The sequence below is a fragment of the Brassica napus genome, chromosome C9 (genome assembly GCF_020379485.1).
Source record: "Brassica napus cultivar Da-Ae chromosome C9, Da-Ae, whole genome shotgun sequence".
In the NCBI taxonomy this organism is placed as follows: Eukaryota; Viridiplantae; Streptophyta; class Magnoliopsida; order Brassicales; family Brassicaceae; genus Brassica; species Brassica napus.
In genome coordinates this window covers 58,172,333-58,294,228 of record NC_063452.1, presented here as the reverse complement: position 1 = coordinate 58,294,228, position 121,896 = coordinate 58,172,333, and the positions used below count along the sequence as shown (strand labels likewise).

Genomic DNA, 121,896 nt, shown 5'->3' with positions numbered 1-121,896 from the left:
TCCCGAGAGCCTACGCCTGTGTGGTGTAATAGTGAAGGGATTGTCGGTGTCCCTTATGTGGAGGAAGAATGATTCTATTGGACCCTAGGAGTATATATATAAGGTTGATTGATATGACACCCATAAAGAGTGTTTGATTTATTATGTTTTAATAGTTTACTGCTTAAATCGGTCATGCTTTTTGATCTTGAATAATTATTGTTGAACTACCCGTCTTGCTTGTGTTTGGGGAGGGGTTTAGAGTGACGGGTAGTTGTATATGTTAGATAGGGAACCCTGGCTCACTGAGTGGAACTAGTTCACTCACTCCTCACATCCTTTTGCAGGTGACCAGTACAAAGGACCATAGCGCTCGCGGAACTGTAGGAGCTGGTGTAGATTGGACATCTTTTGCTAAAGACTCGTTTTCAAGATATATGAATGTATGTTTTACTTTCGGCTGCATCCATGGACCCTATGTATAATATTTTGGGCTTGTGAACTTCATGTTTTATATATATATATATAAAATAAAGTATGTTTTATATTCGTGACGTGTTGAATCTGATATTAGGTTAGTCCAACCTAATACAACTCTATGATTCGGTATGGGTTGCAAAGCCTCAGACCGAAGATTAGAGGAAACGAGTTTTGAATGGATATTCCGGGTTACAAAATTATGTTTTGTGACTTGGAAAGTCTATTCTCAACCCGTTGTAACACTTCCAGACTTGGCAGAGGAAGGTCGTTTGGGCATGTTCTTGTTTGATTGTTGCCTGAATGGTTGACTGATGTCTAAAAATGGTTCGGGGGTGTTACAGTCTTGGTAGGTTTGTGCTGTCCGAGAGTTGAGATTATCGGAACAAGAGATTGGAAGTCAGATGTACTTGCCAAAGACTTGTTAGGTGATCAAGAAACTACTCGGAGGTACAAGATGCAATAGATGATGAGTTGTGGTCAGAGTTTCAAAAGTAGTAAATGATTGGTTCCTATCATGAGCGTCTAGATTAGACAAGGTACTTAGGGGCTGTGACGCTTGCTAAGGCTTTCTGGATTTTGGATGACGGCTCGATGATTTGGCACGATCATTTGAGTTTAGATTATTAATTCCTTCCATGCGAGAGTCTATATCAGTCTAAGTGCTTATGGCTGAGATGGTCATTAAGACTTAACAGGATTTTAAAACGGCTACTCGATGACTTGGAATGATAATGCTAGACCAGACTAAGTGTCTGATTAAATGGACAAGTGGGAATGCTGAAACATTAGTGTTAGTGTTTATGATATGTCCTTAGGAACCGAGTGGGTTTGCTAAGGCATAACTATACTGATACTGTCTGTTCTGGCATCTATGGAAACCGAGAGTTTCCAACACGTGACTGTCTATCATCGCGTGTTCTTTCCTGACGTCTGTGGGAAAACAGAGTTGCCAAGACGTAACTGTTATCTCGTCGGTGGGAACTAGATTAGTTCGCCATCGCGTGTCTGTACTGTAGTCTGCGGAAACCCAATCTGATGTTTGTGGGAGATGTACCTTCCAAGACATAAATTTACTGTTACTAGAACTCAAGGAGTTCACTACTATGGGTTTCCGATTGCGATGAAAGCATGGATGAGAACTAGTGAGAGTTTGCCATCACATGTCTGTAGGACGTCTGTCTGTTAGGTACATACTGTATGAACTAATGTCGTTGGGAACATCTGAGTTTCCAAGACATAACCATGACTGAGTTAATGGGAACTAGATGGGTTTGCCACTTTGGAATTGTGAACCCGGAAAGACTGAGAGTCCGAAAGGAAAACTGTGCAAGGGATCAAGTGTAGGATCCGGTAAGAAATGGTTCTAAGGATCAAGAATGATCTGAAGGTGTCAATAACGATCAGTAAAGATCTGAGAAAAGCTGATGTCGATCGTAAGTGGTCGGGGAATGGTTAGGATCAGAGAGTGATCCGAGGGAATAACTGTAGATGAGATCCATGTGTTCTGAATAGATTAGGTTCCTAGTATTTGGAGTTAGGCCATGCTAGGGAACACTGGAGTGCGAGAATCAAACATTCAAGTCAGGATTGGACTGAGACTAGTTGGAACTGAGTTCGGAAGGACTAAAGTTAAGTCAATAAGTGACTGTGATCGGTTAAGATTTAAGCTGGAAAAACTTAACTAAGATGGTGAGTTAACACTTCGAGAATTGAGGTAAACTGGTCAGCACTGTTGGGAGTCTAGCGTTCTCACCAAAGTGTGTGTCCAAACACAAAGAGATTGCTCAGAAGTAAGAACTACTATGCTTAGTGAGTTGGTGCAATGAACCGAGTCTGTTAGAAAAATGGCAAAGAGATCGGATCGAATAATTAATATCTGAGATCAAATCCAAGTGTGATTGTGATCAGGAAGTCTGGAACACAATAATGGTCGAGTGACGGAAAACCTGAGAATTGAGTTAAGACATGAGTGTCGTGTGTTGGGATTCATTCCAAGTGGGGGAGACTGTTCTGATTGGGTAGAACAAATTTTATTAACTGCTGAATTCGAGGACGAATTCATTCTAAGTGGGGGAGACTTGTAGTATCCCCATCCCGCAGTCTGAACTGGATCAGTCCAAGGTCGGACTGATCAGACGGGACAGACATGACATGTCATCTGGATAGTACTAGTCAGATTAAGAAGATATTGTTTGTCCGAACATAGCAGTTGAGCTTGTCGGACTAAGCTGGACGGATTCAAACAAGGCAGCTGAACTTGTCATCCGAGATCAGTAGTCAATGTGTGGACTGACTAGTATACGTTCTGATGGGAATGAATATTGAGCTGAACATGAACTGATTAGCCAAGAAAAATGGCGGGAACAGTTATCTGACGGTTACTGAATTTATAAACTGCTTGGTGGTTACCAAGAGCAGTTACCGAGTGGTTACCGAACAGTTTGGCGAGGTGGTTATTAAGCCGATTACTGAACTGCTGAAGGAGTTGGGAGAGCAGTTACTGAACTGCTTAACTGAACCGAGAGCAGTTACTGGTTTCTGAGTAATAAGTAATTGTCCGGATAGACGATTGAAGGGAAAAAGGAGCGCATGGATGGTTAGAGCGGTTGGGAGGCGGTTATGTGTGTTTGAGTAACCGCGCAGCCTATTTTAATTAGATTTCCGCAGATCAGAAAGGGGATCTCTTACTTACACACACACGAGTTTCTGGGTACAAACAGGAAAAAAGGATGGAGAGAGGAAACTGGACCGGGAGATAGTCTGAGATCACCGAGTAGGACTGATCGTATCCTTCCCGACTTCCCTAAAGTCGAGCGGTGGCCTTGCGGATGTACTGAGGTGCGTCTGGTTCTGGTTCCATGAGGGTGCGATCATTTAAGAAGAATGATTGCGGCGTCTGTTGTTCTTTCTGGTACGGAATTAAGGACAAGCCATGGGAGGGGCTGTACCGGCTAAGTCTATGTGCGGTGGAGCCATGTACTGATGGTGAGCGTCTTGATGGGATGTGATTGAGACTGTGTATCGGCATGGTTAGTGCGATCCAGGAAAGGGAATCGATCGGGGCTATGATGGACTGATGTGATGTCTGGATACAGAGTTTGGATCGTGTAGAAGTACCGCTCAGTCGGCGGTTAGGATATGCGGAACTGGAGCGTGCTGTGTGTGATTGAGGGACTGGATGGCCGTGTGGTTACTGTCGGAACGAGAGCTATATGGACCGATTGATGTACTGTCTGATCATGGTATGATTAGCGACTGGTTGTGGATCAAGGGTAAGAGTTATCTGGGGCGCTTAACGGATGTATAGTGCTGGCACGTGATACTGGCGGTTATGACTCGGATCGAGTCTAAGCGTTCTGTACCGGCTATGGTATAGAGCCGAGTGTTGATGGATCGGTCATGACTGGACCGAGACTTGTACTGGATGGAGGCATGGTGTTACTGACTGGTTATGGGGCTGTGGAGCCGAGTATGTACTGACTGTTCCGGGTGTTATCAGGGACTAGTTCTGGGGCGCTAAGCATGGCTAGTGTACTGTCTGTTCTGGATGGCTGGTTGGAGACCAAGCCGTCTCTCTTTGTTTACTTGGGTCATGTGGGGATGGTTGGCTGAGTGACTAAGGAACAAGGGATTCGGTTAAGTATCTTATCGAGCTGGCTGGATAAGACGGATGGGAACCAGGAAGACAGCAAGGAATGAGTGTATGGATGGATTATCAGATAACAAAGTACCGAGGCAGTAAGGTACATGTTTATTATACTGTCTGTGGTAGTGATTTGCTAGGATGCTGGATAAACTTAGCGAACACTGGGATCTGAACTGAAGCTCTTAGAGGAAAGCTGGTTAAAAATCGTAAGTAAAAGGAATATTACGTGAATGACCAGTTTGGATCGGGGCAAACGAACTGAGGACGAACCGACGGTAAGGGAAACCGGGTCGGAATATGGCTGCCATATTAACTACATTAAGATCGACCTGGTCAAATTTGGGAACCTTCAGCATTCATTCCCGCTGTGCATGACCAACGTGTTCCCTTGTCGATCATCAAAAACTCTCGTCTTTTAGATTTTACTGTTTCATGCATCATGCATCATTTAAGTGAATGTATAATTAAAAATCATGCAAGGGTGGGGAACAAGCTTTCAAAGAACATAATAAAATCAAAAGACAAAGAACATAAATTAAACTATTAATAATGGGGACAGCCTCTGTCATCAAAATTTATAGAATTTTATAGAGAAGCGTGAACTTAAATCTGGACCAATATAATTTCTCTGACTAATATCGCCAGGGCAATCAAGGACTCTGTCTAATTCATCACTTACTAAGTACATTAAAAGCATTTTAATTGTTAACGAAGATCAGTATATTGGGAAACACAAATAATGTGACATAAGAGTACTTATTTTCATAAGTTTAAATTTGTAAGTAGTTGAAACGAGCTAGTAAGTTGGTTACTACCGACATACCTAATGAATATGTACATGGTTTTCTTCTTTTGATTTTATAAATACGATAGAAGTCTAGAACTTATAACTTGCCATTATCCTTACTCGTTCATATCTTAAAATCACATTTTTAAAAAATTATATGAACATTTAACACAATAAAATACAATAGACATTGTTTAGGAAGAAACCGACATAACATATATTGATGCATCGAGTTTCAAGCATATATATTAAACCCAAGAAAGTTAACCTAATTAAAAGACTTAGCCAATCATACACTACCACATCAACAACTTTTAGCTTAAGATCGTTGATGTATTAGTGTTTGATCAGCTACGAAGATAACAAGACGAAAAGAAAACCAATTCAAAAAAAAACATCAAAAGCAGTGTCCGTCTAGAAAGTCCATCATGTTGGTGAGTGTACTTAGTTCAAACGCATCATCATGAACCCAAAGTGAACTCAGATAGTTACTTCCGTGACGATCTTCTTGAATTTCATCGTTGTCGTTAATATTCCAGATTTTTGTTTCTTCCAATGTTTCAGTAGGATTTGTGAGATTGATCTGATAAACAATATCACCATTGCTCGGCTTGTTTTTGGGATCTTTGGTTCCGAGTTTCTTACTAAGATGCGTGTTCCAGTAATTCTTCACTTGATTGTCTGTCCGACCCGGCACTCTTTTAGCAATCAAAGACCACCTAATCAAACAAACAAGCATATATATCAACTATATACAGGGCCTGACTATATACTAGTTGTCTAGTTCCCTATTTTTAATTATATTACACGAATGGCTTTATGAAAATGTAGATAATGAATACATTTGTTGCCTAGCAAGTTTGGGAAGATCATGAATATTTATGATTATTTATAGTGGTGGAAATGATATAAATAGATGTTTTCTATCAGATATTATTTTAATGAGCACAATCTCATTGATATTGACATATAGTGTTTTTATATCTGATATTTTTTTTCTACCGAAACAGTTAGTTTAACTGAGTAGACCACCATAAATTGAAGTAAAAATAATTGGTGAAGTTATATATTACCTATTGCCAAGCAACTTGTGGAGCCTAATGATAAGATCTTCTTCTTGGTCGGTGAAATTGCCTCTTTTCACATTTGGGCTGAGATAGTTCATCCACCTCAGTCTACAACTCTTTCCACATCTCTTTAAACCTAATTTGTACAGGCAATTTATCAACTCATGCGGACTTAATTCATAATAAAAACACAAACAAGTAACCTATAAGTTAGCATCAACTATCAGTTTATCAACCATGAACAGTAAATAAAAGATACAGAGACAGTAACATTCCAGTTTAACGAGGTACTCAAGTGGAGTTGACTTCTTGATCTAATAGTTTCTACCGATCAACACTGGCTATTACTCAAGCTTATACTTTTGGGACTTGCTATCTAAATATATATAAAGGCAATATATTAAGAGGTAAACTTATAAGTTATAGAAGCTTAACTTTAAACCAATCATAAAAGAAATCTTATGATGTCAACTTTCGCCCCCACCAAACACACAAAAATGTTAAGAGAGAGAGCGATAGAAAGAGTAAAAGAGAGACCAGTTTTTTTGGCAATACGATTCCAGTGGCCTTTGCCATGAGCTTTGACATAATCCATAAGGATCTTGTCTTCTTCTACGGTCCACAAACCTTTCTTGTACTCGTTGTTTCCTTCTTCACCACTACTACTTACGTTCTTTCTCATTTTTTTGCTTCTTTGAAGTTAGACGAGAGAGATCATACAAAGAGAGAAATAAAAAGACTTGCGAGTAGTTATTCGATGGAGTTCATTAAATAGTACTACGAGATCAGAACCTATAGTGGAGTATTTATGTAGTATAAATAATGGAGTAGCTCATTACTAACATCATATACGTATATATAAATATACGAATGACTAGGCTTATTAAATAGTGTATTGATTGTGTCTGGCATGTGATGATAATTGTAAATGATAACGAACTTCTGCGATGCAAGCTGTAATTACTGTTACAAATTAGTGTAATGACTTAATCAAGTTTTTCTACTATAGTATGAAAACATGGACCGCCTAAGATGGTCTTGGGAGACACAAAAATCACGTGTATGTTTAAAAAGATTCGTCTTTGATCTTAGAGCTCTTTCGGCATCGAAGTTTCATGTGTCAGGCTACTGTTAATTAAATCTATCTTTAAAACTTGGTTAACTGACCAAAAAAACATACCATTATTGTTTTACACTCTACCATAAAAAAAGAACCATGGTTATGAAAATCGTACACTCATAGAACCAAAAAGAGTTTTAGGCTACAACAAAAACACGAAATAAACTCAAGGACTGATGGTTCTTGCTGCAACCGATTGTCAAAAAACTTGACACTGAGAACACTTTCTAGCGCTAAATAAAGTAAAAGAGGTTTTTATATATTTATGTTAGTATTTACAGCTCATAAATTGAAAATAAAATAAACTAATCATAAATTGACATGTCTTCAAACTATTTCATAGAGTTTTTGAAGTTTCTCAAATGAGATATGTTTCTATCTCTTTCTTACTCTTTTCGTTTCACAATACATGATGTTATTCTTTAGTGTACAAAGATTAAAAATTTTATTTTTTTCTAAAAAGTGGTTTAAAAATATAATTTAAAAATCATCCAACCAATTATAGAAATGACTACAACATCTAATTGGTTACACAGTTTTCAATAAAGTTAAAATAACATAAAAATATCAAAACATCATCTATTTTGAAACAACAAAAATCTTCTAAAACATCATCTATTATGAAACGGAGAGAATATTTTTGTAACAAAAGTTTTATTACTGAGTATTTTGCTAATATTAGTGCTGGAAATGCTGTGATAAAAAATGAAATGCTAATAGATTAATTTTTACTTTGTACCTTAAGACCAGCGTCCGGGAATCTTGGGTTAGACTATTAAGTGTAAATTAATTATAAATATTTCTGTATTATACTAGTACACATGAGAGTTAGGGACTAGGCTAAGATGGTTTGACTCTCTCGGGATTAGTACTATTAACGGAAAAAAAAGAAAACAGTTTTGTTGCAAGAAAGAAAGAGAGAATAGAAGCTCCCTCTCTTATCATTTAAATATCTTGATCGCTGTGCCTCAGCAAATTTCATCTTGTGAAAATAATGTTTTTCTTATAAAAGAAAAGTAGACGCAACGATATAGCTGGCACATTTAAAATTCTAGGCATATTATTAACGCTGTGAGTTGAGTCAATAAGAGAAGTAAAAGTTTACCTGCAACATTACGTGGTAACAACTACCTGTGTTTTTTTTTTTTTTTTTTTTTTTGTAAAACAGCTTTCTTAATATTAAATAAAGACCAAAAACAATACAAAAGTCATAGACTCTAGTCAAATTTTAGCCCATATCAAACAAGTACAGCCCAACACCCTTGCAATAGCCCAAGTAAATAAGCCCAAAGGTGAGAAAGAAGAGGAATCGAATGAAGTTACGGAGGAGACGGTGAACATCAACCAAAACGGATCCAACTCTGCAACATTGAAGATGATCGGTTCGGATTAGAATCGCGAAAGCCATGGATCTTATTTCTGATTTGTCTGTCAACTAGTTTGAAGATTTGATCAGTTGATCGGAATGTTTGAGCATGGAGTCTTGTATTTCTCACTCCCCGTAGCTTGCCAAGCGAGGAGCGTGAGGAGTCTCTGCGTCGCGGGAGGAGGAAGAGAGTTCATCTGGTCCAGTGTATCCTGCCAAACTCTCTGAGGTACAAGTTGCAATCTTCTTGCCACCTTTTCCCATAAGTTATAACTATAATTACACGAAAAAAAGAGATGATCACGAGACTCACGATACGCATTACAGAGCAAACAGCGGTCATCTACTTGGATCCCCCAATGGATTAGCCTGTCTCTTGTCGGATTTTTCTCTTGTCGGGTTTCGCGGTGTTAGAAATTGAAGAACATAGTGAAGAACAATAGAGAGATGTTTAATCTAGAAAGTAGAGAGAGATAGAGTAAATAAGGAGAATCTTATTTGCTTGATTAATTTGCTTATGGGAACATCCCATATATATATGGGTTACAAGTATGGCAAATGGTAGATGAGATATGATAAACTAATAATCCATTGTCTTGAGACTTTAACCCACCATACATGCTTGTCCCTTGTAGTGGCATCTCCATTGTCTTGAGACCTTAATCCACCATGCATGCTTGTCCCTTGTAGTGGCATCTCCATTGTCTTGAGACCTTAACCAACCATGCATGCATGTCTCTTGTAGTGGTATCTCCATTGTCTTGAGACCTTAACCAACCATCTTGTTTCTTATTGCTTCATCTTCACACTCCCCCTCAAGCTTGACCATAGGGACTGGTCAAACTTGGAAACCATGAAGCATTCCCTCATTAAAACCTTTAGCTTGGAAAAACCTCATGGGATAAAAACCAAGCCAAGGAAAAAGAGTAGAACACTTCATGGCTAAGAGGATTAGTGTGATGAAAAATCTACGAGTCCTAACTTGGAATGTATGAACTCGCAAACCTTGGTGCTTGCAGCCTTGGTAAAGATGTCAGCTAGTTGATCCTCACTTCTTGTGTAGCAGGGTAAGATGATCCTTTGTTCCACTGCTTGCCTAACTTTATGACAATCCACCTCAATGTGTTTAGTCCTCTCATGGAACACACTGTTGGAAGCTATGTGTATTGCTGCTTGATTATCACAATGCATGGTGATTGGAGTTGATGTCTCTATACCCAAGTCTCGAAGTAGGTTTCTGATCCAAATCAACTCACTAGTGAGCTTCCTCATTGCCCTATATTCAGCTTCAGCACTTGAGCATGACACTATCTTCTGTTTCTTGCTCTTCCAAGTGACAAGATTGCCTCCAATAAATGTACAATAGCCGGTAGTGGATCTCCTATCCACTCTGTCTCCTGCCCAATCAGCATCACAATACCCAACTATCTCTGTATTTTTGTTGCATCCCATCCACACTCCTTGCCCTGGCGCCTCTCTTAGGTATCTTAGGATCCTTTCAACCATGTTCCAATGGTGTATCTTGGGAGCTTGCATATTCTGGCTTACTTGGTTAACTGCAAAGCATACATCAGGCCTGGTGATGGTGAGGTATATCAGCTTTCCTACAATTCTTCTATAGTGTTTAACGTCAGTATAGGGCTTGTCTTCAATCTCCCCCTCACGCAGCACCTTATACCCATCTTCTAGTGGAGTCTTGGCTACTTTCGCTCCAAGATTTCCTGCCTCATTCAAAAGATCAAGTGTGTACTTCCTTTGAGATAAGAAAAGCCCCTCTTTAGAGCGGCATATTTCTATCCCTAGAAAGTACTTTAGCTCACCCAAATCTTTAATATCAAAAGTAGACTTAAGAAAGACTTTGGTTGAGATAATACCTTCCTTGTCACTTCCTGTGATGATAATATCATCTACATAAATAAGAATCACCACAATTCCTTGCTTGCTTGTGAGTGTGAAGAGTGTATGATCAGCTTCTGACTTTACAAACCCTCTTCCATTGAGAGTTGTACTCAGTTTGTGGTACCAAGCCCTTGGTGACTGTTTTAACCCATATATTGCTTTCTTCAACCTTAGGACATTCCCTGGCTTGACCATGTCTTCCATACCCGGAGGTGGCCTCATGTAAACCTCATCCTCCAGCTCTCCTTGAAGAAAAGCATTTTTGACATCCATCTGCCATAAATCCCATTCCAAGTTCACTGCCAATGAGAGTAGAATTCTTATGGTGTGGAGTTTAGCTACTGGTGCAAATGTATCCAGATAGTCTTCTCCATAGACTTGGGTGTATCCTCTTGCAACTAGCCTTGTTTTCTTTCTTTCTGGTTTCCCATTGGCAAGGTACTTGATGGTGAAGAGTAGACGGCTTGTAACAGCTTTCTTTCCTTTGGGGAGCTCAGTTTCATACCAAGTATCATTCTTGATCATGGCACCAACTTCATCCCCAACTGACGCTCTCCACTCTTCATGCTTCATGGCTTCTTCATAAGTCTTTGGTACATACTCTTGATCTAGGTTGCTGATGAAGACTACATGCTCTTCAGATAGTCTCGCAAAAGAACATGTTGCTTGGATAGGATGAGCTACTGCATTGTTGTTGAAGTATACTTTGGTGTCCATCCACTGAGATGGTTTCTTCACCCTTGTACTCCTCCTTAATGGTTGAACTTCTTGTTGCATTCCATCTTGATCATTAACAACTTCTTCTTGGATAGCTTCTTCTTGGATAGCTTCCTCGTGGATAGCTTCGTCATGGATATCTTCTTCAGGGATAGCTTCCTCATGGATAACTTGCAAATTAGGTTGGTTTCCCCCCTCATGATCAGGATGGACTGCTTCTTCAATTGATGTAGCTTCATCCACAACTGGAGGTATATGTGAAGTGCTCGGTACGCCACTTGTTTGAGGCTGGCTGATGCCTAGGTTTTCCAGAATGATTCTCAAGTTGTTTGCCCTATCTGAAGATCCTTGTGAGAGATCCTGAAGGCTTTCCCAACTCTTCTCATCATAGTATCCCTTTGATTCCACAAACTTAACATCCCTTGAGACCATAACTCTTCTTGATTCAGGTATGTAGCACTTGTACCCCTTCTGCGCATGAGTATATCCTATGAACATGCCTTTGACACTCTTGGCTTCAAGCTTGTTTCTCTGTTCCCCTGGTATCAAGACATAGCACACACACCCAAAAACACGCAAGTGATCAATTGGAGGTTTTATTTTGTTTAATACCTGAAAGGGAGAGTTATCTTGGAGGACTTTGGTGGGGATCCTGTTGATCAAATAACATGCTGAGACCACAGCATCTCCCCAGAACCTCTTTGGAACATTGGTATGGAACATCATGCTCCTTGCAACCTCCATAAGATGGCGATTCTTCCTTTCAGCAACTCCATTTTGTTGTGGTGTGTATGGGCAACTTGTTTGATGGATTATGCCATGTTTTGCTAAGTGATGTTTGAAAGCAGTGCTTGTATATTCTCCGCCATTATCAGACCTAAAAATTTTGATCTTGGAATTGAAATGGTTAGATACATAGTTTTGGAAGTTAATAAAAGCTTCTAAAACTCTATCTTTAGTTTGAATCAAGGTGAGCCATGTATATTTTGATTTTTCATCTATGAATGTAACAAAATATTTATGGTTCTCCCTAGACATACAAGGTGCTGTCCAAACATCAGAGTGCACAAGATCAAAGCAATTTTCATAAATAGTCTTAGAATTAGGGAAAACAGATCTCTGATGTTTACCAAGAATACAAGCCTCACAACTTCCACTCTTTAAAGATAGATTAGGTAACATCAGTCCTAAGGCACGATAATGAGGATGACCTAATCTAGCATGCCATAAAACATCACTAGCTAACACAGAAGCAGAATTGAAAGCACAAGATAAATTTGAAAGCTTGGTGTTTTCAAGCAAGTAAAGCTCTCCCTTGCTCACACCCTTTCCCAGCATCTTCCTGGTCTTAATATCCTGAAAGCACACATCATTAGGACTGAAAATAACATTGCAATTTAGATCATTGGTTGCTCTCTTAACAGATAATAAGTTGGATGTGAAAGTAGGCATATAAAAAGCTTGAGACTCCTTATCAAACAGTTTCAAGTTTCCTACTCCTTCAATTGGAATTCTATCACCATTAGCAATCACTACACTCCCTAGAGCAGGTTTAACATCACTAATCAGTCTAGCATCCCTAATCATATGATGAGAAGCTCCTGAATCGATGATCAAAGGTCTAGTAGTATGTGAAGCACTGTGAATAGAATTTAAAGCATTGACACTGATGTTACCAGAGTTTGCATTGATAGCTTTGATAAGGGCTTCAATGTCTGACTTGCGGATGAAGGCATCATCAGGGGATGGCTGGGACATGGCATGGGATGTGGATCCACCAGTGTGGGTGGTTGAGATCATAGCTCTTCCATCTTCTCCTATGCGCATGGAGCCTGGTACTGTGGTTTCATGAGCTCTTGCTTCATGTGCTTTGGCCTGGTTGTATCTGTTGGTTGAAGCAGGTCTGAGGTGAGGATGGAGGATCCAACAATTGGTTTTGGAGTGGCCTAGATTCTTGCAGTGCTCACAAGTCACAGACTTGTCTCCTCCTCTTCTTGGTTTGAAGTGTGCTTTGTTGACTGAAGCACTCTCCATCTTCTCAGCTTTGTTTGCCATAGACAGTTCCCCTTTTCCACCAAAGAGACCATCTGAGCCTAGCTCCTTCCGAAGTTGAGCACACACATCATCATAGCTTGGAAGCTCTTTAGCTCTCAATATGTGTTTAAGTACATCATTGAAGCTTGGGTTGAGTGTGAGAAGCAATCCAAAGACCTTGTCTTGCTCACGCCTCTCTTCTAGTGTACTAGGATCAGTGGTACTTGGTCTCAGCATCTCAAGTTCAGACCACAGCTGGCTGTACTTCCCAAGGTGCTTGGTGAAGTCCATCTCCTCTTGCTGTAAGTTGTTGATTGCCCTCTTAACCTCAAAAATTCTGGTGAGGTTTGAAGTGTTGCCATATACCTTGTGTAAGGTATCCCATAGCTTCTTTGCAGTCTCACAATGTGAGTAAGACTCCATGATAGGAGTATCAAGTGAGCCTTGCAAGATAGACAGCACCATGAGATCCTCCTGACCCCATTTGCCTTCATCTACCACTACAACCTCCTTGCCATCTTCTCCTTGGGTGATTTGTCTTGGGGCCTCACTTGTGGTGATGTGCTCCCATAGACCTCTTCCTCCAAGAGCTGTCCTGGTCAATCTCGACCAGGTAATGTAGTTAGGACCTTTCAGGATGACTGGAATCCTAACTAGCTTGTGCTGCTCCATCTTTGCTTGCTATTGTCCAGCGGGTAAAAAATAAAAAATTTGCCAAGGAGAAATTTGAATTTCTGAGGCTAGGCAAGAGAGAAAACAAGGGAAGCCAAGATATGTTCTCTAGAAATGAAGAAAGTAAACCAAACAAGTGAAAGAGTAAGGTGAATAGAGTAAATTTGCGGAAGCAGTTTGGTGTTCAAGAGCTTGGATGCTCTGATACCATGTTAGAAATTGAAGAACATAGTGAAGAACAAGAGAGAGAGATGTTTAATCTAGAAAGTAGAGAGAGATAGAGTAAATAAGGAGAATCTTATTTGCTTGATTAATTTGCTTATGGGAACATCCCATATATATAGGGGTTACAAGTATGGCAAATGGTAGATGAGATATGATAAACTAATAATCCATTGTCTTGAGACTTTAACCCACCATACATGCTTGTCCCTTGTAGTGGCATCTCCATTGTCTTGAGACCTTAACCCACCATGCATGTTTGTCCCTTGTAGTGGCATCTCCATTGTCTTGAGACCTTAACCAACCATGCATGCTTGTCTCTTGTAGTGGTATCTCCATTGTCTTGAGACCTTAACCAACCATCTTGTTTCTTATTGCTTCATCTTCACACGCGGGAGGAGGAAGCGAGTTCAGCGTTCAACTACCTGTGTTCTCTACACACAAAAAGAAAACTATCTGTGCCCTTTTAATTTTTCAAATAGATCTAATAAATACGTCGTAGAGAGTATCTCATGCTCCATCTGTTCCATGTTTAAAATAATTTTTATAATTTTATAATTTTATAATTTTTATGTTTTTAATTTATAATTTTAATAATACATTTTAGATAAAAATAATTTTTTTTAATAACTGTGTTCTTCTATTTAGGAACAAATGTAGTAAGTATAAGAGGATTCCTAGGAGTTTTGACACTTCAAGATGCAATGAGAGTTTGTTTGGATAACCTAATAATCGAAATGTCTTTATGTGTTGTAAGAAAAAAAACAAAAGACAAGAGGTAATAAAAGTATTTATAATAGCCAAGCAAATGCCAACTTTTCATTTCTCTACAATTTGCAATGGGTCCTTTTATATTATTATTATTATACTATTATTCAGCTGTCAAATTAGAAAATTCCTAAACCATCAATTTAAAACAATAGTCAAAAGATTTAAAAGAAGAAAGATTCTATGTAGTCTCTCACTTTTTCTTCTAAAAACAATAATAAAAATAAAAACAATGAATAAAAATGGCCGTTGGAGATCTCGTTGGGCATGACTCATGGAAAAGTGATTATCTCTTTTGCACGATTCTAGTTACAACTTACAAGGTCATGCTTTGTGAATGCATTACCAACACATATGTAAAAGTTCCACACAAGTTGTTAGAATATATTTAGATTTAGTATTTCTTTTTAAATGTATAAAGTAAGATCATGTATCTTTGGTCATAGTCTTTTATAATTAGACCTCAAAGACCTTTGTTTCTTATAATCACGACTATGGCTACTAGACTTACATATTTGTGGGGGGGGGGGGGGGGGGGGGGGGGGGGGGTGGCAATGGCTTAATTAATTTGCATTTCTGTACAAGAAAGTTGAGAAATTTTATAAAACAAATATTTTAGCAAATGATTACCTTAAATAGTAGAACCAATACAGTACTTGCATAAAAGTATTCGGCCTAAATTATCTTTTTTGGTGCTTCATATGAATAATTTTATAATTATGAAAAAGTATAATTTAGGAAAAATATATGGACATAAATAGTTAGATTTCATATTATTATTTAAATGTTTGGTCAGAATTTTATCAGAAAAAGGGCAATAAAAATTAGATACCAAAGCGGAAAACGAAGGGCGATAAAGGAAGGCGCGAATTTCAAGGACCAGAAACCTCTCTACGAACATTGTGTGTTTCATTGGTTCCTTCAATTCAAAAAACTCCTCCTCTTTCACAGGTCGTGTTTTCCATCGACTCACGTTCTTCTCTTGATCTACTTGAATTCCCAGATTCCGATTCCACCCATACATACACTTGCTTCTTCTTCTCCTTCGTCTCCAGCTTCCCGTGACTCCGTAAGATTCCCGTTTGTTCTTGTCGAATTTTGATTTTTTTTTTTTGTGTGTGATCTATCTCTCTCTCTCTCTCTCTTTTCCTTAATTATGCATAAAGTGAGGATCTTTGTTGTTTTTGTTCTTATGACAACAATTTTCATGATGTTGTAGGAGCTATAAGGGTCGGGAATGGCGGCTTATGTCTCTGTCGGAAACATTCATGATCTCTTTCTTTCCGGACAGGGTTACAGAGGGCATGGTTCATGGAGTTCTGGTTTTACTTTCAGGGCTAATTCATTCAAAGACCTCTCTTGGTATAACTAAAAACTTCAAATCTGTGTGCTCATGACCCAATTTTTTTTTTTTTTAAATTTACATATATATAAATAAACCTCCAAATTTATCTATATAAATCCTTAATAAATTGTCTATAGCTCCAAAACCTCTAACTTCTCTAATCTTATGTGTGCATAGGTCGAGTGGGGTATCTAAGGCACTAAAGGCTGAGAGATGTGGTTGTTACTCTCGTGGTGTTTCCACCTTCAATGAGAGCTCAAAGATTAATACAAGTATCAGGGCAGTATCCTCATCAACAAAGTATTATGATTTCACTGTGATCGGCAGTGGAGTGGCGGGTCTGCGCTATGCTTTGGAAGTTGCAAAGCAAGGCACAGTGGCGGTGATCACCAAAGACGAGCCTCACGAGAGTAACACAAACTATGCTCAAGGCGGTGTTAGTGCTGTGTTATGCCCTTTGGACTCTGTTGAGAGTCATATGCAGGACACTATGGTCGCTGGTGCTCATCTTTGTGATGAAGAAACCGTCAGAGTAAGTTTCTTATTGCTACTGATTATGTATGTATCTATGCATTGTCCTGAATGTCCATTTTTTTCAGGTTGTGTGTACAGAAGGACCTGAGAGGATTCGCGAGCTGATTGCGATGGGAGCATCGTTTGATCATGGCGAGGACGGTAACTTGCATTTGGCGAGAGAAGGTGGTCACTCGCATCGTAGGATCGTCCACGCAGCTGATATGACGGGAAGAGAGATTGAGAGAGCTTTACTTGAAGCTGTGCTTAATGATCCAAACATATCTGTCTTCAAACACCATTTTGCAATTGATCTGCTTACTTCTCAGGATGGTTTGGACACAGTTTGTCATGGTGTTGACACTTTGAATATCAAAACAAATGAGGTAATAAAAGATCTTTGTTTCTTTCGGTTTTGATTAGAGTCGTCTTGTAGCTTAGATTGTAATGTCTAAAAGCTATGTTTATTCAGGTGGTACGTTTTATATCGAAGGTGACATTGCTTGCTTCAGGAGGAGCTGGTCATATCTATCCATCAACCACAAATCCTCTTGTAAGCTTGTCTTACTCTTTTAGTTACAAAACAACTTTGTGTTTTATGGGATTCGGGTTTTCAGTTCGGGTCAGTTCATCTTATTCGGGTTATTTGGTTGGGGTATTTAGGACCTGTTTAGAAACCATTTTTTTGGATCGGGTTCGGGTCGGGTTTCTATTTTTATAAAACCCAAAGTGGAGCTGAATTAGGAATAGTTCGGGTTTTGTTTAAAGCCAAAAAATCGAAAAACCGAGAAAAATATTCGGGTAATTCAGTTTCTTTTGATATTTTTATTTATAAATTATATTTTACATATATAAACAATTATTTTCATTATATTTTGAATTTTCGGATATCCATTCGATTCTCGGTTCGGTTTCAGTTTTTCGGATTTAGAAAACCGTTCGGTTTTTTGTAAATTTAGGTCCGGTTTTGGTCTTTTCGGTTTGGTTCCAGTTCGGTTTTCTGGTTTCGATAATATGCCCATGACTAGGTTCACAAATAGAGTTGTAGAAACTACCATGGTCCACATATGGATTTCAATCATGATGTTTTGTTGTATAGGTGGCTACTGGAGATGGCATGTCCATGGCTCATAGAGCTCAAGCTGTGATCTCCAACATGGAGTAAGTAGACACCTAAAAGAGTTTGAACTAAACTTGTTGACAATGGAACTTATAAGTTTAATGTTTTGTCTTTTGGTAGGTTTGTGCAGTTTCATCCCACTGCTTTAGCCGACGAAGGTCTTCCCATCAAACCACAAACCGCCAGAGAAAACGCCTTCCTCATCACCGAGGCCGTGAGGGGCGACGGCGGCATCCTCTACAATCTAGCAATGGAGCGGTTCATGCCCGTCTACGACGAGCGAGCCGAGCTAGCTCCAAGAGACGTGGTCGCTAGAAGCATCGACGACCAGCTCAAGAAACGTAAAGAGAAGTACGTGTTGCTCGACATAAGCCATAAGCCGAGAGAAAAGATCCTCGCTCATTTCCCCAACATAGCTTCCGAGTGTCTCAAACACGGCCTCGACATCACGCGTCAGCCTATCCCCGTCGTGCCCGCGGCTCATTACATGTGCGGAGGCGTCCGCGCTGGTTTACAAGGCGAAACCAATGTGATAGGATTGTTTGTGGCGGGTGAAGTGGCGTGTACCGGTCTCCACGGGGCGAACCGGCTCGCTAGCAACTCGCTTCTAGAAGCTCTGGTTTTCGCGAGACGCGCTGTTCAGCCTTCCACCGAGCTCATGAAGTCCACGAGACTTTATTTAACCGCATCGGAGAAGTGGTCGAGGCCTGTTGTTGCCACAGCTAGATCGCTAGGAGAGGATGTTATATCAAAGATACTAGCATTGACCAGAGAAGTGAGGAGAGAGCTTCAGGGAGTGATGTGGAAGTACGTTGGTATTGTCAGGTCAACCACTAGGCTTAACACTGCTGAGAGGAAGATAGCGGAGCTGGAAGCGAAATGGGAAACGTTCTTGTTTGAACATGGATGGGAGCAGACGGTGGTGGCTCTTGAGGCTTGTGAGATGAGAAACTTGTTCTGCTGCGCTAAGCTTGTTGTGAGCAGTGCGTTGGCGAGACATGAGAGCCGCGGTCTTCATTACACGACGGACTTTCCTTTTGTGGAAGAGAGCAAGCGTATTCCGACGATTATTCTCCCGTCTTCTCCTACAACAGCTAGCTGGAGCTCAAGGCAGCTACAGAACATAAGCAGCACCTCTCTTATATGAAGTTATATTTGAAGCCAATACTTTCTGATTCTTGTATTATTATTTTGAAAAATTTTGGGATTCAAAAGAAAAAAATCTCTGATTCCGACAACACTGTTAAACAAATGAAAATAATTATTCATCTGAGATATCAATTATTGTGATAATTCATATCACTTTGGTTTATTGATGATTTTCTGAGCAAAAAGAAACATTAGTGCAATGTAGATTTTCCAAGCAACGAGTAGGATTGAGAACAGTCTTGTGTTCACTGACTCCATAACCTCAGTTTCTTTCTTCAAAGTAAAACCATTTCAGAAGCTTCCATCCTTCTCCTGTGGAAAATACCAAGGTCCAAGCTTTGGTATGGCTTCCATTAAAAGACCAAACATGAACTTAGTCCGTCCTGTTTGGCCTGAGTAAGCTGCATTGAGGCAGATCTATTAATGTCGCTTCACAACTCACTAGTTCCATCCAGAAACCAGCTTAGATCAATAGTCCTGCCTATTCAGCAGCCGCCATGCCGTTTTGCTACAATGAAATTCAAAGGATGTTCTCAGGAAACAGTTCTGGCTCGTGCAGTTTGGTGATGCGCCATAATCTCACCAGCACCAACCCCAGTTGTGAAATCACAATAGATGTCCTGTTTGGAGCCAAATCTGCATATCTGAGAGAAAATGAAACATTTGAGTATAGTTGCAACTGAATCTTGGAGCGAGACTAGGACGAGAAATACAAAACAAAATTTACCTATTTCACGAATCTGAGGAACGAGCATTCTTTCTCTTGTAACACTCCTTTAAGAACCTCTCAGCGTCAACCTTCATTCCAGGCTTAGAGAAAGCAGCGCTTATCCAGTAAACAGTCTGATTACACGGAATATATCCCTTGTCCTCAATCATCTCCTTTAACAACCCTTTTGCCTCTGCCAAGTACATTGCTTTTCTATTCCACTCAACTTCCGGATGAGTGCAGAGTTTGCACAAACCAGATACCATAGTACAATAAGTCGAAGTGTTGGGGCTCACTCTTCTCTTCCCCATCTCCTTCATCAGCTCTCTCGCCTGAGGCATCTTCCCAACTCTAACAAACTCGCTGATAAGCACGTTATAAGTGCTGGTTCTCGGTACCAACCCGTTGGCGATCATCTCACAGTACAGCGTCATGCTTTCTTTCTTATTCCCCATCTTAGCTTGACCAGAGATTAAAGCGTTGTATGTAAAATCATCAGGACGCATGCCTCTGCTCTTCATCTCACTCAGCCATTTCTCCACCTCTTTGATTAGCCCAGCGTCAGAGAGACCTCTTATTATAGTGTTATAGGTTGCAACATTTGGGGATATTCCTGCTTCCAACATAACTGTATATGTCGAAAGAGCTTTTCCTATATGACTGCCAACAAAGTACCCTTGCATAAGGGCATTGAACGTCACGGTATCGGGAACAAATCCTCTCTCCTTCATATCCTCCATCACCATAGCTGCCTTTTTCGTCATACCTCGTTTGCACAGAGTTGCAATAAGAGTATTGTAGACTTGAATACTGAGGTTAACTCCACAGCTCAGGAGTTTCTCGTGCGTTTTGAATATCACGTCAGCTCTTTTATGCTTTGAAGATGCCTGGAGAAAAATTCGGTATGTCGTGAAGTTAGGATGAATCTCCATAACCATCATTTGATGTAATATGTCAATTGCTCCCTCCATCTCACCCTGTTCACATAGCGTTTCAACAGCAATGTTGCAACTCATCAGACTCGGTTTGATTCCATGAATCTTCATCTTATCCCAGAGCTTGAGGATACCTTCGAGATTCCCTTGCTTTCGTAGTGAACTCATCATTATGTTAAATGTAGCGACATCTGGTTCTATACCCTTCTCTCTCATTCCTTTGTAGGCCCAGTCTGCTCCGACTCTGCCAACCTTTAACAGCCCGTCGATCAAGACATTGTAAGAAACAACATCCCATGGCATCCCTCTCTCTTGCATTTCTTCAGCCCAAGCTAGAGCAGCTTCTTCGTCTCCTCCTTTGAAGAACACATCAATTAAAGAGGTGTAGTTAATACGATCCAGTGTCACTCCTTTAGATACCATGTCTTTGACTAATCGCTTAACTTCCTTAACCCCACCACTTCTCTTCAAATGATTCACCAGAGCATCAAGTACGTAGCTGTTTTCCTCCAACCCAATGAGCCTCATCTCCTTACTCATTTGAATAGCCACTTCTTGTTCCCCTGCCTTAAACAAGCCATCAATAACTGTACCATAAGTAAAACAGTTCGGCACAATGTTATGATCTTCCATTTTCCTCATAACAGTAACAGCTTCTTCCAACATCCCTCTCTTCACATAGCCATTTATCATACTAGAGTAAGTCACAACATTCGGAAATACACTTTTGTCCAGCATCTGCGTTATTACAGACTCAGCACCGCTTAAATCCCCCGCTTTGCACAAACCATCAACCAAAGCCGTATAAGTAACCACACTCGGAACTTGATTATCTCCCAAAAGCATCTCAAACGTTTTCTCACCCTCCCTACGTTCCCCAGCCTTAAACAAACGATCCATCAAAACAGTATACACAACTAAATCTACAGGAACCCCACGCACAACCATCTGACTGTAGAGCGCCAAAGCATCCCCATAACATCCCCCTTTAAACAACGAATCAACAAGAGTAGTATAAGTTACACGGTTCGGATACACGCCAATCTCCTCCATTTCCCTAAGCAGCAACCCCGCTTCAACCACTTTCCCGTCTTTACACAACCGGTTAATAATCGAGCTAAAAGTAACAACATTGGGGTAAAACCCGCTCATAACCATATCCTTGTAGGCTTCCTCGATGGCGTGGAGGCTATAGTAAGAGCTTATGAGTATAGTGTGAGTGACTAGGTTTAGTTCACCGATCTCGTCGACTAACGACTTAGTTCTAGCAAAGTTTCCAACTTTACAAAACCCGTTGATCAGAGTGTTGTAGCTAACCGTATCTGGGAGTACACCTCTCTTCACCATCTCAGAGAGAAGCCCATAAGCCTCGTCAGCCAAACCGTGTTCGCATAAAGCTTGAATCACAGTGTTGTAAGTAACAGTATCGACGCTGACTACTCTACTTCTAAGTAAACTAACAGCTAATCTGAATCGGCCCACTTTGCAGAACGAATGAATCAACGAATTGGTAGCAAAGACATCAGGTGAAACACCAAAAGTTATCATCTTGCTGTAGATTAACGATACCTTGTGGTGAGGTACTACACATTTGAAATTGAAATGGTGGAGTAGACTGTTCCAGAGACGCGAATCGGGAGGGAACCCGAAGGTGCACATCGCGGAGAGCGTCCTTGCTGCACCGTAGAGCCTCCCGCATCTCAAGTAGAGACGGAAGAGAGTGTGGAATAGAGAGACGTAAGAGGCTGGTTTGAATCTGCGTGCTGAGATCAAGAGGCTGCTCTCATCGGGTCGTTTGATTGACGAGAAAGAGCGGGAATTAGAGAGAAAGAATCTGTATTTTCCCGTGTGATTGTTCCAAATCTTTATCATCATCAGCAGAAGGATTGGAGTTCATCTAAATCTCCAAAACTCTCCAGAGACTCCTGCAAAGTCTCATGGCGTCGGCTTGTGACGAGTGACGACGACTCATTGTGTTTCCCCTACCAACTGAGAAAAAGAGTTTCGAACCTCAGACGACGAGAACCAAAACGGCACCATTTAGGAGTCCTAAACCACTCTAAAACCGTTACCAGGCCTTTAGATGGGCCTTTTAATGGGCTTTAATATTTTCGTACCTTATTAATCAAAATCAATAATACGATTCTATAAAACTTATCCTAAACACAATCCATCAATAATACACCGGGAGCCGTCGGATATCTTAATTTGCCACGTGGCGTACTAGATAGAGACGAATAGAATTTGGGTCAGGTGCGTGAGTGAACTTTCATCTTCATGTATAAATATATACTCTCTCTTCTTCTTCTTCTTCTACTTCTTCTTCGTCTTCTCCGAGTAGTGGTTCCACAAAAATATCGACAGCAAGTAGCGAAACTTATAAAATCTCCTTACTTTGAGCTCGGATCTACTGAGAGATAAGATGGCGATGCGAAGAATCACCGGAGCGATCAGAGCCTCCTGCGTTTCCTCCTCTTCTTCTGGTTATTTTGCCAGACAGTTTCATGTACGAACCCTCAGATCTCTTCTTTTTTTGATGTTCTTTCACGGTTTCTGATATTAAGTTTTATAAGTTGGGCTCGTGCTCAATCAATCGTACATTACTTTGCAGTTTTCTCAGTGTTTTCTGTGCTGGTGAACTTGCTTTGATTTAGGCTCTCTTTTTTTTTTTGTGTTCGTTTGTTGAAGACGGCTCTGTGTATGTCATTAAGGTTTTCAGATCTACGATTTCACTAAAATTGATTAGTTAGCGTTAAAGAACCCGTGTTGTTAGGGATATGAATCAGAGACCCGTGCATGACTGTAGGAAAGTACAACTGTCCGGTCCGGTTAGATTAGCCAGTTAGATTTCATTGTAAATGTAAAAGTACAAGGTGTCTCTTTCTTGAAATTGATAGACGGCACGATGTTTGAATTTTTTCAATCTTATGGGTTTGGGCCTCTAACCCATCTTATTAAGGGTTTGGGCTTGGTTAATTTATTAATTGATTGGTGTCTCTTTGATGCTTCAGAGTTTTTATACATTGAATACATGTTAAAAAGCTTTCTGAACTGGCTGATTTAAACAGGCTTCTTCTGGAGATAGCAAAAAGATTGTTGGAGTTTTCTACAAGGCCAACGAATACGCTTCAAAGAATCCTAACTTCCTTGGCTGCGTCGAGAACGCTTTAGGTATCCGCAACTGGCTTGAATCACAAGGTCATCACTACATCGTCACTGACGACAAAGAAGGTCCAAATTGCGGTAAGTATTCATACAACTAATGCTTAATACAAAAAATCCATATTAGGTGTGGCTTATGCTATTTCTTATATGATTAACAGAGCTTGAGAAGCATATCCCAGACCTTCACGTCCTAATATCCACCCCCTTCCACCCGGCTTACGTCACCGCCGAGAGAATCAAGAAGGCCAAGAACCTTCAGCTTCTCCTCACGGCCGGTATTGGATCCGACCACATCGATCTGCAGGCGGCTGCGGCTGCTGGACTGACCGTGGCTGAAGTCACGGGAAGCAACGTTGTCTCCGTGGCAGAAGACGAGCTGATGAGGATCTTGATCCTCATGCGCAACTTCGTTCCGGGGTACAACCAAGTCGTGAATGGAGAGTGGAACGTGGCAGGCATTGCTTACAGAGCGTACGATCTGGAAGGCAAGACAGTTGGAACTGTGGGAGCTGGTAGAATCGGGAAGCTACTGCTACAGAGGCTGAAGCCGTTCGGGTGCAACTTGTTGTACCATGACAGGCTTCAGATGGGACCGGAGATGGAGAAGGAAACTGGTGCTAAGTATGTTGAGAGTCTTGATGAGATGCTTCCTAAATGCGATGTTGTAGTCGTCAACACTCCTCTCACGGAGAAGACAAGGTAAGTTAAGTACGATGCTAATATAAAAACACACGAGTTAAGAGTTTTTGCGTGTGATTTGATTTCTTGTTTCATGCAGAGGAATGTTTAACAAGGAGATGATAGGGAAAATGAAGAAAGGCGTTTTGATTGTGAACAACGCGAGAGGAGCCATCATGGATAGGCAAGCGGTGGTGGAGGCGGTTGAGAGCGGACACATCGGAGGGTACAGCGGAGACGTGTGGGACCCGCAGCCAGCGCCTAAGGACCATCCATGGCGTTACATGCCGAACCAAGCCATGACTCCTCACATCTCTGGCACCACCATTGATGCCCAGGTACATATAATGTTAAACGAATAAAAAAATATGGTGTCTTAGCTTAGTGATGTAATCCAGAAGTTGTACATGTCATTTGGTCACTACTAATCTGCAAGAGTCTTGTGCTTTGGTCCTAATCAGCTACGATATGCGGCGGGGACAAAAGACATGTTGGAGAAGTATTTCAAGGGAGAGGACTTCCCTGCTCAGAACTACATCGTCAAGGATGGTGAGCTTGCTCCTCAATACAGGTAAGCTGTTTCAACTTTCAGCACTATCAAGTCTCGTCTCCAAAGGGCAAAGCAGACGGTTAAATTAAATAAATTATCAACGTTTTGTGCTTTGTTCATTTGAAAACATTGTAATAAACCAACAAGACATGTATGTAACGCTGCTATTTCGTGACATTTATCTTGTCTATCTATGATTCATATGTTATATTTGATCGTTGAGAGATGAACCGAGAATTGGTGAAACTGCTTTAAGAGCCTAATTGACTGAGTGCTGGTTTAAGTATTTTGGTAATGTAAAACCGGAAATGAAACCGGGTCGACCCACTCTGGTTAGGCACACTCACACCGACGCTGATCCAACTAAGCCATTACGACAACATTTGTATAATCATGTTGTAGAGCGTGGGTCATCCATGTTTGTACCAATATTTAATCTTTGGACAACTATATCAATCAATATTATGGGTATTAAAACTATGATATATATTGTTTTTCATTTTCTCTTGATGGGAGAAGAGAGTGGGATGGATGATAATCATTCAATCTGTAATTTCTCTGCGAGACATGTTATGAATCATAACTCAACCGGAATGTTGACAATTTTTTTATTAAAAGATATGCACAATCATTAAACGAACTAAAATATATAATAAGTTATAAGTCTCTAATGATTGAATCAGAAAATGTTGAGTAAAGAAATGCTTTTGATTTTCTCGTCATCATTGTGTATTTGATTATCTTAGATACAAAACTTTGAAACTTTGGTTATATACAAACCTTTTCGTTATCAACTTAAACTTCAGACCACACACTATTTTTCACTACTCTAAACTCAAATCCCACAAATGATTCAAGTTGGTTATTATACGGCTCTGAGCAGATTTGAATATAGTTCTGATACTAAAGAAACAATATTGATTCAATGCTCTTAGACCATCCTTTTTTTTGTATGTGCACCAAAAAATGTAGACATTTAAAGTCATCGTTATCAACTTTCATATTAAAAAGAAACATTGCTAGAAGAAAACCATTTCTAAGAGATTATGCCATATTGGTAGATTCACAGCGACTAGTCGACAGTTGGCGAGGATGTTTTTGGCGCTGGAATGTCATTATCTAAAAAATCTAATCAAACAAAATGTAACATAATAATCGCTAAAGAATAAAATAAAATCAACCAAACAGAGAAAGTGAATTTTATTTGGAAATAATAGATTCAGTCAAGAGGATATTTTGGGGAATAATATATGTGATCAGATCAGATTAGCAGAAAAAGAACATTAATCTCAACCGAGAGGCAATCACTTAAACTTATACACGACACACTGTACGAATACGACGTCGCTTATTAGAAGCACATCATATGAATACGACTCGTGAAAGTTAATCGCCGCTTAATAGTCGTATATTCAGCGAAATAAAAAAAAAAAAGACTCTTTCTCACTCGTTTTCTCGCAGTTCAAATTTCATTTCCTTGAATTGAGATTTCTAAGGTCGACGATTTTCGAGTCCACGGCGTTTCGCTTTTGTTGCTCAGAGAGGCTGCTACGTCTTGCTGCCACTGCTTGATTCGCCGGTAAATTTCTCTGTCCTCATTTTCCGTAAACGCATAATGCAACTTTGAACTGGTGTAGGTAGATATTCTCATATTCACATGCGTACGTTTCATCTAGTTTTGATCTCTGGGATCAGAAAACTTTTAGGATTTGGAATCGCGAGGACTAGTTTGAGATCTTCGGAGAGTGTATCGAGTGAGATCCTGTTTTTTTGTTGTTGATGTGATTGTTAAATTGCTTAGAAGATCTCGAGCTCGAATTGTAGATCTATGCCATGGTCAGCTTTGATCTTAGTTCAATAGTCTGTGAAGTTGACTAGTAGAGTTACTCAGATTCTCTACTTTTCTCCATACTTTACTCATTGCGAATAATAGTTTGCTGGTGGCGTTTCTTGAGCTCCTTTATAGACTTGAACTCATCGAGATTTGTGAGTAACTTTGATTTCCAAGGATCTATCTCCTATGTGATGAGCTAGAAACGGATTTGAGTTTCACTTTAGTCTCAGTATATTAGGTAAAAGTAAAGCTAACTAGGTTGCAGTTACTTTACAGTTATTTTGTTTCGTTGGTTGACTTATTTCTATTTCTTCACGCAGGTAACTTCACGTATGGCCGCCGCTAATACTTTACAAGATTTGAGTTCTCTTCCTGTAACTGAGAAGATGAGTGAATGTAGAGCAAGTTTAACTAAGCCTTGTGTTGGAAAAATGAATGGAAAATCTGAAGATAGACCATTACCAAGCTCTGTTGCTTTGAATCCCAGCCTTGTAGAAACAGAAAAGCCCGAGGGAGAGAAAGCTACCGTGGAAGTTGAATATATTGAATCCGAGAACTTGAATGATGTTGACGATGCTGATGCTGATGCTGATGCTGATGCTGTTCTCAAGGTACATTTCATGCTTTTTGCTTCTGTGTGTTATGATTGTATTAATTCCATTAGCATCGCTACAACCATATGTCCACAACTACGATGATATACATCTATATATAGATTGTGAATATGATTGTCAGTTTGGTTCTCATTTTTTCTTCAGTCGGTTCTAGCTGGTCTTCACTCCAAGGATTGGGTATCAGTCTGTGACGCTCTTAATAATGTTCGTCGCCTTTCTATATTCCACAAGGATGCAATGCTGCCTATGCTGTAAGCCATCTTCTCTATACGGATGTCTATAACTTAAATCTCTTAAAAGTAGATTGCAAATTGAAGTCTCACGGTGATTTCCCCTTAACAGCGAAAAAGTGATCCCACTCGTCGTGAAATCACTGAAAAATCCTAGAAGCGCCGTATGTAAAACCGCATGCATGACTTCTGCAGACATCTTCATTGCATATAACGACCATATAACAGATCTATTGGATTCTCTGGTAACTCTTTATTTTTTTTTTTCTTTTTTTACTCTTTCACTGTGTACGTTGATGGAACTAACGTTTCATACACTATGCTTTCAGCTTACTCAACTCCTCCTCAAATCATCCCAAGACAAAAGGTTTGTCTGCGAGGCAGCAGACAAAGCGTTAATATCAATGACCAAATATGTTTCCCCAACTCTGCTGTTACCAAAGCTGCAACCTTGTCTCAAGAACAGGAATCCTCGGATCCGTGCAAAAGCATCATTATGCTTTTCCCGAAGTGTTCCTCGATTGGTAATACAAGCTCAACTCTGTTTTTTAAAGATATATCTCTTACAAACACATCACTTGTTATGTATCAATTCCAACAACTCCGTGCACTATGATATACATATTCCAGGGCGTTGAAGGTATTAAAGAATACGGAATCGACAGACTAGTTCAAGCGGCCGCGTCTCAGCTTAGTGATCAGCTCCCTGAATCCCGCGAGGCTGCACGCACCGTCCTACTTGAACTTCAGACCGTGTATGAAAAAGTTCATCCTCTCATCAAACCCGAGACAGCGTCATCATCATCACCATCACCATCGCAAGAGGAAGAGCAAACCCCAGAGGCAGAGCCAATTACTTGGGAAATCTTCTGCCAGTCAAAGCTGTCGGCTCTAAGCGCACAAGCCGTGCTTCGTGTCACCAATGTTGTGGCAGTGACTGCTCAGGAGGGTTTGGTTACTACAGGTTCATCTTCTTGATCACAGCTATAAAGCCTTCTCTACTACTTTTTTGGATTTTTCCTTTCTTTAACCGTTTGCTACGGATCATACGGTTACATGGTATTTCTCCGGCCGTGATCTACCAAATTGGCAAATTATGGACCGGAAAAAAAGAGTGAAAACTGGTTATTAAAAAATCTTGGTTTTTTTTCTTTTCTCTTCAGTCTTCTTCAGTGACTTTCTTCTTCTATGTTTGTCTAATGTGTGTATATATATTCTATACCAAGATTTGGTAATATAGTCCCGAGTCTTTTGAATAAATGCAAATTAGTCGATTTCTTTGACGATTCAAGCCTCTATTGACTTGTCATATATGGATATTCCTTGTTGGAGTTTGACTAGATTAGGCATTGACTCATAGTACTAGATGGTTTAGGCAAGCCAGTCCACCTTAGTCCCTTGCAAGCTTAAGCTTAGTGGTCATATATTGTGCTTCATCCAGTTTATTACTGTTTCCACCCTTATTAATAGTTTAATACCCAGCACTGAGACATATGAAGTTTTTATTAGATATAAGAATAGTAACAAAGTAGCTGAGATCTGAACCAAACTAGGAACCAGATAAATAGTTTTCACATCTACCAAAGCAATATCAAAACCTCTTATTTTGGTGAATCTGTGAGGTGAAATAATAGATGCAACTAACTCTCTTATATAATTTAGCTCTGCGAGAGTTCACGGCTTCGATTAGCTGCAGCAACAACAGCATTCATAAGTGTTGCACGGAAAGAACCTTTCTCCAGTTCATGAACTCCGGCTATTGTAGTCCCGCCTGGTGAAGTAACATCATCTTTCAACACACCCGGATGCTTCCCGGTTTTGCTCACCATTGTTGCAGCTCCAAGAACCTGCCATAGACACACACAGCTCAGGCTTCTCTTTCTAGGTTTGGTTTGGAAAAAAAAAAGATTAAAGAAGCTGTAGAGGGACCTATGGGTCAGCTGACTGACCGTCTGTGAAGCTAAACCCAAAGCAAGTTCTCGGGGTAAACCAGCAGCTACTCCTCCATCAGCTAAAGCTTCAATGGCTAAGAATATGTACGCTGGTCCACTTCCACTGTAACAAGATCGAAAATTTTCAGATGGTAACTTGAACAACTTAAGACATTCAGAAACCGTGACGTACCTGAGACCAGTGACAGCATCAAACATTTTCTCATCAGCTTTGAACATCTTCCCCACAGAGCCAAACAACCTAGTCACAAGTGCTCCGTCTTCTTCCGTTGCCGCTGTTCCAAGGCTCATTACTGTTTCACACAAGACATAACCTTCATCATCAGTAGGCATTTGATAGTAATAAACCACAAACAGGGACTCTTGGAGAAACTACCTGAAGCTGCCTCACCAACTGCAGCTGGTGTATTAGGCATCACCCTTATGAATCGATCTTGACCAGACCATTCCTAGCAAAAGACCAAAAAATTAAATCTTTCAGATTTTGTTTCAAAGGGAGCATGTTAGATGCAAACACTGATGGGTAGTGATAGAACCATAGAGCTTATGATTCAGGACTGATGAACTTGTACTAACAGATCTCTCTGACAAAGTATACTCCTTTATCAACAAAGATGACAACCTGAAGATCTTTCAACTTGATCCCCGCAGCAACGGAAACAAGAACCTTATCCTTAGAGAGCGTTGACCTTACTTCCGTGATGGCCTTCTTAACTGCATAAGACAAGGTACAGCTTTAAGTAAATTCCGCAGATCAACGGATTATAGATCTCAAATTGTTTTATTTTCTATTCGATTATGATTCAATGGAGAATAAAACTGAGATGTAGAAACCATACCAACTTGAGGTTTCACAGAGAAGATCACAACATCGCTTTCTCTAACAACCTGCCAAAAGATTTCAAAATCCCTCAGTTCATGGTTTTACTCCAATGACAAATGAATAGAGAAATGTAAAAGAGAAGAAGATTTACTTACTTCTTCGCTACTGGAGAAGACATTGACGCCAAAGGACTCGAAGACTTGACGGCGATTCAGATTCGAGTGAACGGCGGTGGAGATGCGATTCGGAGGAAGCATCCCGGAGGCAACGACGCCTCGAGCTATACTCTCCGCCATCTTTCCAGCTCCGATGAACCCTACCTTGAAGCTCTCCGCGGAAATTGGAAGCGTCTCCATCGCAAAATAAATTATTGACTGAAAACGATTTAGGTTCTAAATGATGATAACTCTTACTATTGTTGGTTCAGGCAATCAGTGTTGTAGTCTGCACGTGCAGATCACGTGGCTCATTGGGGTTTTAGCTAAGGCCCAATAGAATAAGGTATTCACTCTTCTTGTAAACGGACTCGCTTATACAAAGCACGGCGTTTTATCACAAAGCGATGAAAACCTGTAACCAACCAGAAACGACACGGCAACCTAAATTCACTCTTCCTTCAAACACAAACTAGATTCTGACAAAGGACGGATATATTTTTTGTTGAAAAAATTATTTTACGTAATGAAAATTATGATTTTTAAAAAATTATATATTTTGATTTTTTTGAACTTTATCTAAAATTTATTTATATGACTTATTTTTGATCTTTTAAATAGGACTTAATTTTTGAAGACTCAAAATAATTCTGACTTGTATTATGATTTTGTTTATTTAACCCACTGTTAAACTTATTTCACACTGGTTTTATTTTTAATATTTTAACTTAAATAAAATATTTTATATTTTCAACCCGCTATGTATTATGTTTTAATCTTTTTCTATAATTTTATTAAACTTAGTTTATATGATTTAATTTTTCATTTTAAATGAAACTATTTTTTAAGGATTTGAGATAATTTAGCCTTGCATTATGGTTTTGATAATTTAATAATTTTTTATTTCAACTTGATTTTATTTTAGTGGTTTAATTTAATAAATATTAAATAATATAAATAATAATTATTAATAAATAATTAATGAGTATTGAAATGGTTAAATCTTTAAAGTACTATTTATACCTTATTATTATTAATGGAACTGCCATTTAACATAAAATTATTATTATAGATAATAATTATTAACCCATTTTAAATTAACTGTCATTATTCTACATTATTTTGTGAATTCTAATTTATAATTAATTTTTCACTCATATATATAATGTATTCGTGAATTCTAGTTAGTATAAATTAGAGTTATGGGTTTCTAGAATAAAGAAAATAAAAAGGGAGGTTATAAATTAAATGCATGAAGTTAGTTATTATTAATAGAATGAATAAATAATTAAACATAACATATATGTCATGTTCCTAATTTAATAGAATAGATACTGAATTGAATTTCAAAAAAGTTACTTTATAATAATGAATCAAAAATAAATATTATTTAAGATGTCAACTTAACAGCTTTTCAATTATTTATATTAATATTTTGTAAATATGATACTATATGTATTTGTTTGGCTATTTAGAGAAAATGTTTTTTTGTCATATGTTTGATTCATTGCTTTTTTGTCAATGTTTGATTCATTGCTTAAGCCCAAAAGGTTTTTACAAAATGGTTTTGAAATAATTCATTACAAATTTACAACCATAATAAGTCCAACACATGCTGAAATTAGGTTACTGGTTGTCATGAACCAAGTGACGTCATCACCGTCGCACCACCATTGTAGGTTTCAGAATTCGTCTTCTCTTCACAAAACAAATTTGACCATTGTTTTTTAGAACCCGCCATCACACTCTTTAGGAATAGTTCAACTCATGGCAGTAAGCAACCTATTAAGAATAGGGCACCGATTGTTGATAACACATGGCTATATAAGAATCCACCATCACATTCTGATTCTTCATTGACCATCGTCTATGTTTCTGTTCTTCAACTATATGCTTCGTCAATCCTTAAATCAATAAATCGAACTTTGTTGTGAAAGAAATACGTAACTGTTGCTTCTTGTTACAAAAAAAAAAAAAAAACGTAACTGTTGCTTTCAAGAAAGAAAAACAAAACTGTTTTTGTTAGACAAATAGAACGTGGTTAGTGCTTTAATAACATTAGATACATTTATATAAAGACAATAATAAGTGGTTGAAATAATTGTTGGACCCTAATTTTATCAATGGATCACACTGCTATTTTAATAGAATAAATTATAAAGTCCGGCTTGAAGTTATAATATTTCGAGGATAAGGCCCCATGTAAAAATTAGCTCTGGATTATTTAGACATGTCAAATATACAAGAGTATAGCCAATGTTCTAAATATCCTTAGGTGGTGGTTAGGCATTTTGTACGGGATTATTGTTTAGGCGCAATGACCGATTTTTAGGCGTAATCAGGGCCGTGCCTGACATTTAGCAGACTAAAAGCGAGAAAAAACTTTTTTGTCCCAAAACAGCATTAATCAGCATTCTGAACCCAGGGCGCCTAAGGAGGAGACTCAAATAATAGCTTTTTGCACCATCTATGTTACCTAATCAATAGGAAAACTGGTCCCAAAAATAGTTTTATACTGTTTGGCCCTCAAGCAAATGCTTGATGGACTTGTATCCAGACCCGGTCCTGGGCGCAATGACTAGACCGATTTTTAAAAAAATCTGTTTGAAAAAAATCATTTCGCTCATGCCCATTTTGCCGACTAGTCGGACGCCTAGACGCCGCGTAGACCGATTTTTAGAACACTGGTAATAGCCGATACATTATAATGTTTGTTACTGAACTACAATACTACATATAGAAATCAGTTAAACTTTGTTACAAATATTTCATTACCAGCTTAAATTTTCATAGATACAACAGTATTGTTGAATTGAATACTTGAATGACAAATGAGTTGAACTGTATTTGGATTCCTAAATTAATAACGATACTAGACCCTGATCCGCGCGCCAGCGCGGATATGAATTTTCAATTTTTAATTATTTATTTTATTAAATGATGTATTTGTAATATTCGTTCATATTATATTCATTCAGTAAATATTTTTTTTTGAATCTTAAACTATCTATTTTTACGAATGTGTGATATCATATAAAAAATAAAAAAAAATGAATATAGAGTTAATCAGATAATTTTAAAAACAGAAATTTTTCTTTCGTGTGCGATATCATATAAATAATGATCCGCCCAGTTAACAAAAATCATGATTATTTTATGTGTAATTTTTTTTATTTTGACCATTTCCTTAAAATTATATTAAATTTTACATATTTTAATTAGAATATTTTTAATATCTTTACCTTTTTATTTGAAATGCAACTCAATATTTTTTTAACAATTATAACAAAATATTTAAAAAATATGTTTAGAATTTGTTTGAAAAATATGAAAATTACATTTTAAATTAAAATTATCCTAAAATTTGATAAGTTTTGATGTAAACGAAAACTCAAATTATGTCAAAAATAATGATATTCAATGATAATAACAATTTTAATTGATTATTTTTTAAAAAATACATTTACAAAAATATTGTTTGAAAAAAAATTCATTTATCTTTCAAATATAAAATGAAAATATTATAATTAAATAATAAAAAATATAAATAAAAACCATAAATTTAGCAAATGACAACTGAGTTATATTATGCTAAAATTTTCTTTCTAACAAGTTATCAAATGACAAATGAATTATGAGCAAATAATACCATATAATTTTTAAAAACATAGTCATTCTTAAATATTTTTTGAATAAGTAATTATTTTTAAATTTAATCAACTGAAAATAATATCCGTACAATTGTGTGAGTTAAATTCTAGTTTTATTGATGTATGTTATATATTAGTGCTGCATGTTTTAGGTAACATTTTAATGATGCACGTTTTTATAAATCTCCATTATTAAAATTATGCACGTAATGATAACCTATGAGTTTTTTTGGTTGATTAAATGACATTATGTCCAAATTTATTTAAGGATATTTCATTAAAGTAACTAAAAAAGACAAACAATAAAATATGAAGTTTAAATTTATTTAATCATATTTCATTAATGTAACTGAAAAGACAAGTAATAAATTAGGCAGTTTTATTCGTTTTAGGATATTTCATAAATGCAAATGAAAAAAACAAGAAAAAAAAAGAGTTTAATTAATTAAATAAAAACATTTTTAAATGGATACTTTTTTTTAATAATATAGATATATAGTTCCTTCACGACGCGTGACAACAATTAACTTCTAGCTAGAAAGGGAAAAAAGTGTATACAAGGCATATCAGAAAAGAGTGTATACAACAAAAATTGAGTAACGTTTTCATGCAAAATAAAGTCTCTTTTCATTTCTTAACAGATTAGTTTATAAGGACATATGGCCTAATATACAGTGCCGGTCCTTGGACCACACAGAAGAATCAGATTGTTTCCGGCCGTTCAATTTATAAACAAATTTCGGCCACAAATAATAAATATTCCCTTTAGTCTAGTGTCTGTGTTCGAACCTCATCCTCCTCATATCAGCTGATAATTTTTTCTCTCTCTTTTCCTTACAAAGTGACCACCTTTTTTATTTTTAAATTAAAAATACATATAACAAATTTTGTTGATATAATAAATTATGATTTTTATTTTCTAAAATTTGATATCCACTTTGATATATTTTTTTGTTATATTTTAAAATATATACTTGTACACGTATTCAATGATTGTGTTATGGATGAGTGATATGTGGATGTTTGAAGACCGTGGATGAGTGTGGGAAAATATGGACGGATAAGCATGGATGGGTAAACATGGACGGCTATTTGTGGATGAGTAAAATTATGATTAAAATTCAAAATTTAGCATACTACATATTTCATGGTGGAGGATTGTGACGAGCTCGAACCACCGCAGCTTCACCGAGCTCATCCACGACGATGTTGAGCTCGGAATCCATGGTGTGGCTCACCGGAAAGAGGAGCTGACTCGTTTTGACCGATAGTTTTGGAGGAGGAGTTGACTCTTTTTAACTTTTTGGTTTGTTTAACTTTGTTTTCATCACTCAAGCTTGTTTTTTCCCTAGACATGCATGTGGTCGTAATTGGTTTAAAGTTATTAATATTGTGGACACATTGGCATCCATATCATAGCCTTTCAATATGTTACATTTTTTAATCAATGTTTAGTGTTTGAGTTGCTACTCTATCCACCACATCAAGCTTCAATTTTCTATCTACAAATTTAAGAGATCTCTCTTGTTCTTTATTCATGATTATGTTAGTGTCCAAATCCACAACATAATCAAAATCTTCTTTCCTGTGGATTTTTCTGTCCACAGACAAACATTGTTGTTGGGGTTGTGTCATTAAGCTCAGCTATTGTGGAGTTTGCTCTGATGAAACTTCTAGAATTTTTACATTCATCTGCGTCCACGCATCTCCGTCCACGCATCACCCGTCCACGCATCACCCGTCCACGCATCAAATGTCTATTAAGGGCAAAGTTATCCACAATTTATTGCTGATCCACAACAAAGTGCATCACATATAAAAATTGGCTGTTAATGTAAAGATAAATCAAAAAGTGATCCAGGGAGTAATCAATTCATATTATTATTATATCACAAACTGACATATGCCACCCTTTCACACACGTGTGTATTTGTTTTGCAATGTAAAAACAAGTTTCTCTTGTTATTCAAAGTTATTACCCCGTAGACTATCGATGTTACTTTCCAAATAAATTGATTCAAAACACATGTCTGAAAGCTCTAACAAACTGCATACGTGCATGCAGAGACGTGAATAAATGAAAATTTATTATACATATGTCAGACGAGGGAACCGCGCCCCCCCCCCCCCCCCCCCCCCCATTTCGCTGATGATGCAGATGCCCTAATGTTTCGCGGGCTCCACGAGGCGATCTTATTATTATTATTATTTTAAAGCAAACAGAAAAAAAAATCAAAATAATGAAATAGAGAATCGCCTATGCCCTAATGTTTCGTAGGCCCCACAACACGTGGTGGTCTTATTATTATTATTTTTTTAAATCTAACAGAAAAAAAAAATCAAAATAATGAAATAGGGAATCGCGTCTCTCACATACGGTTCTGTCTTGGCATCCATATCATAGCTTTTCAATATGTTATATTTTTTAATCAATGTTTAGTGTTTGAGTTGCTACTCTATCCACCACATCAAGCTTCAATTTCTTATCTACAAATTTAAGAGATCTCTCTTGTTCTTTATTTATGATTATGTTAGTGTCCAAATCCATAACATAATCAAAATTTTCTTTTCTGTGGATTTTCCTGTTCACAGACAAACATTGTTGTTGGGATTGTGTCATTAAGTTCAGCTATTGTGGAGTTTGCTCTGATGAAACTTCTAGAATTTTTACATTCATCTGCGTCCACGCATCTGCGTCCACGCATCATCCGTCCACGCATCAAATGTCTATTTAGAGCAAAGTTGTCCACAATTTATTGGTAGCCCATAACAAAATGTCTTACATGTAAGAATTGGCTGTTAATGTAAAGATAAATCAAAAAGTGACATAGAGAACAATCAACTCATATTATTATTATTATTATATCATAAACTGACATATGCCACCCTTTCACACACGTGTGTATTTGTTTTGCAATGTAAAAACAAGTTTCTCTTGTTATTCAAAGTTATTACCCTGTGGACTATCGATGTTACTTTCCAAAGCAATTGATTCAAAACACATGTCTAAAAGCTCTAACAAACTGCATACGTGCATGCAGAGACGTGAATAAATGAAAATTTATTATACATATGTCAAACGAGGGAACCGCGCCCCCCAATTTCGCTGATGATGCAGATGCCCTAATGTTTCGCAGGCCCCACGAGACGGTTTTATTATTATTATTATTATTTTTTAAATCAAACAGAAAAAAAAATCAAAATAATGAAATAGAAAATAGTGCCTATGCCCTAATGTTTCGCGGATCTTACAACACATGACGGTTTTATTATTATTATTATTTTTTTAAATCAAACAAAAAAAATCAAAATGATGAAATAGGGAATCCCCTTATTATTATTATTATTTTTTAAATCAAACAAAAAAAAAATCAAAATAGTGAAATAGGGAATCGCGCCCTCCCCCAGTTCGCCGATGCAGATGCCCTAATGTTGACAATACTTTTGATTCTGTGTGTGATCTTTCTTTTCCTTTTTCTTCTTAGACAGAATATCTTTTAATTGACTGTATTTTGGGGGGAATAACATTAAAAACTTCCAACTTGGTAACTTAGAAAATCATACTATTGTTTAGTTTCTACAAAAACCACGATTTTTTACCATATTTAATAATTTTAAGTATTTAATTTGATTGATATTTATTTCAATGTTAATTACTACTACCTCCGCTCCCGAAAGTAAGATGTTTTAAATTTTTTTCTTGTTCCACAAAGATAAATTTTCTATATTGTTAAGGTACTTTTTTATACTTTTGAGGAACATTAATTGAGAATATTTGAATTGATTAAATTTTATTGGTGGAAAGTTATTGGAAAGTTATTGGAAAGTGTATAATAAAGTAAAAAATAAATTAAATTATAAACATTTATTAAATTCTTAATAAGCATGTATACTCTAAAAAATTTTACTTTCAGGAACAGAATGAGTAACGTTTATCATTAAAATTTACATAAAAAGCCACATATTTTCAAATGTTCTTTAGACTTCAAGCACTTTACTTCTTTGGAACCATCAAGTCAACAAATAATAAATACATTCAACAAACAAAATTAAGTGAAATATTAAAGAAAAATAAAATTTAAGTAAATCCCGACCTATAAATAATGTATTGTGAAAACAATGTGAAGAAAACACACGCAAACATGTCAGTTTCACCATCACCTCATCATGTGGTTCTCTTCCCTTACATGTCAAAGGGCCACACCATCCCTCTCCTCCAATTCGCCCGCCTCCTCATCCGTCACCGCCGTGTCATCTCCTCCTCCAACGACGGCGAAGAGCCATCCATGTCCATCACCATCTTCACCACCCCACAAAACAAACCTTTCATCTCAAACTTCCTCTCCGACGTCACATCATCTATCAAAATAATCTCCCTCCCTTTCCCGGAAAACATCGCCGGAATCCCTCCCGGAGTCGAAAGCACCGACAAGCTCCCTTCCATGTCGTTATACGTGCCTTTCACGCGTGCAACCAAATCTCTCCAGCCTCTCTTCGAAGAAACGCTCAAGAATCTTCCGCAAGTCACGTTCATGGTCTCCGACGGATTCCTGTGGTGGACACTGGACTCCGCCGCTAAGTTCGAGATCCCGAGACTAGCCTTCTTCGGCATGAACTCGTACTCGTCGGCTCTCTACAACTCCGTCTCCGTACACCAACTCTTTACCAAACCGGGAAATATTAAATCCGATACCGAACCGGTTACTGTACCGGATTTTCCATGGATCCGGGTTAAGAAGTGCGACTTCGTCCCGGTTTGCATCGAACCGGATCAATCAGGTCCAGAGTTCGATTTACTCATGGACCAATTAATGTCTACTGGGAAGAGCCGTGGGGTTATAGTGAACAGCTTTTACGAGCTCGAGTCAACGTTCGTTGACCATCGCCTAGGCGTTAGGGGTGAGCCCAAGCCGTGGTGTGTTGGGCCATTGTGCTTGGTAAACCCTCCTAAACCGGAAAGTGATAAACCGATTTGGATTGACTGGTTGGACCGGAAGCGAGAGGAAAGATGTCCGGTTTTGTACGTGGCCTTTGGAACGCAGGCTGAGATATCGAACGAGCAGCTCAGAGAAATAGCCTTAGGCTTGGAAGATTCCAAGGTACGTGCGTAAAATAGTAAAATTTTAGTATTTGATCATTGAAGCTCCATATATTGGACTTTTCAAATTGTTCGACATAACTCCATGCAAATATTATTAGTTTGGTATATGATATCAACCAATATAAAATTTAGTTTGTAATGAGAAAACATACAAGTAGTTGGCATTAACTTCACGACGTTTTCCATAAATAGAGTGACAATGATTGTTATAATTTACGCATATGGTACTGATTGTTAATAATAAAGGCAAACTTCTTGTGGGTCACGAGAATGGACGTGGAAGATATGATTGGAGTAGGGTTCGAGAAGAGAGTGAGAGAGCATGGGATGATTGTTAGAGATTGGGTGGACCAATGGGAAATACTGTCCCATGAAAGTGTGAAAGGTTTTTTAAGCCATTGCGGATGGAACTCGGCGCAAGAGAGTATATGCGCCGGGATTCCCGTGCTCGCTTGGCCAATGATGGCCGAGCAGCCACTCAATGCCAAGTTGGTCGTGGAGGAGCTAAAGGTCGGAGTAAGAATCGAAACAGAAGATGGAACTCTCGAAGGGTTCGTGTCAAGAGAAGAAGTCAGTCAAAAGGTATTATAACAAAATGTTTTGAATGAACTTAATTAATATTGTTGTGTTAAAAAAAAACTTAATTAATATTGCTGGCTTCAGTTATGATATTTTTTTTATTGGTACAATATAGGTTAAAGTGTTGATGGAAGGAGAGATGGGGAAGACTGCGAGAAAGAACGTGAAAGAGTATGCAGAAATGGCTAGAGAAGCTTTGGCTCAAGGGACAGGTTCGTCATGGAAGAATTTGAGTTTGCTTCTTGAAGAGTTATGTAAGATTAGAGAAACAAATGATGTTAATAAGCTGTCAAGCCATGATTAGAGAGCAGTGTACTCTTGGTTGTTGTTTCAATCTGACTAAGGTCATAACCTTACTGTTCTTCTGAATAAAATAAAAAATAAAAAAGTTTGTATGTGTTATAAATATCTGATATGAGAAACAGATCATACAATATAACATTAAGACATTATAAGAACAATATAATTTTTTAAACTACAATCTTTTGCTCTATCTAACATTCTCAAACCGATACATAAAAAACGAAAATATTAGAGCACCATTAACCCTAGCACCCCCAAATGGGGTGTTTAATTTTTTTTTTTTTTTTTTGGTTTTTCTTGTGAAAATTAAAAACGAACCAATCGCGGATCGCCACGTATCAGTGGGGCCCGCAAAACAGTACTAACACCGGTGCTTAATTAAGCAGAATAATTACAGGTGCTTAGTTTTTGTGTGGGTCCCACCCGCTATTACACCCGCTATTATATTAATTTTTTGCTAAGCACCCCCTATTAATCATGCTGTTAGAAGTTAAAATCCCAAATATTTATTTCCTAACACTATTTACCAACTAAAAATCAAACATGTCACACTTTTAAACGTCTTCTTTATCCATAGAGAAATCAGGCTCATCAGGTTTGAATAGTTGAGGCATTTTCAAACTATTCGAAGATCCATCTTTCTTACCAGTACTACTACTACTTGAAGCCTTTTGATTCGTGCCTCTTCTCGTGTTTGCTGCAAACTTAGATGCCAACATTGTTGCTCCAAGGTTTTGGCTGTTGTTTGTGTTGTCCACAGACAGTCTCTCACCTTCGAAATTATCGTCGTCGCTTCCATAGTAGTTTTCTTCGTCGCCTTCTTCGTTGTATCCTGTTTCATCTCTGTAATAGTATCCGCTACTCTCGTGCAAGCTGAGCTCTTTAGCGAGCTTTCGTCGCTTGTATCTTCTCCATGCGGATTGCACAAAACAAGCTCCCCATGCTCGCCACTGATGTGAGTAGTACCTGAATTAATGGACGTAAATGAGATTTGATTCATGCATGCCATGCATGGCCGGACCTCAGATTTTGTGGTTGTATAAACATTTTAATATGGGTTCAATTTTTTTCTAAATTACTAAAAAATTAGTGGCCAATTTTTCTTCTAAATTTTGAGGAATATAGGCTAATGGTTCACTAGCTTATGCTCATGACCGGTTCTGCATCATTATATGCTAGAAATGGTGTACCTGAAAGCGTGTTGTAATTTTTTACTTTGAAGACGTTTGAACTGATGAGCAACAAACTTAAGATCCTCTGCGCTTAAGGCAAATGCTTCAACCTCAGAGAGTGCACGGACGCTACGGGTTGAAGAAGGAAAATTAAGTGTAGAGTTTGGCATCAAGGCCCATGTAAGAAGCTCTTCTCCACAGAAATCACCAGGTCTTAGAGTAGTGGAGTTAAAGAAACCAGATCTTCCTCCGTTTGTAGTTGAGCTCTCTATTTGTCCTCTAATCACAAAGAGCATCTCATCCACCGGATCACCTTCACGGAATATGTAGGTCCCTGCCGTGCTTAAAGATGAGACAAGACATCCGCATATAGCGTCAAGAAGTTGATCATCCATTTGTGAGAAGAACGGGACCTGCACGTAGCAAAATATTGTGATTTATGAAATGAAAAACAATTAATTTTTTGTAAGGACAAAGTTAGTGTATGTACCCTGCGGACAAGAGCAAGACAGAGATGGCGTTGGATTTCACGGCGTAAGTCAGTAGGTAAAGACTGGAGAATTGACTCTTCATCGACGCCTCTAGTTGCAAGCCATTTGTATTGAACGAATCTTCGGACACGTTCTTGAAGCTCTGGAGGTAGTTGACGATGTCTCATCCATTCTTCGGTGTCTCGTCTCTTAACTCTCCATTCCTCAACTCTTACAGACATTGATTGTAATGATGTCTTTCCACAAGATCTTTTGTTAGAAAAATACAAAAAAAATGTATTGAAAAGCTTTTCAAGAATTAAGCTATGAATCTTACTTGCATGTTACCGATCAGGAGTGTGAAGAGAATCAACCCAAAAATACAGATTGTAATACAGAACAAGGTCTCGCCAAGATATACACTTGTGGTTATATTCTGGCCGTAAGAACTGTAAAACAGAACGGTTAGACAAGACACAATAAATGTGTTGGATCAAAGGTTGTTAATACCTTAGATTTCTCAAACCCCACCAAAGACAATATAAGTACTTTGACACAAAATCCGTAGTAGCGACTTGAGTGGTAAAGGCTTCAGCGAACATGCCAAACTTGAAGTTAGTAGTGCTGCTCGTAGCATCACAATGAGAAAGAACCTGAGTAACATTCTGCCAATACTGTCGCTCAGGTTGCTGTAGACTCTTGCAGTCCAAGAAGCTAGGAAGACAATCCAAAACTCTCAGGGCGTGATCTTTCTCGCATACTTTGGACCAGCACGAGAACTGCCGCCCAATTGATGATAGATACCACATTGCTCCCAACACCTGAGCACAAACGGATAGAGATTCTTAGCAACTTAGACTGAAGAAATCTAGAGAGAGACGAGGAGAAAACTTACGTGACTAGCAAGGATGTAGAGGAGGAGGTTGTATGCAGCTCCTGCCCAAGCAGTCTTGGCGATGAACCCGGTTGTTTTTATAATCCTTTGGTTAAGTGGGAATATGATGAATGATCTTGGAATGTATTGGACGAGAACGATAAGGGCGAGCGTGCTATTGGCATGATTAGCAGTCCCGTTGGTTGCGGCTGGAATTACTAGCCAAATTACAAGCTGAGATCAAAAGATTGTCAGAACAAACATATAAGGCTTTGATGATGGTGAAAATTAATATCATATAACGGATACAAGAAAATTAATTCTGAAAATAGATAAATACCATAAAATTAAACGACACTGAAATTTAACATGATTCATAATATAGTATTAGAGTTCGAACACATGCTGCCCAACTGAACTAAAATTGATCCGACTTATTAAAAAAGTCTCATCAATCTTAAACCGACATGACCAAGATAGTCAGGCCGGTTTGACCCGACCATTAGTCTTAAGCCGAGCCGATTTCATTCGAGCTGATTTCAGAATTTAAAATACAAGGTTACAAGAATGCAAGATATATTTCTGCTACATTATAAGATGTATATCTGTCTATCTATGTTCCTTAACCTTATACCTAGACCATTATCAACATCTATGCTACATAATAATAAGCTAGTAGTCATGCATGCGAACCTGAGGAAGAGGAAGCATGGCGGCAACATCGACGATGAAATCGCTCTTCAAGTACTTCATAGCGATCTCTCTCGGATCCCTAACGAGCTCACCGCGTCCAAAAACTCTAGAGCTCCGCGCGACGAAGGCCGTTCTGAATTTCATGAAAATGTGCAAGAGGTGGAAGAGATCGGCCACCGAGCGGAAGAACGTGACCGTCGCGGCGAGGCCGACGTCGACGGAGAGACACGCGGGGCCGCCGACGTAAGGAGCGTAGAAATAGAAAGGATCGAGGAAGAGGGCGAGGATGGAGGTGACGAGGAAGACGTGGTTCCAGTAGGTGACGATGCTGCTGTCCGGGTCCAGGATCTGATGCCGCCATGGAAGGACTTGGCTGCCGTAGTGTACGGCGACAGATCCTCGGTTAGATGCGGCGGAGGTTATGGTCTCGGGGAGGAGGAAGCGGAGAGATCGGATCTTATTCATCTTCCATGGCGGATTCCGGTGTTAATCGGATTCCGCAGTTAAGAGAGAGAGGTACGTAGCGATTGGTGGAGAGAGGAAGGAGGAATGGTTAGGGCACTTTGCTTGCGTCGTGAATTTTTTTGTTTTTTTTTGTTGGCATTTTTTTTTTCTTTTGATGATTATGGAAGGAGAGGATTTCTCGCGGGAAAATTGGGAGAAGGGCCGTTGAAATAGGAGGAGAGTGAGGGTATTTACGGAAACTTGGTTCCTAAAGGGTTATTATTGTTTACGCCGTTTATATGCTTTCAAAACAGCATACGTTTTGCCTCCTAAACTATGAGCGGAACAAAGTCTATAGTAGTGAGCTGTTGAACCTATCGGCCCAATATTCACAGCTCTTGAACCTTCTGGCCCAAATATCAGGTCACTAATCAGATTATTTATTTAAAATTGTAACATAAACTGTTTTTTTTTCTTCTTCTTTTTTTCGTAACAAGTGTCTTTTTCTTTTCTTTTTTGAAAAAAACTATTTAATTGAGTTTTCCGCCAAAAATAATTCTGTGTATAAATAAAAAGGATACTAAAGCACGGGTACCAAACATTCTATGAGCATATAGTGGTAGTGTGGGGAGATAGCTAGTGTGCAAGCTTGATGACACCGTAAGATGACCTATAACAAAAAGGGAATGAAATTCCTTAGAAACAATGATGCAAATATAAAAGGAACAGAGAATAAATAGATGAAGATATTGAAATTTTTTGAACATAATATTAATACGTCACTAATAATATGATGTTTATCCATATACCACACTTAAGGAACCAACAACTTCTTTCAAGTAAAGTAAGGGACAACAACTTCCATCATATCATATTTCTTTTTTCCTTCAAAAGAAAATTCATGGCTCATGGCTGTGTAGTAGTGTAAGAAGTGACGAAAGAACTATTAGTTCTAACCTTGAGCCGCACGAGTTTACTTTATCTATTCCAAGAGACTCACGAGCCACACGTCTTTGGACATTTCATTTAATTTACGTACCTAGATTTTTCGGGTATATTTTTGTTTTATTTTTTTTTGAAAATTTTAATTTTTATATTTATGTTTTTTTTTTGTAATCATATTTGTGTTTAATATTAATTTACTTTAATATAATTTTTGGTAATTATATTAAATATGTCAAATTGCATAACTATACATACCATATGCATTTCAGAAATTATTTTTAAACTTTATTCATAAAGATTACAACATATTATATTTTCTTAATAGTTATCTAACATAATTAGTCAAGAATATTTGTATAAAAAAAGTAATTCTGAATCGACCCAAAAATCAAAATCTCATACTCTATTAGAGATGGCTTATATATTTGAACGGTTCTTAAAATTTTATATCTAAAAACCAATATCAAACTTAACCCGCACCGAAAGCCGAACAATTTTTTTGAAAAATGTTTGAAAAATAAAAATTTTAATATATTCTGCTAAATATATATGTATATATATATATGTATGTAAAGGGGTTAATATGGTCTTCACTAACTTTAAGTAAAATCACATTTAATAAATATTTTTAATCGAATAACCTATTTAAAACCCATTAAACTAAATAAGTTTATATGAATATTTATTTCTATTAAAATTCTACTTAAATCCTGTTAAACCCTATTTTTAACATCAAGTGCTTTGTTAATTGATAAGTTTAATGTCTGTATAAAATATTTAAAATTTCAAAAAATTAATGTCTAGTTGAATAAATTATGATTTCTTTGGCTGAGATGTAAGTTATGTCGTTGTAGTGTGATAATAATTTTTGAAAAAAAATATCAAAGTTTACTATAGTTATGAAGAATAATTATCATATCATTATAGAAAGATATGTAAATAATGTAACTGTATACATAATTATATAAAATAACGTGTTATATTAATCAAATAAAAGGTTAAAATTCTAAAAATAGTTTTTATTTAAACACTCAATAACAAAAAAAAAAAATGGCTACAAAAATATATTTTAATGTCGAGCATTAATTTTAACCTTTATAAAGGTTTATATTTTTATGGTACATGACCAGTATAAGGGTTTTTCGTATTACACATGTGTTGCTATATATAAGGGTTTATATTTTTACTAGATATGGATCCGTGCGTTGCAAGAATTTTATTTGATGTTTTAATTTCATGAACACATAAAAAAAATGAAAATCTTTTTTTCACATTAGTTCTTGAATTTTTCAGTATATATTGGTGACTTACTTTTGTAATAATAATTTGTTTCCTTACATAAATTTTGATTAGTATTTCTATTTCAATAATCATGGTGTTTTAAATAGTATATTAGTTTTTTTAATTTTTAGTAAATAATCACTTCTATTTTTTTTTTCAAAATAATATTGATTGTAGTTAACTAAAGAATATAAAACTGTGAACTCTCTATATTTTTTAAGACAAATTATAAATAACACTCTACTATACAAATCCTAAAAATAAAATCCCTGATAAAAAAAGAGCGACGGTGATGGCGATTTAGGGTTCCATATTTTCTCGAAGATGGGATCCGGGTATTATCAACGGCGAATGGATCAGAGGTTATCTTTATCGAATCAAGGGTAGCATGTATATGGGAACACGATTTCGATCAGATCAGCGATGTATGGTGATGGAATTTAAAGGGGTTTATTCGGAGAAGATAAGGAAGATCGGGATTATTGGGGAAGAAGATTCGGTTTCAGTCATCATTAAGATGAAATCGAATGTATTTAAAGGTAATATCTTTCACTCTCTACAATTGAGTATCTCGTTTGAAGGAAAGGGGATATGTGGAATGAATGGGAGATTCGATAAGATTGGGATATGGAGAGTAGGGATCTGTTGGTTTATGGAGATGAGATTTTGGATTTATTGGTTTATTGAGACCGTGTGTTTCGGGATTCAATTGTGCTTTGTGATTGGGTTTCAGAGTGTCAATTATGGATTCGATGTCACTATGGAATATTTACCAAATATTAGATTGGCTAAATGGAATAGCTATAAAAGGATGATGGGGGTTTTTTCTATATTGCATCGTTTGTTCTTGTTTTAAACTTTCAAACGAGATTTATAGCATTCACTGTATCATGACGCAGAGTCAATTGCTCAACAAGGGTGAGATGAAGAATGGTGACAATACCCGCAAGAGGTTGAAGATAACGGTGCCTCCACTTTGATAACTCCGAGTTGATCAAAAACTTCTCCAAAACGTTGATTGGTCGGTGCATGAATCCGCCGGAGCAAGACATGAAGGCATTGATCACGAACCTGCTGAAAATATGGGGCTTGGAAAAACGGGTTACTGGCATGGATCTGGGACTTGGAAAGTTTCAATTCGTTTTTGAAACTGAGGAGGAGATAGAGGGGGTCTTGAAGCTTCAACCTTATCACTTCGACTACTGGATGCTCTCATTGGCTCGATGGCAATCAAAGAAATCTCCACAATTTCCTTCGGAGATAACTTTTTGGGTTCGAGTGTTAGGCGTCCCAGCGGAGTTCAGGACGGCGCCTACATATGAAAGTATTGGGGATGCTATTGGAAGAACGGTGATGTTGGATGTGGAACACGCGAGGGTCCAAGTGGTGGTAGACGCCTTCAAGGGGCTTTGCTTCGAAACCACTATCGACTTCAAGGGAGGGGAATTCTACGCGAGTGAGGAAGCTTTGGTGTCTCTACGGTACGAAAAGTTCTTCGGCTTTTGTGACTTTTGTTCCAGTCTTTGCCATAAGGATGAGAAGTGCCCTCTGGATCCTAAGAACATAAAGACGAGCCCGGAGAAGAGTAGGGAGATGAGAGAGGGAAATGGGGGATGGCACGAGGTAGGCAAACATGATGAAAGATCCTGGAGTTATAAGGGAGTGGTTATCAATGGAAATATCAATCAACCAAATAGAGAGAGAGAGAGAGTCGAGCTTATTCTGGGAAGAGGAAGGGCAAAGTGGCTGACGATCATGATTACAAATGGGTGAAGACAGCGGAGAGGGGTCATAAGAGAACCTCCTCATACCATGGGAATTCCCGTGGGGACGCAGAAGGTTTGCATAGAAGATCATCACGAAGAGAGGAAACAACTGGTGCGCCACAGGAGGTGCGCCTTCAAGCATCTCCAAGATATGTGGAAGGGCAAAATGGGAAGGATGAGATACGTGAAGAGAAACATGAGGAATGGGAGATAAAAAGTGCTGAATAGGAAACTTTGGCTCATGTTTCTAAGGAATTTCAAGCTGCACTTGCTGAGACTCAGGAGACTGGTTTGGAGATGATCTCTGATCCTGTGGATGGAGAGGAGGGTTTACAGAAAAATCCAAAGCCTTGTCGTGAATGATAGAGCTTCTGAAGGAGAAGAGGAGGATGTGATGGAAATGGATGAGTTTCAAGCAGCATTGATGGAGCATGGTTTAGATACGCAGGCAATAGATGCTCTTCCGGTAGTCTCTGAGGAAGAATTGGAGGAAATGATGGCGGGCTATGAGGAGGATGATCAACTTCAGGAGGCAGGGGATCAGACTAATGGCGCAGAAGAGAAGAATAAGGAAGCAATAGAGCAGGCACAGAAACAGGGGCCTCGTAAAAGGTTGTTTAAGCCATCAATCAACGTAGCAGGAAGCACAGAGATGAAGAATGCAGTTGCTCTTGTCTCCCCTCGCAAACGTGCAACACCCAAGATGGGGACTCGTAAAGGGGATACAAATAAGCAATTGGAGAGTAAGGGATCGTCAAACCTGAACTCTGGAAATCTGAAGAATTAATTTATGGATCAAGTCTTACTAGTTTCTAGCAAGCAGGGTTTGGGGTGTTTATTTTTCAAAGTTTTTTATTTGTTGTTTTGGTGTTGGGCAAGATCTCTATGTAAGATCATGCATTGGAATAAAATTTACTATTTGGATTCTTGGTGTTGGGTTTGTTTTGATCAGATATGCATAATCATTGCATCTAGATGTTTGGGTTCTCTCCGTAAGTTGTGGGTACAGGGCGTGGCTTTGGAAATGTTAATGGGGCTGTTCTCTACTCGACTGCAGTCGAGACCTCAATGGCTCTTTTATAGGATGGCATGGTTTAGGAGTCTGGAGCATCAACATGGTTCACACGTTTCTTATTCAAACATGTGTCGGGTTATATGGTTTGTGGTTTTATTTGGTTTATGGAGGAGTGCATCATGGATCACAATACCGATACTTAGGCTCTTACATTGCAGAAACAGAGTTAGGCAATTTACGGTTAATAAGTTGGCTAATTGTTGGGCTGAGTTAATAGTAATCAATAATGTCGTTTTGGTCTTATTGGTTATTGTTCATTGGGATCATGATATTGTTGTAGTAACACTTTATCAGTATTGGTCCTTAAAGGTTTTGTTTTGTGTTGGTACTGGTTTTATATGGAGCGGGAATTATTTTACATTATGGACATGCTATTTATTTTGGCTTTAAGGCCACTGGTGCTCTGCTCCTATTCGTTGTTCTTACAGGAAGTGTTGGGATTTGAAAGATTCATGATTCTCACGAGACGTTTGGATATTAGGAAATTACTGTTGGCTAGTGACTACTCTAATACTTTATTTTTTCACGGAATATACATTTTCATTGGAGGTTTAAAGGAAAATTATTATGGGTTAGGGTGGGGATCGTAAAGTTAATAAGGTTGGAGATATTAACGTGGAGAAGAGGCTATTTAATTTGGGGGGTTGGAGAATCCAGGGTATCATTACACCCAATTTAACCAGCTCAAAGGAGCATTTCTATATCTATATTATCAAAACAGAAGTACCATTGAAAATGTTCTTACTTCATTAATTAAACTGTCTATTTTTATGCATGTCTTTTTCAGTTGCATTTATGAAATATCCTAAAACGATTAAAACTGTCTAATTTATTACTTGTCTTTTCACTTAAATTAATGAAATATGCTTAAATGAATTTAAACTTCCTATTTTATTGTTTGTCTTTTTCAGTTACCTTAATTAAATATTCTTAAATAAATTTGGACATAATGTCATTTAATCAACAAAAAAAACTCATGAGTTATCCTTACGTGCATAATTTTAATAATGGAGATTTTAAAAAATGTGCATCATTAAAATGTTACCTAAAACATACATCACTAATATATAACATTTGTCAATAAAACTAGAATTTGAATCACACAATTGTACGAATATTATTTTCAGTTGATTAAATTAAAAAATATTTATTTATTCAGAAAAATATTTAAGAATGGCTATGTTTTTAAAAATTATATGGTATTATTTGCTCATAACTCATTTGTCATTTGCTAAATTGTTAGAAATAAAATTTTAGCATAATATAACTCAGTTGTCATTTGCTAAATTTATGGTTTTTATTTATATTTTTTATTATTTAATTATAATATTTTCATTTTATATTTGAAAGAGAAATGAATTTTCTTTCAAACAATATTTTTGTAAATGTATTTTTTTAAAAATAATCAATTTAAATGGTTATTATTATTGAATATAATTATTTTTGACATAATTTGAGTTTTCGTTTACATCAAAACTTATCATATTTTAGGATAATTTTAATTTAAAATGTAATTTTCATATTTTTTAAACAAATTCTAAAAATATTTTTAAAATATTTTGTTATAATTTTTTTAAAAAATATTGAGTTGCATTTCAAATAAAAAGGTAAAGATATTAAAAATATTCTAATTAAAATACGTAAAATTTAATATAGTTTTAAGGAAATAGTCAAAATAAAAAAAAATACACATAAAAAAAATCATGATTTTTGTTAACTGGGCGGACCATTATTTATATTATATCGCAAACGAAAGAAAAATTTATGTTTTTACAATTATATAATTAACTATGTATACTCATTTTTTTATATTTTTTTATATGATATCACACATTCGTAAAAAAATAGATAGTTTAAGATGCAAAAAAAAAAAAATTTACTTAATGAATATAATATGAATGAATTTTACAAATACATCATTTAATAAAATAAATAATTAAAAACTAAAAATTCAGGATCTAGTATTTTTTAAATGAGAGCACTAAGTTGGAATTGTCGAGGAATAAGAAGCAAGTGGACGATAAGTTATTTAACGGAGATATGACATAAACATAAGCCGGATTTTTTATTTTTATCAGAGACAAAGCAAGAATTTGAGTTTGTCCAGAAATTTCAAGGTCATTTCAGATTTGATAATTTGGTCACAGTGGATCCCGTGGGACGAAGTGGTGGATTAGCGCTTTATTACAATAATGAGTATCAGGTTAATGCGTTATATTCAAGTAATCGAATGATAGATGTGGAAGCACTGGCTCTTGGGAAAACGGTATATATGATGTTTGTGTATGGAGACCCAATTCAAGATTTACGAGAACAAGTGTGGGAACGTTTAACTAGATATGAGATTTCGCAATCAGAGCCTTGGTTTATTATTGGTGATTTAAATGAGATCACAGGAAATCATGAAAAAGAAGGTGGAGCGTTGCAAAGTGCGAACTCATTTGTTCATTTTAATAATATGATAAGGAATTGTGGTCTACTGGAGTTCCCTGCCAAAGGAAATAAGTTGTCATGGCAAGGCAGAAGGGGCAAGGGCAATAGGGCAGTAACGGTTAGATGTCGTTTAGATCATGCATTAGCGAATGAGGAGTGGCATACGCTATTCCCCTGTTCTTATACAGAATATTTAGGGCTGGTGGCATCAGATCATCGCCCAGTGGTAGCTTATTTGGAAGATAAAGTTTCTAGGAGGAAAGAGCAGTTTAGATTTGATAAGAGATGGGTTGGGCAAGAAGGTCTTATGGAATCAATTACAATGGGATGGTCCGATAATAATGAAGGAACAAGAACTGCTATAGTGGAACAAATTAGTAATTGCCGCCGTGAGATAGCCAATGAAGGAAAAATAATCCACCTTATGGGAAGGAAAAGATAGCGGACCTGCAGAAAGCGCTTGAAGAGGTACAAACAGATGATACTAGATCTCAGGAGGATATTATGGAGGTGTCTGGGAAGCTGCAAGAGACATACAAGGACGAGGGGGAGTATTGGCATCAGAAAAGCAGAAATATGTGGCATTCATCTGGAGATCTCAATACAAAATTCTATCACGCTTTAACTAAGCAACGAAGGGTCCGTAATAGGATAGTAGGGCTACATGATGTTGAGGGAAACTTGATTACAGAGGACAATGGAATAGAGAGAGTGGCGGTTGAATATTTTCAGGATTTATTTACTACCACCTCTCCATCGGAGTTTGATGAGTTTCTCTCAGAGGTAACACCGGGCATAACTCCACAGATGAATCAATGATTACTGCGGATAGCGACAGATGATGAAGTCAGAGAAGCTCTGTTTATGATGCATCCAGAGAAAGCACCAGGGCCGAATGGCATGACAACTCTTTTTTTCAATATTCTTGGCATATTATTAAGAGAGATTTGGTGGAGATGGTGAATGATTTTTTGGTGTCTGGAGAAATGGATACAAGGTTAAATATTACTAATATTTGTATGATTCCAAAGACAGAGAGACCTACAAGAATGACGGAGTTGCGACCTATCAGCTTATGTAATGTAGGGTATAAAATTATTTCGAAGATTTTGTGTCAACGGTTAAATTTATTGCTACCTTCCCTTGTCTCGGAAACGCAATCGGCATTTGTGGCAGGATGGCTTATTTCTGATAATATTCTTATAGCACATGAATTGTTTCATGGATTACAGACCAATGAGGCGTGTAAAGGAAAGTATATGGCAGTCAAAACAGATATGAGTAAGGCCTACAATCAGGTTGAATGGGAATTTATTAAGGCATTATTACAGAAAATGGGGTTCCATGATCATTGGATTAAACTTATGGTGGAATGTATATCATCGGTTCAATATCAGGTTTTTTTAAATGGCCAACCTCGGGGACTCATTATACCACAGAGGGGCTTACGTCAAGGAGATCCTTTATCTCCCTATTTATTTATTTTGTGTACTGAGGCTCTGATAGCGAATATTAAGAAGGCGGAGAGGGAGAAACAATTAATAGGAATAAAGGTAGCCAGAGCATGCCCTTCAATATCGTATCTGCTTTTTGCGGACGACAGTCTCTTCTTTTGTAAAGCTCAAAAGGAAGAGTGTCATACCATTCTAAGGATCTTAAAGGATTACGAGAAAGCTTCAGGTCAACTAATAAACTTTGATAAGTATTCAATTCAATTTGAACACAAAATCGAAGAATCTGTCAGACAGAAGCTAAGAGATATTTTGGGCATACATAATCTGGGAGGAATGGGAAATTATCTAGGATTTCCGGAGAGTCTCGGGGGTTCTAAGATACAGGTTTTTGTCTTCGTACAGGATCGGCTAAATAATAGGGTCAATGGCTGGACTTTTAAGTTCTTTACGAAAGGAGGAAAAGAGGTGATCATCAAATCAGTGATTACGGCTTTGCCAAATCATGTGATGTCTTGCTATCGTTTACCCAAAGCTACTGCAAAAAAGCTGACGAGTGCGGTAGCACAGTTTTGGTGGAGCCCTGGCGGTAATACAAGAGGGATGCATTGGAAATCATGGGACAAAGTATGTGTCAGTAAGGAAGATGGAGGCTTAGGTTTTAAAGATATCACTGATTTCAACACAACGATGCTTGGTAAACAATTATGGCGGCTGATAGAGAAGCCAAATACTTTATTTTCTCGAGTTGTTAAAGGTCGGTATTTCAGGAATGCATCACCCCTGGAGCCGATTCGTTTATATTCTCTGTCATATAGTTGGCGGAGTATTGTTTCTGCAAGATCTCTGGTAAGCAAATGACTAATCAAAAGGGTGGGAACATGATCCTCTATATCCGTATGGAATGATCCTTGGCTCCCAACCACTCACCCGAGACCAGCCAATAAAAATCAACACAATCTTTATCCAGACCTTACAGTGGATTCTCTTATTGATCCACATTTGCGAAAATGGAATTTGCCGGCGATTCAGGCTTTGGTGGATCCACAGGATGTGAAATTAATAGAAAGTATACCATTGAGTAGAACTCGGATGGCAGACAGAGATGGATGGTATTTCACAAATAATGGAAAATACACTGTTAAATCTGGATATCGGGTAGAAAGGATATACCCAGATAAGGAAAAATCACCATTAGCGTTTGGACCTACGGTGGATATTTTGAAGGCATATTGTTGGAAAATATGGTGTCCACCAAAGATTAAGCATTTTCTATGGCAATTGGTGACGGGGTGTATAGCAGTCAAGAAGAATTTGCAAAAGCGAGGGATACCCGGAGATATCATTTGTGCAAGATGTGGAGCTGAGGAGGAATCGATCAAACATGTTTTTTTTTAATGTCCTCCTGCACTTCAGACATGGGCTCTTTCAAAGATTCCAACAAATCCAGCTCTGTTTCCAACAAGTTCTCTCTTTGTGAACATGGATCATCTCTTTTGTAGAGTTGTTCCACAGATGGAGGATCATCAGTTTGCATGGATACTATGATATATATGGAAGGGAAGAAATAATAAAGTCTTTAGTAATCTGGATGTGGATCCGTTGGATACCCTTAAACTGGCTGAAACGGAATCAAAACTTTGGGCTGAGGCACAAATACTAAATGACAACAAGAGGATTCCACAGGTAGAGGCTACGAGTCTTCCGTCAATTCCAGGAAGATGGTGTTTTACGGATGGTTCCTGGAAAGAAAATGATGTTTTCTCAGGACAAGGATGGTACAATACTCTAGAAAGATTTGTGGGTTTGATGGGCGCAAGGAATGTTCGGGCTTCCCTTTCTCCTCTTCATGCAGAAATAGAAGCGTTATTATGGGCAATGGAATGTATGAAAAACTTACGACAATTTCAGGTTACGTTTGCAACGGATTGTTCTCAATTGGTGAAGATAGTTTCAGAACCAGAAGAATGACCAGCATTTGCAAGTTATTTGGAAGATATAAACAGCCTGAAAGAGAGTTTTTTCCGAGCAGAGATTATCTATGTACCAAGAGCGCAGAATAAGAAGGCGGATAGCTTAGCCCGCAGTGCTAGGAATGAAACGTTTTTTGTAGTTCACATGGATCAAGATCTTCCAGTTTGGTTCACATAGTAAACATGAGTCTGTAAAGTTGATGACAAAAAAAAAATTTAAAAATAACACAATTCAAAATATAAATGTTACCCAACACCAATCAATATGTATTATTGATAGTCATCTAAATATCAAATATATTGCTAGATAGAACATCAAATTTGTTTACTTAGCATCAAGACTTTAACCTCTTTTTCTATATATCATACTAGGGTCGGCCCGCCCTACGGGTGGGATATTAGTTAATTTGATATTCACTAAATGTTCGAGTTGAAATTTGTTTTAAGATTCAAAAATTTGGTTATCTGTTATGTGTTACTTATTAGTATGCGGTGGTATAGTTGTTTTTCGATTATTCTTGCTTTGATATTGTATCAAATTAACTAATTGTCCAACTCATAATTATAGATGTACAAATGTGGATTTGTGACAAAGTTTGATGACAATACTGTTTTTTCTTTTTAATTCTTATTCATAGTGGAGTGTGCATGTGTCAGAAAGAGACCTATAACAACTTTTATGTTTTTGCGTATAGATTTTAAATATATATTATTTTGTATAATGCATACTTGCTCTACAACATTTGGTTGTAAACTAAAAAAACTGGTTTCTATATTTTTAAAAGAGAAAATATTTAGTCTATAATATAACATGGACATATGTATTGACTATATATAGAAGTTGGGTGTTATTTTAAAATGACATATGTATAGAGGTTTTTCAACCATTACTTCACTGGCACAAAACATTTATAACTGTAAATATCTTCTTTTAAAAGCAAAACTAATAAAAACGTGTACAACAAATGTATTTTGATATATATTATATGCATCAAGTTATAAAGGTTGGAAACATTGCAAAACTGTTTGGAGCAAAGTTTTTAACTTCACGATCTTCATCTTGACGTCAGTTCAGTGTCGGCCCTGGCCACAAGCAGAAGAAGCATGGGCTTCCAGCCGACACGATAATAAGTATTTTCGCGGCCACATATTTATAAAAAGTGACTTCGGCCTAGTGGTTCTAAGAGAAATTACCAGTGCTAGAGGTGCTGGATTCGATTACCCCTGACTGCATTCATTTATTTTGGCTCCAAATATAAAATGGGACACGTGTCACTCCCATAACGCACGACTTGATGACGTGGCTTCACGGGAGAGAGGCGAACATTTCTTTATATATATAGATTCTATTGAAAATTTCTTGATATATAATATTTTGTAGAAAACTATTGTCATTATATTTTAAAAATCTTAAAAATCCGAAGCTCTGCAGTTGTAGTGATTCTTCATAGTAGTGCGGCGTATAATTCTAAGAGTGGACTTGGGAAATATAGACCAACTTTTTAAGCTTTAACCTTAACTCTTGTTGATGTTCATTGCATAGAAAATTCATATAGGGAATTATGGTCTTTTCAATTTGAAGGCCATCTTGCATCTGTTGGTATGAGATTTATTCTATGAATAAAAATTCATTTTTCACATAATTTTTGGTTACGATTTCTGTTTCAATAATCATGTTGTCTAGGCGAGTTATTAGCAACTCTGTTCCATTGCAAAGCCCTTCTCTTTGATTTAAATTCTTTAGTAGAATGACTTACAACAACATGACCAATTTTATACGTCGATAAGAACAAACACACATAAACATAATCATATATAAGCATAATAGCCACACTAAATTTCCTCATTAACTTACATACAACATCATAACATCTATATGTACAAACGCATAAGTATAACTGTGGCAATAACTAACGTACCGCAGCATGACGATTATGTTATTATTTTTAGATCAACGTCAGTTTCATGTAAAGATCAGGATAGAAATTACTATCAAATTTTTAAAAAGAAAATTACTATCAAATAATCGTTTACAACTATATTTTCATTAGGATTTTAGAAAAGGAAAATTATTATTAAATAAATTATTTTACAAATATTTTTTTCTTTAGGATTCTTAAAAAAGGTAATTTATCTAAAAAATTACTATTCAATATTTTTGAAACTTTTTCAATTTTTTTAGTTTCTTAGTATATATATATTTTTAATCATGAGGTATTTTAACACATATCACAATATTAGAAAAAAATTACTATCAAATTATATTTTGCAATTATATTTTTTAAGATTTGAAAATGTAAAATTACTATTAAATAATATTTATAATTAATTTTTAACAAAAAAAGTTTTTACCATCTTAGTATATATAAAATACTTGTTTTGCAATTATTTTTGATTAGGAATTTAAAAACGGAAATTACTATTAAATAATATTTATAATTACTTTTTAATAAAAATTGTTTTTTTGTTAATATCTTGGTATGTACTCCTATTTTTAAATATGTGATAGATTAACACATGTCACAATCTTAAATATATAATTTTCATGTGTCGCGATCATGTTAATTAGCAACTTTGAAGAATCAAGCTTTATATAATAAGACTATTAATAATATCTTTAAATAATTTTTAACAATTTTTCTTATTATTTTAGTATTTATATTTTTGATTATGCGATAATTTAACACATAACACAACTTTAAACATATAACGGTCATATGTCACAATCATGTTAATTAGCAATTTTGAAAAACTAAGCTCAATATAATATCTTATAATTATATTTTCATTAAGATTTTAGAAAAGAAAAATTATATTAAATTTTCAAATCTATTTTTAGGATTTTGAAAAAAGAAAATTTCTAAAATATTTACTACTAAATATTTTTTTAAATTTTTTGCTATTAAATAATTTTTAAAGTAAGTTTTTTTTCAAAATTTGTTTTTACTATCTTATTACATATATTTTAATCATTATATATTTAAACACATGTCAACATATTGAAGGAAAATTATTATCAAGTAATATTTTGTAATTATCTATTTTGATTAGAATTTTAAAAATGGAAAATTACTATTAAATAATATTTATAAGTACTTTTTCATAAAAAATTTTTTGTTAATATCTTAATATATATTTTAATTATGAGATAAATTAACACATGTCACAATCTTAAATATATAATTGCCTTGTGTCGCGATCATGTTAATCAGTAACTTTGAAAAACCAAACTTTATATAATAAGATTTAAACACCCAATAACGAAAAAAATACAAAAATATATTTTTATAATTTTTTTTGCCATATACATAATCTTTTAAAATATGACTTAAAGTGGTTATCTCTTTAAAATAGGATTTTAAAATATATTCATTTAGATGTAGTTATATAACATTATGCAGTTAAATTTTAGATTTATATTTTAAGTTAGACTCAGCTATTATCAACCGAACATGTTCTTAATTTAATAGTATTAATTATGGAACAATGGTGTTATCCAAAGTTTCCAACTAGAATTTCATGGATATACACATCTTATGTTGTTAAATATTACTATTACCGAATAATTTAGGATACCCAATAATTTAACTATCTATGATTCGATTATAGAATCCGACGGGGCCGGGATCCAATTCTTTTCTATCCCACTTTTGTCACTATGATTATTATACCTAAACTAATTAATTAACATAGTTATATATTATTGAAATTCCCTTCTTTCTTCATGTGGAGTGGACTATACGAAAAATTATCTTATTATTGATTAATTTATGGGAGAGAAAACTAGCTTAGCAAATGTTTACAATAGCAATTTTACCATCACAATGCCAATACAACTTTTATGACATGCATACTTATTACTAAAAAGATAAGGGAAAAGGTTATTTTTAAATTTTAATTTTCCTTCGAAAATTACATAATAAGTTGCCTGAAACCTTTTTACTGATGTCGTACGACGAACTATGTAGCACTTACTAAAAGAGTATTGCTCAAAAAAGAAAAAGAAATTTACTAAAAAGATAAAAAAAGATCACGTAAGAGTTCTAAAGTAAAATCTTACTCTATATCATAGTTACGTAGGACTGACTGTTTTATGTTAAGGCATGATTATTGAAGGTTTTTGTTATAGTATCCTTAATACACATATATTTGTATGTAAATATTATATACGTATATATAATATATATATATATATATAAATATATGTGTATTAAAGACCCAATAACAAGAATCCCAATAATCATGATTTAGAGTTGACACAAACATTACATAAAAAGTAACACCTACACATAAAGTAAAAAAATATATATACAAAACTATTTATAAGTAAGGCCCCACAATTTATGATATTTGCAGTTATATTTGTGGCAGTTATCTCAATGATGCTTTCATAGGTTTTGTAAGTATGTTCTCTCTCTCTCCCTCCTCTCTTGCGGTTCTTAATTTTGGCCAAAGCTTTGTACTTTCAATACATTAAATCACATAAAGAATCCAAAGAAAAGTCAGTGTAACGTCAATCGAATTAAATTCACCAATCTTTCTTGTTTTCAACGAACTTAAATCTTCTTATCCCCAAGAATGGGAGTCTTGTTGTGATTTAAGAGCAAAACTCCAATCATGGATCTCGAGAGTCTGAGCCCAAGGAATCAACTTAAGGTAAAGTTTCTTGAACTCTCATTCACTTCAATCTCGATTTCAAGAATCCAATCTTTTGTTTGCTTGTCTACAGAAAGAAACTTGGTGGAGTGTTCTGACATTAGCTTACCAGAGCTTAGGTGTGGTTTACGGAGATTTAGCTACTTCACCATTGTACGTCTACAAGAGCACTTTTGCTGAAGATATCCAACACTCAGGGACAAACGAAGAGATCTTTGGTGTTCTGTCTCTTGTCTTCTGGACATTAACTCTCATCCCACTACTCAAATACGTTTTTATTGTTCTTCGTGCTGATGATAATGGTGAGGGTGAGACTTTTGCTCTCTACTCTCTGCTCTGTCGCCATGCTAGAATCAGTTCCTTGCCCAACTTCCAGCTCGCCGATGAGGACCTTTCTGAGTGTAAGAAAAATTCCGCGGATAATCCGAGGAATTTAAAAGACAAGGGGTGGAGTTTGAAAAACACACTGGAGAAGCATAAGGTTCTGCAGAACATGTTGCTTGTTCTTGCTCTGATTGGGACTTGTATGGTCATTGGTGATGGTGTTCTCACACCCGCAATCTCTGGTAATAAAAAGATTGATTCTTCTCAGATTGTGTGGATTTCTCAAGATTTTGGAGGCTGATTTGTATGATTATTCTCAGTTTTCTCAGCAGTCTCTGGATTAGAGTTATCCATGTCAAAGGAGCAACATCAATGTAAGCTCTCTATTTCTTTTGATTAGATAGGCAAGAGTGCTTAAGATGGCAAATTTCAGTATTACTAGATCCCCCAACATGTCAAGTTATGTTGTTTCTAATGATTTCCTCTTAAATATTTTATTGTCATTTAAGTTAATCCATTAGCTGTTTTGGCCCTTCTGTCCTCACAGTCAATTAGCCTATTGTAAGTTAGACTGAAACCATGTAGGATCAACATGACGCTTCTTAATAAAGTATAAAATAAGTTTAAGAACTTTTTTTTGGGTGTGGACGGTGTGTGTGATGCAGATGCAATCTTCTATAATCATAAAATAATGACTGTGGTTTAGGAGTTCAATTGAATAATATAATCGAAGTTATAAAGCTAGAGTAATATAAAAGTCATTAAGCTTAAAACCTTTTTTTCTGAAAAGTGGTCCTACTTTATTTGAATCAAATAAACCCACACAATCCTGCAGATGTGGAGGTGCCAGTGGTTTGCGCCATACTGATAGTCTTGTTCTCACTACAACACTATGGGACACATCGTCTAGGCTTTTTGTTTGCTCCAATTGTGCTTGTATGGCTTCTCTGCATTAGCACCATTGGTGTATACAACATCTTCCACTGGAACCCTCATGTTTACAAAGCTTTGCCTCCTTATTACATCTACAAGTTCCTCAAGAAAACTCGGCAACGCGGTTGGATGTCTCTAGGTGGCATCCTTTTATGCATAACCGGTAATTAAAAACAGAGGAATACCGGTTTTTTTACGATAATCAGTTTCTGCTCATACTTATTTTTATTTGCGTTTTCCCCAGGCTCGGAAGCTATATTTGTTAAATTCGGGTTTATTATATCTCCAACTATTGAATTAGTACTTTCATTCATCATTAACATTTTAATGTATTAATCTTTTCATTATTTGTTACATGCATGCAGGTTTGGCGGTTATTACCGTTAACGACTTGCCTAATGTCACTAGTAATCGTCTTATGCTGGCGCAAAAGCACTCTCTACGCGCTAGCCTTCATCTTCTTCTTCGGAACAATCGAATCTCTCTACTTCTCAGCTTCGCTCATCAAATTCCGCGAAGGCGCGTGGGTGCCACTCGCCCTCTCCTTCATCTTCCTCTTCGTCATGTACCTCTGGCACTACGGGACCGTCATGCGCTACGAGTTCGACGTCCAGAACAAAGTCTCGGTCAACTGGCTCCTCACGCTCTTCGGCTCCTCGAACCTCGGCATCGTCCGTGTCCGAGGAGTCGGCGTGATCAGCACCGAGCTCGTCTCCGGCGTTCCCGCGATCTTCTCTCATTTCGTTACCAACCTTCCCGCGTTTCACCAGGTTGTTGTCTTCCTCTGCGTCAAGTCCGTCCCTGTCCCTCACGTGAAACCGGAAGAACGGTTTCTCGTTGGTAGGGTCGGACCGAAGGAGTACCGGTTATACCGGTGTATCGCCCGGTATGGTTACCGGGACGTGCACAAAGATGACGTGGAGTTTGAGCAAGACCTTGTCTGCAGTATCGCAGAGTTTATACGTTCGGATAAAGCGTTCGATTACGAGTTGGACCCTGGAAACGAGTCCGAGAGGCTTACCGTAGTCGCGGCTTCCTCCTCTAGTCTCGAAGGTGTTCAAATCTATGAAGACGATTGTTTAGACGAACGTGAACAATGGTCGCTGAGACTGAGAGTCAATAAAAGGGTAAGGTTTGTGTTACCGGAAAGTTCGAGGATAGATAGATCCGCGGAGGAGGAGTTAACGGAGCTGACGGAGGCGCGTGAGGCGGGGATGGCGTTTATAATGGGACATTCGTATGTGAGAGCAAAGGCCGGTTCGAGTGTGGTGAAGAAGATGGCTATTAACTTTGGGTATGATTTTTTAAGGAGAAACTCGAGAGGTCTTTGTTATGGTCTTTCTACTCCTCACGCTTCTACTTTAGAAGTTGGTATGGTTTATATCGTGTGACTATATTTTTTTTGTTGTTGTTAAACTTGAATAAACTTCAGTTTTGTAAATTAAGGTTTTTTTGTTGTTGTTGTTGCAACTTTTGTGTAGAGGTGTTAGAGTTGCTTGTGGAAAAAGTAAGATATGCTTTTTGTTTTTGTAATAATTTGTCCCTACTGATTAAGATTCAAAGAGAAAAGATTGAACAATAAGTAGACAAGAGTCGAGAGCATATGATTCTTTGTCTCTTTATGTTTCTTTAACTCCAAATCTTCTCTTTTGTCGGCTTAGCTCATCATATATATAAGTGCATAGAAACAAAGAAATGATATACAAGTGCATAAATCTCCTCTCTAAACTTGTAAGCAACGTTTGCTCTGTTTTCGTTTATACAGAAAAACCAAAGAAATAAATGATGAAAAATGGTAACTGGGTGGTTCTGTCTTTAATTTTCTTGTTTCTCTTCTGTGGGTTGTCTTCAGTTTCAGCTAAGCCTCCTCCTGTTAGTGAGTTCTTGACTTCCCTAATATGATTATTATTTTGAAAGAAGATTATTTTGATAAATCTCTGAAGATGTTCTTGTTTTTGTTTGTTTTGGGAACAGAGATTGTAAGTGGACTTGTGACAAATGTAGCATCAATGCTGTGGAAATGGTTGTGGTCTCTTCAGACATCCACAACCACAACAGCCGCCACCAAATCAGGTAAGACGACCTCCAAAAAGTATGCATGTACTTTATTGTATGACCTATCTCACTGTCAAAGTTTCAAAGTTTCAATTGCCATAGACTAAAAATAAAAATAAAAACTGAGAAAATGTGACAGGTGTTTCTAGCCGTTCGATGGTGAAATATGAAAGTGGATATAACATAGAGACAGTGTTTGATGGAAATAAGCTTGGGATTGAGCCTTATGCAGTCGAAGTTTCCCCTAGTGGAGAAGAGCTTATTGTCTTGGATTCAGAGAACAGTAACATCCACAAAATCTCCATGCCTCTTTCTAGATGTAAGTTCTTCTTCTTCTTGAAATAGATTTGATGAAAAAGGTACTCTAAAAATTGCACATGAGATTGTATACATTACTTTCTTATTTTACGGTATTATTCGATCTATTCACAACCTCAAAACATGACCCACCAAAACGTTGAATCATGTATCTACAATTATGCTTTGCTTCAAGATGGGGATTCATTTTCTTTTGCTTTTCTCAGTTCTGTAAAAAAAAAAAATGAGATTCTTCATATTTTAGATTCCAAAGTTTCTTTCTTTGACAGCAAAATCCTTTTAAAGGTTTAAAGTTTTTCACTTTACTCCACAACACGACACATTTAACTTTTATCCGTGTTCTGTTTCTCTGTTCTTCAGGTTTATTCTTTCTGCTGTTTCTTGTTCCTCAATCTAAGAAATTTCCTCATTATAAAGCACCGAACTTTCGCTTTTAGATAGATTCTAAAAGATGCAAAGTAGATAGATTCTTCAAACTGATTTGTTAATATTTGGGTTTTGAATTTATTGAAGATGGTAAACCAAAGTTAGTCTCCGGTTCACAAGAAGGCTACACAGGGCACGTGGATGGAAAGCTCAAAGAAGCCAAAATGAATCGTCCTCGAGGATTAGCCATCGACGACAGTGGAAACATCTACGTTGCCGATACTAATAATATGGCCATACGCAAGATCAGCGACGCAGGTAAACACAATTCAACATTTGAGTTTATCCTTTGATAATCGCAATTTTAAAACTTTTTCTTGGTTTATTTATGCCAGGAGTCTCAACCATCGCAACCGGAGGAAGATTCTCTGATGACTTTGATTTGATCTACGTCTCTTCAACCTGCTCTCTGTTAGTCATTGATCGAGGGAATCAAGTGATTAGGGAGATTCAGCTTCACGATCATGACTGTTCTCATCACGAGCCCGAAACAGATCTCCATCTTGGTAACTTCTCAAACAAGCTAACGTTGTTGGTTTTTTTTTTGTTGTTTTGCTTGAAACGATTCCGTTTCGGTTTGTGTATGTACAGGAACCGCTCTGCTCGTTGCTGCTGCATTTTTTGGTTATATGTTTGCGCTATTAGTACGTAGAGTACGATCATTGTTCTCTTCGTTTGGTAATGTAAGTGAACAGTTTGGTTTGGTTTGGTTCGAGGTAAGAGTTATATAGGAACCTGTTAGCACCATTGGTTTGTTTTTTTATTTCAGAATAATAAGAGGCATGTGGCGAAACCGAACATGACAATGGCTCCATATCAACGTTACCCAAGACCGGTTCGACAGCCATTAATTCCACCTCAATATGAACCGGAAAATGAAGAAGGATTTATCGGTTCGCTTGGAAAGCTTGTGGTGAAAACCGGTTCTTCGGTTTCTGAGATGATGACCGGACCAAGAAAAGTTACTCCCCAAGACTTCCACTACCACCATCCGCAACAGCCAAACCAGTGGCCGGTACAAGAGAGCTTTGCTATACCGGAAGAAGATGGACCACCGGCTTTAGAACCGAGATCAGGTTCAAATCCGGATAAACCCTACCTTAGAGCACAAGGCACAAACCAAAACTGGTCGTATTACCAAGATTGTGACCAATACCAAAACCAAAAGAAACGAAATGTGAACAATACCGACGATAACCGAGAAAACGAGATTGTGTTCGGGGCAGTTCAGGAGCAGGACGGCCGCCGAGAAGCTATGGTGATCAAGGCTGTTGATTTCAAGGAAGTCATGAACGATCAGCGAAACATACGGCCAAGAATTAATTACATGGGATATTCTTCTCAAGTTTACTGATTATAAAACTTTCATAAGTTACTTAGAGTGTGTCATATACTTTACCGCTATGTGTTTATTAGTCTTAAATTATTTCTTCTTTTACTTATCAAATTTCATACTTTAATAGTTTAATGTAAAATATTACTAGTATATTATTATTATTATTATTTTTTTTAAATATATATATTTAATAAATCATCTCCGAAGGGCAATCGGAATCTTACAAGTGCCGGTGTACCGGAGAAACATCAATACATAAGTTACAAGTGATTTGGACTCAACTAAAACACAGCTCAAGCAAAACAAAGAGAAGCTTAGGTTATGGGAAATAAGACAGAGGAAGACTACTCCCTCCTCCGATAGACACCGTGACCCCATAATCCAGTTTCCAGTGACTTCTCACGGCGGTGGTGTCAACGGCCCGCCAGATCCGTACCAGTTACCTTCAACGGAGCCACCCTCGGAGTGTCCCGCGGCCATAAACGTCGACCTCGATACGGAAGTCAACTCCAAAACCCTAACCCGCCGTTAACCGTGACAGCTTCACCGTCTCACAGGTCCGATGTATTGTGTGTTCATCAACTCTTCATGGTGGAGGAAGGAGGATGACGAGCCGGCGAGATTCAAGACCTAAGAGAACCGCCATCTACAGAGGTGAGATCCACCGACACTGCCAAACCAAACCTTCCCATCGGAGATTAAGCCCTTACCCCGATGACTGACTTGCGGTTCCAGTGGGTCGCCGTCGTCCTCTAACAGTAGACTCCAACCATTCACCGACGAATCACCAGAGCGGTGGAGCTTCATAGGAATTTCCGCTTCAGAAATTCTCCCGAGTCGCAGTGAGAAGCGAGAACACCTCTAGAAACACCAGATCTTGCATATTCCGTCTCGTTGTGCTGATTCCGTTGAGGGGGAGACCACTACAAACACCGACGAGGCCGCCGGAGATCCGCAGTGGCTCCACCCTTTTCAATCGGAGATTTTAGGGTAGAGAGAACGATGGGAGACGCGCGTGTAATACAACCGCCACTCAAAGGCTAGTTCTCTGCTTAGTATATTATTATTGATAACGGGTATTTTGAAAACATACAAGCAAGCAGTCATTTTATAGTATGATTTTTGGTAGTTACCTTGGAACCACGCACGGCTTGATTGTTTAACTATTTCAGCCAAAATATTGTACAGAGCCATACAATGGTGGATATTATACATTCAATGAAAGTATATAATATATGGTCGGCAAGGATTTTTCGAAGTTTCTTCCCCACGTCTGTTTCTTACCGGCTACAACGGTTTACAGGAGCGACGTAACAACTAACAAGTTGACGGTGTAGTAAAAAAGGAAAGTTAACGTTACGTAGTATGAGATATCTAAGCATTTAAGAATGTAAACACCGGTTCAGTTTCGGTTTATATATATTAGAAAATCGCAAACGGTTAAGGGAAGATTCTTTAAAACCAGCTTGGCAGTTACGCAATTCCAGCTCTTGTTTTAGCTGCCATTTATTATTCCCGTTCCTCTCCCCTTAAGAAACGGATTCGTAGGGAGAAAGGCAAAGGCATCATCTTGCAAGAGAGAAAGATTTAGGGTTTAGGGTTACAGAGAAGCAGGGGAAGGAGGACTCTGTATGCGTCTGTCCCTCTCCTTCAATCTTCTCAAGAAAACCAATGGGGCTTCAATCTTTTCCGATCTCTGAAATGGACACGACCGACGACATGCATGAAGCCATGTTTGCAAAGCAAGGTTGCTGTTTCTTCCTACCATGTCTCGGATCATCTCAGCCGTCTGGTCCCGTTGGTAACTTATGGTGGCAACGTATCAAAACCGTTGATAAGTTGGAGCCGGACGAGCGTTGGTGGATCTCAGGGTGGAACAAGATGAGAGGGAGTGGTCTGAAATCTTGGCAGGCCCCAAGTGGAAGACCTTCACCCGCTGCGTTGGCCGCAGTCACTTCTGCGGCTGCGGAGGAGACGGCGGTAGTAGTAGGCCGGATCAGGTTGGTTTCCGGTACGATTCATCGAGTTACTCTTTGAATTTTGACGATGGTAAACAGATGGGACATTTCGAAGACGAGTTTCCGTACCGTGATTACTCAACGAGGTTCACCTCACCGTCTCTGCCGGTCTCCACCAAATGCTCCATTGATTTTGACAACGATAACTACGCGCCTCCGATGATTAAGTAAAGGCCACAGGTTTTGGTTTTTGTGGGTTTGTCTTCAGATTTTGCAAAGAATTTTTATTTTATGATTTGCAAAGAATTTTTATTTTATACATTTTTGTTTTGTTTTCAGATTTTGGATATCATTTAACTTTGAATGCACTCATTATTTAGTTGATAAATATGTTCTCGAAGAAGTGATTTCCTCTTCATAAAGTGAAGAACAAAAAAATGATATCCTATTTTTGTTCTTCTTGAAGAATAACAAGTACTAAACTGAGCACATTGACGCATCAAAACACCTAATGAAACAATTCTGTTAAAACAAAATAGAGAAAAACTGAAAAATAAATCACATACTCACACTTTTGGATCATTTCCATCATCTCTCAAGCTTTCATCATTTTATTCTCAACTGATACAAATCTTTATTTGTAAACACACAAAAATGATAAACTTTGATATGAAACATTTAAATAAATAAATTATTTTGTTATAAGATAATTAATATAAAAAAGTTAGGGTGTAAAAACCAGCAATTTCAGTCATCAATAAAACACATGACATATCACTATTATGGAATTCTTACCCGACAAGTCTGCTCTTTAGTTGAATGCACTTTCCAACAGTTAGAATCTTTTTAATGGGGGTGTTGAAAAACCAAAAAAGTGATATGGATTAATATACGTTGAATGTTTTCAATATGTTGCATATTATATTTTAATTATTTTAAGAATAATTTTTATATCATTATATGTTTTAAATAACTCATACTTATTTTAGAATATTTAATTAGTATTTAATTATTAACAGCATAGTATATTTTTTAAAATTTTATAATTAATTATTATTTTAATACATATTTTAGTGAAAAATAGATAGATATAATGTTGACTCAAGAAAAACTAAAGAATTATTATAAAATATAAAAATTAAATGTATATTAAATTATTAGGCCAGAAAGAAAAGAATGATGTGAAATGACAAAAAATAAAAATTAAGGTCAGAAAGACATTTTTTCAACATAAGCTTTGGATTATTTCTAATATCTAAGAAGCCTTCATCACGTTATTTTCTATTGGGAACCAAACAATCACATAATTGAATGTAAATTACTATAGGATAGCACTAAAGAAGTTTATGTCACAAATATATAATATAAAGATCAAAATGACCAAAATGTTTCATTGAAGAGGTAAATATACACTTATACCCCTAGAGTTAACTAATCCAAACCTTAGGGTTTAGAATTACGGGGAGGAGATTTGGGATTGAGATTCGAAGAGTTATAAAATAAAAAATAAATATTAAAAATTTTAAAAATAGTTTCAAAAAGTATTTTCGAATTACAAAAAGAAAATTTGAAAAAAAAAATTCGAAGAAAACAATTTAAAAAAAAAATTTATAAAAAAGTTTGAATTTGAAAACATAAAAAAATTATTTTTTTAATTTTTTTAAATTTTTAATTTTTTTTATATATCTAGAGTATTAGGATCTTTTTACCTATTAAATGAAACATTTTTGTCATTTTTCTCCTTGTGATCTATTTTTGTGATCAAAACTTGAAAATAGTATATCGAGGAGAATTGCCCTAATTGAATCTCTTCGACTTAGTTGATTCCCCTCTAACCAATTAACCAACCATTGATTTAAAAAAACATTATAACAAACTGATAAGCATGATCAGTGCTACAATGTAGGAAAAAGAAGATTAGTGTTCAGCAAAGGAAAACAGAATCATAAATAAAGAAAGAGATAATCATGAGAAAAAAGGAAGAAAATTATTATGAGAGAATTTTGATCTAACAAGCAACAAGTAATTAAAAATGAGACTAAGTTGGCAGTGACAAAGATTATTCTTCAACCCCAAAATGAGACTTGATTTTTTTTTAATGTTTTATAATTATTTTCTTTGATTAGTAATATAAAGTTGTTGATATTACATAAACTTGAAATTGAATAAAAAGAATTTAAAGTTCAAACTTGATACAAACAACACAAATTTAGAATTTATTTATTGTTATTAGCAAATGTTTGGTGTAGATCATTATACAATTTATGTTCTATATCTAAATACCTAAAATAGTTTAAAGCATAACTGCAAAAACTTCAATTCTCAAATTTCATGTAAACAAAGACAAAAATCTTCAACTATGTAACTTATATAAGTGTCATTGTAATGTAGAAGGTAATTTATATAAATTTTGTATACAACAAACTAGATAAGTCTTTATCTCATCAACTTTTGAAAGAGGGACGGCTCTAATCATCATTTAGCCAATTTCTTCATATTTTCACATCAAAGCATTTCATTAGAAACACAAATAAAAAAGTAAGCATGTATTCACATATTATTAGTTCAATTGCACAATATAAACACAAATGACATATATAAAAAAAAAAAGTCTTGGAAGCTAAAATTGACCTTTTGTTTCTAGTATTAGTTATTTGCTCTATCCTTTATATATTAATTAATAAACATTACAACGTTGTTTTGTAGACACGTGTCACTATGATAATGATATTCAGAATTCTTAGAGAAATAGGTTGGTTCATCTTAAACTATATTATATTTTTTATTAAACTAACAATTAAATTGATAAATAGTGTACAAAATAATATTCTCGCACTTTCCTTAAATAAAAGCTACGAAATTATCTAATATGGTTAACGTATATATGGAAATTAATGATTATGAATAATAAATATTTGATAATAATTTTTGTATCTTAGCTCTTTTTGTTTAATTTTATATTATTAAAAGATATTAAACAACCACGTTAACCATATAATAAACAGAATTAAATTTTTTCTTATATGTTATATTTGAATTTTTAAAACGACTATAAATTACTAAAAACGTTAAATGTCTCACACTAAAATTTTGTGATCAATGGTTTAACTTTTTTGTGTGGTAATAACAAGATACAAATGATCATAAATCGTAAGAATATGAAGTCTCATTTACGAGACATTCATATTATATATTAATATAGTTTAAAATTAAACTATATAATATAGAAAAATACTTAAATATGATAATTTTGAAATTTATATTGAAAAAGCATTGAAACCTTAATATTTTAATTTTGAAATTTGCATTAAAAAAATCGCACATTGGAAATTTTTGGTTTATCACATGAGTATAAATTTTCAATAATAAATATTTATATTAAAATATACTATATATCTATGTACATGTCATTGAAATTTAGTTATATACCATATAAAATAAATAAAATGATTGTTTTGATTTATTTACTAAAAAAATATCGTAAATAAACAAGATGTATTATTTTGATTTATATGTTTACTCTAATTTAATTATATACATATTATTATAATACGTAAATGAATACAAATAAATAACAATAGATAAACATTATTTTTATATATAACATTCATCCCGCGCGCAAGCTAGTGGTTATTGAAAAAGAAAGCAACATCGCTTTACATTCTGAATAAAAAAAAAGAAAACACTCACGTTTAGCATTTTCTAGGACCTAATTCTATCCTTAGGACATGTCTTCATGTAACCACTATCTGTGTTTATAAACTCTCTATTGTATTATTTTTCTCACCGAGGAAGAAGGAAGTGGTTGTTGTGTTGCTGCTCATAGGAACCCAACACCCAAGACATAATCCCATAAAAAGGATCATGGAACGATATCTGACCATTCCTTCCAGTATAGTCTCTTGACTTTTCTCTTCGTTATACTACCAGATGGCGAGATCTTTTTGTTGAGCCTTTGCATAAACCATACCACCGTTCTTTGTCAGACCTCGAAAAGAGGGAGGTCTTTGAGACACCCACCTGTTGACATCTTGAATCGATGGATGGATGTTCAGCAACAAGAGAGACCATTTGTTGTCCTTGACATCTTCTAGCACCCAGATTTTGTGATTATCTTGCTCCTCATCTGCAAATGAAATCCCAACTTTTCCTCTGATATTGAAAGGACCAGTTTCACAGTGAGAGTGTCTTGACACTGAAGTATCTGGGATTTGGTAGGAAACAAAAGCTTCGGTCTTTAGACTGAAGCTGATCATAGCTATTGCCATTGATGAACCAGGGACATGGAGCTGTGTTGCATAGTATAGGTCTTCGTTGATGCATACCGGGCTCATGTTAGAAGCTGTTTCTGGTTTATGGTCAATTTGACATTCTAAAGGTCTTCACCATGGTCAAAACCATATGGTTACCAAAGCCAAGTTTATAGTGTGATTTACTCATCGCTAGTACCTTGAACCTTGAGATTGAAGGGGAGAAGCCTATGAATGTCTTGATCAACCTCTCTTCAGATAATCTGGGCAGAACTTTGCAAGAGCCAATTGTTGAATTCATCACCAAACACTCTCTATCGCATCCGAAACAAATGACGCCATTGGAGTAACTCATCGAAAGATCCAGATACCGATCTGTAATTGACAAGAGAGCTGTAAACGATTGCGGCTAGACTAAACTGTTGGAACTAGTTTTTTCTAAGCTCAATGAGCTGAATTTTCTAGTTTTATATTATCGTTTATATATTTTTGGTTTCGTGATTTTCAATCAGGATTTTTTGCGGTCTTACATAAACTGAAGACAAAAAATTATCATCCTCTCCCACTGTATCCCGAAGCCACAATGAATGGGTCTTCTTCTTCGTAAGCGTTATGGAACTCGGCACTTCTCACGATGGAAGCGAAATCAGGGGCGAATACCATCGATTTCGCTATGCTTTTCGGTTGTAAAAGGAGAAGTAATTCGACCTTCAGTTCTTTAGAAGTAGCGGTTGATCTTCCATTGCAAAAGACAGAGAAAGTGACGCAGAAAGCGGGAGTAAAGCAGACACGTGGGGAGAGAAAGCGTAAGACGACGGAAATGGTAGTTTTTTTAAATCCTTCTGCGCCTTCTTTTGTTTTTTTTTAAAAATTATTGTTAAGTACTTTATTTCTGATTTTTGAACTTTTGGCAAATCAAAATGAGGCGAAAATTTTAGTTGAAAAAAATAAAACAAATGAGTATCAGGAGATTCGTTCGTTGTGGCTATATTAAATATTTTATATTAATACTTTTTAATCGATATTAGAATCTCTAGTTTTTAATTAATACTTTGTGCTAAATCAGTTTGAGTGTTACATGCAGCAATATTTTATATACTCCCTCTGTTTTTTAATGTTACATGTTCTAGATTTTTCGCACATTTTAATAAAACACATTAAATTTGCATATTTTTTTGTGTTTATCTTTGTTTCATAATTTTAAGCCAATAACAATTTAGTAAATGCAATTAAGATTTTTGAAATTTGCAATTAGTTAATAAAACATGTCTTTGAAAATGTAAAAAATGGATCATTTTAAAACAAATTTTTTTCCTAGAATATGTAATATTAAGGAACAGAGGGAGTATAAATGAATACCAATACAATTTGCAAACTATAATTCAGTTTTGTGTACATTCATTAAGGGTAAAAGATCAATAACACAACTAAGGCATGCAGATGAACATAAATTAGTAAACACAGGGGTATTAAAATAATTTGTGGTAAAAACATTGGACGTGATTGGTAGTGGCTATAGGTGATGTTCACAACCTCATTTATTTCTAGAACACTAAAATTACAGCAATCAAGTTTTAATAAAAAATTTAAAATCACAGATATTGAAATAACTTACAACTGTACAAGTGCTATGTAGAACCAAATATCTACATCAATTTTTTGGGATTTTTCATAAAATTAGCCATAAAAAAATTCTACAGATTTTTTTCTACGCCAAAATTTGTAAAACTACTTCCATTACAAATCAGATCTACACCGTCTCACGTGCGGTATACGATAGCTACGACACGAAACAACTAGTATCTTCCATCAAAGAGTTAGAAAAGTTGTATTGTAATGCCGTACATCATCTTAAAATATATTTCCGACTTATTGAAGTTGATCCCTAAGCTTGCAACTCAAACTAATGTACTGAATTTCCGACTAATATTGTACAAGTCAACCTAATGTACACTGTTAGTTTTCTACTTCTCTTTGATAAAGAAAAAAAGAAAAATGGCAAAATGCTTTTATTTTTGAGGCAGATGGGAACTTTGACCGAATCCTATTGTAACAAAGGCCTTACAGGTAATAAATACAGTATATTTTTTATTCTTTTATGATGTAAAGCCATAGACTTTTGCGTTCCTTGCCTTTCACCTAGCAAACCAGTCTGAGAACTAGCAAAGGATTATAAAACTATTTTCGTTAGTACTCCCTCTGTTCCTTAATATTACATATTCTAGGAAAAAAATTTGTTTTAAAAAGATCCATTTTTTACATTTTCAAGACATGTTTTATTAACTAATTGCAAATTTCAAAAAACTTAATTGCACTTACTCAATTGTTATTGGCTTAAAATTATGAAACAAAGATAAACACAAAAAAATATGCAAATTTAATGTGTTTTATTAAAATGTGTGAAAAATCTAGAATATGTAACATTAAAAAACAGAGGGAGTATCTTTTTAGTGAACATCTTCTTTGATAAATCATAAATGTTTCCATTTTGTCTTAATAGCTTTAATAGCTAATAAATGTCACAAAACGTGTCTGATCATTGGTGATTGAGTCTGATCCTTGTTGGCTATTTGCTTGAATTTTAAAGGCTGGTGGCATCAAGGTTGGTGGAGACTTTACAAGGAGCTGGATTCAGGTCAGATTTTGAATTTGAGCTTTGAAAACGAAGATGAGGTTCTTGTCTAGTTAAATGATCTTTCTCCTCCATTTTGTGATTAAGGAAACATATCAATGTTCAATTTATTCAAGAATACTTTCTTTCATCTGTTCCTCGCAATACGACAATGTGATAGTTTACAAAAAGTGGAAATTAATGTTTTGTTTACTGAAAATAGGAAAAAGAAAACCAATAAAATAATTTTAAATAATTAGATCATATGGGTTCCCACAAAGCATGCAGGTTGGGGGTTTTTAATAGACTTTTGGGTTCCATGCTTTGTATAATGCATGTAGTTGTGTGTTTATGATTGTCTATATTATTTATCTTATGATGCGAAGTATATAGTGAATCACAGCCCAAGCATTTGCTGTACTTATGACACATTTCATCACTTTTTTTATAGCCGGAGATTAGCACAAAAAATATATAACGTTAACATGGACTTGATTATTATGTCTAACAAACATTAAATCTAACATAACAAACATTTCTAAGGGTTTCTTAATGTACCTGTATAGTTTACTTTTTACCAATGGCTTTTATGTCCTCCAAAAGTCCACCACTAGTAAGATAACAAACATTTGTAGTCTTTCATAAATATTTGTAAAAATGGATTAAAGTGTAAATTAAGAAGAAGCGGACATTCATTCATGAAAAAGGATTATCATGTTAACATAAAAGAGGAAAGTGTACGCGCGACATCTGTAATGTTAAAATCTATACTCGTCGTCGACCTCACTGTGTTGACCCCATCCCTATATGTCAGAAAAAGATAATAAAAATCACCGAAAGTATTTAAAGGACTCATGTGCTATTGTCCATCTCTGATCTGATAACACTTCAAATTTTCATAAGAAAAAAAAAGGATACACTATTAACTTATATATTTCACAAAACACTTTAGTGTAATTTTTTGTTGGACATGTTAACAAATGATAAACGACAAACCCTTTTTAACTAGGGCAATAGTATAAGAGACTCACATGTTTATTTTATAAAATACTGTTTAAATAAAATACTCCTAGCACTAATTTTTTTTTTGTCGTCAATGTTTTATTTTAAAAACGGCCGAAGTCCATTTTCTTACACAAACCCCAACGGGCCGAACAAACATACATCTGGGCCTAAAGCCCAATACATAGTGACCGACACTGTACAAGTCTATCAACACGTGTCTACGCACTACCTTCATCTTGTCTCACTGGTTCCGCCGGAGAAGGATCGGCGGTAACGCCGGATATTCTAACCACGGAGAGATACATCAGATAAACCGAGATCTCATCCGACTCCTTGCCAACCACCACTGGATATTTCATCCCGAAACTCTAACCGCTTCTTTTCTCTCTTGACCGTTGCACCATCATCGGAGGACAACAACCATCTCCGATAACACGCCCTCACAACCACACACCAGACATGACGACGACAAACACCAAAACATAAAAAACAGAAACATAAACTAGTAAACATAACCCGCAAGATACGGGGATCCAAAACCGACAGAGCAAACCAAAGAAGGCTTCTACCCTTCGGAAACTGAAGCCGACGAAGATGGAGCTAAACGAGCCTCCGCTTCCCGGGAACTTGAGCCGGCGTCGACAGATCTGAGAAAGCCTCTGCCTCCCGGAAGAAAGCCGGCGACGACGAAGCTAGGGTAGCCTCCATCTCCCGGAACCATAAGCTTGAACATGCAACCCGAATAAACACACCGTGGTGAAAAAAGGGGATCCGGCGATGGCACGGTCGCTCACGCGCCGCCCGACCGCCGGATCAAAATTTCTCTTTCTTTGTCTCCTCTCTCTCTTTTTTTTTGACGTGTTTAAATATAAATGCAACCAATGACTCCTAGCACTAATAATTTATCCAAAATAAACTAACTAATGTCAATTTTACCATCCACGGGTTTCTCGTGGGTACGCAAACATCTTCCATAATTTCACCAGTCCATAAGAGTTTTTTTTGTGCACCAAATTCTTCATTCATAGTTTAAGTGATTACGAGATTAAAAGCATCATCGTACAAGACACGATGTGCAAGCCAACATGCTAACTCCCAAGCATATAAACCAACATAGAACAAGGATAGAGACACAAACTTGTGAAAGTTTGATAAGGCGTTATGCAAGATATCAAAGTTGCCACTTGCGATCCGATCTATAAGAGACTGATACCGCACTTCAAACTCTGTAAATAACGAATGATTAATCACAGTAACATGTGACGTCGCAACACTATCCCAAACCTCGACTCTCAATCCGATGAGGATCGTTGCATCTACCGGTCCCAAGCGGACCTTCACATAAGATAGCAAACGGCTAGGATAAAGGTAATTTTTCTGGATTTTCAACACTGGAAGAAGATCACCTCTTAACAGGAGGGACTGTGGTGGAAAGATTCTCTCCTGTGAGAAGGAGGAAGGGGATGACGATCTCTCTCGGCCTTGTCGAGAAGAAGTTTTAATAAACTTACCCACAAAAAATAAATTTATAGGACAGCTTGATTGAAGCTTTAGAAGTCTCAAATTAGAAGATGATACTGAGCATTGACTTGAGCTCAAACTAGCAAGCTTCGGTTGACAAGCTTGAGACATATGAACTAAAGCGCTTTGATATAGTGCCTCACTGAATAATTGACGGTGGAGAGCAAGTGAATTTGACGATGAAACACGAGCCACCTTTACACCGGCGTAACAATAAAAACGCTTGACGAGATTTGACGAAATGGCGGAAGCTGTGGCCAACAAAAGACTCCGGCGGAAGCCGTGGCCAACATAAGAGTTAAAAATGATTTTATTGGTAAAAATATTTCAAGTTGATGAATGAATAAAGTGGCAATGGCAATTTCATGTATTATTTTAATTTGAAAATAAAAAAATCATGTATTAAACTCCACAATACTTACTAATTACTATGCATTAAAAATATTTACTTGTATTTTATGGATAAAAAGAGGAATTAATAATTATATTAATAAAAAGAACAACTATTTATAGCACAAAAGGCCATTGGTCGTCTTCGTGTGACTTCACCAGTCCGTAGAGTTAAAAATGATTTTTATTGGGAAAAGTATTCCAAGTTGATGTATGAATAAAGTAGCAAATGGCGATGGAAATTTCATGTATTATTTTTTAAGTAGAAAAATCATGTATTAAACTCCACAATATTGTTCCTCGAGCTATGATGCAGTGAAAGTTCAAAGCTGGCATGCATATTAATTACTCTGGAGTCTGGACCTAACAACTTACGCACTAAAGCTATTTATTTGTATTTTATGGATAAAAAGAGGTTAATAATTATATTAATAAAAGAACTTCTATTTATAGCACAAAAGGCCACCGGTCTTCTTCGTCTGACTTCACCACTTCCTCTTCTCCCAGAGAATGGCTCTCTCACTTCTTTCTGTCTTCATCTTTCTTCAAGTCTTTAGAAATGTAAGCTATTAGTTTTTTTTAACATTAAGTTATATTAGGCTTTTCTAAAGAAAAATATTGTTTTTGTTTTTTTATTCTGTTTATTCTGAAAGACGTTGAGAAAATAGTACTAGTATATATCTATGCACGTTACGTGTTTGCACATTTTAACTAACATATATTTGGATTAATCACTGAGCAGATTGTTTTTGCTGCTTCAAATGAAGAATCCAAGGTAGTTATGTTCCTAACTTCTAATTTTAGCTTTGATTATTTTTAATGTGTTATGTGTACATCAACTACAAAAAATTGTATATATTTATGTTTACTTTTTTGTAAAGAATTAAAGTTTTTTTTTTTTTGGAACACAAAGAATTAAAGTTAAAATTTGCAATTTATATATAGATCTCTGTACCACCGTCTCCGTCGTACAAACCCTCACCGCCACTGGTTAAGCCATCCACACTGCCTACAACTCCGATTAAACCACCCACCACAACACCCCCAGTCAAATCTCCAGCCACTCCGGTTACACCAACCAAACCGCCGGTTAAATCATACCCACCTCAGGTTAAACCACCCACATCACCACTTGTCAAACCACCTACGTACAAACCCCCAACGCCAACGGTCAAACCACCCACAAAACCACCGGTTCAACCACCTACATACAAACCCCCAACGCCACTGGTTAAGCCACCCTCGATCCCACCAGTCAAACCACCTACAGCGCCAGTTAAACCAACCCCGACAACACCGGTTACGACACCACCACCGGTTAAACCACCTGTGAACCCAATCCCATCACCTCCGGTCAATGCACCACCTGTTAAACCACCGACACCTCCGGCCAAACCTCCGACACCACCTCCCGTTAGAACTCGGATAGGTAAAAATCAGTAATGTTTTTCTAAGATTTTAATGATTATTATTGGTCGTTGATTAAAATATAACACTTGGATTACTGTTTTGGACGGTATAGATTGCGTGTCTTTATGTGGGACACGATGTGGCCAACACTCAAGGCAGAACGTATGTACGAGGGCGTGCGTCACGTGCTGCTACCGCTGCAAGTGCGTACCCCCTGGCACGTACGGTAATAAGGAAAAGTGTGGATCTTGTTACGCCAACATGAAGACACGTGGCGGCAGACCCAAATGTCCTTAAGCCTTTGATGAACAATGGTTAATGTGAAGGGATATCATTAAGCAGTGATGATTTAAGAGGGGAAATGGTGCTTTCATATAAGCTTTTAATGCGTTTTATTTTGGTTTAGTAACTTTGAGCTGGATGTGCGTTTACGGATTGTATAAGAAACCTTTTTCGTTGAATTGAGGCTTTTCTGGATTTTGTTTTGTTTAATCAAATAGTAATAAATAATTTTTAAGAAAAAATCGACCCATACTTTAAAAAGGCATATCTTCGGCAACACAACTCTTTTTATGGGTGGTGATATGAAACTAATTGGATTTTTAACGTTAAAACTTTCTACTATGTTTGTTTTGGGTAAAAAAACTTAAACTAAATATTTAACGAAAACACCTTTAAACTAACTTTATTTAATGAATTAAACCCTAACATGTCATAATTATCATTACTACCTATAAATCTTTGGTTTAGGGATTTCTACATTAAGTAAACATAATTAAGGAGTTTTACCATTAAAAATGTAAAAAATAAATTAAAATTTAAAAATTTATAAGATTATCTAAAAATTAGTAACTTAAATTTTCAAAATTAGCATTTTTAATTTTTTTTTTGTAAATATATGAGTTTGAAGTGTTTTAACATCAACATTATATATGTATAAATTAAAAATACAAAAATCCAGAAAATATAATAAAATTTATCTAAAGATTTACATGTAATAAAGTTACTACAAGATTAAAAATGTAAAAAACAAGAAAATATAATAAAAATTATATTTTATCTAATAAAAATGTAATAATAAATCTTTAGATATTTTATTATATTTTCTGGGTTTTTACATTTTTAAAATATACATTTATAATGTTGATGTTAAAAACACATCAAACTCATATATTTACAAAAAAAAATTTAAAATGCTAATTATGAAAATTTAAGTTAATAATTTTTAGATAATATTATAAAAAATTTAATTTTCTTTATTTTTAGTGGTAAAACCCCTCAACTATGTTTATTTAATGTAGAAATTCCTAAACTAAAAATTTACCGGTAGTAATAGTAATTATGATCTGTTAGGGTTTAATTTATTAAATAAAGCTAGTTTGAAGAATTTTTTGTTAAATATTTAGTTTGAGATTTTTTTATCAAAAACAAATTTAGTCAAGAAGTTTTAACGTTAAAAATCCAAACTAATTCGATGGAAGAGAGACAAAACAAGATTGGAGCATAAGCATTTGAGTGGTGGGCTTTATTTGGGCCTGTACGTTTAAAAGGCAAAATGGGGGAGGTCATTAGATGACAATATGACATACATGCCTCATCAAATACATCTCAGCTTATCCTAGATGGCTAGATACATACGATTAATTATTTAAATGGATTATAACTTAGAAATAAAGTCGCGACTGTGAGAGAGTTGGTGAACTTATTACGGGTATTTATTGTCTGTATGACTGATGAGCCAACGCTAAACAGATCGTCACTGAGTTTTTTTTGGCTTCTTTAGTCGTTCTGATTATTGAGTGTGGGGGTGTTCAAAAAAGAAAAGATTATAAGCATCCGCAACGGAGGTTTATCACGAGTCCTTAGCACAAAATCCTAGGTTAATTTGAATACAATACTATTATAAAACTTAAGTTAGCTAAAGATTGGTCTTTAATTAAGGATTATAAGAGCATGATTAACTCGAGTTCTTAGAGTGGAGTTTTTAGCGAAAGTTAAGAAACTGTTTCTTTAACTTCCGCTAAGAACTTCATCCTAAGAACCCGGGGTTAATCATGCTCTAAGGATTTGATCAGAAGCGAGTTCATATTAGCTCACTTGAGTCTGTTTCTTTCTGGTTAGTGTTGTTCGGTCTTTGTTCTGTAATCGAATCAAAGTTCCAGTTACTCGTAGGTTAAGTTTTTGTTATGTATTTCTGGTATTGTGATTCTTGTGCTGAGCTCAATCATTAGCGCGATAAGCTTCGATTAGTTGATAAAATGTAATTTTGAAGTTGTGATTTGTGGAATGTTTGGTACTTTGTTGTGTTGTGTCTCTGAACTCTGATGATATGACCTTTCAACTGTTAACAGTATTAGCTCGATTGGAATGAAGTCCTTCAGCTTCTTCCTCTTATGATCTTACTTCAGATCAAGGTCATACAATTTTGATTAGAATCCTTAACTATTTAAACAAAATTTTTTTAAAAAAAAAATAGTTTAATAATGCTAAGGACTCTAGCTGTGGTAACACCACGGAAGATGCTCTTATATATTAAAATGCAAATGTGTTTATTATATTCACACTTGTGTCAGGGTCAAATAAATCGGAAGCGTATGCTGAACGAATCAATGCATTTCTGTGACCGGAAAATGAGATGAGTGGAAGAATAATTAACTTTATTTTTCCTTTTCTTGCTTGACGAATAATTAGATGCTTTTCTTTGTTTTATTATTCCCTACTATTAAAAAATGAACTCTCTTCTCTTCTCATTATTCTTTTGTTTGCTTTCCATCGTTCGTCTGCTTTGAACCTGTTCAACCTGTTCCTCCACAGATCTTTTCCAGCTCACCTTATGGATTTTTCTTCACTGTAAGCATATTGATTACTGCATTTTTATTTCTCAGTTACTTAACGCCTTGCTCTCAATCATTCCTATCACATTTTTTTTTTCTTTTTTGATATTGCCTTCTTGAAAATCATGTTCTTTGGACATTTGACTAAACTGACGGTCTTTCTTGGTTTCTTAGAAAAGGCTTTGAGCTGGGGAAGCTTGTGTTGAGCTCTGGTCTTTTACACAGCTCATGGAATAAGATCTCAGAGTTACGTGCATCAAGAGCCCATCAGGTTCAAACTCCAGGTCTAGGAATCAAGATTTTCCAAGAAACCAAATACACGGTTGTTGTTTTTGTCGCACCACCGATAAACTTGAGTTGTCCGTTAAACTCTGCTTCTACAATTCTTTCTGGGACGCAAGATCAAAACCCTTTTCATTTCCTCTGCTCCGAGAAGATCTCCTTCTCTCTTCACACCCCTGCTTTTCAGCTCTTTGTCTCTGCCTACAATAACAATCTCCTCCACCTCAAATCAAAGGTAATCTCGAATCCCATTCATTATTTATACTCTCTTCATAATTGTGTTTAGAATGTAAGTCAGCATGTTTTGATGAGGTCAAAGACAATTTCAGAGTCTTGAAAGTTAGTGTATATGCTTAAACATATCAAGTTTGTGTTCTTCTCTATAGTTTCAAGCATGCCTGGTAAGAGCATAAGTTAATGTCACACCGACACCAAGTGAACTGTAAAGTATGTGTGGTTTTTGCAGTTGCTCCATTTGCTTGAGTCAAAGGAACATGTGATCATTACCGGAGCTGCTCTAGGAGGATCGGTCGCATCTCTCTTTACACTATGGCTTCTAGAAACAGTCGAGCCAACTCTAAAACGTCCACTGTGCATCACATTTGGCTCACCTCTAATCGGAGACGCTAAGCTACAAGAGATTCTTGAAAACTCCTTGAGAAACTCATGTTTCCTCCACGTGGCTTATGCTTCACAAACTCCCATCAACACAGACTTCAAGCCTTTCGGAACGTTCTTGATATGTTTCGACTCCGAATGTATATCCATCGATGACCCTGAAGCCGTCATGGAGCTACTAGGCGGTACTAATACGGACCAAGTAGTAGGTTTGATAGACTACGGCAAAGTTCTTGATCGTTTGGATCAAACGGTGATGGAGGATTCAAGATTGATGATAGATGATATTATCAGTAGAATGGATGAACGTGCTGAGAAGAAGAAGCTGCGTTATGATCAGCTCAAGAAACTAAACGACATCAAAATATCAATGATATATATAGAATGGTACAAAAAGAAAAGCAAGATGGAGAAAACCGGTTACTACGACCGGTTCAAGACCCATCTCGCGTCTAGTGTTTCACCCTTCGACATAGATATCGAGAAGCGCAAAAGAGAGGTCAACGATTACTGGAGATCACTGGTTGACGAAGTTGAGAAGAAGCCTCAGAGTGAAAAGTCTCTCCTCAAGACAAGGTCTCTCTTCTCCGGGAACAACTACAGACGCATGGTCGAGCCGCTAGACATTGCTGAGTATTACCATAATGGTGGGAGAGAGTACAGAGCCTCTGGAAGGTCGAGACACTATGTTATGTTGGAGAAATGGTTTAAGGAGGAAAAGATAGAACCGGTTAGATGCGTGAAGAGGGATTTGAGTGATCTTTTGACGTTTGATTCTTGTTTCTGGTCTGAAGTTGAGGAAGCTTTGATGGTGAGCAAGTGTCTTAAGACACAAGACGGTGAGAGAGAGGTGTTGTTGAGGAAGGTTGTGAGGTTTGAAGAGTACGTGTGGGAGATGATAAGAAAACGTGAGGTTTCGCCGGAGATTTTCTTGGAGAAGAGCAGTTTCATGAAGTGGTGGAAAGAGTACAAAGAGATCATCAAAGGGTTTCATTCTTCACACTTCACCAAGTTTATGAATGATAGGATGTACGAGAGTTATGGTCAAGCCTGCTGAAGATTAATGATTAACATTTAACTCTTTAAACGGTTAGTCAGTCGATGATCTGATTATTAGTGTTTTATGGTGTTAATAACATTTAGTAAGCAAACATTTATTTAATTTCATAATAGCAAAAAAAAAAAAAAAGAACATGTATAACCCCTTCACGGGTGGTGTTTATACTTTGTAACACCGGCGCTCACTGTGATCAACCTTCAAAATTTATAAAATCAAATATCATCTGGTGTGGATACTTTCAACATGAATGATGATCGGTTCATCGCAGCCGATATCATCTCTAAAGTCATCATACTTGCGGTCTTAGCGTTTTGGGCCAAATATAACAACAAAGGAAGCTATTGTTGGTTCATTACTAGTTTCTCTCTATGCACTCTTACAAACTCTCTTGTCGTGGGTGTGTCATTGGCTAAGGCGATGTACGGACAAGCGGAAGTTGCTCTCGTGGTCAAGTCCTCCTCGGTATTTCAGGCAATCGTGTGGCTCACAATTTGACTGAAATACCGAGGAATTGACCAAGAAGGCAAAAACTGCTTGTAAGTATCGCCTTAGCCGATGGCAGAACATATAATGACGTTGCCGCTTGAGCCCCAAAGCCGCACTTCGGACTTTGAGATAGCGTCAGCCAATCTGCACCTGTTGGGTAAACTTGGGTTGATGCTTCTTAGCAGATTGATAATGCGAGTAGGATTACTGTAGGAGGTAGGATTAGATAGACCCTATGATTAAAAGACACAGCTTAATGATCGATCATTATTCTTTTCTAAGAAAGGTTGCTTTTTAAAATTTTTTTTTTTTTTTTTTACCTCATCACATATGGAGTTAGTGTATACGCGGTATGGCCTCGCTCCCGAATAAAATGGCAGGCATGGTAGGATATGTAACTGAAGTTATGAATTGGTCTAGCTTTTCAGGTATGATTACTTACCATTTGTTGATAAAAAAAAAGAAGATTATTACTAGTTTTTTTCTAATTTAAAATATAATGGTCTTATCTTCTTTCAGTCAGTTTTAGAAGGCTTTTGTTTTTACAGCTTTTGTGTTTTTCTTGGTTGATACATATTCACCAACATAAAAATAAATTACTAGTACACACTTCCGGGAAAATAAAAGCATATGTTAAACTATAGACATGCTTTCAAGAAAAAAAATCAAAACACATCTGCAAAATTATTAAAATAAAATTTCATATACAAAACATGACGTGTGTAATAATTTTTCAAATAAGAAAAAATCTTGAGTATCTCAGATGACATACTATCTCACATTTCCAATTTATATATTCTGTTACTTCATTCTTTTAATATTTTGTAATTTTTCGAATATATGAGACCTCCAATAGGAGTTTCTAAACTCATTTTCCCTTGATGTCATAAAAAAACTTGTTTTCCCTTTTTATAAATTTTGAATGAAATTTGCTACACTACAATCTACATCACATACAAGTGACACTTGTTTTAAATTAGCATGGAAGTAGTCAAACTGTTATTAAAAACAAACTAGTGTCTTCGTGTGACTTAAAAGATTAGAAGATAACGGGCGGCCAATCTTGCTCTCAAGACCTTACCGAATGATCTCAACACACATTAAAGTCATAACACTGACCATATATATGTTCGGGCCTAATTACATCTGAATGGTTTGCATTTTTCTTACGTACGTTTTCTTCACGACCGAACATCCAATTAGATCGAAGGAGAGCATTGATACGATCTAAAATTTGGTTTTTTAGGTTTTAAGAACAAGACCTATTTATTCATCATGGCTTATCCAATACATGTAAAATCTTATTCTACATTTTCTCTGTGATATGATCAAGTGGTTTAAAATCAACTCATGGCTGAGAGAGTGGGCACATATTGTAATTGCTACACTTGTGTGAATCAATAACTATCGTAACGCAAGACGAACAAGTCTTATTGCAATTTCTTCATGGACAAGCGATACTAGTAACAAGTAACAATTAACTATGTATTTGACTTTTTAACTACTTGACTTTAAATTACGTTTTTCTTTTGTACTATCACCTTCTATGCCTATAAGTATTTTCAAATGGACTCTCGTTTTCAGACATCGAGAGAAACATTGTCTGCTTTCAATAACTTGTCTCTTTGAACTTTCTCCGCATATCGTTTCTAGCTTATTCCATGGATTCTTATTCACTGTAAGTTTTACGATTACTTTCTTCTATCTTTTGCTTAATTTTTGAACAACTTCATGTTATGTGGACACTGACTAAAGTCCTTGTCCTGGTTATAGAAACTGTACTGAGCTTGGGAAACTTGTGTTAAGCTCCGGGTCTCTTAAACACCTCATGGAGTAAGATCTCGGAGATGCACGAGTCAATCCATCAGCCTAAAGATTCAGCTCTAGAATTCACCTTAGATCGAGTCTTAGAAACTGATCTAAGGTGAAAGACAAATTCAAAATCTTAGAAAGTTATAGTGTGTCTGCTTAAACATATCTGCCTTGTAACACAAGTCACTAGCTATTTAATACTCTCTTCATAACTTTTTAGTTTACTAGGGTTCTTAAGTCAACAACTCTGTGAATCTTAAATATTATATTTGTGTTTGCAGTTGCTTGAGTCTAAGAAACCGGTGATCATCACTGGAGCTGCGTTAGGAGGATCCCTAGCATCTCTTTTCACGCTATGGCTTCTAGAAAAAGTCGAGCCAAAACTAAAACGTCCCTTGTGCATCACGTTTGGCTCGCCTTTTATCGGAGACGCTAAGCTGCAACAGATTCTAGAGAACTCCGTGAGGAACTCATGTTTCCTTCACGTAGCTGATTCTAGACAAGCTCCAACCACAGAGGGTCTCGAGCCTTTCGGAACGCACTTGATCTGCAACGCATCTGGATGCGTTTGCATCGATGACCCTAAGGCAGTCATGGGGTTGCTACTCGGTGGTGGCACGGATCTACAAGGGTGGAGAGACTACGGAGGAGTTCTAAAGAGTCTTGATCGATCTTCAATGGCGGATGCAAGACTAATGATTGGTGATGTGATCATCAAGGGTATGAAGAAACGTGCTGAGAAGAAGAAGAATCAGCGTTTTGATCAGCTTAAGAAGCTAGATGAAGTGAAGATATCAATGGCTTATATGGAGTGGTACAAAAAGAAAAGCAAGAAGGGAAAGATCGTTTACTACGATCAGTTCAAGAACCAACCAGCTTTTGTCTATGAGATTCGCAGGAAAGGGAATGATTACTGGGAAACAATGGTTCAAGAAGTGGAGAAGATGCCTCAGGATGAAGCATCGTATCTCAAGAAACGTTGTCTCCTCTCCGGGAATAATTATAGAAGGTTAATTAATGGAACCGTTAGACATTGCTAAATATTACCTCGAGGGTAATAAAGAGTATATAACCAAGGGAAGGCCTCACCATTATGTTATGCTTGAGAAATGGTTTAGGGAGGGGAATTCGAAAGAGACGCTTAGGGGTAAGGAGACGGATTTGAGTGAGCTATTAACGTTTGATTCTTGCTTCTGGTCTGAAGTTGAGGAAGCTTTGATCGCAATCAATGAGTTGAAAACACAGCCAGATGAAGGATTGTTCGGAAAACTAGTGAAGTTTGAGGAGTACGTGTGGGAGATGATTAGAAAACGTGAGGTTTCGCCGGAGATTTTCTTGGAGAGAAGCAGTTTCATGACGTGGTGGAAGGAGTACAATGATATCAAAGGAACAAGATATGGGTTTAGTTCTTCACCTGAGTTCACTCAGTTTATGAACACTGGGAAGTATAAGAGTTATAGTAAGTAAATAATAAACTCGGTACTTTTTTTTTTTCCTTTACGACGTGTGTCTCACTGACCCCCTTCATACTCATATTATAGGTAAGCCTGAGTCGGACTCGGCAGCCTAAAGCCTCCAAACCGAGTGAAGGACCATTGGCCTACGTTGCATTTTTTTGGCTCCCAGCACTCGTTTTTATCTGTTGTGTCAGTCATACAAATAGCTAATATAATATTTGAAATTTCAATTACCCACATTCATAAACTCCAGCATCCGCATATCCAACCATGTGTTTTAAACCTGGGAGCCTTTCTTGTTGTCTTTTTGTTTCTATCAATTTCTTTTAGTTTCCAAAACAATAATTGCTTCTTATACTATATAATAAATATCAATTCACTCCTTTACCCTAATTCTCTCCCAGACGTGAATATTGAGGCGCCACATCATAGACAGCTCTCCGACGCCGGTAGAGCCACTGTTCGCCGGCGTCGACCTCCACATACTTGTAGTTTCGTTTTGTTGCTTCTTTCCTCTTTGTTCACCCTTTTGTTTCTCCTTTTTCTTTCTCTCGGGTTGGACTGGTCCGCAAGGGGGGTGACTCCGACTGGTGTTTTGGCTTCTGATTCGATGTCAACCATCTATGTCAATGCTCACTCTTTCGCTGCCCTAGATCTAGCATCTGAGCTTTTTTACGGTGCTCAATCACCGCTCAATCACAAACCTTCTCTTCTGGATCTGAGATCCGGATCTGAACCCTTATCGGAAAACCTCCGAAGATTACTCTCCATCACCTTCGTGCACGGGCTAGCCGCTGGTATGGTAGGGGGCGGATGGACCTACATTAACGAGAGCTCTGCACTTCACTTTAAAACAGACACTACGTCTATTCTCGATGCTCGAGTTCCACTCCTATCGCGACAACCAAAGCTGAAAACACGATGTCGATTCTCCAGCTCCATCCCGACAGCGTTATGTCTTACTCTGACATGTCTCACCAATCTTCCTGAACCTTCTTGTTCACTGCAGACAAAAATCGCAAGCCATGACGGCTCTGAGCTCTCACCGCAAATCCTCGCAGCTGTACACAACAACGAAAGCATACTCTCCTTAAGCTTTTCAGACTTCATTGACCAGAGGCTCGACTTTGGTTCTGGCAAATCTTTATGGCTCCAACACGGTAATGTTGGAAGTGAAAGTATATGCCTGGATTCACTGCCTGCCCTTTTGGAATCTATTGAGAAGCTCATCCTTATGTTCGTTGACGTGAAGGTAAAAAGATCAGTGTCGCCTAATTTGTATCATTCATGTCTTCATACCATTGTCTTAGGCGCACATCATACATGCTTCATGAGTTCGTGCTTTACATTGTCAATGTCTGTTCGACCGGCCTGTGTTTGTGGGATTCAACACTTAGCTTGGCGACACAAGTTGAAACATCCACGAGTGATAGACTCAGAAGTACATACGTTCCTCCTTGGTGCAATCTTTGGAATTGTCCCAAATGTCTCAAGTGTAACTCACCATCAACGTCCAATTCCAACAACAGCAAGTACCACATCAATATTATTATTATTATGTTGGAATCTATCGCAGCTCGAAGATTGTAGTCCTTTAGCTTTTTCCACTCTTAGAAAGGCTAGCCAAACTTCCTCATGCAAGGGCCATGAGAGATTCTTTTCCACCTTCTTCCGCTTTGCAGGAGTGACAACTTCCATCAAAGTCTTCCTTCATGAGCAGGACCCCTGTCTTGGCTGCATAGCCAATGATCATTGTCGATTTCCTTACCGCTTGATACCTTGTGTGATGGTTCGCTTGGGTATCAAGCAGTAAGAAAATCGAAAATGATCATTGGCTATGCAGCCAAGACAGGGGTCCTTCTCATGAAGGAAGATTTTGATGGAAGTTGTCACTCCTGCAAAGCGGAGGAAGGTGGAAAAGGATCTCTCATTGAACCATCACAGTGAGAATCGAGGTTGTAGAACGCTCGACGTCACGATATACGGTGACTATTTTCGTTGAAGAATTTAAAGGACGGTGTAATCTCTCTAGAGGTTTCTTCGTACGTGGCACCTTTGATCACTCTTTCAACTTGTTATCAAGTTTATCTAAGCTTGTGTCTCTATCTCTTTACTGCCTTGTATTGAACGTTTTCATTAGGATCGCACATCCAGTCTTTGATGTTGCTTTTATCTTTGTAGCTGGCTAAATTATGAATGAAATATGTTTGTGTTACAAAAAAAAAAAAATACTATATAATAAATCAAAAGTCAAATTGTGTGGAGTGTTTTAAGATTTTTGTTATTTTAATTTGTTATACAGTTATGTAATATTAAATAATACGTGTAAGATATGTATGAATATATATAGTTCTCCATATTTTTTTTTGGTCAAACCAAATATAGTTCTCCATATATTTATGATTTTTTGTTAACACTTGACATTCATTAGATGCAACTCGCATAGCGTTACCAAACAGCTATTTTTGAGCTGTTTTAAGTTTATCAACTAGTTTCATCGCATTTATCCTCATCCTCATCACTACTACTCTTAAAATACTTGCAAATTACAATATACATGAAAAAGCTAATAGCGCTTGTGAGCGCCAAAAGCCAATCATAGTTATCAAGTCTAGCTTCCGACATATCATCTGCAAACCAGTTATGTTTCCCACCTCTTGACTTCGTGTAACTCTCTATCACAGATATCAACGCAGCGCTCACGAAACTCCCCACACCAAAAACACTCGTGTACAACGCAAACCCCATCGCTCTCATTCTAACAGGAACCTCGCTGTAGAAGAACTCTTGCATCCCTACAACCGTGAAAATATCCGAGATTCCTAGTAGAATATATTGAGGTAAGAGCCAGAATATGCTCAACGGTTCTGTAGTATTCGGTGAAGTCTTCATCTCTTTGCTTATCTTTAGTCTTTTTCTTTCGACTAACGCGGCTATAACGATGGCAATGATGGATATGAACATGCCGATTCCCATTCTTGTCATGACGGTAATACCCTTTTCGTTTTTCGATATTTTCTTGGCCATAGGGATCAAGACTTTGTCGTATAACGGCATGAGAAGGATTATAGACAAGGTGATTGTGCTTTGTAGCGTTGCGGGTGGGATTTTGAAGTTTGGTCCGATGTTTCTCTTCATAGCCATACCTTGCTTTGTGAAAAATGTCGCTGGTTGTTCGAATATAACGGCGAACATTAGAAGCATCGTCCATATGGGTAATAACCGAAGCAATAGCTTGATGGTTTTGAGGCTGGAGAAACCTGTTTTGCTGCTTTCATCACCAGCTAAGCTCTTTGTACTAGTATTAGTGGTAGTGGTAGTGGTAGTAGCTTCAGTGTTGCTACAGTTACATAGAGGCTTCCCTTGCAGCCTATATACAATAATATAAGAGCAAGATTAAAGGGGTGTTCAGTGCGAGTCAACCGATCTTTAAACCAAACCGGAAACAAAATAAACGGAATAATATATGTATTCCAACAAACCGTGACAAGAATCCAATTGTACTATAAAAGCAACCTAGTAAAAAATTTAATATTTTAAAAATCACATTTAAAATTTACATACTGTCTTATGCCAACAATCCTGAAACTGAAACTTAATTTACTAGAAAATCGGTTCTAAACTGAAACCAAAAATCAGACTCACCGATTATTTGGTTTCCATTCAGCTTCAATATTTCATAAACCGAAAAACGAAACCAAACCGGCAACTAAAAGCACATCAAAATTTTGTGTCTATTATGGATTGAATAATGATGAGTACTCACTCTAGCTCCATGGCATTTAAATCGTGGTTGTTCTCAAGAGTGATCTTACTTCTTCTCGTCACTACTCCTTTGATCGTATCAAAGATCCTTTGAAATGGTCTAGATTTTAGGTGTGAACCCTGATCAGCATAGACATAAACTCCGCAGCCGCATAGGAACAAGAAGATCAATAGTAACATGGAACCGGTTGGGATTGCAAAACCGAGAACCCAACCAAATGTGTCTTGGATATAAGCCATGACTGTGACTCCTAGAAGACTACCGGCGCAGACACCAAAGTACCACCATTGGAAAAACTGAGACTTGCGGTCCGATTTGACTTCTTTGTTCTCTGAGGATGGCTCTTGGTCTTGTTCATGGTCATGGCCAAGGTCGTGGTCAAGCTGGTCAGCACCAAATGCTTGAAGAGATGGGTTTAAGACGCCTAGGCCGAGAGCGACGAGGCTAAGTGAAGTGTACAGGAAGAAAATAGATATGGTTGTAGTAGTGGAACGTGACCCGGCAAATGCCGTCAATGTCAATCCCACTAGTCCCTATTTACATATACCCAACAAAATGCCAAACATTAGCAACTTACATAATTAGCAAAATAATAGAATCTCCAAAATGAATTAAAATAATAGTAGTCAGAAATATTTAAACTTTTAATAAGAACTTAGTAATATACAAGATAAATGATTTTAATTAAGTTTCCAATAAAATGCTGTCTAATTTCCTATCTAAGTTCAGATTTTATAACACTATTTTTCATATGAAGAAAAATTAGGGTAAAACTTAAAACTTACATAGTGGGTTTATTTCCTTTTTACTAATGCTAAACATTCTGTGGTGTAAGATCTAGTAATGGAATATAATGCATGATTAGTGAGGAATGATACGAGTTTGATTGTACACTAGGCTTAACTTTTTTTGATCAGATCCAGAAAAATCACATTATGGAACCAAACTTTACCAACAGTATGTGCTTAATTGGCAACGTACGTTCCATACTCTAAAAAGAAAGATTGATTAGAAAATAGTTAGAGAAAATAATTTTCTCAGAAAATGCATCGAAATGTTCACATGCTTAGTACCAAACCACATAAACAAAGTACAAAGATCTTAAGAAACGTTTCGTAACAATTCCTAAAAGTTCCCGTTGTCAAGCAAATAGACCTAATAAAAATACGCAAAAAAGAGGGTCGCATGATCAATAACACATCATAAACAAAAAAAATTGAGAAAGAACTTTAAACTCTAATTCGTAGAAAATTTATGGATTTACAAAAATAAACGTAAAGGTAAAAAGGAGAAGATGTTATGAAAAAGGAAAGGGACCACTTGATAAGAGATCATATGAGACATATATTTCAATATGGAAGATATAGTTAAGCGAAAAAATTTGAATCGACTCTTTCTGAAGGTTGGTTTAGTAATACTTACAACAAAGTATAGAGAAGAAGAAGCGAGGATGGTGAAGAATCTTTCCCTGTAAGAATCGGCGAAAGGAGCAGAGAAGAGAGGCAACATGAAAGTGAAGCCACTCCAAGTGTTAACAGTCGTGGCTGCTCTTGAATTGCTCATCTTTACCACATCAGTTAAATAAGTCACTAAGTTTGATGCAACTCCTTTAAATGCATATCTCTCTATCCCGGCAATCACTATGAGAAGGGCACAAGATTTGCTAAGTCCTCTTCTTTTACCTCCTCCAGCCATGAAGCGAGAATATTTAAGCTTGTGATTTTGTGAACGTTTTTTTAAGGGAGAGAAAAATAAGTAAGGTTATGTTTTGTGTGTGTGAAAGAGAACTACGGTTATGCTTTGTGTGTAGAAATATATTTATAGAGCTTTAGGCCATACATTTGGGTGGGTGCAGTGCACACGCCTAAATGCATAAGAGTACAAGACATTTTTATTTATTTTGTGTCTAATCTAAAAAGGAACTATCTTTCAAGAACATATTTTTATTTTTATTTTTTTGCCCTGTTTTGGTAGAATTCATTCCATATACGTTTCTTCCAACTCAAGAGGAAAATATCATGTAACTCATCAACTACTTTTTATCTAGACTTTATTTTTGTATGGGATATATTCAATATTATGAATATGACATTATAGTAATACCTTGCATGTAGAAACTAACAACCTACTTTTTCTCTCTCTCTTTTTAGGAATTTGTTTCTTAATTACTCCTTTTACTTGAAAAGAGATTGAGACAAGCAAATTGCAAAAAGAGGAGTTTGTGTAGGTACGTACAACAGAACATTATAGGCACTAACTAATATTGGCCTATATAGTAAACCATTTTGATTATCCATCTATTCAATTATTAGAAAATGAGAAATGTATATATATGTATATAGTGATAAAATGAATAATCTATTATGTATTAGAGTCCTATGTCCATGTAGGGGGACACTAACAAGTTCGCGTCATTTTTATTACAAGTAAGAACATCAGCATCCCAAGGTCCTTAAAGAGTTTTTTTGACAAAATGTGGATTCCAATGACGTGTGAGTCCCATAAAAATTTTAAAAACCACTTCTATAAATCACCAAATAAGGATCGGTAATTGGGGGGTTTTAACACTGTTTACGGGGTCCACCGACACGTGCCGACCCGCGATTGGCTTATTTTTTATTTTTTATTTTTTTTTAAAAAAAAAAAAACCCTAAGGATCGCTTATGCGATAATCATGGTCGAAAGCAGAAAAAAAGGAAGATAAAATAAAGTCCACTTTAGGGCTTGGCTTTGGAGAAAGATGAAAGATGTAGTGAGTGGCAATATGTCGACTTGCACCAACGTAAACATCGAGTAGCTTACGTTTTTCGGTTACATCATCGTCGGCACAACTCATCATAAACTGAATATAAATTAAATTGTATATATGCATTCTGTAATGCTGATTTAGGGATTTGTGGCTCTTTTACCGTCATAATTAATAGTGAGCATATGTTTTAAGAGTAATAATTAAAAGAAAACAGAGGGAGTATATTGGATTTGTATTTTGTAAAATTTAGGCCAAATAGGTTTGGTGGCTGGGTGTCCTTAAGGACATGGGAGCGTGTGTACTGTGTCTTGGTTACTTTGATGTAAATATAGAATTCTGGAGCATCAAAGTCATAGAGAGTTTAAAACCAAACAAAAGTTGTATCGAGTTCTAACTATGGTTTTTGTGGTTATGCATTAATCTTCTTTTCTAGCAAAAAACTATAAATATTCGTGGTCTCGGACGGTCAACTATTATATGATCGTTATGAATAGTATTGTAACAATTATTAGATATCTTTTTGTTCATACAAGTATTCAAGTTTACCACAGACAAGACTGTTCATCTTTTAAAACAATAACAAAAGTTTTATGAAAAAAGTGTGTTTCTGTTTCAAACGCTAATTCTAAAATTATGTATGATATCTTAATTGCAATAAAAATTTAATTTTAAATCGTTTTTCATATTGGAAAATGAAACTTTAATTGATCTTATCGCAATAAAAGGTTAGGAATTTGTCAATTTATAAGCTTTGTAACGATTTCATTTGATCACCTCCGTGTTTGCTATTTTTGATATTTTTGAAAGGTGTGGCCATGAACCACTCACGCCTAATTTTGCATATAATAATACTTAATCAGTAATTTGATAGGTTAATCTAGATTAGTAGTATAATTATGTGTATTTAAATGTCTTTTCTTTTTCTGGTTAATTTACCCATGTACTCTTATTAAATTGAATTGAAGTAAATGACACCGATACAAATGAGTAGATTACTAGATTACAAACTTTGGTGCTTATTTGTGTTTTTAGCAGTTAAAATATAATCAAAATTGCATAAGACCACATGTAATAATTAAATCCTCTTAACTTTACGTACAATAATTAACTAATTTCACTCGTCTCGTAGAAAAACTGTAACTAACGTTTAACTACTCTCTTTTAACAGTTAACGTTTCCCGACCAGCTCTTGACAAGAAGCCGATTCTAAGCAGAACCTCGTAGTCAACGATCTAGTGAGGCCGAACCAGCCAAATAGTCAACGATCAGTCTTGACTGTGTTTTCACTTGTGATGGTCCCTTTTGTATATTTCAGGAGCTGGATTCACAAAAGAAGAAAGCTTTACAGATAGAATGTGAGAAAGGAAACAAGAATGATTTGTTGGAGTATTAGCGTTCCTTTAGATTCTGAGATGGTACTAAGCGTTGTTGAGGTTTCTTTGATTTTCATTCTCAGTCTCAATATCCTCTTGTGTGTTTATATGACTAGAAATGTATTTAAAGGTTACTGAGTTATCTCAATTATCTTCACCAGAAGTGGAAGAAATCGTGAACAGCTTGTCCAGAAGTAATGCAGAGGATTTTCGAAGACCAGACTACTTCTTCAGCGTTTATGCATGATTCTGTCATAAGGAGTACAGAGGGTGGTGATGGAACTGGTAGAAAGGTAGAGACCTCCAGGGATTACCTCGCATAGCTCCTTTTCTGGTAACTCTTTAACTTCTCTTTATTGATTTTTATGTACAAATAATCAAAACAGAGCTTTTTAAGCTCATTGATGGTTCAGTTTGTTTCAGGTTCAATAATCAAAACAAAGCTCCTTTTTAAGCTTTGTTGATTCTTGTTCATTTTGATTTATTTAATCTCAGCGTTAAGTTATTAATCAATCAATGCCCCCTGCAGTTTTCTATGTCCAGTTTGGTTTAAATGTCCAGATTGTTTGAAGCTAAACAAAGCTTATGAACATATGAGATAAGAAGTAGAAAGCCGTCAATAGAGAACTTCAATGGGAAATCAGATAGACCTGTTTCGGAGGTAACTCATATCATTTGATCGAAGAGTCGAGATCATCGGTTGGGTAGCCAAGCTTCAAGATCCTCGAGAATAGGTCAAACTTATTCAACAAGCTGTGGACAAAGCTCATGAAGGAGTTAAGAGACACGCCCATGCAAAATTTTTTTGATGAGGTTTTTGAGCTATTAAGAATATGGGAAGGAGGTTTTTGAGCTATTAAAAATGAGAAGATGGGTTGTGAACCTACTGTGGATACTCTTACTCTAACCATACGTTTTTTTTTTAAATCTAAATCAAGATACAAATTAGATAATAGATACACGCACACTTCCTTACCACTTCTAGTAATATCCACTGAACTTTTCCGGTCCCTGCCTTTTATCCACCGGGTTCTTCCCCCGACCCGGGGTCGGAGGGACCGCCGACGAAGCCACAATCTCACCGGAACCGGCCAAACTATGAAGACCTCCGGAGCTGTCTGTTTTGGTTCTTACTGAAACTCAGATCCCCGAACTTTCCTTTCTCTAATCACTACCAAGACACGCATAGAATGATGATAGGAAGATTTTCCAAAGAAGAAAAAGGCAAAGGCCTCTCAAACGAGTTGACTCAAGCACCACGAACGGGCCGTATAAAAATTCAAGCACCGGTCACCTCTGCTCTGCTCCAGAAGCACTCCCTCACACTCATTGGTAGAGTTACCAACAAATCAGTCCAGAAGGTGTGGTTCCTTATCCCCTTCTTCACAGACAGCTGGAAGGCGCATGGCAGACCCGTTGGGTCGGATCTTGGAAACGGCCTTTTCCAATTTCAATTCGACAAAGAAGAAGACCTAGTTGCTGTCCTAGAGAAACGACCGTTCCACTTTGCAAAATGGATGATAATAGCCCAACGCTGGGAACCCACAGCATCACCATCCTTCCCTTCCCTCATTCCTTTTTGGATAAAAGTCCAAGGTATTCCTGTACACCTATGGACTGAGGAGACGATTAGTGAACTAGGAGAGGATATCGGAATCTTTGAAAAAGCGGAGATTACCCCTCTCACGGTGAGAATGCGTGTTCAGGTGAACGGCCTTCTACCTCTCATGAAGACCTCTGTCATTGAGTATTCCAACGGAGACGAAGTTAAGGTGTCCTTCGTCTATGAGAGGCTTGACAAACACTGCTCGAAATGCTTCTGCTTAGATCATGACATCAAAGACTGCCTTGTAGCAAAACATGAACAGAGAGCTCTCAAACAAAAGGCTGAACAAGCACGTGAAGACTCACAATCTCAGGATATGAGAAGGAACAGAGCCGATGATAACTCTGAAGTCTTCCGGTTCACAGCTTCAAGAGCAGGGGAGGATCACTCGAAGAGATACCCTGGAAAGATCCCCTTCGACAGACGGACTGATGCTCGCCGCTATATCAATGATAACAGAAGATCGAGAACCTATCAAGAGGCATCATACAGGAGTTACAATAATCCCAAACCTATGGAGTGGCGTGAGAAAGGCCATCACCGCCCCCCACAACAACATCGTGAACAGGATACACGACCCGGGAACAACTCTGCTAGACACTCCTCACATCGCGCCGGACCAAGGAGCCCAGGACCTGCTCTTCCCAGAGAGCATTATTACCCCATCCTTGACAAACCAGGAGGCAATCAAAGAGAGGAATCAAGTTCTTCCAGAGACATGATGATTGATGGGGTTAGGGGGAATCCCCTACCCACTTCTCCAGTCTTGGATAATCAAAAGAACGTCAGTGAAGCACTTGATGTTATTAGAGGCACTATGACGCATTATACCCAAGTTGCGGATCCTACAGAAAGCGCCATAAGAAGAGAGAGAGTTCGACTCACTGAGGAAAGAGGACAAATTGAGGAAGCTGCCCGTAAAATGGCAAAGAACTTACGGACAAAAAGTCCTACCCTCCAACAAAGTCCACCTGAGAATGAGAGAGTTCCAGCTATTCAACGACTGGGGCCGGTTGAACCTGCACTAGTTGATAATACCCAGCCAGCTGAGACAGTATGGACTAAAAGGAAGCCAGGACGCCCCCCTGGTCGACGTGTTACCCCAAGTAGCCCAAAACCGACCAGAAGCGCTAGCTCAAAAAAAAGAAGTGCTCAACAAGCAAAGCAACCTCCAAACAAACGCAAGCTGACCACTGAGGCACACCGGCTTAAAAAGACACCTACAAAGAAAGCTAGTTCTCGGGATTCCGAGACAAAATCCAACGCCACCAACACATCTGAAAATCAACCGATATGCAAGATGATTCCACCGAGAACAAAGAAAAGGATGGATTTTCAGATTCCATATTCTCTCGGTCCTTAAAAGTGGTGAGCTGGAACTGTCAGGGGTTAGGGAATCCCCGGACAGTTCGCAGATTACGGGAGCTAAAAAAACTCATAGATCCCGACATTATTTTCCTAATGGAAACCAAAAATCCCGACAGCTTTGTCATCTCCAAGACAGAGCAGCTGCTATTTGAAAACCGCCTCCTCATCCCTCCAACTGGTCACGGAGCTGGCGGACTCGCCCTTCTCTGGAAAAAAGAAATTAATCTGCAAATTCTTAGTTCAAATGCAAATCACATTGACACTGTAATTGTATTTGAAGGAAAAGAATTTCATTCTTCTTTTATCTATGGGGACACAGATAAAAAGATACGAAAGGAGTTTTGGGACAAATTGATCACACTCGCTGAGCCTCGGGAAGCACCTTGGTTCATAACCGGAGACTTCAACGACCTCACAAGTAACTCTGAGAAGACGGGTGGAGCTGAGCGATCAGAGGGATCATTTACAGACTTAAGGACTTTCCTCTTAGAAGGTGATTTATACGACCTCCAGCACTCAGGTGATCCTCTTTCCTGGAGGGGAAAGCGGGGTGATGATATAGTGCGGTGCAGACTCGACAGAGCTGTGGCAAACAGCTTATGGGCGGAGATATTTCCGACTGCTAGAACGCAGTACCTGGCCTATGAAGGCTCCGATCACAAACCTGTAGTCTCCTTCTTTGAGCCGGAGAAAAAGAAAAGACGGGGGCTCTTCAGATATGACAGAAGGCTTAAGGACAATGATGAGGTCAAAACGCTAGTTGCGGAAACGTGGAAAAATGCAACACACATGTGCATCAGCGACAGAATCAGCAGAGTACGTTCAGCTATTGCTGAGTGGAGTAGAGCAAAGTACAGTAACAGTCGAATTCTCTTTGAAGAAAAGAAAGCTCAGCTCGAATCAGCCCTCACCTGCTCAACAGAAGACGCTACCCTCATAAAGAAAATCTCAAACGAACTCAACTCAGCTTATTTGGCTGAAGAGGAACACTGGCGCCAAAGAAGTCGAATTCTATGGCTCACCTTAGGAGATTGTAACTCAGGTTACTTCCATGCTGTCTCCCGGAACCGAAAACGAGTAAACGCCTTTTCAGTAATAGAAGACGCTGATGGAACCATGGTCTATGAGGAAGAGCACATTTCGAAAGTTATTGTCAACCATTTCCAGCAAATGTTCACTGCTACTGAAGGAGACAGAGAAGAAGTGGTCAACGAAGCTTTGAGACCAAAAATCTCTGAAGAAGAAAATGACCTTCTGATCTGCATCCCGTCACCAATGGAGATTAAAGAAGCGGTTCTATCCATTCATGCGGATAAGGCACCCGGGCCCGATGGTTTTTCCGCTAGTTTCTTTCATACCAATTGGGATTCCATTGGTCCGGAGATAGTGACAGAGATCCAAATGTTCTTCGAAACAGGAGTTCTACCGGCCAAGATTAATGAGACACACATCAGGCTAATCCCCAAGATCCAAAGCCCACAAAAAGTTGGAGATTATAGACCCATTGCACTATGCAATGTTTACTATAAGATTGTCTCGAAGCTACTCATCAAACGGCTACAACCCCTCCTCCCGGCCATCATATCCGAAAGCCAGTCCGCCTTCGTGAAAGGAAGAGCTATCTCCGATAATGTGCTTATAACTCATGAAGTGCTTCATTACCTGAAAACGTCTAAGGCTGAGAAGAGATGTGCGATGGCAGTCAAAACTGACATGAGTAAAGCTTACGACCGACTCGAATGGGAGTTCATCCGATTGGTATTACAGCGCCTAGGTTTCCACCCTAAGCTGATCACTTTGATCATGCAATGTGTTTCATCAGTTACATACTCCTTCCTCATCAACGGCTCGCCTAGAGGAAGAGTTAAACCGAGTAGAGGTATCCGTCAAGGTGACCCGCTCTCACCATACATTTTCATAATGTGTAGTGAGGTTCTCTCCGGTCTTTGTAACAAAGCACAAGAGGAAGGAGCTTTGAAAGGCATCCGGATAGCTCGGGGGTGTCCCCGACTTAACCATCTTTTATTTGCGGATGATACCATGTTCTTCATTAGAGCATCAAAGGAGAGTACTAAGACCCTTCGAAGGGTGCTACAGCGATACGAAAGTGCATCAGGTCAATCAATCAATGCGGATAAGTCAATGGTGACTTTCTCCAAAAAACCCCGGCTGCCTTAAAACAAATAGCAAAGGACACTCTAGGAATTGAAAAAGAAGGAGGGGTTGGGAAATACCTCGGTCTCCCGGAACACTTCGGAAGAAGGAAACGAGACCTCTTCTCCTCCATCGTCGACAGGATCAAACAAAAAGCACGAAGCTGGTCCAACCGACACCTATCTCCCGCCGGAAAACTGACGATGTTGAAGAGCGTTCTGTCCCCAATCCCCTCATACTCGATGACATGCTTCAAGCTCCCCCTATCCCTGTGTGATAGGATCCAATCCGCACTTACCCGCTTCTGGTGGGACTCACCTGATGGACAACGTAAGACTTCGTGGGTGGCCTGGTCCAAGATGATACTACCAAAAGACCAAGGCGGCTTGGAAATCAAAGACATTGAATGCTTCAATGATGCTTATCTAGCAAAGATTGGTTGGAGAATTTTAAATAACCCAAGCAGCTTAATGAGCAGAATCTTACTGGGGAAATATTGTTCAGGGGAGAGTTTCCCTGAATGCGAAGCTACGGATGCGATATCCCATGGGTGGCGTGGAATACTCCTTGGAAGAGATTTGCTTATGAGTAACATGGGGTGGGCTGTAGGAAATGGCAGAGACATTAACATCAGGAGTGAGGGTTGGCTGAGCACTGAGACACAACTACGACCAATGGGACCAGCACCAATAGCAACGCTCCAAACCACAGCTGCGGAACTGATCAGGCCGGACAGCAATACTTGGGACGTCGATACAATCATGGCGATAATACCACATGAGATCGATCGCATCCGCACCATCAAACCCAGCATGAGTGGAGCCCCTGATAAACGCATATGGTGTGGAACCAAATCTGGTGAGTACTCAGTTAAGACAGGATATGTCAAAGCAATGTGCAACAGAACCCCGGACCCTTCACAACAGGCAGCCCCTACCCGCAGCATAAACTGGCGCAAATGTGTATGGAGGTTACATACTTCACCGAAAATCAAGATGTTCACCTGGAAGATTTTCCATGAAGCCCTACCGGTTGGAGAGCAATTACTACGCAGACACATCAGCCCTGATGGAAAGTGTAAACGATGCGGGAACACTGAATCTATAACTCATCTTTTCTTCGAATGCGACTTTGCAAGAAAGGTATGGGACTCTGTCCCTATCTCTCCAGCTTTAGAAATTAGAGGATTGATAGATTTGGAGAACGTATGGACAAACCTCTGCGAGAGACCATGCCTCCCACCAACAGGAATCTCATCTGGTTATCTGGCACCGTGGGTTCTATGGCAACTGTGGACCTCAAGAAACATTCTGACCTTTGAAAACAGAGAGATATCAGCCATGGAAACAGGGACCAAAGCCATCATCGCAGCTAAGGAATGGGGAAACTGTCAAGTGAAACAACAACAAAAGACCAACAGCCCAGCGCCCCCAACCGATCCTGCCCCCAGAATGCGCGATCATCCGCTCGGATGCAGCTTGGCAAACAGAGACTATGATGGCCGGACTCGGCTGGACGATCAATTCTATAAGCAGAACAAGCTCCTTCTCTGTCCCAGAACAGGCCGTACGCTCCCCGCTCACTGCAGAAGGTTTGGCGCTTCGGGAGGCAGTCGTGATGTGCAAAAGATTGAAAATCCCAAAAATTTGCTGCGAATCGAACTCGATGCAACTTATACAGGCGGTGAATTCAATCTCCACACACTCGGAACTTTACAGTATTGTGGCCGACATCCACTCCTGTTTATCCTCTTTTGAGTTTTGTATTTTTCGTTGGATCCCACGTTTGGAAAATCTTGATGCTAATAACCTTGCAAAATCAGCCTTAGCTGATGCAGTTGTAGTAATGGCTCTCACCTATCTTTCAAGAACATATTTTTATTTTTATTTTTTTGCCCTGTTTTGGTAGAATTCATTCCATATACGTTTCTTCCAACTCAAGAGGAAAATATCATGTAACTCATCAACTACTTTTTCTCTCTCTCTTTTAAGGAATTTGTTTCTTACTTACTCCTTTTACTTGAAAAGAGATTGAGACAAGCAAATTGCAAAAAGAGGAGTTTGTGTAGGTACGTACAACAGAACATTATAGGCACTAACTAATATTGGCCTATATAGTAAACCATTTTGATTATCCATCTATTCAATTATTAGAAAATGAGAAATGTATATATATGTATTTAGTGATAAAATGAATAATCTATTATGTATTAGAGTCCTATGTCCATGTAGGGGGACACTAACAAGTTCGCGTCATTTTTAAAGCAAAAAAAAGGAAGATAAAATAAAGTCCACTTTAGGGCTTGGCTTTGGAGAAAGATGTAGTGAGTGGCAATATGTCGACTTGCACCAACGTAAACATCGAGTAGCTTACGTTTTTCGGTTACATCATCGTCGGTACAACTCATCATAAACTGTATTTTTTTTTTTTTTTGTCACAAACATCATAAACTGTATATAAATTAAATTGTATATATGCATTCTGTAATGCTGATTTAGGATTTGTGGCTCTTTTACCGTCATAATTAATAGTGAGCATATGTTTTAAGAGAAATAATTAAAAGAAAACAGAGGGAGTATATTGGATTTGTATTTTGTAAAATTTAGGCCAAATAGGTTTGGTGGCTGGGTGTCCTTAAGGACATGGGAGCGTGTGTACTGTGTCTTGGTTACTTTGATGTAAATATAGAATTCTGGAGCATCAAAGTCATAGAGAGTTTAAAACCAAACAAAAGTTGTATCGAGTTCTAACTATGGTTTTTGTGGTTATGCATTAATCTTCTTTTCTAGCAAAAAACTATAAATATTCGTGGTCTCGGACGGTCAACTATCATATTATCGTTATGAATAGTATTGTAATAATTATTAGATATCTTTTTGTTTCATACAAGTATTCAAGTTTACCACAGACAAGACTGTTCATCTTTTAAAACAACTAGGTCAGTCCCCGGGCTACGCCCGGGTTATTTTGTATGAAAATATTATAGCAGAATATCATATTAGATTTAGGTGTTGATTGCTTGAACCCAAAAAAATGTAGTTGTTAATGCTTGGGATGGAAGGGATGTAGGTTGGTCTTAATTTTTTCCAATTATAAAATCTTAGTATCACTTTAAAACCCAATTTCCTAATTAAAACCCAACACGTCTTTATTTATACATATTAGTAATTATAATTCTTTACGGATGCAATTCAATTATAATTCGTAATTGTTTATTTTTTTATTGAAATTTTAAAACAGGGGGAAACAATTATGGAGATGAGATAATGGATCTATTGTATATTAAGCAAGTACTGCTCTACAACATGGGCAAGTTAAGGTTTTTTAATTTATTCTCTATATTTTTAAATTGATTAGCATAGAATGAAAGAAAGAAGTTGAGTTTCAGATTTAATATAGGTGTAGAAATCTGAAGACAACAATGATAAAAAATTTAAAATGTAAATGAATCAACGTATTAAGTCTTGTGAGAAAGAGAATAACAATCCGAATGATGCATGAATTAGAATCACTCTGTGCTGCATGGTTTTGCATGATGTCTTATTTTCCTTTTGAAATGCTTAATGTAATCAATTGACTTGTTGAAGTAGAAATTTGTTGCTGGTGATGAAAGCAGTAGTAGTTTGCCTGGAACATATTGGATATCATTGTTATGTTGATGTTTAAAAAATAGATCTTTATTATTTTGAATATGTCTGTAAAAATATTTACCTTGGTAAAGTTTAGGAATTATGTTTGTGATGATGACAACTTTAAATTTCCTATCCTTCTTGCTTTGTAGGATGCTGAAATCTGCTGCTTGGGTGTCGCACAGTATGAGTTTTACAATTGTCGACCTGAGATAGTGATGTATATATGAAGATGATTATTATTTCGTTTTGTACTATTGTGTTAGACTTACCTGTTCAGCCGTAGACCAATCGTGGCATCAATATTGAGTTCTGGGTGGCAAGGTTTTATTTTTTGTATTATGACTATCTGCCCGACGACATCTGCACATTGATTTTAGAATGAAAAACTATGTTTATTTAATTAATAATGGAATGACTTACTTACCTGGTAAGTAGGTGGGTGTAGTTGCTAACCGCAATAGATTTCTGTAGTTCTGAGGAACTAAAGTGTGAACTGGATATACCGGACCGTCGAGTGTGACGTTCAATGCTATTGTTGTTTGGTCGACCCGAATGTAATACGGTAGTTGGGTGAGTTTCCGATTTCGTGGATTATTTATGACGGAAAATCCCGAAAACTCATATATATCTCCTTCAACTAAGTATTTTGGATCATTCGGCTGAATGTTTCCGGTTAGCCGACCTTCCAATAGTTGTCCCTGAGTGTGAACAAATTTTGTTGTGACCAACCGATTTAGTAAATAGTGTGTAGCTTAAAGCAAATTTTGTTGTGGCTTACATTGTGGTCGTAGCATAGGAAGCCGGTGCAAATTTGAGTACTATCGGTTTGATGTTTTCTGATGTCCCAGATATTTCTTATACAAACCGTGATGGGACGCATTGAAATCCCTTCTCTCAGTTGGTGGATTTTTTGAGGAATTTGTTCCATGTAAGATGTCACTGTAAAAATTCGATTTCAATAATGTATAAATATTATTTGTATATTTTTAATTATTACACACATGGATATATTTTGGAACTTAAATTTTTGGGCATTGAGAACACGATTATTAATTTCATATTGTTTTTATGTGTAATTGTATTTATAGTGATGGTGATGTTATTTTACTTTAAGGTTAAATATTATCAGAGATTTATAAGATAACTTTTAATAATTAACCTATGTCTAAATTAACTGATAATATATATATACATCAAAATACATTTTCCATTACGGACTTGAGGTGGCTTTTTAAGGAAGCTTTTATAAGAAACTATGAATTGTATTAAACTACATATATTTCCCACTAAAATAACTACGAACAGTGCCATATACTGGCTGCAAAATTATTCTTATAGTTTTAGTAAAACGGAGTAATTACAAAAATAATATATATACATTAGAGGTGTTCAATCCGGATATCGGTTCTGTTTCGATTTGGTTTTCTCGGGTTTTCGATTGATAAAATTAGCTACCATATTGAAACCATATTTAATTTGGTTTGGTTCGGTTTATATACCGTCAATTTTCGGTTTACTCGATTTTATACCAAAAAACTGTAAATATTTAACTTTTAAATTTTTTTGTGAATTTAACTTTATAAGATTAGATATCGGCTCTAAATTTAATTATAATATGGAGATATTTTGGTTTCTAAATAATCAACTTTTATTTTACTATTTAAATTATAATAGTGATAGTTTTATGGAATAAAAAGATTAGTTTGAAACGGATATGTTTAGGTTTGAAGATATTTAATAACAGTAATAGTTTTATGGAATAAAAAGAAGACCAAAAAAGTAATATATAACACAATATTCACATAATACATCTAGCGACATCCATGGCTATAAGGCCAGCACTACACCCCATCACACCAAGATTCAACCTTTTTATATTATCCCTAGGTTTATACTTGGATTAAATTCTAAGTGAATATATAATACTTTCTGATGAGAGCTAAATATTGATAGTGCTTTCTTAGGTGGATGGCCAACTGTATAACTAAATATATTGATACGACATAAAGAATAACTCAAACCAACAACTCATAGATTGTAAGATTGTATAAGAGTCACCACTCTGAATATATGTAACGGCCAATATAATATAAACATTATGTGATCGGGTTATTAAATATTTGTATGGGATAATACATAAGTTTTAACTTAAAAAAAGGGGAAAGATTTGTTTACCTGCAGTTTGCGGAGGAGGTAGAGGAGGTGCCGGAGGTGGGTGCTCCATTCCTTTTATATTTATATCCTTATAATGAAACCGATTACCAGTTAGACTGATGAACTAAGATTTGTATCTTCTTGGATGATTAAAAAATTCTTACCCTTTCACAGTTGGTTGGAGTCTAGCGTTGATTAAAGCTTGGTAGACACTTCCAATGGTGATTTCAGTATTTTTTTCAAAATGGAAATAGAAAGCTTGGTTCTCCGTGCAACAGCTTAAAGGAATGCTTCGTACTTCTATTTTCTTATTTTGCTGAGAGTTACGCAATAAAAAACAATGCTTTAGGCATTGCAGCTAATGCACAAGATATGCAAATATTCTCTTACGTTATTGGAAATAAATATCAATTACTTGATTGATTATTTTTCATATTACGGTACTAAATTTATGCCGTTGAACACTTTTAAGGAAAGTGGAGTAATCATGGTTATTGAAAACACGTTTTAAAAAAAAATAAAATATGGACTTGAAAACCTCATTTTTTCCTTCAATGTTGTTGCTTTCATTACGTGCATTTTTCAAAAAACATTCACAGTTCGTGAAGAATGATTTTCAAATACAGAAATGATTGACCTGTTGTCACAAAGATAGATTTCAAAACACCTTAAGAAACAGAATTATAAGCCTTAAGAAGTAGAATAATGGTTATTAAAACATAGGCATTCAGAGTATAAAAAAAACTTTAAAAAAACCGAAAGAAATCATGAGTCAATAATAGACTGGAAAAAAAACTTTAGATATAATCCCATGCAAGACGTAAGACGCACACGAAAGATCTACACCCCACGCTTCAGGCGTTTTGCTTTGCCCATCTCACCAATGTCACCATTTCTCTTACTTCCCTCTGCTGGATCCACACTGGTTTTGGAAGCTCCACACACGTTAGCTCCAGTCTCAAATGTCTCCTCCGAAGTTGCCGGATTGTAGTTTCCTCCCGCAGATTCTGTGACTGGTGGAGTGTCCAGAGGGAGAATCTTGGTCACAGTTAAAGATCGAGACTTCCCATCAAAGTTGTGCTTTGTAACTTTCACACAAAAGTTATGTTTCTGACCGATAGTGCTGATTAAAGCTTCCGGGAAAGGCACCTCTTGGGTAACTCCTTGGTCTCCATTAGCCTGACATTCAAGATTACCAATATTCAATAGCAACTTGAAGACCAATATTCAGAGTACAGATACTAACAGTTCCGACTGATGAAACTTACCTCAAAATAGCTGCTGACTAACTCGGCTGCATGTTTCCCAGTTAACTCAAAACCAGCATCACCAAGCAGTACAAAAACAGCTTGGTCACTGTTGTCATAGACAGATATCTGTGCACGGTACCTGCCATGAAGAAATTAGAACCATTCAAATTGCTACTGAGAATTGAGAAGTGAGTATAGAGTAAATACTGTGGTACTCCTGATATGTTGACTTTCCCACATTTTGAACACATCAAAGAAGTTGGTCCTTTCGTAGCCTTAGTATGGCAACCACTGCATGATATGTAATACCAGGTTGAACCATGGACCACATCATCAATCGTTGCCGTGCACTCAAAAAAAGCCTCCTAGACAGCAAAGCTATATAAGACGCATAGTTTTGGATAAATGACTAAGAAATAATTAGACCAAGTCGTACCTTATTAGATCCCTGCTTGATGTAGGAGAATATTTCTCCTATGGTCAGTGTCTCCCTTTTAGTAACCACTTCTGCATTAACCAGCTCAGCACTCTGTGGGTTAGAGCCCAACCTGAGACAGAGTAGTCGCATTTTGATCCATTCAATCATTGATATGGGGTGAGGCAGCGAAAGATTAAATATAAAAGTGAAAATATATATAGATTTACCAGCTAAAGTAGTCGATCGTAGGTTGGACATCGTAGTCCATAAAGACACGTGAGGAGGACATTGAAGTCAGTGCCAGAGTACCTGGTTTATTAAGCAAAACCCATTTAAAGACCAAAAAGAGTAGATATGTAAATGTAAGAAAGTTTTATAAAGATAGAAATTGAACCTCCGAGACTCTTAGTGTTAACCGTAGTGACCAATAACACGGTGGGGGTGCCTTCGTATGATTTGAATTTTTTGCAGCCTGGTCCCAAAGGTAGAGCTTCATCACAGGTCCACTGCAAAAAATCGTCACTGAATGGTTAATATAAGTAGACAGATAAAGTGTTTAAGAAATAATAAAAAACTTACTCGTATGACTGCACATGAACCAACACATGCCTCGCCCTAGCTATCTCCACTTCATCAAGAACTGGGGTCCCAATGAGACACTCTCTATTAACCACCTTCATGTGCCCAACAACATCTATACCATTGTTCATCAAGCGTGTAAGTAAGAAGACTACACAATAGCGTTCTACTATTTCATGACCAGACAAAACTGAAACACACATAGAACTCAAGCATCATAATCAAACTATACTACAATAGAACCCTCAAAAAAAAAAAAAAACAAAACCCGAATGTTGTAAAAAAATCCTTCCTAAGGCTATAAACAAAATTAGTGAATATCATTTGTCATGTTCTGTTCTGAAAGAGTGATCGCAGAAACTGATAAAGACAACGATTCCAGAGAATGCTTATCACAAACCTACAATACATTTTAACAAAATTTCAAAATCAACCGTGAAAGTAAGAAGAGTGCGCAAAAAGTAAACTACTTTCTTATGACCAAACCAAAACCAAACACGCATAGTACTGAAGCAGCTAACAGATCCAAACCATACTACACTACAATACAATCATTTTAACAAATCAAATTTTAAGCACATTGTAAGCAAAATTCTAGATTTTTATCTGAGCAGCAACGAAGACAAATACCACATCAAGCATTGCAACTCAGAGATGGTGTGGGTGATAACTTTTCTTACCGTAGAGGTCTCCTTTGCGATCACAGTTAGCTTGAAAATCCTCAAAGGAATGAAAACGGAATCTGTCTTCATCAAAAGGGGTGGGACTGTCTTCAAGAACAGAGAGCTCCGAGTTCCATGAGAACGACACCGTCACAGCATGATCAGAAACCCGATACACGGTTTTGTTGCTTGACCCATAAAAATTGTTGAGCTTGTAAAGCAATCCAGGCTTCATTTTAGGCAAGTGTCTCTCAATACGGCTTGGCGGAATGAATCCTTGGATAACAGATCTCTGCGAGAAAATACAAAACCAATCAAATCTTTGTTTTAATTTTGTAAAAATTAACGTTAGTGAAAAAATTGGAACCCTCTAAATATCTAAATAAAAACTTTAAGAACGATCTAATATGGTAGAACGAAGAAACGCGAGAAAATACAAAACCAATCAAATCTTTTTTTTAATTTTGTAAAAATTAACGTTAGTGAAAAAACTAACATCTAAATATGTAAATAAAAACTTTAAGAACGATCTAATATGGTAGAACGAAGAAACGCGAGAAAATACAAAACCAATCAAATCTTTTTTTTAATTTTGTAAAAATTAACGTTAGTGAAAAAACTAACATCTAAATATGTAAATAAATACTTTAAGAACGATCAAATATGGAAGAACGAAGAAACGCGAGAAAATACAAAACCAATCAAATCTTTTTTACGCTAAAAACTATGTTAGGTGAAATCAAATACCTGCTCGTCTATTAGAAGCATCTCAAGGCCAATAAGCGTCTTCTTTAGAGGGTTCCAAGCCTCCCAGAAATGAATCAACCGGAAACGCAGCTGGGTTTCGTGGGGACCCGGTGTGACATCGCGGAAAAGCATGATTTTTTCATCGTGATCGGAGGTAACATGGGATTTTCCATTCGGTTTCATCGCCATAGATTAAGGAGAGAAGTTCGAGGTTTGGTTTCCACTCGAAAGAGAATAACAGTATATAAAGGAGGAGGAGAAGAGCAAACGGAAAGGAACTCATCAAGAAGAATTGATCGATCGAGATGTCGTGGGGTATTGATTGTAGAGATGTTGATCGAGAGATCTGTTACGTTGAAGAGCAAAGAGAGAAGACGAAGAGATGGAGGCGCAAAGCATCGGAGTTTCCGTCGCGTTTTGTTTTTTTTTTTAATATCTATCTATCCTAAACCAATTCGTAACCCATAGAAAATCTATAGAAAACCATATCGAAGCCCAAATCAAACCAATTCGAAGCCCAAATCCCTATATCCGTCCCGCGTGTGATCGAAGCCCAAATCGCTATATATCCGTCTCGCGTGTTTTCATTATTAAACCGATAAAGACGAACCCAGTAAACCAAAACAAACGCATCCTGTATCCTACGTGTATTAATAAAATGTTATGATTGGAGGAATATATTTGCCTACGTGGATAGGCTTAAAACACTCTATATGTTCCTTTTAGTATAGGATAGATAGATCGTTTTTCCGCGCTACGCGCGGATAATATATTTTAAAATTTTTTTTTTCATATTTTTTTCACATGTAAATTATCATCTTAATTTTAGATTAATTGTGTTTATTTAATCAATTGCAACTTACTATTTTTACTTTCATTGTAAATATTTTGTATAAATGGGAAAATTTAGTTTTAAAATTTTATTTATCGTTTTAAAATTTTATTTATATTAATCTCAAATAAGTTTCTATTACATGAAATGAAAAAGAGTAACCTGACTATCACAGTAAAATTAGGAAGATAGTTTGAATTACTCTTCTTTTATTATGTTTGGCAAACTTTACTTTTGTATAAGATTTGAAACATTTTAGGGATTAAAATTTCATATAAGTAAACACATCAGAACAAACAAATTTGTTCAATAATGCACCTGCATTTATTATTATTGTTTTACGTAAATTTTATAAAATTGATGATTGATAATTGTTTTAAAACTAAAACCGTTTAAAATTTGTCGATGCATTATTAAATAGTAAAAATATTAAATTATAAAATAATATTAATATTGATTGGAAGTGACGTAATAATACTATTATTAGTGACCAATAATTTAAATCTAGAAAAATTATTGATCCGTACTTTGATATTTCTTAGAAAAATTATTTATTCACCGACCAATAAAAATCCGCGAGCTCATATTCAGTAGTTGAAAAAAAAAGAAACAAAATAATAAAAAATTGTCAAATTATATGATGTTAAAAAAAAATAGTACAAATTTTTTATAACACAAAACAATAAATCCTAAATCCTAAACATTAAACTCTAAAAACTAAACCTTAAATTTTTGGGTAAATCCTAAACCCTTGGGTAAACCCTAAATGATTGGGTAAACCCTAAGCCATTGGATAAACTCTAAACTCTTTGGTAAACCCTAAACTATAGGGTAAATCCTAAACCCTAGGGTTTAGGGCTAAGATTTAGAGTTTTGCTCACGGCGTTTAGGATTTAGTATTTAAGATTTATTGTTTAGTTTTTAAGATTTAGAGTTTAGGATTTACCCAAAGGTTTAGGGTTTAATGGTTAGACTTTACGACTTAGTGTAATTTTACTGACATCGTTAATAATGTTTTAAAAAAACTCATTTTTTGCAGCTAGTACTATTTTTTTAATTTATTTTTACTTTTCTTTTAGTTTTAAAAACAGAATATAACTTAGCAAATTTTTGTGATTTTGCTTTTTCTAAAATATATATATATATGATATGACAGATAATTAGCTGGTGAATCCACGTCCTCTAGGGTAAACAAAAAAAACTCTTCTTAGAATGTATATATGTTGTTTTTGTAAATTTGTTCTAATATAATTTTGATAACATTATACTACCTCCGTTCCTGAAAGTAAGATGTTTTAGATTTTTTTCTTGTTCCACAAAGATAGATTTTCTATATTGTTAAAGTATTTTTTTATACTTTTGAGGAACATTAATGGAAAATATTTGAATTGATTAAATTTCATTGGTGGAAAGTTATTGAAAAGTGTATAATAAAGTAAAAAATAAATTAAATTATAAATATTTATTAAAATTCTTAATAAGCGTGCATACTCTAGAAAATCTTACTTTCAGGAACAAAGGGAGTAGTAAATAAGTCTTATGTGGCTTTGGACTCCTGTATATTGGAACACAATTATGGATAAACTGTTTTCTAATTAAATACAATATTAAAAACAATGTGGAGTACTATGCCCTATTAAATTCTCCAAACCTTATGTAGAGCTTAGACAGCAATTCCCGGCAAAATTCAGGAGACGTGCAAGGGCCACACATGAGGTACACGACGTTTCCTAGAGGCCGCATGAAGATTCCATCTTCCCTGAGCATCTGTAAAAGAGACTTTGCGTACAACGAAGCATACCTAAAACACATGCAGAGCAAAACACAAACCATATGAGATACCAAAAGTCTGGTTCTTCAATACAATGCTTTTTAAAAGAGATTCAGTAGATCTTTACCTGGAGTTGGAAGCATCTACTTTAAGTTCTAGAGCGAAAAGGGTTCCTATTACAACCACCCTTTGAACCGCACTGTGACATGATATTTGCTGCACCAGTTCTTCATCCCACAGCTGCACAAAAACATGTGTACGGTTGAAACCCATTTAGAGATGTTTGATTACTGATCATCTGACACAAAGATGTTTATATTTTGTCTTAGTACCTCTCTTAAGATTCCTCCTTGTGGGATGATGTTATGGTTAGTCTCTGGATCTTTGAACCATTCGATGGCTTTGGCGGCTGTTGCGCATCCCATAGCATGAGCTGAGTATGAGTGACCATGAAGCAGTGCTTGAAGCTACAACCAATAAAGAGGATTAGATATCTTCAAGCAGAAGAAAAGAAAAGCATGAAGATGGTTCTTCTACTTTTCTTACCTTTGGATCTCCAGAAAATGAATCAAACAAAGCATCTGTGGCAAGAGTTACAGCCAAAGGAATCATTCCACCAGTCATCAGTTTGGCGTAGCAAGCTATGTCTGGTTTGCAACCGAGAAGTTCGGCATGAGTCTTTGGTAATATCATTGTAACTTTGTTAGCAGAATGAAAATATATAACACAAGATGACATAAAATATATATACTACCTCTACTCCAAGACGCCAGAAACCTGTGAACACTTCATTGAAAATTACTGGAATTTTTCTGTTCCTGCACTCGTTGACCAGAACTCGTTGGAAGAGAGGATCAACCATGTGCATTCCCCCAGCACCATGGATCACTGCAGATACAATCAGCCACCTTAATAAAATAGTAGTTTGAATCTAGCAATTTAGATAGCACGATGCTAAGCCTTACTGAATATCTGAAGTCATACTTATGGATATACTATCATAGTCATACCTGGTTCTATTATCAGTGCTCCAACATGGGCGGATTGTGTATTTCCAGAATACTCTTGTAGCTGTTTTGATACATAGGCCAAATAGGTTGTTGCAAGAGTTGATGTGTCTCTACTCTTGTCGAAAATCTCATCACGAGTGCTGAAGGCTGTAAGAGTTTGGGAGTACTAAATCACATAGCTAAAATATATGTAAAGGAGGATAACAGAGAGAGGAGAGGAAATTATGATATTTACTTCCATATTCTTCTGGGGCTATTTCAGCAAAAAATTTAGGGAGAGAGAGATTTCAAGCTCCATTGAAGAGGATATCAGTAGAAGGATCCAGAAACAGACCTTTTCCAGTATATCTACAAATACAAAGATAGATGCAAACCTAATCAAAGAGAAGCAAGACAATGAGAATATTCACAGGTGATGTAATCATGATATCGTTCATCCTTAAGGAATGATATTTCTATCTAAGCAATAAAATTCAATAGAGAATTTTCAAGTCGGAATCATGAAAAGCGATAAAGAAAAAAACTCCGTCCATACCACGGCTGCTGGAGGAAGCCTGTGTAAGGTGATGGTGCTTGTGCTTCCATTGCTCCTAAAGTATCCCCATGGTAAGACCCCCTAAGAGCTAGGACCTAAAAATACAACGCACATCTCAGTAAGTACACACTTTTTAAGTCTACCGTACGCTAACAGATACAACATTAAAGCGTCTAAGTATCATTGAGCACTAGCAAAATGGTTGTACCTTAACCACAATATGTTTTTTCTCATCTCTACCCTCAGAAAATTCCAATAGGGTCTCATGATCAACACAAAACTTACGAAACGCCATCTTCAGGGCAATTTCGATAGCTGTGGATCCATTATCTGAGAAGTACACTCGAGAAGCCCAGCCTGCATGTATAAAACTAATTAGCCCTCCCATCAATGCTTGAAAAAAATAATAGAAACAATGTGAGAGAAGAAACCTTTTCCCACTCCATCTACCAAGAGCTCAGCACATTTCAAGGCAGGTTCATATACATTCTCAGGGAACATAACATGCCGAACCTAGCAGCAGTGTAAGCCATTTCTCTAGCTAGCTCAGCCTGCAACCGCCTAAAGAAAATTTCAAAATAAACTTCAGAAGATTCACCACAAGAAAAGATAAGCATTAAGATACAAAACAATAGGCACAGATGACCTGGAAAACAGGATCTGGCCCCTGTGTCCACCAGCTAGCACAAGCATCAAACTGCTGGGTAATAGAATCGTTACCAGAACCCTGAAAATGACGAAAGTGGCAAAGTTCTAGATGAGCTAAAAAAATGTGGGACATGTTAAAAATTGATCTTTGCATACAAACCTTGTAAACTGAAAATTTTTCACCACAGCGGGAGTCAATAACCGTCACAGTTTCTTCAGGCACAAGTTTATGCTGAGTAATTCCCTCATTCAATCTGGTCTGGACCAATCTGATAAAAAATATTACATATCAAAACTGAGTTCCTCGATACTAAACACAAACGAAACAACACAAAATCACAACCTGGTAACGTTCTTTCAGCATCTGGAGATTGTATTGCTTATCACCTCTTAGCTCCTGGACAACATTAGGGTTCAAAAGGAACGTCACGAGCGGTGCAGCCCTTCCTCCATATCTATCACCAGAAACATTCATCATCAACCAACCAACCAACAAAGACGAAAGAGGCAAACTTTCACAGACATTATTATATCTTGGGGAGCGTCTTCTGTGTGGTGGAGACTTTTGTTGGTCTTGTTCAGAAGCTCGATCTAGAACTTGAGGATCTGCTCATCAGGGTAAAGCTGATGCTTTTGAAGGAATTCGAGTATATGAAAGACCAGGTGTCTGTACCTGGCCATTTTGGCTTGATTGACCATCTTTCTTTGAATTTGCATCCCCACCTTTTGCTGATCCCTTTGTATCACCCTATTGATAATTAAAAAGAAGATGAGCGACAATTCAATAAAAGTTGATAGTTCTCTGAAAACTATCAAAGATCTGCATCACCCAAAATATTTTCTCAGTAAAGAACCTTAACTACAGAGAATTAGAACACGAAACAGGATCAAAAGACCTTAACTTTTCAATCAACCCACCAAACTGCAAAGGAGACTCGTCGAGGGAAAAACACATTTAGTTTCTTCACCATTCCTCATCTCAACACCCACCGACTCGAAGGTATCGTCGGAGGAGGTTCAGAATCAGGTTCGGGATGGCCTTGTTGATTCATCATCGAGAGAGAGACATAGAGAGAGAGACATGGAGGAAGAGATAGAGACGGGGAGATGTTTGAGCAAAAAAAAAGAGACGAAGAGATGAAGAGAAGAGACAGCTCTTCCACACCCTAATTAGTTACGAGGCGTTGAAGAATGAAAACTTGAAGAAAAAAAAAACGGCTGGGAATCGAGGAAGATGAATCATAGCCGAAGTTGATTTCGATGTGAAGTTTAATTTGGGCTAAGGGATAAGCCGAAACATAGCAGACGTGGCAGAAAAAATGATTGTTATTGGATGATTTAATTAGATGACGTGGATAGCTTTAGAGGGGAAGATATTCTCCTTTTAGTATAGTTTAGATAACAAAAGTTTTAAAACAATAACCAAATTATACAGCAAGAGATGGGACTTTATATATAAGTGATTAGAGTTAGAGACATGTAAAAGGTACTGAGACTCAGATATACACATACCTTTGTAACATAATGGCCTGTGGTGGCACTAGTGATGAGATGGAAAGAAACTTCTTTTCCGGAGGATAACTACTTGCAAACAAGGGATCCATGGGAACTGCATAAGCTCCGGGCTTTTTGTTTATACTAATCCATAAGCTGGATTGACAAACGAGGAGGAGAGGACGACTGAAACAAGTTTTCAGGGTCAATGAACAATAGTGAATTCCTCAATGGAGAGACATAATGTGGGGATTGGATTAGGGTTCTTACACATTCCATCCGGTAAATATTTTCATCGTGAAGGAGGATCCTGGCGTTTTCATAATACACTGTGTTCCTAGATTTCCCAGACTCATACAACTGAAGAAGCTTATTGTCCACATTGTCCGCTACAACAGCTTGAAGCTGCTAAAAAGATGAAATGATGTAATGTCTGATCAAAATCTAAAACCAAAAGAAAGCTGGTGAGGAGATGCTTTACCTGTTTAACCAATCTGTATAACAGTTTGTCCAAGATGAATAAAACATAAGACTGGTTTCCAATAATAGCTCGGCATTCATCCTCAAACTCGTGATTTTCAACTGAGCACAGCACTCATAAACCTGCACAAGAAAAACGAGTATATTATTGGGGGTTCTTAGAGTGGGGTTCTTAACGGAATATAAGAACCCGTCTCTTAACTTTTAACTAAAAAAGTTAAGAACCAGCTCTTAAAACTCTTATTTAAGAACCGGTTCTTAGCTTTTTTAGTTAAAAGTTAAGTGACGGGTTCTTATATTCCGTTAAGAACCTCACCCTAAGAACCCCCAATAATGATGCTATTATCTGGATGGTGTTTATATACAAAAAAAAGGACCAAATTGTAATATCTTACACCGATTAGGCTTATAGGGAATGCCTTGCATAAGGATGTGGTGAACCAGCAGTATCTTTTGTATTTCTCCCGGCCCATTCATTTCACCACCACCTGTGCAATATGTTTTTGCTAACGAAATTCTCTCGTACAGGATCTGGAAATTTCAAAACTAAAAATCGTTACAACTATGAGTGTTCAGGGCTTTGTAATCTGAGAAACGCAAATTATAAGAAATGAGTGAGAGAACCCACTCGATGAAGCCTGAATAGAACATAAAAGTCCTCATTCCCGTAGAATACTCTTTCATCAACATCTCCTGATCTTTTATCAGCAGCTCCATTTCCAATTTCTTCATCTTTCTGGGGTGGTTTTAGAGCACAGCAGGTGGTGGTAACATCTTTACTAGCCGGAACACCAAGCATCAGCTCCAGGAAACTGTTCCAGAGTCTCAGAACTTTACCCATCTTCTCTTTGTTAGACCACATCTCCTCACACGAGAACTGGACTAATTTGAACAGATCCTCATGAATACTTCTGTCCAAATACTCATATTCCAAGTGAGGAATATTAGATTCTTTCTGAGACTTCTTTTTCAGGTCCTTGATTTCAGACACCAGCGCTGGTAATATTCAAGCAAAAGGATTAAATATAAAAATGAAACAAATGTATGCAATAAACGGTGAGGAAGAGTTGTCATGGGTTCCTTATATAACAAAAGATCTGAACGTGTTGTAATAGTGTTTGCTTTTACCTTTGGCACTCAAGAACTTAGAATCTTGCTGCTTGAAAGAGAAGCTGTGGTGATCAAGTGATTTGTAATGGTATTTCTCATACACATCTGCCCACACCAAATTAAGATCTTCGCGGCATTTTGTCCATTCATCTTGTTTCTGCTTCAAACGAGTTAGAATTACAGGAAGTGCAGCCGCTGGATCTTTACGTATTGTCTCTTTCACGTCAACACCATGGTCCCCATAAAGTCGCTCTATACACCTTAAATTTAGGGCTGTAATAACAAAATAAAAAATGTTAAGACAAGAGATGAAAAATGAGAGAGAGACAGAGCTGCAATCACTAAAGGACCTAAAGACCTGTGAAATGGTCTTCAACCAAGAAGGAGCCCTCTTCTAAACTTATTTTCTTCTCAATGATACTATTCAGCAACTCTTCTCCCCTTTTCGCTGCAGATTCGGCAGATTCCAACAGCATATCCAACTCAAATCTGTAGCAAGAAGAAGCACGTAACCAACTAACAACGTACAAAAACTATTATCTATTTTATTGTAAAACGGCACCTGTCATCTTCACATTTAAACAAGCTTTCCTCATATCTGTTTCTGCGCATGTGCTTAGAAGAGTAGTCTTCACTTGCTGAATTGACAGAAACCCAGTGATCATTCAAGACAACAGCTTCTGATGTCTCTCTGTGGCGCACAGAAGGCAGTGGATACTGCAAATAAAAGATATGAGAGTGAGTAGAGTTAAAATGCCCATATATAGAACTCTGAAAAATCTTATTTATTACATCCCAAGGGAGGAGGCGGTAGCTAGGAGTGCAACGCACTTAATCAGAGAGATCAAGCTCCTGAATAGATTTCCCCATGTACTTGTCCTTGGATCGCTCCTTTTCTTTGGCAGCCTCTGTTTCTTTTTCATCCCCCTTCCTTGGCCTAGATACATGTTCTTCATTGCTAAGTGAGTCTACGGCAAGTGTACAACCCAACAGTGTTAGTAATTATTCAAATGACGTAGACAAAAACCATATTCAGAGACAAGAAGAAGGTAAGAAAAATGCTCATAAAAGATGTTCACCGCTTACCTTTTAGATTGTTTTTCTCATAATGTGAAGCAGCAGTATTAGCTTAGCTTATGAGCACTCAAAATTATATAAGAACTCTCTTCTTATTAACTTAGGAAAATCACTCAAAACCTAAGCTCTCACAAATAATCTCTAATCTCACAAGTTCATGGCACAACTCACCATCTTCTTATATAGAGATATATTTATCCTAAACATATTAGTAAAACCTATTTTATCCTAAACATAACTCGAATAGGATTATGATAACTTATTCTCTAAGTTATCTTCAAACTTCAAGTTTACCTCCAACAATCACCCCCTTAAACTTGAAGTCTACTTTCTTCACTTCTTCAACTCCGATAAGGTCTCGCATTTCTTTGAACTTAATCCTTCCAAGTGCCTTGGTTAGTATGTCCGCTTTCTGTTTGTTGCCAGGCACCTGAAGGACCTCTATCTGCTCGTTCTCGACGCATTCCCTTATGAAGTGATAGCGCTTGTGTATGTGTTTGCTTCATCCGTGGAAAACATGATTCTTTGTCAATGCTATCGCTGATTTGTTGTCAATGTAGATGGTGGTTCTCTTGCACGTCTCCTTACTGACCTCTTCTAGTAACTCCTGCAACCAAATCGCCTGTTTGGCAGCTTCGGTGGGTGCCATGAATTCAGCCTCGCAGGATGAGAGAGCTACGGTCTCTTGCTTCGTTGAGTACCACGAAATTGGACAGTCATCGAGATAGAAAATGTGACCAGTGGTACTTCTTCCATCATCCTCGTCGATATTGTGTCCACTGTCCACATAACCTTCTAGTTCTCTCCTACCTGCTTTCTTGTACGAAAGACCATAGGAAATTGATCCCTTTAGATACCTAAGTACCTGCTTGAGGGCTCCTGCGTGAGATACTTTTGGTTCATGGATGTATCTGCTCAATACACCCACAGCATAAGACAAGTCTGGCCGTGTATGAATCAGATATCGTAAGCACCCTATTTGCCTTCTGTACTCCTTCTCGTCTACTGATCTCTCGTCTTTGGCCATAGAGAGCTTCAGTCCCGAGTCCATTGGAGCTTGTACAGCGTTGCACTCACTCATACCTGACTCCTCCAATATCTTCTTTGCATATCTTTCTTGCACAATCTTAATCCCTCCATCGTATTGAATGACCTCAATACCTAGGTAATAGGTTAACAGCCCGAGATCACTCATCTCAAAACATGCTGACATTCCCGCTTTGAACTCCTCTATCATGTCAATACTTGATCCTGTGACCAAGAGATCATCTACGTAGACAGCAACGAGTAGGAGATGCTTTTTCTCCTGCTTTCGATACAATGATGGTTCTTTTGAACACTTGATAAACTTCATCTCACCAAGCACCTTGTTTAACTTCTCATTCCAAGCTCTTGGAGCCTGCTTTAAACCGTAAAGCACCTGTGTAACTTGTAGACCTTGTGTTCACTGCCTTCAACTACAAACCCTTCTTGTTGCGTGACATAAACGTCTTCTTTTAAGTCTCCATTGAGGAAAGAAGTTTTAACATCTAAGTGATGTATCTGCCATCCGTGAGATGCAGCCAGAGCAATGAGGAAGCGAACGGTTTCAATTCGAGCCACTGGAGCAAATACTTCTTCGAAATCAATCTCATGCCTTTGGATATATCCCTTTGCAACAAGCCTGGATTTATATTTGTTTATACTCCCATCCGAGTTCCGTTTTATCTTGAATATCCACTTGAGTCCAATGGCCTTAGCTCCAGGTGGTAACTCGACTAAATCCCATGTCTTGTTCCGGACGATCGATGATATCTCTTCCTCACTGCATCTCTCCACACTTTCTCTTCTACGGCTGTTCTAAACTCCCATGGCTCCTCGTTTATCAACAGCAACAGACGTTCTCCTTCCTCCTCTGCTAGGCAAACGTAATCGTCAAGGTACCCTGGTTTCTTACTTACTCTTGTAGATCTTCTCAACTCACTTGTCTCAGTTACATCATCGTTACTGTTATCGGGTAGGTTGTGCTCTATTTCGACTGTCTCATCATTGCCTTCCTCTATTTCTTCTTTATCTTCATCTTTTCTTACTCCTCTGTTTCCATATTGGCCAAACGAGATCACTAACGTTCCTGGTTTGTCTTCTTCAGAGCTTGATGATGTCCATTCCCACGTCTTCTTCTCATCAAAGCACACATCGCGGCTTACTACTACTCGTTTACGAGATGGATCATATAATCTGTAAGCTTTAGAGCCCGGCTCTGTGCCTAGATGAACCAAAGTCCTTGATCTGTCATCAAGTTTCTTTGGGAACGAAGTGTCGACCTTCGCATAGCCTATGCATCCAAAGATTCGCAAGTGCTCAATATTAGGTTTTCTCCCCTTTAGAGCCTCGTACGGCGTCTGATCAGTCAGAGAATTCGTACCAACTCGGTTGATGAGGTACGTAGCATGACGCACAGCCTCACCCCACAGATGATTCGGTAATGACATATGCTTCAGCAGGCTTCTTGTCATCTCCATGAGAGTTCTGTTTCTTCTCTCGACGACCCCGTTCTGCTGCGGAGAGTACGGAGCAATTAATTGTCGCACTATTCCTGATTCCTCACAGAAACCATTGAACGCTGTAGATGTGAACTCACCGCCCCTATCAGTTCTGAAACACTTAATCTTAGCTTTAGTCTCAAGCTCCACACTCGCTTTGAATTTCGAAATTTCTCAAACGCTTCTCCTTTTTCTTTTAAGAGAATAGACCACATGTATCTGGAATGATCATCTATAATCACAAAGATGTATCTGCTTCTTGATGCTGTTGACGGGGAGATTGGTCCACAAAAGTCGCTGTGCATAAGTTCCAAGATTGCTTTAGCTCGATATGAAGTTGCGGAAACGTGTGTCTTGCCTGCTTGCCAAGTAAGCATGATTGACATGTTTCCTTTTCAACGGTTAACTTAGGTAATCCGATGACAAGCTCCTTTCTGACCATAGTTTGCAATGATTCAGCTCCGATGTGACCAAGCCGTGCGTGCCAAGTTGTAGTATCATCTTGTCCAATGGCTTGGAGGCACTCACTCTCGACGATTTCCATCATAACTTTGTACAGGCGATTCTGTGATCGTTTTACCTTAGCGATCAAGTTACCATCCTAGTCATGCAGAGTAAGATATTCCTCTTTTATATGGACATCGAAGCCTGACTCAGTAGCCTGTCCTAGGCTGATAATGTTACTTTTAAGCTCGGGAATGAAGTATACACTGCCAATCTGCCACCGTCTTCGATCACCGTTCTTCGTACAAAATAGAATTGATCCCTTTTCTTTGATGTCAATCCTTGAGTCATCGCCGAACCTAACTTTTCCTGTAATGGTTTCATCGAGAGATTTGAAGTAATGTCGATTACCCGTCATATGATTACTCCCGCCATTGTCAAAGTACCATATGTTGTCTCTACTCGTATATGTTTCAAACTCATTGGGCTTCACGTTTCTTTCGTTCAGATCGATATACCACTTCGTGCATCATCAATGCATCCGCTTCATGTGTGTCGTCTTCTTAGTCTCATATGCCTCTTGTAGCTATAGCAATCTGTCCGGGACTTGTCTTCCAATCTCCCCTCACGCCATCACTTTGTATCCTCTCCTCTAGGAGGTGTTTTGCTGGCTTTCTTCCACCAAGAATCTCCAGCCTTCATTTAGTATGTCAAGGGTGTTGTATTTCCCTTTGAGATTAGAAACAACCCTTCCTTAGACTACACATTCTCGATACCTAGGAAGTATTTGAGCTCTCCAAGTCCTTGATATCAAATGAAGCCTTTAAGGAACACTTGGTCGAGATGATCCCTTCTTTGTCACTGCCTGTGATGAAAGAAATGTCTTTACATAGATGAAAATGACAATGATTCCTTGCTGGCTAGTGAGGGTGAATAGGGTATGACCAGCTTCAGACTTGACAAAGCCTCTTCCATTGAGCGTGGTGCTCAACTTATGGTACCAAGCCCTTGGAGATTGCTTCAAGCCATAAATT

General features: G+C 37.1%; 14 protein-coding genes and 3 pseudogenes across 20 annotated transcripts; 11 read left to right on the top strand and 6 right to left on the bottom strand.

The window, feature by feature from the left end:
* Window positions 1–5,021: 5,021 nt before the first annotated feature.
* LOC106418006 (transcription factor WER) lies at window positions 5,022–7,604 on the bottom strand. 2 transcript variants are annotated; one of them, XM_013858698.3, is made up of 3 exons: window positions 6,497–7,604; window positions 5,966–6,095; window positions 5,022–5,611 (listed from the first exon to the last, which is right to left on the bottom strand). In XM_013858698.3, the coding sequence occupies exons 1-3, from the start codon at window positions 6,639–6,641 to the stop codon at window positions 5,290–5,292; spliced, it is 597 nt and encodes a 198-aa protein (XP_013714152.1). In that variant the 5' UTR covers window positions 6,642–7,604; the 3' UTR covers window positions 5,022–5,289. The 2 variants fall into 2 exon arrangements, with proteins under 2 accessions (XP_013714152.1, XP_022564762.1); XM_022709041.1 differs by having other exon boundaries at window positions 5,966–6,087; window positions 6,497–6,547.
* A 763-nt stretch (window positions 7,605–8,367) lies between these two features.
* On the top strand, window positions 8,368–19,047 carry LOC106418328 (L-aspartate oxidase, chloroplastic). 3 transcript variants are annotated; one of them, XM_048769170.1, is made up of 9 exons: window positions 8,369–8,674; window positions 15,554–15,659; window positions 15,761–15,826; window positions 15,977–16,119; window positions 16,280–16,634; window positions 16,702–17,001; window positions 17,088–17,168; window positions 17,715–17,776; window positions 17,856–19,047. In XM_048769170.1, the coding sequence occupies exons 4-9, from the start codon at window positions 15,995–15,997 to the stop codon at window positions 18,880–18,882; spliced, it is 1,950 nt and encodes a 649-aa protein (XP_048625127.1). In that variant the 5' UTR covers window positions 8,369–8,674; window positions 15,554–15,659; window positions 15,761–15,826; window positions 15,977–15,994; the 3' UTR covers window positions 18,883–19,047. The 3 variants fall into 3 exon arrangements, with proteins under 3 accessions (XP_048625129.1, XP_048625127.1, XP_048625128.1); XM_048769171.1 differs by lacking the exon at window positions 15,554–15,659; XM_048769172.1 differs by lacking the exons at window positions 15,554–15,659; window positions 15,761–15,826 and having other exon boundaries at window positions 8,368–8,674.
* Window positions 18,965–22,594, bottom strand: LOC106418327 (pentatricopeptide repeat-containing protein At5g14770, mitochondrial). Its single transcript, XM_013859008.3, has 2 exons — window positions 19,612–22,594; window positions 18,965–19,528 (listed from the first exon to the last, which is right to left on the bottom strand). The coding sequence occupies exon 1, from the start codon at window positions 22,401–22,403 to the stop codon at window positions 19,617–19,619; it is 2,787 nt and encodes a 928-aa protein (XP_013714462.1). The 5' UTR covers window positions 22,404–22,594; the 3' UTR covers window positions 18,965–19,528; window positions 19,612–19,616.
* Window positions 22,595–22,792: 198 nt separating this feature from the next.
* Window positions 22,793–25,131, top strand: LOC106418386 (formate dehydrogenase, chloroplastic/mitochondrial). The gene is made up of 5 exons (XM_013859082.3): window positions 22,793–23,034; window positions 23,597–23,771; window positions 23,852–24,392; window positions 24,472–24,709; window positions 24,833–25,131. Exons 1-5 carry the CDS (start codon window positions 22,951–22,953, stop codon window positions 24,944–24,946), a joined length of 1,152 nt encoding a protein of 383 aa, XP_013714536.1. The 5' UTR covers window positions 22,793–22,950; the 3' UTR covers window positions 24,947–25,131.
* A 1,174-nt stretch (window positions 25,132–26,305) lies between these two features.
* Window positions 26,306–28,885, top strand: LOC106416689. The gene is made up of 6 exons (XM_013857606.3): window positions 26,306–26,500; window positions 27,076–27,366; window positions 27,514–27,620; window positions 27,712–27,844; window positions 27,929–28,123; window positions 28,230–28,885. The coding sequence occupies exons 2-6, from the start codon at window positions 27,088–27,090 to the stop codon at window positions 28,575–28,577; spliced, it is 1,062 nt and encodes a 353-aa protein (XP_013713060.1). The 5' UTR covers window positions 26,306–26,500; window positions 27,076–27,087; the 3' UTR covers window positions 28,578–28,885.
* A 199-nt stretch (window positions 28,886–29,084) lies between these two features.
* Window positions 29,085–30,790, bottom strand: LOC106416421 (pyrroline-5-carboxylate reductase). 2 transcript variants are annotated; one of them, XM_013857294.3, is made up of 7 exons: window positions 30,530–30,790; window positions 30,391–30,439; window positions 30,174–30,265; window positions 29,928–30,000; window positions 29,724–29,844; window positions 29,529–29,654; window positions 29,085–29,446 (listed from the first exon to the last, which is right to left on the bottom strand). In XM_013857294.3, exons 1-7 carry the CDS (start codon window positions 30,728–30,730, stop codon window positions 29,422–29,424), a joined length of 687 nt encoding a protein of 228 aa, XP_013712748.1. In that variant the 5' UTR covers window positions 30,731–30,790; the 3' UTR covers window positions 29,085–29,421. The 2 variants fall into 2 exon arrangements, with proteins under 2 accessions (XP_013712748.1, XP_013712747.1); XM_013857293.3 differs by having other exon boundaries at window positions 29,549–29,654; window positions 30,530–30,789.
* Window positions 30,791–38,180: 7,390 nt separating this feature from the next.
* LOC106417787 (UDP-glycosyltransferase 90A1) lies at window positions 38,181–40,265 on the top strand. Its single transcript, XM_013858534.3, has 3 exons — window positions 38,181–39,278; window positions 39,527–39,862; window positions 39,975–40,265. Exons 1-3 carry the CDS (start codon window positions 38,283–38,285, stop codon window positions 40,161–40,163), a joined length of 1,521 nt encoding a protein of 506 aa, XP_013713988.3. The 5' UTR covers window positions 38,181–38,282; the 3' UTR covers window positions 40,164–40,265.
* A 163-nt stretch (window positions 40,266–40,428) lies between these two features.
* Window positions 40,429–45,107, bottom strand: LOC106418016 (cyclic nucleotide-gated ion channel 18). The gene is made up of 7 exons (XM_013858707.3): window positions 43,372–45,107; window positions 42,700–42,912; window positions 42,315–42,625; window positions 42,142–42,253; window positions 41,825–42,061; window positions 41,353–41,747; window positions 40,429–41,128 (listed from the first exon to the last, which is right to left on the bottom strand). Exons 1-7 carry the CDS (start codon window positions 43,834–43,836, stop codon window positions 40,717–40,719), a joined length of 2,145 nt encoding a protein of 714 aa, XP_013714161.1. The 5' UTR covers window positions 43,837–45,107; the 3' UTR covers window positions 40,429–40,716.
* A 1,151-nt stretch (window positions 45,108–46,258) lies between these two features.
* On the top strand, window positions 46,259–48,733 carry BNAC09G42700D. Of its 2 annotated transcripts, none has more exons than XM_048769168.1 (2): window positions 46,259–46,580; window positions 46,941–48,733. In XM_048769168.1, the coding sequence occupies exon 2, from the start codon at window positions 47,071–47,073 to the stop codon at window positions 47,812–47,814; it is 744 nt and encodes a 247-aa protein (XP_048625125.1). In that variant the 5' UTR covers window positions 46,259–46,580; window positions 46,941–47,070; the 3' UTR covers window positions 47,815–48,733. The 2 variants fall into 2 exon arrangements, with proteins under 2 accessions (XP_048625125.1, XP_022565963.2); XM_022710242.2 differs by having other exon boundaries at window positions 46,263–46,580.
* A 10,146-nt stretch (window positions 48,734–58,879) lies between these two features.
* Window positions 58,880–62,115, top strand: LOC106417568 (potassium transporter 8-like). The gene is made up of 6 exons (XM_048768167.1): window positions 58,880–59,395; window positions 59,469–59,961; window positions 60,040–60,093; window positions 60,555–60,815; window positions 60,897–60,924; window positions 60,984–62,115. The coding sequence occupies exons 1-6, from the start codon at window positions 59,357–59,359 to the stop codon at window positions 62,041–62,043; spliced, it is 1,935 nt and encodes a 644-aa protein (XP_048624124.1). The 5' UTR covers window positions 58,880–59,356; the 3' UTR covers window positions 62,044–62,115.
* A 211-nt stretch (window positions 62,116–62,326) lies between these two features.
* On the top strand, window positions 62,327–64,965 carry LOC106416771. Of its 2 annotated transcripts, none has more exons than XM_022709819.2 (7): window positions 62,327–62,528; window positions 62,627–62,725; window positions 62,847–63,026; window positions 63,539–63,709; window positions 63,787–63,957; window positions 64,043–64,134; window positions 64,221–64,965. In XM_022709819.2, exons 1-7 carry the CDS (start codon window positions 62,435–62,437, stop codon window positions 64,803–64,805), a joined length of 1,392 nt encoding a protein of 463 aa, XP_022565540.1. In that variant the 5' UTR covers window positions 62,327–62,434; the 3' UTR covers window positions 64,806–64,965. The 2 variants fall into 2 exon arrangements, with proteins under 2 accessions (XP_022565540.1, XP_048625124.1); XM_048769167.1 differs by having other exon boundaries at window positions 62,384–62,524.
* Window positions 64,966–65,114: 149 nt separating this feature from the next.
* On the top strand, window positions 65,115–67,113 carry LOC111198120 (annotated as a pseudogene).
* Window positions 67,114–76,958: 9,845 nt separating this feature from the next.
* LOC106417786 (gibberellin-regulated protein 14) lies at window positions 76,959–78,449 on the top strand. Its single transcript, XM_048769166.1, has 4 exons — window positions 76,959–77,083; window positions 77,265–77,297; window positions 77,468–77,951; window positions 78,045–78,449. The coding sequence occupies exons 1-4, from the start codon at window positions 77,033–77,035 to the stop codon at window positions 78,227–78,229; spliced, it is 753 nt and encodes a 250-aa protein (XP_048625123.1). The 5' UTR covers window positions 76,959–77,032; the 3' UTR covers window positions 78,230–78,449.
* Window positions 78,450–80,580: 2,131 nt separating this feature from the next.
* On the top strand, window positions 80,581–82,828 carry LOC106416416 (senescence-associated carboxylesterase 101-like). Its single transcript, XM_013857289.3, has 3 exons — window positions 80,581–80,782; window positions 80,941–81,283; window positions 81,515–82,828. Exons 1-3 carry the CDS (start codon window positions 80,766–80,768, stop codon window positions 82,721–82,723), a joined length of 1,569 nt encoding a protein of 522 aa, XP_013712743.1. The 5' UTR covers window positions 80,581–80,765; the 3' UTR covers window positions 82,724–82,828.
* Window positions 82,829–82,969: 141 nt separating this feature from the next.
* Window positions 82,970–88,655, top strand: LOC106417569 (annotated as a pseudogene).
* Window positions 88,656–88,961: 306 nt separating this feature from the next.
* Window positions 88,962–92,050, bottom strand: LOC106418349 (protein NRT1/ PTR FAMILY 5.8). The gene is made up of 3 exons (XM_013859039.3): window positions 91,670–92,050; window positions 90,248–90,780; window positions 88,962–89,851 (listed from the first exon to the last, which is right to left on the bottom strand). Exons 1-3 carry the CDS (start codon window positions 91,940–91,942, stop codon window positions 88,966–88,968), a joined length of 1,692 nt encoding a protein of 563 aa, XP_013714493.1. The 5' UTR covers window positions 91,943–92,050; the 3' UTR covers window positions 88,962–88,965.
* Window positions 92,051–111,214: 19,164 nt separating this feature from the next.
* LOC106417570 lies at window positions 111,215–116,057 on the bottom strand (annotated as a pseudogene).
* Window positions 116,058–121,896: the final 5,839 nt, after the last annotated feature.

Excerpts from the sequence above, each read along its gene's own strand:
- LOC106418006 (XM_013858698.3), bottom strand. The coding sequence starts at position 6,641 with ATGAGAAAGAACGTAAGTAGTAGTGGTGAAGAAGGAAACAACGAGTAC. Across the intron at positions 6,096-6,496 it reads TCGTATTGCCAAAAAAACTG|GTTTAAAGAGATGTGGAAAG; the intron begins GTCTCTCTTTTA and ends TGTACAAATTAG. Across the intron at positions 5,612-5,965 it reads CACAAGTTGCTTGGCAATAG|GTGGTCTTTGATTGCTAAAA; the intron begins GTAATATATAAC and ends TTGTTTGATTAG.
- LOC106418328 (XM_048769172.1), top strand. The coding sequence starts at position 15,995 with ATGGCGGCTTATGTCTCTGTCGGAAACATTCATGATCTCTTTCTTTCC. Across the intron at positions 16,120-16,279 it reads TCATTCAAAGACCTCTCTTG|GTCGAGTGGGGTATCTAAGG; the intron begins GTATAACTAAAA and ends ATGTGTGCATAG. Across the intron at positions 16,635-16,701 it reads GTGATGAAGAAACCGTCAGA|GTTGTGTGTACAGAAGGACC; the intron begins GTAAGTTTCTTA and ends CATTTTTTTCAG.
- LOC106418327 (XM_013859008.3), bottom strand. The coding sequence starts at position 22,403 with ATGATGATAAAGATTTGGAACAATCACACGGGAAAATACAGATTCTTT.
- LOC106418386 (XM_013859082.3), top strand. The coding sequence starts at position 22,951 with ATGGCGATGCGAAGAATCACCGGAGCGATCAGAGCCTCCTGCGTTTCC. Across the intron at positions 24,393-24,471 it reads CCTCTCACGGAGAAGACAAG|AGGAATGTTTAACAAGGAGA; the intron begins GTAAGTTAAGTA and ends TGTTTCATGCAG. Across the intron at positions 24,710-24,832 it reads GCACCACCATTGATGCCCAG|CTACGATATGCGGCGGGGAC; the intron begins GTACATATAATG and ends GGTCCTAATCAG.
- LOC106416689 (XM_013857606.3), top strand. The coding sequence starts at position 27,088 with ATGGCCGCCGCTAATACTTTACAAGATTTGAGTTCTCTTCCTGTAACT. Across the intron at positions 27,367-27,513 it reads ATGCTGATGCTGTTCTCAAG|TCGGTTCTAGCTGGTCTTCA; the intron begins GTACATTTCATG and ends TTTTTTCTTCAG. Across the intron at positions 27,845-27,928 it reads CAGATCTATTGGATTCTCTG|CTTACTCAACTCCTCCTCAA; the intron begins GTAACTCTTTAT and ends CTATGCTTTCAG.
- LOC106416421 (XM_013857293.3), bottom strand. The coding sequence starts at position 30,730 with ATGGAGACGCTTCCAATTTCCGCGGAGAGCTTCAAGGTAGGGTTCATC. Across the intron at positions 30,001-30,173 it reads TCAAGTTGAAAGATCTTCAG|GAATGGTCTGGTCAAGATCG; the intron begins GTTGTCATCTTT and ends GTCTTTTGCTAG. Across the intron at positions 29,655-29,723 it reads GATGCTGTCACTGGTCTCAG|TGGAAGTGGACCAGCGTACA; the intron begins GTACGTCACGGT and ends ATCTTGTTACAG.
- LOC106417787 (XM_013858534.3), top strand. The coding sequence starts at position 38,283 with ATGTATTGTGAAAACAATGTGAAGAAAACACACGCAAACATGTCAGTT. Across the intron at positions 39,279-39,526 it reads TAGGCTTGGAAGATTCCAAG|GCAAACTTCTTGTGGGTCAC; the intron begins GTACGTGCGTAA and ends TTAATAATAAAG. Across the intron at positions 39,863-39,974 it reads GAGAAGAAGTCAGTCAAAAG|GTTAAAGTGTTGATGGAAGG; the intron begins GTATTATAACAA and ends GGTACAATATAG.
- LOC106418016 (XM_013858707.3), bottom strand. The coding sequence starts at position 43,836 with ATGAATAAGATCCGATCTCTCCGCTTCCTCCTCCCCGAGACCATAACC. Across the intron at positions 42,062-42,141 it reads TCCTGATCGGTAACATGCAA|ACATCATTACAATCAATGTC; the intron begins GTAAGATTCATA and ends TCTTGTGGAAAG. Across the intron at positions 41,748-41,824 it reads GTCTTGCTCTTGTCCGCAGG|GTCCCGTTCTTCTCACAAAT; the intron begins GTACATACACTA and ends TGCTACGTGCAG.
- BNAC09G42700D (XM_048769168.1), top strand. The coding sequence starts at position 47,071 with ATGAATCCGCCGGAGCAAGACATGAAGGCATTGATCACGAACCTGCTG.
- LOC106417568 (XM_048768167.1), top strand. The coding sequence starts at position 59,357 with ATGGATCTCGAGAGTCTGAGCCCAAGGAATCAACTTAAG. Across the intron at positions 59,396-59,468 it reads GCCCAAGGAATCAACTTAAG|AAAGAAACTTGGTGGAGTGT; the intron begins GTAAAGTTTCTT and ends GCTTGTCTACAG. Across the intron at positions 60,816-60,896 it reads CATCCTTTTATGCATAACCG|GCTCGGAAGCTATATTTGTT; the intron begins GTAATTAAAAAC and ends CGTTTTCCCCAG.
- LOC106416771 (XM_022709819.2), top strand. The coding sequence starts at position 62,435 with ATGATGAAAAATGGTAACTGGGTGGTTCTGTCTTTAATTTTCTTGTTT. Across the intron at positions 62,726-62,846 it reads AACAGCCGCCACCAAATCAG|GTGTTTCTAGCCGTTCGATG; the intron begins GTAAGACGACCT and ends AAAATGTGACAG. Across the intron at positions 63,027-63,538 it reads CTCCATGCCTCTTTCTAGAT|ATGGTAAACCAAAGTTAGTC; the intron begins GTAAGTTCTTCT and ends AATTTATTGAAG.
- LOC106417786 (XM_048769166.1), top strand. The coding sequence starts at position 77,033 with ATGGCTCTCTCACTTCTTTCTGTCTTCATCTTTCTTCAAGTCTTTAGA. Across the intron at positions 77,084-77,264 it reads TTCTTCAAGTCTTTAGAAAT|ATTGTTTTTGCTGCTTCAAA; the intron begins GTAAGCTATTAG and ends ATCACTGAGCAG. Across the intron at positions 77,298-77,467 it reads CTTCAAATGAAGAATCCAAG|ATCTCTGTACCACCGTCTCC; the intron begins GTAGTTATGTTC and ends ATTTATATATAG.
- LOC106416416 (XM_013857289.3), top strand. Across the intron at positions 81,284-81,514 it reads TCCTCCACCTCAAATCAAAG|TTGCTCCATTTGCTTGAGTC; the intron begins GTAATCTCGAAT and ends TGGTTTTTGCAG.
- LOC106418349 (XM_013859039.3), bottom strand. The coding sequence starts at position 91,942 with ATGGCTGGAGGAGGTAAAAGAAGAGGACTTAGCAAATCTTGTGCCCTT. Across the intron at positions 90,781-91,669 it reads CTTCTTCTCTATACTTTGTT|GGACTAGTGGGATTGACATT; the intron begins GTAAGTATTACT and ends ATATGTAAATAG. Across the intron at positions 89,852-90,247 it reads TTAAATGCCATGGAGCTAGA|GCTGCAAGGGAAGCCTCTAT; the intron begins GTGAGTACTCAT and ends TATTGTATATAG.